At 42.5% G+C, this 144,179-nt stretch overlaps 1 protein-coding gene across 1 annotated transcript; it reads left to right on the top strand.

Moving 5' to 3' along the window:
• The first annotated feature begins 45,658 nt into the window (after positions 1-45,658).
• Positions 45,659-135,874, top strand: LOC126235019 (galactoside alpha-(1,2)-fucosyltransferase 1-like). Its single transcript, XM_049943754.1, has 5 exons — positions 45,659-45,793; positions 62,404-62,495; positions 93,077-93,230; positions 129,243-129,467; positions 135,617-135,874. The coding sequence occupies exons 1-5, from the start codon at positions 45,659-45,661 to the stop codon at positions 135,872-135,874; spliced, it is 864 nt and encodes a 287-aa protein (XP_049799711.1).
• The last annotated feature ends 8,305 nt before the right edge of the window (positions 135,875-144,179 follow it).

Genomic DNA, 144,179 nt, shown 5'->3' with positions numbered 1-144,179 from the left:
AATGTCATTAGCTCCGATAGAGGAAGGATAAGGAAGAAAATTGGCCATATTCCTTTCGATTGAGCTATTTGTGTGAAGCGATTTACGGGAAGCACGGAAAATCTAAAACTGGATGCCTGGGTGGGAATTTTGAACTCTGGTACTCCAGAAAGCGAATGCAGGGTTTTAACAACTGAGGTGCCTTTCTCAGTTCACCTGCTGCTTTCATTCATTAGAGTACTTGTAAAAATAGTGTGTAACTAGAAGCCTGTGGCTGATACATGCCAACTATCGACCTGATGACGTTTCCTTTGGTGATATTTTCTTACACTGAAGCGCCAAAGAAACCGGTGCAGGCATGCGTGTTTAAATACAGAGATATGTAAACATGCAGAATACGGCGCTACAGTCGACAACGCCTACATAAGACAACAAGTGTCTGGCACAGTTGTTAGATCGGTTATTGCTCCTACAATGGCAGGTTATCAAGATTTAAATGAGTCTGAACATCGTGTTGCAGTCAGCGCACGAGCGATAGGACAGCATCTTCGAGGTAGCGGTGAAGTGGGGATTTTCCCGTACGACAATTTCACGAGTGTACCGCGAATATCAGGCATTCGGTAAAACAATGAATCTCCGACATCGATGCGGCAGGGAAAAGATCCTGCAAGAACGGAACAAACGACGATTGAAGAGAATAGTTCAACGTGACAGAAGTGCAACCCTTCCGCAAATTGCTGGAGATTTCAATTATGGGCCACTGACGAGTGTCAGCGTGCGAACCATTCAACGAAACATCATCGATATGGGCTTTCGGAGCCGAAGGCCCATTCGTGCACCCTTGATGACTGCACGACACAAAGCTTTATGCCTCGCCCGAGCCGGTCATTGCCGACATTGGACTGTTGATGACTGGAAACATGTTGCCTCGTCAGACGAGACTCGTTCCAAATTGTATCGGGCGGATGGACGTGTACGGGCATGGAGACAACTTCATGAATACGTGGACCCTGCATGTCAGCAAGGGGTTGTTCATGCTAGTGGAGGTTCTGTAATGGAGTGGGGCGTGTGCAGTTGGAGTGATATGGGACCTGTGATACGTCTAGATACAACTCTGACGGGTGGCACGTACGTAAGCACTCTGTCCAATCACCTGCATCCATTCATGTCCATTGTGCATTCCGACGGCCTTGGACAATTACAGTAGAACAATGGGACGTCCCACACGTCCAGAATTGATGCAGAGGGGCTCCAGGAATACACTTTCGAGTTTAAACACCAAACTCCCCACACATTAACATTATTGAGCATAACTGGGATATCTTGCAACGTGCTGTTGAGAAGACATCTCCATCCCTCGTACTCTTACGGATTTATGCACCGCCCTACAGGATTCATGGTATCAGTTCCCTACAGCTCTGCTTCAGACGTTAGTCGAGTGCATGTCACATCGTGCTGTGGCACTTCTGCGTGCTCACGGAGGACGTTCACGATATTGGGCAGGTGTACCAGCTTCTTTGGCTCTTCAGTGTATACACACTCTAATATAGCTGATAATCAATATCAACGGTAATTTCCAAGAACGACTGCCTATCGAACGTGCGGTCCCCAAAAGATATACATCGAATGTGCGCCTATGTCGACCACACGATTATGATGGCGCGTGTTACTGACACTGTTCACAGCAACGACAAAAGACGAACGTTGATAAGTTACAAATAATTACAAATGAAAGTAGTAACTTTACCTACTTTACTCGTCAGCCACGTCTTGTCTTCTTCATGCACTATTCCTCTTGTTGTATGAGCCGCCAGCAACAATTATTTTTTCCCTTAAGCCACGTGCACTCTTACTATGTCAGTCAGAAATATTCGGAGACTATCAGGAAGGTCAATTTTTCCGCTAATTTCAAGTTGTGGAAATATAGCTATTGGAAGAGATAGAGTTCGTCCCTGTATTCTGGTATTTCCTCGTAGCTATCTGCGATTCGTCTATTTCGACATCCCTGCTTTGTCCACGGATAGGAACACTCCTTCGTGACTGTCACGTAACAGACTTCTTGAAGTAGTCGCGCACGGTATTCGCGGACAGCTGTGTTTCAGAAGCTATCGCTTGTAGCGTATAATCTGTTATACAACAAGAAACTAAGGTTATACGTTTCTCGATGTCTAACTTGGAACTGTCAAACCATGTGTTCTTTCATAAGAAAGACATTGGGCGCAGTACCATTGTAAAGGAAAATCAACATCCGCGCCTTCTTGCTAAGTTACAAAGAGTCCAGTCCGTGATATTCTACACAATTCCTGCTATCCTCATTTGGCAGCAATCCGAAGTCCCGACAAAATTTCAAACATCTTTCCATCCTACACAATCGAGGAATTAGATTTCGCCATGTGAGACTATAGGCACTCGATATTACGACGCTTTCACTCATTGCTGTTCAAAACCGAAGACGATGACCTATGTTCCCCTGGCAACGAAGCAGACGTTTATCATAATTAGCGCCACCAGAGTCGTGTGGTCGACATCGCGTTGCACCTTCGATATATATCTTTTGGGGCCCGCGCGTTCGATAGGCAATCATTCGCCGGCCGTGGTGGCCGAGCGGTTCTAGGCGCTTCAAGTCATGAACCGCGCGACTGCTACGGTCGCAGGTTCGAATCCTGCCTCGGGCATGGATGTGTGTGATGCCCTCATGTTAGTTAGGTTTAATTAGTTCTAAGTTCTAGGGGACTGATGACCTCAGATGTTAAGTCCCATAATGCTGAGAGCCATTTTTTTGCAATCATTCTTGGAAATTACCATATCAACAATCAAGAATGCCGTTGCCACACATAGTGAAGATTTCTCAACTGTATTTAAAATAGCAATTTAATTTTTTGTTTAACTGTAGTGTGTATTTTAATGTTTCCTTATGTTTAAGTTGTTGCGTTTATGTACTTTCCTCTCCAGTTCATCTACTGACTTTCAGGATTTACATATGTTAACTGTTCGTTTCCTTTTGTAGTTAGCTAGTGAATTTTGTCCTACTGCATACTGACGAGCTAAAACATTATAGACACCTACTTAGTAGCGCATTGGTCACCTTTAGAGCACATGCTGCAGCGATTCTGCGTGTCATGGTTTCGAAAAGTCCTTGCAGTTTTTTGAAGGCATATGGAAGCAGATGTCTACGTACAGGTCACGCTATTCCCGTACGTTAATGTCGGTGTTATTTGGCAGCGGACGTGGCGCCCGATAGCGTCCCACAAGTTTTCCATTGAGGTTCATAGCCAAGATATCGACGTGAAATCAGTATCATGGTCCTCAGAACACTGTAGCACCGTAGCACCAGTCCACGTTTCACTAGTGTATCATGCTGTGCTCCAAACATACATTCCCATAAATTTCTTCCCCAAATTAAGGCCTATGTTTGACACTAGTAGACTTCTGTTAGCCAGGAACGTCGTTTTTGCCAGTGCTAGAGTCTGCTTTTTATGTCCTCCTTGCTCCGTACGTCGCGGCTTCTTTTGTTGCCCAGACAGCAGAATTCCTTGACTTCGTCTATTTCTATGTTAGGTTCCTCACAGTTCTCATTTCTGCTAATTCTCATTACTTTCGTCCTTCTTCGCTCTACTCTCGGTCCATATTCTGTACCTATTAGATTGTTCATTCCTTTCAACAGATCCTGTAATTCTTCTTCGCTTTCACTGAGTATAGCAGTGTCATCAGCGAATCATTGATAGTCTTTAAGGGGCTCCGGAACGCCCTATACTTGCAATGTTAAAATAACGCTTATAAATTACATCTTTCCTCACAAAGTATTTGAGGTAGGAAGTTGAACTTTTTACAGATTATTTATTGGAATATGGGCTACAACTTAACTCAGGGATTTTACAAAATTTTAGTTCAGTTATTAAAGATGATTTTTTTTCAATTGTAATGAAAATTCACAACATTGTTTTGCAATTTTTTATTTATATATTCAAAAATATACAGTTTTTTGGAAAAAGGCTGTGTTAAATTATGCAGAAGGTACTGTGTAACATTTATTGAAAGTTTGAAACAAATATGTTTGGAAGATCCTTAGAAAACATGTAATTAGTATGAGAAAATAAAAGTTTTGGGAATCGAGCGACAAAGATTGGATTAACTTTTTAGTGCATTCCAGGTCCATAGGATGGATTATCTTCATCCTCTGCAAACTCCTCCTCCAGCTTCCTCTTGTTCCTCCTCCTGTCTACTCTTGCTTGTATTTCTAGACTCTTTACAGCCCTGTCTGCAGCCCGAAGGCGTTCCTTGTCTAAAGCAAGCATCGCTCGTACCATGTTAGGACCTATCTTCATTCCCATATTTCTAAATACCTTGCACCCTACAATGTTGCCATCATTGAAAGTCGCAACAGCATCATACACACCAAAGTGAAGTGTTTCTATTCCAACAAATACAGTCTTGGGGATTCTCGACCATATAACACTATTTACACTTTCATTGGGGTTTTGAGTTTTTCCGTGAATACACTTTTTCAACAGTTCAGGTGCTGCTAAGTCTCTGAAAATAGGTTTTATCACCTCTATTATTGCATGAGGCAGACTATGCTTATGAGTGTACACTTCACCAGTTAGCAATCCTTTGTTATATTTACACCAACTGTCTTCTTCTTTGGGACACAAGCTATGTTGGGGATTTTCATCGTCTTTATTGTTTACAGTAATAACACATACCTTTGGCTTTCCAACATTTCTCCTTTTCTTAAAAGCCTTCAGAGGATTTCTAATAACTTTACTTTTACTCATTATTATACTTCAGCAAAACAGAGACTCAAGAAACAGAATTAATTACGAATATTTTCGAGATAACGACAGAGTAAATAAACATGAAACAATCGACAATCACACCAGCGATATATATTGAACCATCACAGGTTAGCCACAACACATACTTTATCTCACATCACTAAAATGTAGCTGATGAACACGGACGTTAATAATAACACCATTTGACAGCAGTTTAACAGCGCCATAGTGGGTCACGCCCATATAGAACACATTTCAAAAAAAATTTAAAAATAGTTGTAGTCTTCGGAATTGAATAAATTATATATCTATTAAAAGGTAATAGTCTGCAGATTCAGAAAACGCAAAAAAGTAAAAATTGAACTTTTCATGTTTTTGAGCCTTTCCGGAGCCCCTTAAGCTGAATTTCAGTCCCAGTCTTTAACCTTTCTTTTTTTCCGCCATTGCTTCTTCGATGTACAGACTGAACAATATGCGCGAAAAGCTACATTCCTGTCTTACGCCTTTTTTAATCCGATCACTTCGTACTTTGTCTTTCAGTCTTATTGTTCCTTCTTGTTTTCTGTACATATTGTATATTCCCTTTCTTTTCCTATAGCTTACGCATATTTTTCTCAGAATTTCTAACATCTTGTACCACTTTACATTGTCGAAAGCTTTTTCCAAGTCGACAAATCCAATGAAGATGTCTTGATTTTTCTTCAGTCTTCTTCCATTATCAATCGTAATGTCAGAACTGCCTCTCTGGTGCCTTTACCGTTCCTAACGCCAACTGATCGTCATTTAACATATCCTCAATTTTCTTTTTCATTCCTCTGTATATTATTCCTGTCAGTATCTTGGATGCATGAGCTGTTAAGCTGATGGTGAGATAATTCTTGCACTTGTCGGCACTTGCAATCTTCGGCATTGTGTGGATGATGTTTTTCCAAAAGTTTGATGGTATATCGCCAGTCTCATATATTCTACACACCAACGTGAATAATCGTTTTGTTGCAACTTCCCAATGATTTCAGAAATTCTGTTGGAATGTTACCTATCCCTTCTGCCTTATTGATCTTAAGTCTCCCAAGTGCTCGTAAATTATGATTGTAATACTTGATCCCCTATCTCTTCTAAATCGACTCCTGTTTCTTCTTTTATCACACCAGACAAATCTTCCACCGCATAGAGGCCTTCAAAAATGGTTCAAATGGCTCTGAGCACTATGGGACTCAACTGCTGAGGTCATTAGTCCCCTAGAACTTAGAACTAGTTAAACCTAACTAACCTAAGGACATCACAAACATCCATGCCCGAGGCAGGATTCGAACCTGCGACCGTAGCGGCCTCGCGGTTCCAGACTGCAGCGCCTTTAACCGCACGGCCACTTCGGCCGGCTAGAGGCCTTCAATGTACCCTTTCCACCTAACTGCTCTATCCCCTGCATTTAACAGTGGAAATTCCATTGCCCTCTTAATGTTACCTCCCTTGTTTTTAATTTCACCGAAGGTTGTTTTGGATTTCCTATATTTGAGTCAGCCCTTCTGCCAATCATTTCGTTTTCGATTTCTTCACATTTTTCATGCAGACATTTCGCCTCAGCTTCCCAGCACCTCCTATTTATTTTATTCCTAAGCCATTTGTATTTCGGTATTCCTGAATTTCCGTAAACGTATTTTTACTACCTTATTTATATCTATCAACTGAAGTACTTCTTTTGTTGCCCAGAGTTTCTTCACAGTTACCTTCCTTGTACATATTTTCCACAACTTCTGTGATTCCCCTTTTTAGAGGTGTCCATTCCTCTTCATTTGAATTGGCTACTGTGCTATTCACTATCGCAGTATCTATAGCCTCAGAGAACTTCGAGCGTATCTCTTCCATTCCTCAGTACTGCCGTATCCCACTTCTTTGAGCACTGATTCTTCCCGACTAGTCTCTTAAACTTCAGCGCACTCTTCATCGCTAAATTGTGATCTGAGTCTTTATCTGCTCCTATGTACACATTACAATCCATATCTGATTTCGGAAACTCTGCCTGAACATCATGTAATCTATTATCGTATATTTCTGCTGTATCAGTTTTAGCTATTAGTTGTGATATGCCTTGTGGCACAACTTGACTAGAAGAAGGGATTGGGTGGTAGGACATATTCTGAGGCATCAAGGGATCACCAATTTAGTATTGGAAGGCAGCGTAGAGAGTAAAAATCGTAGAGGGAGACCAAAAGATGAATACACTAAACAGATTCAGAAGGATGTAGGTTGCAGCAGGTACTGGAAGATGAAGAAGCTTGCACAGGATAGAGTAGCATGGAGCGCTGCATCAAACCAGTCTCTGGACTGAAGACCACAACAACAACATGCCTTGTACATCAAAAACACCAAAATACACAGTGATTAAGAGTCCACATGATACTGTAGGTATCTTTACGACCGACTGGGTAAGTTTGTTCAAACGTTCGAGGAAAGCAAGGGCATAACACTAACAAGGGGTCATCCGTAGTAAAGCACAGTGCAGCTCAAACCATCTTCTGGGTTGAAGACAGAGTCACTTTCTACAGTACCGGTAGGTCCGATGTAAGAGGGGTGCTCCAAAGAAATTACTCCGATTTTTTTGTGTGAAAACTATTAAACGTTTTTAAATAAAACAAACTTTATTAACATTCTACGTCGTTATTCTTCATGTCCAAATATTTATTTTTCGACGTGTTCACCCTGGGGAAAAACATACTGGATGATCAAAAAGTCAGTATAAATTTGAAAACTGAATAAATCACGGAATAATGTAGATAGAGAGGTACAAATTGACACACATGCTTGGAATGACATGGGGTTTTATTATAACCAAAAAAAAAAAAAACAAAAGTTCAAAATATGTCCGAGAGATGGCGCTTCATCTGATCAGAATAGGAATCATTAGCATAACAAAGTAAGACAAAGCACAGATGATGTTCTTTACAGGAAATGCTCAATATGTCCACCATCATTCATCAACAATAGCTGTAGTCGAGGAATAATGTTGTGAACAGCACTGTAAAGCATGTCCGGAGTTATGGTGAGGCATTGGCGTCGGATGTTGTCTTTCAGCATCCCTAGAGATGTCGGTCGATCACGATACACTTGCGACTTCAGGTAACCCCAAAGCCAATAATCGGACGGACTGAGGTCTGGGGTCCTGGGAGGCCAAGCATGACGAAAGTGGCGGCTGAGCACACGATCATCACCAAACGACGCGCGCAAGAGATCTTTCACGCGTCTAGCAATATGGGGTGGAGCGCCATTCTGCATAAACATCGTACGTTCCAGCAGGTGTTTATCTGCCAGGCTGGGGATGATGCGATTCTGTAACAGATCGGCGTACCTCTCACCCGTCACGTAACAGTTTTGCTGTCCAGCTCCATCTGTCGGACATTTTGTGAACTTTTTTTTGTTCTAATAAAACCCATGTCATTCCAAGCATGTGTGTGAATTTTTACCTCTCTATCTACATTATTCCGTGGTTTATTAAGTTTTCATTTTGATCACCTGGTATTTCTCACAAGGAGGAGCTGTCATTGCAGTATGACATTGTTGCAAGCCACAACTTCACCTCTGCTTGCACCGCGTCATCACTATCAAAGTGATGTTCTCGCAGGTGTTTTCTAAGTTTTGGAAACGTTGAAAATTGATTGGGGCCAAGTCGAGACTGTGCAGGATGAACGACGACAGTGAACCCAAGGCTATAAATTGTAGCAGATTTCGCAGCACTCGTGTGTGGTCTGGCAATGCCATGCTGAAGGAGACGTGCTCCATCTATGGATGAACTCCTCGAATTCAAAACTCGAACACACTGACGGAAAAAAACCACAGTACCAAGAAGCAGATGTGCAACGTAAACGAAAGTTGGTAAGCTTGCTTCTTCATCTGAGAGATGGTGTCTATTCTGATTTCGCGCCAGTCGCATAAGATTGGTTGGTTGGTTGTTTTGGGGAAGGAGACCAGACAGCGAGGTCATCGGTCTCATCGGATTAGGGAAGGAAGTCGGCCGTGCCCTTTGAAAGGAACCATCCCGGCATTTGCCTGGAGCGATTTAGGGAAATCACCGTCGCATAAGACTGGCACTAGTAGCTCCACTATGAGGAAGCAAATCAGGTTTGCTTCAAACACACGCTTTGGCGGTCGAGAGCGTTAGTTAGCTTTGAGATTGGACGTGGTGAGTTGATGTTAGTCAAGAATGCCTTTAAAGCGGCAAAGACGCCATGATCAGCACGTCATTATATTTGAACGAGGTCTTGTAATAGGGCCACGCGAAGCTGGATGTTTCTTCTGCGATATTGCAGGAAGACGTGGCAGGAATATAGCCACTGTACATCATTGCTAGCAGCGGTGATCACGAGAATGTATGGTTGCAGGAAGACCGCGCTCCAGGTAGCCAGGTGGCACTACCGAGAGGAAAGACTACCGTGTTCGGCGTAGGGCTATGGCACACCTCACATCATCTACAGCAGCAATGTGAGCGGCAGTTAGCACCGCAGTGACACAACGAACTGTTACAAATCGGTTACTTCAAGGACAGCTCCGAGCCAGACGCCTTATGGCGTGCATTCCACTGACCCCAAACCATCTGCATTTGCAACTTCAGTGGTGTCCAGCGAGAACAGGGTGGTGACCCATTGCGTTTCATGATGAAATTTGGTTCTGCCTCCGTGGCAGTTCTGGCCGTGTGTTGTTTAAATGAGGACAGTTGAGGCCCTGCAAGCACCCTGTCTGTATGCTAGACACACTGGAGCGACGCATGGAGTTATGGTCTGGGGTGCGATTTCGTATGACAGCAGGAGCACTCTCGTTCTTATCATACGCACTCAGTTGCAAAATTGTACGTCAGTCTGATGGTTCGACCACTCATGAACAACATTCCAGGGGTTGTTTTCCAACAAGATAACGCTCACCCTCATACCGTTGTTGTAGCCCAGAATGCTGTACAGAGTGTCGACATATTGCCTTGGTCTGCTCGCTCAACAGATCTGTTTCTAATCGAGCATATATGGGACGTCATCGGACGACAACTCCAGCGTCATTCACAAACAGCATTAACCATCCCTGCATTGACCAACCAAGTGCAACAGGCATCGAACTCTATCCCAGAAACTTGACATCTGGCACCTGTACAACATAATGCATGCACGTTTGCATGTTTGTATTCAATATTCTGGCGGTTTAGCCTGTTATTAGTGTACCAGCATTTCATATTTGCAATGGCTTATCTTGGAATTATATTAACCTGCGATCTTGCAATCTTAATCGCTTAAATATGTTACCTAGACAAATGTAATCCCAAAATTTCATTACTCTACATTAATAATTTTTTGATGCTGCGATTTTTGTCCGTTATTTAGTTACGTTACACTTCACCATGTTAAACACTTCCACCATAGATACTAGTAGACTGGCCTTGCTGTGCAGAAGCTATAGGGCTGGTGTGGTTCCAACATAAACCACGTGACTGTTGGCAAAACGTGGCGGGATTTCGAATTAGCGGTCTGCCATCCTAAGTTTGTATCTTATTTTACCCACATTTTTCAATTGACTGACAAACGCTTCCAACAAAAATTACTCTTTTATTTGCGAAAAATTATGTCAGAACTACATTTGACCTGGATTTGTTCACAGTACCGTTTATAAAATCTAACAAATACATCGAAGGCCCCTCTGGTGGGCAGCGGGACGAAATTACTATAAACTATCAATTAAAGTAAATTGTCGTTAAAATTCTTTTAAACAGTAAGAGTGGGCTCGTGTCAAAACTTTAAATATCGGATTCGCCGCGTTTTGAGCTCTAGTCACTTATAAAAGAAAATGGGATATGGGAATTATGTCAACTATAGGTGCCCAAATTTTCCACTTTAGGAGCAGGTCCATTTTAGAGTATCAATTTTAGGTGCACTTCAAAGGTTCAGTTCCTACTATTTTTACAAAAGTTTAAACTATCAGTTAAAAAAAATTATATTTTAGATGAAAGGTGAGACTTTGAAGTTTCAGAAAATAATTTTGGAGCCTACATTTATTTAATAGTATTAGAAGGTATAAAAAAATTCTCTTCATGTGTCAACTATAGGTGCTCTTACCTTATTATAATCTCACTTGTATATACAAAAAGGCGCGTATGTGCAGATGGCTTAAAGTTTTTCTGTATCAGGGTCTGTATACAAAGCTGCCTTCGGTTTTCATCCTTAGGGAACCTATGAGTAGGAACGAGAAACAGTTATACTTACTTCTGTAACCGACTTATCACAGATACTTTCCAAAATGTAATATGAGTCTGACTTTACAAGCATCACTTTCAACACTTTAATTTACGTGATACTCTATTTCAAGTGTAAAAAACATATAAAAGTCACTTCAGCAAATTTCAATAAACGCATCTGCATTATCATAGAAACACACGTGAAATGTAGTGCCATTTCCGCCGACAAAACGCTGAGTGCAGCCATAAGCGCAACACGAAACAACCATGTTTTGTCAACATTCCCGTGACTTCAGCCCAGAGATGTTGGAGCCACGAAAATGACGTCAGGGCCAGTCTATTATACACTCCTGGAAATGGAAAAAAGAACACATTGACACCGGTGTGTCAGACCCACCATACTTGCTCCGGACACTGCGAGAGGGCTGTACAAGCAATGATCACACGCACGGCACAGCGGACACACCAGGAACCGCGGTGTTGGCCGTCGAATGGCGCTAGCTGCGCAGCATTTGTGCACCGCCGCCGTCAGTGTCAGCCAGTTTGCCGTGGCATACGGAGCTCCATCGCAGTCTTTAACACTGGTAGCATGCCGCGACAGCGTGGACGTGAACCGTATGTGCAGTTGACGGACTTTGAGCGAGGGCGTATAGTGGGCATGCGGGAGGCCGGGTGGACGTACCGCCGAATTGCTCAACACGTGGGGCGTGAGGTCTCCACAGTACATCGATGTTGTCGCCAGTGGTCGGCGGAAGGTGCACATGCCCGTCGACCTGGGACCGGACCGCAGCGACGCACGGATGCACGCCAAGACCGTAGGATCCTACGCAGTGCCGTAGGGGACCGCACCGCCACTTCCCAGCAAATTAGGGACACTGTTGCTCCTGGGGTATCGGCGAGGACCATTCGCAACCGTCTCCATGAAGCTGGGCTACGGTCCCGCACACCGTTAGGCCGTCTTCCGCTCACGCCCCAACATCGTGCAGCCCGCCTCCAGTGGTGTCGCGACAGGCGTGAATGGAGGGACGAATGGAGACGTGTCGTCTTCAGTGATGAGAGTCTCTTCTGCCTTGGTGCCAATGATGGTCGTATGCGTGTTTGTCGCCGTGCAGGTGAGCGCCACAATCAGGACTGCATACGACCGAGGCACACAGGGCCAACACCCGGCATCATGGTGTGGGGAGCGATCTCCTACACTGGCCGTACACCACTGGTGATCGTCGAGGGGACACTGAATAGTGCACGGTACATCCAAACCGTCATCGAACCCATCGTTCTACCATTCCTAGACCGGCAAGGGAACTTGCTGTTCCAACAGGACAATGCACGTCCGCATGTATCCCGTGCCACCCAACGTGCTCTAGAAGGTGTAAGTCAACTACCCTGGCCAGCAAGATCTCCGGATCTGTCCCCCATTGAGCATGTTTGGGACTGGATGAAGCGTCGTCTCACGCGGTCTGCACGTCCAGCACGAACGCTGGTCCAACTGAGGCGCCAGGTGGAAATGGCATGGCAAGTCGTTCCACGGGACTACATCCAGCATCTCTACGATCGTCTCCATGGGAGAATAGCAGCCTGCATTGCTGCGAAAGGTGGATATACACTGTACTATTGCCGACATTGTGCATGCTCTGTTGCCTGTGTCTATGTGCCTGTGGTTCTGTCAGTGTGATCATGTGATGTATCTGACCCCAGGAATGTGTCAATAAAGTTTCCCCTTCATGGGACAATGAATTCACGGTGTTCTTATTTCAATTTCCAGGAGTGTATTTATGGTCGAAGGTTAAACATTGCAATTTGGAGCCCTCTAGCGGTAGAAAGTTGCAACGTGCGTCAGAGAAGCGGGAAAGTCGACCGTGTAATATTCAAGACCTTAACCGATACTGGGAGCGGAATAAAAAATTCGGAGGTACTACTTTTCAGCACTTCCTCGAATTTTGTTTTCGACATCCACAGATTTGATATAGATTTCATTAAGGATTGTCAGCTGTGGTTTACATATAGTGACGCTTGTGTGTGCAGGCGGAGGATGACTGGAAGCCGGTGGCAGTGGAGAAGCTGCGTTGCCTGTCCGGGGTGATAACAGTGGCTGCGGGAGGGAGGACAGGCAACCAGATCATGGAGTACGCGTCTGCGTGGTCGCTGGCCCAGCAGTACGGTCTGCGGCTGGCTGCGCCCACAGAGATGTTGAGGAAACTTCACAGCGTCTTCCAGAATCTCAGCGCAACGCCACTGGAGGACTTGCTGCAGCGCCCCTCTTGTAAAGCCCACCGTCTGCGCGAAACTGAGGTGCGTACGAGCGATTCTGGTTGCGGCACTCATTGGTGTTGGCCATCATTGTCATTCTGGAATTTTCACTGCTTGTGTACATTAAAACTTTACAGTATGCATAGTCTCACCTTAATTAAATTTCGCTTCAAGCGTGTGCAAGTACAAATATTCTCCTGACCTAATATGGTGTAGGTCCAACTTTGGTCCGTGTGATAGTCTCCTCTCGCTGCTATACTTGAAATCATCTACATCTACATCTACATGATTACTCTGCAATTCACATTTAAGTGCTTGGCAGAGGGTTCATCGAACCACAATCATACTATCTCTCTACCATTCCACTCCCGAACAGCGCGCGGGAAAAACGAACACCTAAACCTTTCTGTTCGAGCTCTGATTTCTCTTATTTTATTTTGATGATCATTCCTACCTATGTAGGTTGGGCTCAATAAAATATTTTCGCATTCGGAAGAGAAAGTTGGTGACTGAAATTTCGTAAATAGATCTCGCCGCGACGAAAAACGTCTTTGCTTTAATGACTTCCATCCCAACTCGCGTATCATATCTGCCACACTCTCTCCTCTATTACGTGATAATACAAAACGAGCTGCCCTTTTCTGCACCCTTTCGATGTCCTCCGCCAATCCCACCTGGTAAGGATCCCACACCGCGCAGCAATATTCTAACAGAGGACGAACGAGTGTAGTGTAAGCTGTCTCTTTAGTGGACTTATTGCATCTTCTAAGTGTCCTGCCAATGAAACGCAACCTTTGGCTCGCCTTCCCCACAATATTATCTATATGGTCTTTCCAACTGAAGTTGTTCGTAACTTTAATACCCAGGTACTTAGTTGAATTGACAGCCTTGAGAATTGTACTATTTATCGAGTAATACAATTCCAACGGATTTCTTTTGGAACTCATGTGGATCACCTCACACTTCTCGTTATTTAGCGTCAACTGCCACCTGCCACACCATACAGCAATCTTTTCTAAATCGCTTTGCAACTGATACTGGTCTTCGGATGACCTTACTAGACGGTAAATTACAGCATCATCTGCGAACGACTAGGTCATTTATACAGATCAGGAACAGCAGAGGTCCCAGGACGCTTCCCTGGGGAACACCTGATATCACTTCAGTTTTACTCGATGATTTGCCGTCTATTACTGCGAACTGCGACCTTCCTGACAGGAAATCACGAATCCAGTCACACAACTGAGACGATATCCCATAGACCCGCAGCTTGATTAGAAGTCGCTTGTGAGGAACGGTGTCAAAAGCTTTCCGGAAATCTAGAAATACGGAATCAACTTGAGATCCCCTGTCGATAGCGGCCATTACTTCGTGCGAATAATATATGGGATAATATTTCCCGATCACTGATAGGGTCATGTCATGGAGCACAACACAGGTATGCTGCACATATCGAGCACGTTATTGACGTATATCTGTATACTCACAAATACTGTGCAAAATAAACTGTGCAACAAAATTAAGGGATCGCTTTTGCGAAACCCCACAGTTGTCACCCTTTGCGACGCTTGAGTTTGAAACTGTAAGGAGGGTTAATGATGTCACATTGGTACCAAATTTCATTACAATTCTGCCCGACGCCACCGCGGACGTGTAACAGGATGGGAAGACCGTCACATCTCCTATAACTTGCGTTTGACTTCTTTTGACACCTCTGCGATGGAGGTCAGAACCGCGACACCCAACATTGAAGTCTCGCGGTTTCCTTATGGGTGGCCAAGGAAAACATTTCCGACTCACTGCCACTCAGAGTCCGCACGAAAAGGCCTCACGGATCGGCATAAAGGTCGTCAGTGAAACCACTCTTTCCCTTGGAGTGTTGATTCCCATACATTTCGGGCTCGAAAACGACAGTTCACAGTGCGATGAGCAACAGTACTACGTTCTTGACCATGTTAGACACTGCTGCTTCCACCCCCTGGACGTTTTAGCCCTACCGTAAGGACAGTGTGGAGCTGAAACCCCATACACATGATCTGACCCCTTTGGAACGCAGTGCTACCACATTTTTGCTCTGGTGTACACGATTAACCATTAGGAACCGTTCAGAACCATTCGACGAAATTTGAACCTGATCCGAAGCAGCAAACGGTGTTTATGCTTTTCAGTCCTCCTGTTTCGAGCCATCCTGTGATGTGTCATAGATGGTGCATCATTAACATGTGTGTGAATAAAACGGGAACGGGTCCCTCAAAGGCCTCCAGTATGGCAATATCCTCAGTGCCACGCACACACCTTTGTTGAGCATATTAAAAATATACCTTTCAGAAACTTCGACACCAGTTCAACCTCACAGCTTTTCTAAATTCTGAAGGTAGACAAACCCCATGTTGAAGGGCTTGCCTAACCCTATGTGCTAGAACGGCCACGAGGCTGAATTGGTGTAGAAGTTTCTGACAGGTACATTTTTAAAATGTTCAGCAAAGGTACGTGAGTTGCACCGAGGGCGTTGCCGAACTGGAGCTCTTAGATGGACCTTTTGCAATTTTATTTAAGCACGTGTTAATGTTGCATCCACCTGTCCCCCCCTCCTTGCCCCTGTCCCTCCTCATCAGGACTCAGGAGGGCTTGATAAATATGAACACCTTATGCCTTTGCTGCTTTGGATCACACTCAAATTTCTTACAGTGGTTTTGAATCGTTGCTAATGGTTCCAACCCACATACAAGAGCAATAATTGCTATGGCTCTACACTCCAAAGGGCTCTGGTGACGTTCAGTTGGGTTGCAGCCTCATAGTGCCCTTGCAGAGGGGCTGAAAAGCCCAGAGGTTGCAGCAGCATCAAACATTGTCAAGAGCGTAGTACTGTTGGTCATCCCACTGCGAATTGTCGTTTTCGACCGCAAAATGTGTGGGAAGAGGTGGTTTCATTGACGCCTTTATGCCACCCACTGAGGCCTTATCTTCTCGATTCTGAGCGGCAGTGTGTCCGAAATATTTTCTTTGGCCACACATAAGAAAACAGCGTGATTTCAGCACTGGGTGTCGCATTTCTGACCCCACCCCAGAGGTGTCAAAGAAGGAGTGAAATGTGGGTAGCAGGAAGTGTGACAGCCGTCTATCATGTTACAAGTCCACAGTGGCGTCGGGCTGAATTGGTGCGAAATTTGGTGCCAATGTGACATCATTAACCCACCTTACAGCTCACATTAAAAGTGGGGCTACCTTCGTACAATTCCACTTTGTTAGTGCGGATTGCCTACATCAGGGGCAGGTATGCACTTAGGGGCAAACCTATTGTTCTTATTTGATTTACAGGTACTTAACCTATTGCTCTCCTTTGATTGACAGGTCGTTAACCTATAGTTCTGACATGGAAAACCACTTAACAGAACAAAAGGTTAAGGACCTGTCCATCAAAGGAGGACAATAGGTTAAGTACCTGTCAATCAAAGGAGAACAATAGGTTTACCCCTGAGTGCATACCAGCCTCTGATGTAGGCAACCCACACTAACAAAATGGACTCATTCGAAGGTAGCCCCGCTACTCACATGAACTTCTGAGTTATGGTTTTTTTTTCTTCACATGTGATGACACCTTGTTGTCTGAAGCGACACCGATCACAAGTTTGTCCTCACAGGGTGCATGCTTTTGCACCATGACAAAGGAAGGTTGTAGGCACCTTTGAGCCAAATTTCAAATCTCTACATTTTATTGGGAAACAATTACGGGGTTTCGAAAACATTATCATTTAATTGTGTAGAGCAATGTCGTTCCCATCTCCATGTTCCAACTAAGGTTTAAAGGATGTTTCCTTTGGTTTTAAGGCAAATGCTAGAAACCAAAAACTCCTCCCTCTGCTCCATTACCAAATCGCCCAGAAATTGGCTGAGAAGAACTCCTGACTCTATGAAGAGACAGATTTCATACATTTTTAATTTTTGTCTGAACCAATGGATAACAATGTAGACACGCCCCCCCTCCCCCCTCCACACACACACAGAAAGTTTTAATTTTTGTCAGAGACCATACCCAAAACTTTCGAAAAAATGTAGTCCTAGAAACAAATTAAAGTTAGTAACAAGTCCCTGGATCCAACGAAGGTTTCCAGGAGTATTTCCATTAGTTGTAAAGACTATGTTTGAATTGGAAATATTCTCTGAAATATTCCAAATTGGGATTGCCTTTCCTCCATTCCCAGACAGCTGCGACTTGACTCACAATACTACAGTCGCTGTGCCCTCATGGCCAAATAATAAATAAATAAAGGAGTACAGCAGCAAAGGCATCAGGTAGTGATATAAATCCCAGCTGTGTGGGGCTCGTGTCTTCGGAAAACATCTGTAATTGTTTTGTAGGGTTGAGGTCTGCAGTCTGAGAGAATATCCACTATCTGTACCAATAGTAAATTTGTAAAACAGTCGTGACTGTCTGTCTTTGAACATGCTAATCTTCTAAACTACTAGATGCATTTTATGAGGTTTTTACTGGCGGCTTCTGCGCAGCTAGAGGCACTGTATAGGCTGTTGTTGTTGTGGTCTTCAGTCCTGAGACTGGTTTGATGCAGCTCTCCATGGTGCTCTATCCTGTGCAAGCTTCTTCATCTCCCAGTAACTACTGCAACCTACATCCTTCTGAATCTGCTTAGTGTATTCATCTCTTGGTCTCCTTCTACGATTTTTACCCTCCACTCTGCCCTCCAATACTAAATTTGTGATCCCTTGATGCCTCAGAACATGTCCTACCAACCGATCCCTTCCTCTAGTCAATTTGTGCCACAAACTTCTCTTCTCCCCAATCCTATTCAATACCTCCTCATTAGCTACGTGATCTACCCACCTAATCTTCAACATTCTTCTGTAGAACCACATTTCGAAAGCTTCTATTCTCTTCTTGTCCAAACTATTAATCGTCCATGTTTCACTTCCATACATGGCTACACTCCATACAAATACTTTCAGAAACGACTTCCTGACACTTAAATCTATATTCGATGTTAACAAATTTCTCTTCTTCAGAAACGCTTTCCTTGCCATTGCCAGTCTACATTTTATACCTTCTCTACTTCGACCATCATCAGTTATTTTGCTCCCCAAATAACAAAACTCCTTTACTACTTTAAGTGTCTCATTTTCTAATCTGATTGCCTCAGCATCACCCGATTTGATTCGACTACATTCCATTATCCTCGTTTTGCTTTTGTTCAAAAAAGTGGCTCTGAGCACTATGGGACTTAACATCTATGGTCATCAGTCCCCTAGAACTACTTAAACCTAACTAACCTAAGGACATCACACAACACCCAGTCATCACGATGCAGAGAAAATCCCTGACCCCGCCGGGAATCGAACCCGGGAACCCGGGCGTGGGAAGCGAGAACGCTACCGCACGACCACGAGCTGCAGACTTGCTTTTGTTGATGTTTATCTTATATCCTCCTTTCAAGACACTATCCATTCCGTTCAACTGCTCTTCCAAGTCCTTTGCTGTCCCTGACAGAATTACAATGTCATCGGCGAACCTCAAAGTTTTGATTTCTTCTCCATGGATTTCAATACCTACTCCGAATTTTTCTTTTGTTTCCTTCACTGCTTGCTCAATATACAGGTTGAATAACATCGGGGAGAGGCTACGACCCTGTCTCACTCCCTTCCCAACCACTGCTTCCCTTTCGTGTCCCTCTACTATTATGACTGCCATCTTGTTTCTGTACAGATTGTAAATAGCCTTTCGCTCCCTGTATTTTACTCCTGCCACCTTCAGAATTTGAAAGAGAGTATTGGTAGAGTTTTGTCAGGACTGGCTCTCCCAAGGCTTTCAGTAGTTCTAATGGAATGTTGGCTACTCCCGGGGCCTTGTTTCGACTCAGGTCTTTCAGTGCTCTGTCAAACTCTTCACGCAGTATCGTATCTCCCATTTCATCTTCATCTACATCCTCTTCCATTTCCATAATATTGTCCTCAAGTACATCGCCCTTGTATAGACCCTCTATATACTCCATCCACCTTTCTGCTTTCCCTTCTTTGCTTAGAACTGGGTTTACATCTGAGCTCTTGATATTCATGCAAGTGGTTCTCTTTTCTCCAAAGGTCTCTTTAATTTTCCTGTAGGCAGTATCTATCTTACCCCTAGTGAGATAAGCCTCTACATCCTTACATTTGTCCTCTAGCCATCCCTGCTTAGCCATTTTGCACTTCCTGTCGATCTCATTTTTGAGACATTTGTATTCATTTTTGCCTGCTTCATTTTGCCTGCTTCATTTTTCTCCTGTTACCCAAGGATTTCTAGTAGCCCTCTCTGTATAGGCTATATTTCATTAAAATTGGATAGAGAAGAAAAAGATATTGATGTGTGTTATAAAAATATATGCTTGTATTTGTGTATGTACGTGTCACATCTCCTCTGAAACCACTGGACTTATTACAACCAAACTTGGTATTCATGCCACTTACTGCCCGGAGCCTGGAAAGAATCGCTGTGAATGTAAGAACCACCTACCTATCAGAGGGGTAAGGGTGGAGGTGGAAACGAAATTTGGCTAAGAAGTGCGAATGCCCAGATTTTATTCATCCTATATTTCAGAACGAGAGCACATAGTGACTTTCAAGAAACTTTACAATTAATATCAAACTGTTACGAAACTTTTTCTCGCTGACAACCCAAACAAAATGAGGAAAGGGAAAAATTTCATCGCTTACTACATTTTCGCTGCTCATGTAGTAAAAATTCCGCATGAAGCATGGCGTTTTAATTTATTACTTATTTACTACTGATTGTATTTGCGACAGTTTTTTTGCAGTCAGTGTTCACATATAGCACTGAATGTGCTTGCAAAATGAGCACTAAGATGCGTGAAAATCTGCCTTATTGTGCATGCGTCTGAAGTTACTCTTTCTTTGTTACTAGCTCTGTTTGCAATTCATTTCGCAGACAGTATCCACAAATGCTGAATGTATCTACAAAATGATGTCATTGTACGGCAGAGAGTGAGGGAGAGGAGGATATGGATTGAGAAAGGGAAGAAGAGGAGACAGACTGGGAGAGAGGGAGAGGAGATGGACAGAGAATGGAGAGTGGAGGAGATGGACAGAGAGAAGAGGGAAGCAGACAGACAGGGAGGGTGGGTGGAGGAGACAGACAGAGGGAGGGGAAAGGGAGGAGAGTGACTAATAGAAGTGAAATAAAATCCTGGTGGTCACCATGAAAGTGCAACTACTCACGGAAGTCACAGTATGGGCCGTGATTATCTAAGACAGCGAAACTTGGTAGATATGCTAACACGGCAATGCGATACCGATTTACTCTGGAAAAAATTAGCCCCAGTTCTGGCCACCAGGTAGAAATCCAGCGCTGTACAGCATCCCGTCAACGTCTTTGGAGCTCATATTGAACAAATTGTGTAAGCTGCCTTTCACAGTTGTTTCACCTTTTCTATCCACGTCCTGTTCGTAAGCCATTACATATAAAAACATTTCTATTTGCCTTGCTTGGATTCACAGTGCCAGGATTCGCACCTAGTGGCCAACATTGGAACTAGTTTTTTCCAGCGTAAATCTGTTCCACATTAACGCATTTGAATATCTACCAAGTTTCGATGCATTATGATACTTACAGCCCACACTGGACCTCAGACAGTAGCTCCACTTTAATTATGACCACCTGGTTCATACCCAAACAACGCCAGATTCTCAACTAGTCTATAAATTAATGGTAGCAACACCAATAAACCCACTTTCTGCCATGACGTTGTCGTTTGAACTACGAAGTTTAGGATTTGATGTTAGTCTTATTGAGATGGTAGAGATTAATTTATTGCTTGCACTTTATCTTGCTTCCAAAAATATCTTGGGTTTGAAGTTTATTAGGCCATTTCATTAGTCTAGCGGTAGACTCGGATTTGACGGTTCTAGACCTGTGTTACTACGAATCGAAAGGTGACTACTTAGATGTATATATATTTTTTCTCGCTGACGATCCATACAAAATGATGAAATGAAAAAAGTTCATCGCTAACTACATTTCCGCTGTTCGTGCACTAAAAATTCCGCATCAAGTGCGGCGGCGCGGTTCTTTCCGTCCCTTTACAACGGACCTGCACCTACCTGTGAACATTGTCTCAGCAGATCATCAGTAGGAAAGCCGAGTTAAACCTACTGTACTTCGACGTGAACCAGGCTGCAATCTAAGTCACTAATCTACGTTTTGGCAGAAAGTTTTCACACAAATGAAAGGTTGGAAATTTTATCCTCAATTAATATATTCTAAAACTTAGGTGAACAAGTATCACTGCCAAGCCCGTGCTAGTCTTAACACAGTCACTCACAATCCCTTTCACTCACGTTAGCAAGTTTATGATGTTGCATTTCCCGAAAACGCAATAGCTACAAAAATACTAATTGTTTTTTATTGATAATGCTCGCCAAATATTAGGTCTGTCGGTACCAAATGCAGTCACAGTTTTTAGCCACCGACCTGCTCAATACGCCACGCGGAATATATGTCTTTTCTCGTCACAAAATTCACTTAAAAATTCCGAAATTTCTACACACACATCGGAATAATTATGCCGTCACTTTCCAACACTTTTGATGTATGAAACACTACTAGATCCGGCAACTTATCATTTCCATCGGAACTACTACTTCACACGTCCGATCTCTTTCATGGCTAGGCTTCGACTCTTCTCTAGAATACTCTAAGTCTTCTCTGCCAGCAGAGAAAGGCGCGCGAAGATATTGCTTTACCATTGGTCAGTTTACTCAACAGCCAATAGCAAAACAACATTCTCCCGCGTCAATCCGCGCTTTTCATCAATAACCAATCGCAAAATAGTAAACCTCACGACTGCACTTATTACCGACGTAATTATCTAATATGTTGAAGTTTTGGTTATGCATAAAGTTATTTACTATTGTTATTTATACCTGAATTAACTTTCCCTTTTCATTAACTTACTTTACAAATCTATTCTACAAAAATCCCCTTTGCCCACATCCATACTTCCTCGAAAAGTTCCCACACTAAATCCCACTACATAACTCGTTAAACAATTACCTTAAACCACACTCACGCATCATTTATACTGCTAAAACACCTTTATAATTATTTTACCTACACATAAAGACATAATAACACTTGATGAAAATACTAGAACAGTTTATGAAAAACATTCTATTACTTTAGTGCACTCTAGTGGGTACAATCGAAACTAAAGTCACAGTCCCCCTATCCAATATTGTCCTCTATCGGCTGATACATAAACTACGTGTCACCATCTGTCACTATCCAGCTCTGAGACCCATCTCCCACTTAACCGCCTCCAAGGCAGGATCGGTATACGGCGCTACGCCTCACAAGCACGACGTTTCAATTAATTTATTACTTCTCTACTATTAGCTGTATTCGTGACGCATTGTGTACACGTATACCACTGAATGTACCAGAAAAATTATATCATTGTATTGACACGAAAGTCAGGACATACGACGTCATAAATATCGAGCTGCGTGAAAATGGAACTGCACGACGAAATTCGCTAGAAATACAACTGAAACATTTTTACAAATACGTTTGAAATATATTAACTATATGTCAAATATATCTGAAACACGCGTACATGGGGATGTGTAAAGAGCTCATCCTAAATAAGTGAAGAATTTCAGCCAAATTTGTTACACATATTAGTTACAATCTGGAAAGATATACTGTGGGGGTAAGAACCACAAAGCTTCTACTGGAGTGAGCATGATAAGGTGGAGGGAGAAGATGGGAGGAAGAGATGTGATGTACTGACAACAAGGGGGAGGAGTAGATGGTGACAGATAGGGATGTAGGCGGAGATGGGCAAAGAGAAGGTGAGGGGGAAACAGACAGAGAGAGGAGGAGGATGAGACGGACAGAGAGGGGAAAGAGAAGGAGAGGGACACAGGCAGGGGGAGGAAGAGATAGGCAGAGAGGGTGAGGTAGAGGAGATGAACAGAGAGAGTGGGAAGAGAAAGGGAAGAGGCAGAGATGTGCAGAGAGAGAGGACGAGTTGGAGAGAGAAAGGGAAGAGGAGGAGATGTGCAGAGAGAGGGGAGAGGAGGACTTGGAGAGAGAAAGGGAAGAGGAGGAGATGAATAGGGAGAGAGCGAAGGAGGACAAAGAAAGGGGGAGGAGGAGACAGATAGAGGAATGAGAAGGAGATGGAGAAATAGAGGGTAGGAGTAGATGGAATTGGAGAGGGGGGGAGGAGGTGGACAGAGAGGGGAGGAGAAGAGTAACAGAGAGGGGGGAGGTGGAGATGGACAGAGAGAGGAGGTGAACAGAGAATGGGAGAGGAGTGGTGGATAGAGAGAGGGTGTGGAGGAGATGAAGGAGAAGATTGACAGATAGAGGGGGAATGAACAGATGGACCAATAGAAGATTTGAATAAATGCATACCCAAGAAATGCCGGGTACTCAGCTAGTATGCTTATAATCATTTAGTTGGTGTTTGTTGTTGTGGTCTTCAGTCCTGAGACTGCTTTGATGCAGCTCTCCATGCTAATCTATCCTGTGCAAGCTCCTTCATCTCCCAGTACCTACTGCAACCTACTTCCTTCTGAATCTGCTTAGTGTATTCATTTCTTGGTCTCCCTCTACGATTTTTACCCTCCACGCTGCCCTCCAATACTAAATTTGTGATCCCTTGATGCCTCAGAACATGTCCTACCAACCGATCCCTTCCTCTAGTCAATTTGTGCCACAAACTTCTCTTCTCCCCAATCCTATTCAATATCTCCTCATTAGCTACGTGATCTACCCACCTAATCTTCAACATTCTTCTGTAGAACCACATTTCGAAAGCTTCTATTCTCTTCTTGTCCAAACTGGTTATCGTCCATGTTTCACTTCCATACATGGCTACACTCCATACAAATACTTTCAGAAACGACTTCCTGACACTTAAATATATATTCGATGTTAACAAATTTCTCTTCTTCAGAAACGCTTTCCTTGCCATTGCCAGTCTACATTTTATATCTTCTCTACTTCGACCATCATCAGTTATTTTGCTCCCCAAATAGCAAAACTCCTTTACTACTTTAAGTGTCTCATTTCCTAATCTAATTCCCTCAGCATCACCCGATTTGATTCGACTACATTCCATTATCCTCGTTTTGCTTTTGTTGATATTCATCTTATATCCTCCTTTCAAGACACTGTCCATTCCGTTCAACTGCTCTTCCAAGTCCTTTGCTGTCTCTGACAGAATTACAATGTCATCGGCGAACCTCAAAGTTTTTACTTCTTCGCCATGGATTTTATGCGTGCTCCGAACTTTTCTTTTGTTTCCTTGACTGCTTGCTCAATATACAGATTGAATAGCATCGGGGAGAGGCTACAACTCTGTCTCACTCCCTTCCCAACCACTGCTTCCCATTCATGCCCCTCGACTCTTATAACTGCCATCTGGTTTCTGTACAGATTGTAAATAGCCTTTCGCTCCCTGTATTTTACCCCTGCCACCTTTAAAATTTGAAAGAGAGTATTCCAGTCCACATTGTCAAAAGCTTTCTCTAAGTCTACAAATGCTAGAAACGTAGGTTTGCCTTTCCTTAATCTTTCTTCTAAGATAAGTCGTAGGGTCAGTATTGCCTCACGTGTTCTAACATTTCTACAGAATCCAAACTGATCTTCCCCGAGGTCGGCTTCTACTAGTTTTTCCATTCGTCTGTAAAGAATTCGCGTTAGTATTTTGCAGTTGTGACTTATTAAACTGATAGTTCGGTAATTTTCATATCTGTCAACACCTGCTTTCTTTGGGATTGGAATTATTATATTCTTCTTGAAGTCTGAGGGTATTTTGCCTGTCTCATACATCTTGCTCACCAGATGGTAGAGTTTTGTCAGGACTGGCTCTCCCAAGGCCGTCAATAGTTCAAATGGAATGTTGTCTACTCCCGGGGCCTTGTTTCGACTCAGGTCTTTCAGTGCTCTGTCAAACTCTTCACGCTGTATCGTATCTCCCATTTCATCTTCATCTACATCCTCTTCCATTTCCATAATATTGTCTTCAAGTACATCGCCCTTGTATAGACCCTCTATATACTCCTTCCACCTTTCTGCTTTCCCTTCTTTGCTTAGAACTGGGTTTACATCTGAACTCCTGATATTCATACAAGTGGGTGTCTTTTCTCCAAAGGTCTCTTTAATTTTCCTGTAGGCAGTATCTATCTTACCCCTAGTGAGATAAGCCTCTACATCCTTACATTTGTCCTCTAACCATGCCTGCTTAGCCATTTTGCACTTTCTGTCGATCTCATTTTTGAGGCGTTTGTATTCCTTTTTGCCTTCTTCATTTACTGCATTTTTATATTTTCTCCTTTCATCAATTAAATTCAATATTTCTTCTGTTACCCAAGGATTTCTACTAGCCCTCGTCTTTTTACCTTCTTGATCCTCTGCTGCCTTCGGTACTTCATCCCTCAGAGCTACCCATTCTTTTTCTACTGTATTTCTTTGCCTCATTCCTGTCAATTGTTCCCTTATGCTCTGCCTGAAACTCTGTACAACCTCTGGTTTAGTCAGTTTATCAAGTTCCCATCTGCTCAAATTCCCACCTTTTTGCAATTTCTTCAGTTTTAATCTACAATTCATAACCAATAGATTGTGGTGAGAGTCCACATCTGCCCCTGGAAATGTCTTACAATTTAAAACCTGGTTCCTAAATCTCTGTCTTACCATTATATAATCTATCTATAGTTGGTGTTTACACTAAGTAAAACAATAACTGGCTCATATTCGAAGAACATATACACATTATACTGCGGTAGATAAGAGTCAACAAAATGTGGCTATATCGGCAACAGCAACTCCTTTTTCATATTTTCACATTGATACTCTTTCCTACTTCCCCCATGAACCATGGACCTTGCCGTTGGTGGGGAGGCTTGCGTGCCTCAGCGATACAGATGGCCGTACCGTAGGTGCAACCACAACGGAGGGGTATCTGTTGAGAGGCCAGACAAATATGTGGTTCGTGAAGAGGGGCAGCAGCCTTTTCAGTAGTTGCAGGGGCAACAGTCTGGATGATTGACTGATCTGGCCTTGTAACATTAACCAAAACGGCCTTGCTGTGCTGGTACTGCGAACGGCTGAAAGCAAGGGGAAACTACAGCCGTAATTTTTCCCGAAGACATGCAGCTTTACATGCAGCTTTACTGTATGATTAAATGATGATGGCGTCCTCTTGGGTAAAATATTCCGGAGGTAAAATAGTCCCCCATTCGGATCTCCGGGCGGGGACTACTAAAGAGGACGTCGTTATCAGGAGAAAGAAAACTGGCAATCTACGGATCGGAGCCTTAATCGGGCAGGTAGGTTAGAAAATTTAAAAAGGGAAATGGATAGGTTAAAGTTAGATATAGTGGGAATTAGTGAAGTTCGGTGGCAGGAGGAACAAGACTTTTGGTCAGGTGATTCAAATGGCTCTGAGCACTATGAGACTTAACATCTATGGTCATCAGTCCCCTAGAACTTAGAACTACTTAAACCTAACTAACCTAAGGACATCACACAACACCCAGCCATCACGAGGCAGAGAAAATCCCTGACCCCGCCGGGAATCGAACCCGGGAACCCGGGCGTGGGAAGCGAGAACGCTACCGCACGACCACGAGATGCGGGCTTTGGTCAGGTGATTACAGGGTTATAAATACAAAATCAAATAGAGGTAATGCAGGAGTAGGTTTAATAATGAATAAAAAAATAAGAGTGCGGGTTAGCTACTACAAACAGCATAGTGAACGCATTATTGTGGCCAAGATAGACACAAAGCCCATGCCTACTACAGTAGTACAAGTTTATATGCCAACTAGCTCTGCAGATGATGAAGAAATTGATGAAATGTATGACGAGATAAAAGAAATTATTCAGGTAGTGAAGGGAGACGAAAATTTAATAGTCATGGGTGACTGGAATTCGTCAGTTGGAAAAGGGAGAGAAGGAAACGTAGTAGGTGAATATGGATTGGGGGGAAGAAATGAAAGAGGAAGCCGCCTTGTAGAATTTTGCACAGAGCATAACTTAATCATAGCTAACACTTGGTTCAAGAATCATAAAAGAAGGTTGTATACCTGGAAGAATCCTGGAGATACTAATAGGTATCAGATAGATTATATAATGGTAAGACAGAGATTTAGGAACCAGGTTTTAAATTGTAAGACATTTCCAGGGGCAGATACAGACTCTAACCACAATCTATTGGTTATGAACTGCAGATTGAAACTGAAGAAATTGCAAAAAGGTGGGAATTTAAGGAGATGGGACCTGGATAAACTGAAAGAACCAGAGGTTGTAGAGTGTTTCAGGGAGAGCATAAGGGAACAATTGACAGGAATGGGGGAAAGAAATACAGTAGAAGAAGATTGGGTAGCTCTGAGGGATGAAGTAGTGAAGGCAGCAGAGGATCAAGTAGGTAAAAAGACGAGGGCTAATAGAAATCCTTGGGTAACAGAAGAAATATTGAATTTAATTGATGAAAGGTGAAAATACAAAAATGCAGTAAATGAAGCAGGCAAAAGGGAATACAAACGTCTCAAAAATGAGATCGACAGAAAGTGCAAAATGGCAAAGCAGGGATGGCTAGAGGACAAATGTAAGGATGTAGAGGCTTGTCTCACTAGGGGTAAGATAGATAATGCCTACAGGAAAATTAAAGAGACCTTTGGAGAGAAGAGAACCACTTGTATGAATATCAAGAGCTCAGATGGCAACCCAGTTCTAAGCAAAGAAGGTAAGGCAGAAAGGTGGAAGGAGTATATAGAGGGTTTATACAAGGGTGATGTACTTGAGGACAATATTATGGAAATGGAAGAGGATGTAGATGAAGATGAAATGGGAGATAAGATACTGCGTGAAGAGTTTGACAGAGCACTGAAAGACCTGAGTCGAAACAAGGCCCCGGGAGTAGACAACATTCCATTAGAACTACTGATGGCCTTGGGAGAGCCAGTCATGACAAAACTCTACCATCTGGTGAGCAAGATGTATGAGACAGGCGAAATACCCACAGACTTCAAGAAGAATATAATAATTACAATCCCAAAGAAGGCAGGTGTTGACAGATGTGAAAATTACCGAACTATCAGTTTAATAAGTCACAGCTGCAAAATACTAACGCGAATTCTTTACAGACGAATGGAAAAACTGGTAGAAGCGGACCTCGGGGAAGATCAGTTTGGATTCCGTAGAAATGTTGGAACACGACAGGCAATACTAACCTTACGACTTATCTTAGAAGAAGCATTAAGAAAAGACAAACCTACATTTCTAGCATTTGTAGACTTAGATAAAGCTTTTGACAATGTGGACTGGAATACTCTCTTTCAAATTTTAAAGGTGGCAGGGGTAAAATACAGGGAGCGAAAGGCTATTTACAATCTGTACAGAAACCAGATGGCAGTTATAAGAGTCGAGGGGCGTGAAAGGGAAGCAGTGATTGGGAAAGGAGTGAGACAGGGTTGTAGCCTCTCCCCGATGTTATTCAATCTGTATATTGAGCAAGCAGTAAAGGAAACAAAAGAAAAATTCGGAGTAGGTACTAAAATTCATGGAGAAGAAGTAAAAACTTTGAGGTTCGCCGATGACATTGTAATTCTGTCAGAGACAGCAAAGGACTTGGAAGAGCAGTTGAACGGAATGGACAGTGTCTTGAAAGGAGGATATAAGATGAATATCAACAAAAGCAAAACGAGGATAATGGAATGTAGTCAAATTAAATCGGGTGATGCTGAGGGGATTAGATTAGGAAATGAGACACTTAAAGTAGTAAAGGAGTTTTGCTATTTAGGGAGTAAAATAACTGATGGTGGTCGAAGTAGAGAGGATATAAAATGTAGACTGGCAATGGCAAGGAAATCGTTTCTGAAGAAGAGAAATTTGTTAACATCGAATATATATTTAAGTGTCAGGAAGTCGTTTCTGAAAGTATTTGTATGGAGTGTAGCCATGTATGGAAGTGAAACATGGACGATAACCAGTTTGGACAAGAAGAGAATAGAAGCTTTCGAAATGTGGTTCTACAGAAGAATGCTGAAGATAAGGTGGGTAGATCACGTAACTAATGAGGAGGTATTGAATAGGATTGGGGAGAAGAGAAGTTTGTGGCACAACTTGACTAGAAGAAGGGATCGGTTGGTAGGACATGTTTTAAGGCATCAAGGGATCACAAATTTAGCATTGGAGGGCAGCGTGGAGGGTAAAAATCGTAGAGGGAGACCAAGAGATCAATACACTAAGCAGATTCAGAAGGATGTAGGTTGCAGTAGGTACTGGGAGATGAAGAAGCTTGCACAGGATAGAGTAACATGGAGAGCTGCATCAAACCAGTCTCAGGACTGAAGACCACAACAACAACAACTCTTTCCTAAAACATTTACTATGTTTTATATCCCGGAAATATGTGCAAATTGTAGTGATGAAGTGGTTTCCAGTGCTCTTTGTTGTTGTAAACATCTCCGCCATGACCGTTACTGCTTAGACTGCCGAGAATGTGGAGAACTATAGCCACACTGTCCCATCAGTTCGCGCTAATGAAACATTTCCTCAATAACACAAAAAACTATTACAAAAACGCTTTATTACTGAAACTCGTTGTTGTGTATATTAATTTATGTTTCCTAGATAAACATGTACATTATCTTACTCTATAGACTTTTCAAAATAGTCTGCCGGCCGGAGTGGCCGAGCGGTTCTAGGCGCTACAGTCTGGAACCGCGCGACTGCTACGGTCGCAGATTCGAATCCTGCCTCGGGCAGGGATGTGTGTGATGTCCTTAGGTTAGTTAGGTTTAAGTAGTTCTAAGTTCTAGGGGACTGATGACCACAGCAGTTAAGTCCCATAGTGCTCAGAGCCATTTTTTTTTTCAAAATAGTCTCACTTTCTTTAAACATATTTGCCGTAAGTTTCCTTGCGTATAATTCCCTTACGGTTGCCCGTGACAGTTTCGCAGCTGTTGTTTCACACAGCCGAAAGAAACTGCAGGCGGAGGATATCAAGTTGAGCCCACCATTGGTCCCACTTTCTTCTCAATTACACGAATAGAGTGGAGTTGCGTTGTGACTCCACGAGATTACAATTTCCACTGAAATGCTATCTGTTTAACGCGCTGTTCCTTTCTTCACGTCTCGAACGGCTTAACATATTTGGCGCTATTTCTGGAAGTCTATATCTTCATTATTAACATTTCTTGGAATAAACAAAATTTAAGGAAATTTTGGAACCATTGGAGACACACACACACACACACATACACACACACACACACACACACACACACACACACACACACACACACACCTCACGTGCGAGCCCGCGCGCGTACTTGCTGATGAAATTTTGATCACCAGCATATTTAAAGAGAAGAACTCTCTGTTTCAAGACTATAAGTTAAAACGACCTTCTTCACTCATAAAAATACATTCTTAAGATAAAACAAAGACGTACCACGAAGGAATTATCCGAATGGGACAGAAGACGGTAGGTATTATTTGGGCTTACTGAAAGTAATAACGCCATATAATCATTTTATTGTCCCTGATGTTGTAGAGATAACTAAAATGTCTACTTTTTTAATGAGTTATGCCCTAATACTTCCCTTATGGACTCCTCTAAAATAATTAGCCAGTATTTAGTATTTTTCGGATATAATTTATTATATAGGAATGAGAAAACTAATGTTTGTAAGGAGTAGTTCAAATGGTTCAAATGGCTCTGAGCACTGTGGGACTTACCATCTGAGGTCATTAGTCCCCTACAACTTAGAACTACTTAAACCTAACTAACCTAAGGACATCACACACATCCATACCCGAGGCAGGATTCGAACCTGCGACCGTAGCGGTCGCGCGGTTCCAGACTGAAGCGCCTAGAACCGCCGACCACACCGGCCAGCTAAGGAGTAGTGAAGGTAATAATAAATCTATCTTAAAATTCTCTCACATTCATGACACCAAACGTACCATACATTAGTCAGAAATGGAAAAAAATATATAATTGTAACCAATAATGGAAATTATACATTCAACAATTATGGAAACAAAGCAAAATGTAAGCCTACTATGAACTTCTAATTCAGTCACTTTCAAGTTCAGAACAGCTATCTCTGCACAACGTGCGCAGCCCTGATTTTCTTACAGATCCATTATCACATATTTCATGAGACCATATTCTGCATTGTGTGCACTAAATGCGATCCTTCTTGTTCCTATTGACGCAGCAGTAGCCACCCCAGTCACCCAGTCACCGGAGTACAGAGCCTTGGAGTGAGCTTTCACTGAGGTTTTCTTGCCTGCGTTTGCATAACCCAATGTTGATACTACTGATGAATCAGTATTAAACAACTCTCTGTTGAGATCTGTTGCTTTGACGTTAAGTGACTTTCTGTTGGCAGCTTTCCTTTCTATCCTTGGAGTTGCCATTAGTTGTTGAATACGTGATTTCTGAGGAGTCTTCTCCTTTTGAGCTAACAAGCTGTCTTCTGCAATCGGTCTCTCAGACACAGAAATAAGTGCAAATGACGTTTCTCAAAAAACATTTGGTTTGTATGGAAGAATTACAGTTGCCCTAAACCCAGAACTAGCATGAGTAGGGGTTGCAGCTGTGTACCATGCTGCAGAAAATAGTTTTGGAGATGGTAGCTTCCCAAGTGATCGTCCTGAATTCTGACGACGGAAAATGTCAACATATTCATTCCAGTAGCCTTTAAGAAACTCTTGCCCACAGGCTGGAGCTCATAACTGCAATGGTCAGGAAGGCAGAGCATCTTGATACCTAGTTGTTCTGCTACATCAGTTAACTGAAATACACGTGAGTTCTATGGCCATCCAAGATGAGTAAGCAGTTCACGGACCAGTGCTGGTTGAAATGTATCAGAACAGTAACTCAAGACCAGTTTTATCAACATTATAAATTTGATGTGGCAACAGTTCAGTGTGGCCATACACCGAAGCCAAAAGATTGAAAAAGTGCTTCAGTGTCTGCGCACTGAATCGCATAAGTACGCCATAACATACAGTATTTTCACCAAAGTTTTAGAAATCCTTTAAAGCAATATCTTCCTTCTAAAGACGTTTTTATGCCCGAGACGGTACTGATTTCAGCTGCCTTCTTGCATAGAAGTTTTTTGGCGACACCAAAACCAACTTGCAGCCTAAAAACTCTTTCTTTAAATTCTTTTTCAATATTGGGATTCAAACAGGATTACGGCAAGTTTTCTAGTTGGCGTCTTCCCTTCATCCTTGTTCAGCTAGTCTCGAAGAGATCTTCCTGGGATGTTAAATGTCCTTGAAGCTTCCGAGACAGTAATTCCAGATGGTCTTCCGTAGATCCTCAGTAGTCCACTTTGCACCTCGATTTTGACAGGAATTACCCATACCATCACCTAGATGAGAAGAATACAGAAATGGCTTTATTACCTGAGGGTATCTTATTAAAGTTTTTATCAAATGTACTGAAAAATATTTAAATATTTTAAAATCTACTTACATGCTTTAATACAGGAAAGAATGTATTTTGAACACATGGTATTCGAAACATTAAATGAGAATGATAGTAGAAATTTGTACGTACCTCCTTTAACTAACGGAAAATATTCACTGTCAATAGAAAACTAACTTTTGGTACGCGACCTCGCGCTGACGGCTGTCCAACTCACATTGAGATTGCCATTGCTGCAAGGACGCTACAAGCATGTAGCGTTACTTACGCGCTGCTACCACCACCTCAGTATTTCAAACCAGGCGTTGAAACCTGGACAGGGCTTCATTTACCCTACATGTACAGACAAACGATTCATTACAATTTCAGAGAAACTGGATGATCTATTAAGAGAGAGACCTTTACAGATTGAACAAGTCAGTATCGCGTTGATCCACCTGTGGCCCTTGTGCAAGAAGTTAATCGAATTGGAATTGATTGATAGAGTTGTCGAGAGTCTTCTGAGGGATATCGCGGCAAATTCTGTCCAATTGGGGCGTTAGATCGTCAAAATCCCGACATGTTTGGAGGGCCGTGCCCGTAATGCTCCAAACATTCTCAATTGGGGAGAGATCTAGTGACCTTGCTCGCCAAGGTAGGGTTTTGCAAGAACGAAGACAAGCAGTAGAAACTCTAGCTGCGTGCAGGCGAGCGTTATCTTGCTGAAATGTAAGCCCTGGATGGCCTACCATGAAAGGTAAAAAAGCGGGGCGTAGAATATCGTCGAGGTATCGGTGTCGCGGATTACTACCAAAGTGGTCCTGCTATGTCACCCTAGACTATTGCTTCTGGCTGTTGGACCGTATGGCAGGCGACAGTCAGATTGGTATCCTGACCCCTTGCGGTGCGTCTTCAGACACGACTTTGGCCTGGAATCCCATCGAACGAGCAGAATTGTCTTCAGTGATGAGTCCCACTTCGAACTCGGCCCCGATGCTCAGCGAAGACGGCCCAGACAGCAGTGGAATACCAACTTGACTGTCGCTTGCCATACAGCCAGACAACTTTGGTGCCATCTCTTTTCACGGCAGGGTCCCTTTGGTTGTCTCATCTGCGGTACCTTTACAGCACAGCGGTAAGGCGACAATATTCTATGCCCCATTTTGTTGGCCTTCATGCCAACCCACAAACGGCGAGAGTTTCTACTACTCGTCTTCATGCTTGGCAAACCTTATCCCGGCCAGCTAGGACGCTGGATCTCTCCCTAGTTGTAAGAATTTGGAGCGTTACGGACAGGGCCGTCAAGCCAGCTCGTGATTTTGACAATCCAACGGGCCAGTTCTGGGCACGATATGTCTCAGGAAGACAACCAACAACTTTATCAATCAATAACAAGCAGAATAACTGCTTTTCTTAAGGGCCAGAGACGGACCATCGTGTTATTATCTTGCTCAGTTTATGAAGCTCTTTCTCTTGAATAAATCATTTAATTTTTCTGAAGTTGTAATCATTTGCCGGCCGGGGTGGCCGAGCGGTTCTAGGCGCTACAGTCTGGAACCGCGCGACCGCTACTGTCGCAGGTTCGAATCCTGCCTTGGGCATGGATGTGTGTGATGTCCTTAGGTTAGTTAGGTTTAAGTAATTCTAAGTTCTAGGGGACTGATGACCTCAGAAGTTAAGTCCCATAGTGCTCAGAGCCATTTGAACCATTTTTTGTAATCATTTGTTTATCTGTACATGTACATCACATCAACCGACTTTCATTCCATTCGGATAAGTCCTTCGTGGTGCGTCGTAGTTTTTGTTTTAGAGAATTTTTCGCAAGAAGAAGTGAAGTAGAAAATTTATACTCTATAAACAACATACAAACGAGTGAGCAATAAATTTAAAAAATCGAGGTTCTCTTGTTCTTCCCTGTATATAAATAATATTCTACGAAGAGTCAGTTTCAAAGAGCGACCACATCTTCTTACTGTTCAAACTTCGGGAGCTGATATGTAAAACTATACTACCTGAGAAAAAAAAACTTTAGCACTCCGAATAGGAGGGGGAAGAGAAATCATTGTTCGCGGATTGAGAGGGTACGCGATGCTATTTCAGTGATTACAGGTAGGATGGTACTGTGGATTCTGGATTTAAAGGGACGCTTATCTCAAGATAATAAGATTTAAAAGTACATGATTTCACGGGACGTGATTTGAGATGGCACAGTTTCAAGGGATATGATAGAAAATGACGCGAGTTAAAGGCGTGTGATTTAAAGGCACAGTAGGACAGCTGTGAGAGAATGGGTCCAGATAACGATGTTATCACATCTGGTGTCAGATTACACATCTGGTATCATATCAGGTTCCCATTTGGGAAACTTATATTTAAGGTCAACCCATCTTCATCTTTCCCCCTCCCCTCCGTCCCCCACCCCCCGCCCCCACAGGGAACAACCGGGGATTGATCAGTGTCACTAAGGGGAAATCCAAAAAGCATTATCCAGTTGTGTGATTCCGGTCATGTGACACAAAATTGGCGGTAGCCGCTCTCTCATCCAATGGGAGCACAATAAATTGGCAGGAGACCCAATGGGCTAATAAGATTCAGGTTCCCCTCCCCCTTATTATCTCTTTTAACTAGTTCAATAGGTTGATTATTCGCAATCTGAGCACCACAGGTGGAAGGTGCAGATTTGTTATAAACAATAGTAAATTAAATTATCAGCAATAATTTTCTTTCTATATATAGTTCAATTGTTACACGAGCCTAGTCAGTTGTTCTCTGTAGGGAAAGTGTTTGTTCAGTGCATAATGACAGTGATATAAAAATACTTCATGGTTTATTGGCAATAATTTTTTGTTAACTACTTTTCCAAATGGCTAAATGGTTCAAATGGCTCTGAGTACTACGCGACTTAACTTCTGAGGTCATCAGTTGCCTAGAACTTAGAACTACTTAAATCTAACTAACCTAAGGACATCACACACATCCATGCCCGAGGCAGGTATTAAACGTATTGTAAGTACTCAGAAGCACTGTATTTGTAGAATAATTTGCATTGTTAGCCAGAAGTGAACGCGCTAAACATTATTCATCCGTCGCATCTAGATTCAGGATCTTAATGCATGCTTTCTTAATGGCAACATTTTACGCAAGAGGAATGAAGCTGGACGCCTCCCCCACCCCCCCTCCCCCCTTTTAGGTGAATCGTACAGATGAGAGTACACTCTAAGACAAAAGAAATCATCCGAATGGGACGGAAATCGGTAGATGTGAAGTACATATGCAGATAAACAAAATTTCAGAAAAATTGTATGATTTATTCAAGAGAAAGAGCTTTATGCAAGTAGTTATTCCACTTAGTATCGATTGTTAGTGTTGGGTGTCCTCATGTGGGATATGGAGCCAAATACTGTCCAACTGGCGCAATAGATCCTCAAAATCACGAGATGATTGTCGGGCCCTGCCAATAATGCTCCAAACATTCTGAATTGGGGAGAGATCCGGCAACCTTGCTGACCAAGTTACGGTTTGGCAAGCATGAAGACAAGCAGTAGAAACTTTCGCTGTGTGTGGGCGGAAATCTTGCAGAAATGTAAGCCCAGTATGGCTCGCCGTGAAGGGCATGAAACAGGGGTAGAATATCGTTGACGAACCACTGTGCTGTAAGGAAGTGATCACAACACAACCATACAAGTTCTCACCAACTGCGACATGGTCGCGTATACAAACAGTGATTCAATACTGTCAATTGTTTTTTATTCCAGTCTTTGATGAACAAAGTAAGAGCATATGGACTATTAGACCAATTGTGTGACTGGATTGAAGAGTTCCTAGATAACAGAACGCAGCATGTCATTTTCAATGGAGAGAAGTCTTCCGAAGTAAGAGTGATTTCAAGTGTGCCGCAGGGGAGTGTCATAGGACCGTTGCTATTCACAAAATACATAAATGACCTTGTGGATGGCATCGGAAGTTCACTGAGGCTTTTTGCAGATGATGCTGTGGTGTATCGAGAGGTTGTAACAATGGAAAATTGTACTGAAATGCAGGAGGATCTGCAGCGAATTGACGCATGGTGCAGGGAATCGCAACTGAATCTCAATGGAGACAAGTCCAATGTGCTGCGAATACATAGAAAGAGATCCCCTATCATTTAGCTACAAAATAGCAGGTCAGCAACTGGAAGCAGTTAATTCCATAAATTATCTGGGAGTACGCATTAGGAGTGATTTAAAATGGAATGATCATATAAAGTTGATCGTTGGTAAAGCAGATACCAGACTGAGATTCATTGGAAGAATCCTAAGGAAATGCAATCCGAAAACAAAGGAAGTAGGTTACAGTACGCTTGTTCGCCCACTGCTTGAATACTGCTCAGAAGTGTGGGATCCGTACCAGATAGGGTTGATTGAAGAGATAGAGAATATCCAACGGAGAGCAGCGCGCTTCGTTACAGGATCATTTAGTAACCGCTAAAGCGTTACGGAGATGATAGATCAGTGAAAGACTCTGCAGGAGAGACGCTCAGTAGCTCGGTACGGGCTTTTGTTAAAGTTTCGAGAACATACCTTCACCGAAGAGTAAAGCAGTATATTGCTCCCTCCTACGTATATCTCGCGAAGAGACCATGAGGATAAAATCAGAGAGATTAGAGCCCACACAGAAGCATACCGACAATACTTCTTTCCACGAACAATACGAGACTGGAATAGAAGGGAGAACCGATAGAGGTACCACACACCGTCAGGTGGCTTGCGGAATATGGATGTAGATGTAGATCACAATATCAATTCTTTAGACGATGACCGGTTTCAGTCCGTAATGACCATCCTCAGATCTGAGAATGGTCATTACGGACTGAAACCGGTCGTCGTCTAAAGAACTGATGTGATCAAAGACTGGAATAAAAAATATTTGACATACAAGTACTGCTATGAAAAGAAATGGCAGCAAAGATCGTCACTCCTGATTGTCGGGCGACAGTCAGGCTGGTATCCCTTCGCTGTCTGGGGCACCTCCAGACACGCCTTCGGTGGTCATCGGGGGGTCAGTTCGAACTGGGACTCGTCACTGAAAACTATTCTACTTTGGTCAATGAGATTCCAAGCCAAAGACGTGTCTAGAGACGCACCGCATAGAGGTGGAATACCAACCTGACTGTCGCCTGCCATACAGCCCAACAGCCAGTAGTATTGGTCTAGGGTGTCACTTCTTTTCATAGTAGCATCACTTTGGTTGTGATCCGCGGCAACCTTGCTGCACAGTGGTAAACCGACGATATTTTATGCCCCGTTTTGTTGCCCTTCATGTTAAGCCATCCTGGGCTTCATTTCGGCAAGATAATGTTTGCCCGCACAAAGCAAGAGTTTCTACTGCTTGTCTTGGTTCTTGCCAAACCCTACTTTGGCGAGCAAGGTCACCAGATCTCTCCCCATTTGAGAATGTTTTGAGCATTATGGGCACGGCCCTCCAATCATATTGGGATTTTGACGAACTAACGCCCCAAATGGACAGAATTTGCCATGATATTCCTCGGATGGTCATCCAACAACTCTATCAATCAATGTCAAGCCGAATAAATGCTTGCGTAAGGGCCAGAGGTGAAACACTACGTTATTCAATTATTCAAAAACAGCCTTAATCACATTTATTATTATTATTATTACACCGCCAACCGGTTTCAACCCGACGTAGGGGTTATCTTCAGGGCGTTTACACCATTGGTCGACTGCTGGTGGTGTCATTCCTGTCTACATAACGGCAGGAAACAATCATGTTGTCCAAAAACACTACGTTATTGACTTGCTCAATTAGTGAAATTCTTTCTCTTGAGTAAATCATCCACTAGTTCCGAAATTATGGTACAAATGGCTCTGAACACTAAGGGACTTAACTTCTGAGGTCATCAGTCCCCTAGAACTTAGAACTACTTAACCGCAGCGGTCGCTCGGTTCCAGACTGTAGCGCCTAGAACCGCTCGGCCACCATGGCCGGCTCCGAAATTATAATCATTTGTTTGTCTTTAAATGTAAATCACATCTGCCGATTTCCGTTCCATTTAGGTAACTCCTAAGTGGCGCATAATTTCTTTTTCTTTTGTCTTAGAGTGTATATCTCGAGATGGAGTATACGGCTGAGTGCCTTACCCACCCATATTTCCACTTGTTGGAAAAATGGCCAAGTACGACACTCTTAACGAAAGTTCTGAACCACTCTGCGGTTGAATAGCGCCACTGTATCACGCCAGTTTTCACGCAGATTTGGACGATGCTCTTCTCTCCAACCTGGGGGATGCATCAGCTCACCGAATAGAACTGTGTTACACTTAATGGCGGGATATCGCGTGTCTTTGACAGTTTTAAGGGCTAACCTTTCCAAAGCGCCTTGGCAGGTAACGAGAAAAGCGGTAGGATCTCGGTAGCCTGCATTCGAATTATCGATGTGGGCATGTGAGATTCTGTCTCCAAAAAAAGCAGCAAACAAAGAGTTGTCCACTGCTGCTGTGGGATTTACTTGGTGATCCACACAAAAGTATGCACGAGTACAGCAGCTAGTGCCGTGGCTATAGCCAGATGGTCGAGGGTGCGGCTGTGTCATCAACCTGTGCCACGGTGATGATGATGAAGCACCAGGGGACGGTGGTGTCTGCGGGCATGGCGAACACGTAGTCGACAAACTGGGCTGGAGTGACGAATGCATCATAGTCGAGTCAGCTTCTTTTGTAGGTGAATCTGCCAACCGTAATCTCCTCAATATCAGCTGCACAGAGAGAAGGAGGGAAAACGTTCAGTATCATGCATAACAACGAAGGAAATTTCGTCATTTGTAGTAGTTACCTTCTGAATTAGCGGCATCCGAATAAGTCCATGACCACCTCGCCACCTCGTTAGTTGCAGCGATGTCTCGTAATTTCATATCACACTGATCTATCGCAATATTAGCACCGAATGTGTCTAGAAACGAAGATCCAGGGCACAGCTGCGGTGGCAAACGAGCAGGTGTCATCAGCCCATACGAGGCGGTCTTGTGGGCGTGGCGAACAAACTGTAGACGAATCGGGCAAGGGTGACGGATGCATCATCTTGTCTGGCCCTGGAGTAGTAGCTGCAGGCATCTCCGAATCCAGACATGTCCATTACATCTGCAACAGAAGAAAAGGAAGATATTAATCGTTACAATGCAGCTATATTGAGCGCACACAAACATGTGGGGAAGAAAAAAAACAAGAATTGTCATACCTGTAGGATCAACAGGGTTAAATTTTGGTCGCTTATCAGGCCCTGATGAGCCATCGTTTCCATTACAGCACTGTTCATGTTGCTGCTAGCAAGAGTCAGACTAGCAAGTCTCGCACTGAAATGACTCGTGTTTATGCTCGAAAACCACACTCCTTTGGCTATTTCAGCCAATGACAAACGAGGATTCATATATCTAGTCACGTGATTTTAGGTGCGATGACTTCTGCTTGCGGATATGCGCAGGCGGTGATATTGCCCTGCCATTCCGTCGGTGTTTTACGTATATAGCTATATTTCAGTGAAAGTGCGTGCACTGGTCCATCGCGTGGCATCCGTTTCCACTCTTCAGAGAGTAAGAAGAATTTACCGACGTTCTGAGACCGCTCCGCACTGCCACCGGCATCTGCAGCCCACTACCCAACACATCAGACTGCACTGTCACAGAATGTCACACACATATTTTCTGGTAACGCGCCTTTTGCAAACTTCTTTTAGTGCGGAACCCTTCGATATAAGTATGAGGCATCATTCACAGTCCGCTAAACACCACTACCGCAGTAACATTGATAATACTAATGGAAGATACGGAGAATAATTTTTAATCTGCCAGCGAGGGCCTTGCACAACGTCCAGTAGCTTTGGGCAGGCGCTATCGCCTACGAGCCTGCTGCCGAAATTAGGAGATAAAAGAGAAGGCTGTGTCGAAATGCTATCAGCCTCTGACGCATGTAGCACCTTTTGAGGAGGATTTATAAATCGCTTTGTGGAATTTTATACAATCACGAGTTTACACAATCGATTTCCACGTTAAATAATTAAAATTATAGAGAGGTGAAGAATATTCTGCACGTGCCAAACGTAGTTAGCCAATTATCCACATTGATAACAAAACAATATTCGTAAAGAGTCCACATGATACCACTTTCTGTCATAACCTCTAATTATTTATGAATACAAGGCCAAGGATAGGGTGGATCTGCTTTTATTTTCTGTATGTATCACGTTATCGAAAACGCATGCTGATGCAGAAAATCCCCTGAAAAAGAAAAACCAGGCCACTTTATAGCAAGACGATTCAGCTGATAGACAGGCGTGACAGACCACATAGCACTGCAGCGAGGAGGAGACATTAAACAGCAATCGGATCGACAGCATTCTTGGAGTCCAATCTATCCCGAAACTGGCACTGCCGGAGAGAACAATAGAAAAAAATTGTTAAATGTGCGATAAATGGTTTTAAAAATTAGCCAAACTACGACAAGCAGTATTAGATGTTAAAATACATCTTGGTGTGCCTCTCAAACTTCAGCGCAGACCTCCCTGTCGATTTTGGTGTCAAATAGTTCGGTGGTTCTAATAGAACTCTCTCGTAGCTTTCTCTGAAAGTATCCAAGATATCTAGTGCTTATAACACAAAAAAATTGAGCTGCGCTTTACAGGGTGAGTCGCCTAACGTTACCGCTGGATATATTTCGTAAACCACATCAAATACTGACGAACCGATTCCACATATGGTTCATATGGCTCTGAGCACTATGGGACTCAACTGCTGCGGTCATCAGTCCACTAGAACTCAGAACAACTTAAACTTAACTAACCTAAGGACATCACACACATCCATGCCCGAGGCAGGATTCGAACCTGCGACCGTAGCGGTCGCGCGGTTCCAAACTGTAGCGCCTAGAACCGCTCGGCCACTCCGGCCGGCCCGATTCCACAGACCGAACGTGAGGAGAGGGGCTAGTGTAATTGTTTAATACAAACCATACAAAAACCCACGGAAGTATGTTTTTTAACACAAACCTACGTTTGTTTAAATGGAACCACGTTAGTTTTGTTAGCAAATCTGAACATATAAACAAATACGTAATCAGTGCCGTTTGTTGCATTGTAAAATGTTAATTACATCCGGAGATATTGTAATCTAAAGTTGACGCTTGAAACCTCCGACGTTCAGTTGCGTGTTGTAACAAACACGGGCCACGGTCGGCGAGCAGCATCTGCAGGGACATGTTTACGATGACGACCGTGTTTACGAGTGTGGCTGTAGTGCACTGTTGTGGTTTGGTCTAGCTGTCGCAGTGTCCGCATGTAGCGCTTGCTGCTGTTATTATTCTGCATTCGTCTCCGCACGCAGACCAACTGTAGTACACAGTGTTACCAGACGTCTGTGATAGTGTAGTGTTGTAGGAACTGTGACCATGGTGTATTCGAACTCTGAAAAGGCGGAGATGATACTCATCTATGGCGAGTGTCGACGAAATGCACCTGAAGCCTGCAGGGTGTATGCAGAACGGTACCCGGACAGAGAGCATCCAACGTGCCGCACATTGCAAAACATCTACCGCCAACTGTATGCAACAGGTATGGTCGTAGCACGCAAACGGGTCCGTAACAGGCCCGCCACAGGAGAAGCGGGTGCAGTTGGTGTGTTAGCTGCTGTTGCCATGAACCCACACATGAGTACACGGGACATTGCGAGAGCCGGTGGACTGAGTCAAAGTAGTGTCATGCGCATACTGCATCGTCACCGCTTTCACCCGTTTCATGTGTCGCTACATCAGCAATTACATGGCGATGACTTTAATCATCGAGTGCGATTCTGTCAATGGGCATTAACAGAGAATGCGTTGCAGTTCCACCTGTTTACCGATGAAGCGGGTTTCACAAACCACGGGGCAGTGAATCTACGGAACATGCATTACTTGTCCGTGGACAATCCTCGCTGGCTCAGACAGGTAGAGCGACAGCGACCGTGGACTGTAAATGTATGGTGCGGAATCAGTGGCGACCACCTCATTGGTCCTCACTTCATTGCAGGGGCCAAAACAGCTGCAACATACATCGCGTTTCTACAGAATGATCTGCCAACGTAGCTCGAAAATGTCCCACTGGAAACGCGTCGACGTATTTGGTATCAGCATGATGGTGCACCTGCACATTCCGCAATTAACACTAGCCTGACCCTTGACAGGATGTTCGACGGGCGTTTCATAGGACGTGGAGGACGCATAAATTGGCCAGCCCGTTCTCCTGATCTTACACCTCTGGACTTCTTTCTGTGGGGTACGTTAAAGGAGAATGTGTACCGTGATGTGCCTACAACCCCAGAGGATATGAAACAACGTATTGTGGCAGCCTGCGGCGACATTACACCAGATGTACTGCGGCGTGTACGACATTCATTACGCCAGAGATTGCAATTGTGTGCAGCAAATGATGGCCACCACATTGAACATCTATTGGCCTGACATGTCGGGACACACTCTATTCCACTCCGTAATTGAAAACGGAAACCACGTGTGTTACGTGTACCTCAACCCTCATGGTAATGTACATGTGCGTCAGTGAAAAAAATCAATAAAAAGGTGTTAGCATGTGGACGTAATGTGCTGTTCCAGTCTCTTCTGTACCTAAGGTCCATCACCGTTCCCTTTGGATCCCTACGTAATTCGGTGCTCTCCGATACACACGATCGAACAGCGGAGGAGTGGCACTCAAGCGTCAACTTTAGGTTACAATATCTCCGGATGTAATTAACATTTTACAATGCAACAAACGGCACTGATTACGTATTTGTTTATATGTTCAGATGTGCTAACAAAACTAACGGGGTTCCATTAAAAAAAACGTAGGTCTGTGTTAAAAAACATACTTCCGTGCATTTTTTTATGGTTTGTATTAACCAATTACACTAGCCCCTCTCCTCACGTTCGGTGTGTGGAATCGCTTCGTCAGTATTTGATGTGGTTTACGAAACATATCCAGCGGTAATGTTAGGTGACTCACCCTGTATATATGTCACGGCCAAAGCCCGAAGGCTGGCCCGATCGCGAATTGGGGGGCCATTTCGCACTTTCGCCAAGAGGATTGCCAAAAATCCGATTACTTGAAAGAATCTGCATGTATCCGACTATGGCCAGCCATTTCGTGATATGGACAGAGAAACCTGCCCAAAACGCGATGTGATTGCACAATGTCGGAAAATCCCTGGCTAAATCGCACGCAGTTGAACGGAATGGACAGTGTCTTGAAAGGAGGATATAAGTTGAACATCAACAAAAGCAAAACGAGGATAATGGAATGTAGTCGAATTAAGTCGGGTGATGCTGAGGGAATTAGATTAGGAAATGAGACACTTAAAGTAGTAAAGCAGTTTTGCTATTTGGGGAGCAAAATAACTGATGATGGTCGAAGTAGAGAAGATATAAAATGTAGATGGAAATGGCAAGGAAAGCGTATCTGAAGAAGAGAAATTTGTTAACATCGAGGGTAGATTTAAGTGTCAGGAAGTCGTTTCTGAAAGTATTTGTATGGAGTGTAGCCATGTATGGAAGTGAAACATGGACGATAAATAGTTTGGACAAGAAGAGAATAGAAGCTTTCGAAATGTGGTGCTACAGAAGAATGTTGAAGATTAGGTGGGTAGATCACGTAACTAATGAGGAGGTATTGAATAGGATTGGGGAGAAGAGGAGTTTGTGGCACAACTTGACTAGAAGAAGGGATCTGTTGGTAGGACATGTTCTGAGGCATCAAGGGATCACAAATTTAGCGTGGAAGGCAGCGTGGGGGGGGGGGGGGTAAAAATCGTAGAGGGAGACCAAGAGATGAATAAACTAAGCAGATTCAGAAGGATGTAGGTTGCAGTAAATGCTGGGAGATGAAGAAGCTGGCACAGGATAGGGTAGCATGGAGAGCTGCATCAAACCAGTCTCAGAACTGAAGACCACAACAACAACTGTGATGAGGCGGTCCTGCCTCCGCGCCTTGTTTTTCTTCCTGAGAAACTGCATTAATTGTGAATACTGTTACGTTTTCTGGTAGTTTTGTTTGTGGTATTTGTGTATCTTTCAGACGTGGTAACGGAACGTCGGTTAATTACGTTAGATACTTTTTTGCCTGTCTGTTATTTTTTTATTTGCTCCCACTTCGCCCATTTTTGAAGTTCCGTGAATCGTGAAGTGCCGACCGTCCCGTCCCTCACTTGAGATCTACCCTGGCCATTTTAAATAGAAAATACATTCACTAAACATACTTAAAGCTTGTCTTTCACTATAACATTTTTTTTCAGTGAAAGCAAATGAGAAAATGACAACTACGTTATTCTAATAACGAATTTAATTAAACTGATTGTTTTAACAGCTGCCAAAAGGCTCTATCGAAAGCTTTTTGAAAATAAGTTCTTCAAATAAATAAATACAAATTAGGCGGCGATACCACCTTCCCTCACTCAATCTATTAGCAATCGTGTGCTTCCTCTACTATAATCTGTATAAAATACTCTAACAAACGTTAGAACATACACGTAAATTGAAAAGCTTTGTGTTTGTTTCAAACATTGATTAAAAACAGTTTAATAAAAACTAATTTTTATAGACAAACTATATCAAACACTTTTTTAAGACGTGAAAACAACTTCCTTTAAACACACAAATCGTGAGTAGACCCTAGTAGTTTATAACCGTCGGACAGACCGACAAAAAGGTTCCTGAAAATAGTAGGCCTAACTGTTTTAACAGATCGGTAAAAAATTGATCTTTTACTTATATAGACTAATGTAACTGAAACTTACAATTGAGCTGCTCGGGGGAAAACAATGGTAAGCACCGTCGCCGTGTATTTTGCGGTAGATGGCTAATGACACCACCTGTGGGATGCACAATGCAGTAAACTTACTAGTAGTTCCAAATTCACTCAACAGATGTCAGGGCCGATCTTAATGGTAAGCGCCACTGTCCGTCTGTTGTGGAAACATAACGGTAAGTGACAGAGAGAATGGCTGCAAGTAAAAACATCTCCGAGATTATGGCAACAGTGAACATGGCAGAAGACGAGAAATTTACTTCCAATGTTACTAATATCTTCGAGAGGGATCCAGAATACATTCCTAACGATTCAGATGACTCAGAGGTATGTTATTTTGTAAATATACTGTCTTTAGTACGTTTCACGAACATAATGGTAAGTACATGTACATACCATTATGTTCCTGAAGTACGTTGTTTTTTAGGTTATTTTAGAATGGCTACATTTTTTGGCTAAGTGGTGTGTGAATGCGCATTTCTCATTTATATTGTTGCATGTAATAACAATATCGGTAACGGTAATAGTAGTTTTCGTTGTTATACATGTTAATAGCGAATCAGATCATATTGCCCAAAACAACGAACAGTGTATCGCTCCTGCAGAAACCATTCAGGTACAGACAAAGAGGTCGTCTCGGTAAAGGTGCTGCTGTGGCCAAAATAAGAACTGTAACATGGTACTGTTTCGGAAATATCTAATTTCAACTGGTAGATTTCGTGTGATTGAACACCACTTCTCTGTGAGCGGGCACACAATGTTTCCGTCCGATAGAGATTTCACGACAATTCAAAATTACGTCCGCCGACAAGTACAAGATTGTACAGTCCAGATCAGTGGTGTGAGATCATCAAGAAGTCGGCTAAGAAGAATCCATTGCTCTTTTCAGAGAGGATTTCTATCAAATACGATACTCTAAAGAAGCGTTTGTCTTCAGAAAGAAGACAGTTGATGGTCGAGATGTCAACCTAAGGAAAGTACGTAGGTGGAAGGTGACCTCCGAATATCCATCATCTTTATTCATCAGCGAGACATTTTGTCATGACATTTGGCATGAAATAAGCTTCAGGAAACGTGGAAGGCAAGGACCAGTTCCTATGCTTCGACTTAAATACAATGGGCCAAGGCTTATTGAAAAGAAGAAAGCCGCTGACATCCTGTCGCTCCTAAATTACATACCTCCTGTCAACCATGGATTTATCCTGTCACTAAATCCAACAGTTTTGGATGAAAAACACATTAGTAATGAGAGTGATGAATGATTTTGCAGTTTCAGTAAAGTGTTGAAGACTTACTGTAAAATTTAATATGTAATGTTCTATCACTATGTGTTGTTAATGGTGTACAGTAATGTAATAATTTTTGTATATTTCATTTGTTTTAGTCAGTTCTGAGTTTCATTTATGTCTGTATAGTAGAAGATAGATGTTAGAATCACTACAGAATAAAAGGACTGTTCAAAAAAAGTTATTCAGATTTGCAGATCAATTGAAACTTTAGATACGCTGTATCTCGAAACTGTGATTTTGGCGCTTACCATTTTGTTCCCCCGAGCAGCTCAATTCATATGAAAGGCAACACTGTTTACACAGTCTTCTGAGACTTATCGTTACATGCATTCTTAATTTCTAAATTTATATGATAACTAAGACAGTTCTTGGCAGTGAACCTCCACTTACAAGACATTGATCTCTCACTGGGACCTTTGTTTCGACTTTTCAGCAGGCCAATTAACGCACACATTATAAAAGTTTCGGTATAAAATCATTTTAAACACAGTAACATACATTTGTAGGTTGCAAATTATCAGAACTCTTCCTCAACTGATATACGTGAATTCGGCTGCTCTGGGAGGCCACTTCTCAAATGATATCTGGCACTCGTGCGGCACGCCTTTCAAATCGGGGAATCCCGGGAATATGTACACATAATGCATTCATTTCAAATCACAGTCTACATAAAAATTGGTGCGTACTTTAATATTGTCCAGGCTCGGAATTAATTTTATAAAACAAAATGTTATCTTTTACAATGGCGGTTTTCTGAATTAAAAAGTTAACATAAGATTTTAATTGATCTCCCTGTTGAAGTTTTGCCGGGCTATTTTCCTCTATTTTGGGCTCACATAAGTAATGGATATGCCCTGATTCATTAATCGAACATACCATTACTAATTATTTGGTAGGAGGAGCTAGAGTGATCACATGTTATGGCATTCGATTTCAATTGTTTGTATCATTCTTCCGTAAGCTGACCCATGGCTATTTCATACGGGAACGTTATTCACGAAGAAGGTGGGATAAATGTAAAGTGCGGAAACGACATTTGGTATGAAAAGCAGGTTCCTGCTGCCGTAAGAAAAAGCAAATAATAGCGGAATAATCACGAGAGATACACTACTGGCCATTAAAGTTGATACACCAAAAAGAAATGCAGAGGATAAACGGGTAATCATTGGACAAATATATTATACTAGAAGTGATATGTGATTACATTTTCACACTATTTGGGCGCATAGATCCTGAGAAATCAGTACTCAGAACAACCACCTCTGGCTGTAATAACGGCCTTGATACGCCTGGGTATTGAGTCAAACAGAGCTTGGACGGCGTGTACAGGTACAGCTGCCCATGCAGCTTCAACACGATACCACAGTTCATCAAGAGTAGTGACTGGCGTACTGTGACGGGCCAGTTGCTCGGCCACCATTGACCAGACATTTTCAGTTGGTGAGAGATCTGGAGAATGTGCTGGCCAGGCAGCAGTCGAACATTTTCTGTATCCAGAAAGGCCCATACAGGACCTGCAACATGCGGTCGTGCATTATCCTGCTGAAATGTAGGGTTTCGCAGGGATCGAATGAAGGGTAGAGCCACAGGTCGTAACACATCTGAAATGTAACTTCCACTGTTCAAAGTGCCGTCAATGCGAACAAGAGGTAACCAAGACGTGTAACCAATGGCACCCCGTACCATCACGCTGGGTGGTACGCCAGTATGGCCATGACGTATACACGCTTCCAATGTGCGTTCACCGCGATGCCGCCAAACACGGATGCGACCATCAAGATGCTATAAACAGAACCTGGTTTCATCCGAAGAAATGACGTTTTGCCATTCGTGCACCCAGGTTCGTCGTTGAGTACACCATCGCAGGTGCTCCTGTCTGTGATACAGCGTCAAGGGTAACCGCAGCCACGGTCTCCGAGCTGATAGTCCATGCTGCTGCAAACGTCGTCGAACTGTTCATGCAGATGGTTGTTGTCTTGCAGACATCCCCATCTGTTGACTCAGGGATCGAGACGTGGGTGCACGATCCGTTACAGCCATGCGGATAAGATGCCTGTCATCTCGACTGCTAGTGCACATCACAGTATCTTCTTCCTGTAAGTTAAATTTCGCGTCTGTAGCACGTCATCTTCGTGGTGTAGCAATTTTAATGGCCAGTAGTGTAGATAATGTTCTTTTATATGGGACGCTAAACAAGCCAAAGCAAAGGAGAAAAAGAGTGCTGACTACTGTCGACTAAGAAAATGTGACATTATTGAAGTTGATGGAAAAAAAAAAAACTTACTGCACCAGTAACAGGAGACAACATCGCTATTTTGTATTATGTCCATACAGAGGAACTGTTCGAAATGCTACGCTATACTCACTTAAAAATAGGACATGGAGGTTGCACACGCATAGAAAATGAGCTGCAGTTTAAGTACAAAAATGTTACCAAAGAGGTCATTCCTTTTATCTTCGCTTACACGTACCTTGTCAGAACAAACTGTCTAATTCAAAAAAGGCTTAGTTTCAAAACCCTTGATATTTAAAGAATTTAATTCAAGATGCCAGATAGATCAGTGGCGCCTCTGGCATCAAGCGCTATGTCTTTGGATCCGATGTTCTTTGACTTTAGTTCATTTTGTCTATGTCTCTCTGCGTGCCATGTTCGACAGCTTCTCTTGCATTGGCCTTGTTCAGAGTTAAAATAAACGTTCCCTCGACCGCAAATATGTGTTATTACGGTTCTACGTTATGTATTACCCACAGTGATGACCCCGCCATCGTCGCCGTGCGTTCGGGAATTATTTTGTGCTTCGTTTCATCATTAATGGACATCGTGTACCAGTCCATGTTGTCCTCGGAACAGTGGACCTACCAGTGTCGTTTTGTGCCAGAGCCTTGCATCCTTTGTACTGTGCTTGTGTTTTTACTAGTGTTCCTGATGTACATTTGGTTAAAATAGATTAATTACCTGGCCACAGCCATGCCGGCGGCCACTTAACTGTTACAGGCACAGCAGGGCCACCATCAAATGCTACTATGCAGCAGCAACTGCCGCTCAGACAGTGCACGCTGCGTAGTGACATTGTGAACGATAATCGAGTGAAGGGCATGTATTTCAAGCCTCAGTTAAACAGTCGCCTTTGGGTTGGTTTGATGTACCGACGAAGTTTGAGAACTTTAATTCGAATGTTCATGCACACAGGGCTGCACATTCTTATATGTCTGACATCATTGCTCCCCCCCCCCCCCTCCCGCTCCCGCACGCTGCCTCGGCGACACCAGTCGCCTCAACCGCGCCGTTTTCTGAAAGCATCGCTCTGTGGCCACACCACGCTCGCCTTCCACCCGCTCTCGTAATGGCACCAGCCATTTCATCCACGCCGTTTTCCAGTTCAGCCACCCCCCCCCCCCGCCCCCCTTGGCTGTATCGCGACCGCATTCTGCCCACTGTTGCAATGGCACCAGCCGACGATACACCCACGCCACGGCCGCCTCCGGTCCTGCAGTTGGGACACATTGTGCCTTTGGTTGCACTGGCTCACAGTACATCATATACTGTCTGCGGCCGCATCCCCCCCCTCCCCCCATGCAGACCTCGAGCAACGCATCATCCACCACTACCACACTCCCGGCGTTAGGGGCTTCCTACACCACTCACACAGATCTTTGCCTCCCTGTACTGCATCAACATGTTTTACTTGGCAGATTTCCTAAGCTGCCTATATTGCAAAAGGACCACCCTAATACTTAGTGCGCATTGGTGGATCATCTACTAGATATCCACAGGATTTTGGATGACGATGCACGTTTTGTTTACCTGGTGAGCCACTTTTATGCTCATCCAAATCTCATCAGTGATCTGCTCCTCCTACCGCCCGCCTCACCCAAGTATTTAACAGCATGAACGTTACTCATCGAACGCCTTTCTCGCCCTCCAGCAGAGGCTATCCACCACATCATCGATGATGAGCACCTCGACGACCACACACTTTCACAGCTTTGGCGGCACCTTCGTGCATTAATTGATGACCAAGCTCTACCAGACACTGCGCTGTGGACCTTGTGGATGGTCAAGCTTCCATCGGACCTACAACTTCACTTACTATTTCAGGTAGCGAACCCTCTCGATGTTCACCTATGCATGGCCAATCAGGCCTACACAATCATCCATCACCGACACCGCCTGTTACAGAAGACACCGTCTTTGCCTTTAGTTGGCAAGCCTGCTTCTTTGGTTCCATGCCCTGCCAGTAGGGGTCAGCACGCACACCTCAGTAGCTAAGCACCAGGAGCTGCCTCCTGCTGGTCTACAGGAGGTACTGCCTGCGACCTCCCGACAGCAGCCGACCTCGACCGAGTAGCAGTCCGAGCAGTCTCAGGCAATGACGCAGTCAGCTGAGTCCCCTGCCCACTCTGCACCACCTCGCCTCCAAGCTTACCCGCTATGCTGTTACCATACAACCTATGGGGACGCCGCTCGTAACTGCCGTGCACCTTGTGCATACCCAAACGATTCTAGCGGCCATGTTTATGTGCTTCGTCCCACCATGATCATTGACGGAATCTACCTTCTGACGCCACACAACTGCTCTGGCAGTGCGATGCCTCTATATCATGGATCTGTGTCATCAGGTACACAGTTTCTCGTGGACACCAGCGCCAATGTCAGCAATATCCAGGCCATGCTAGCAGGCAACACTTTTTCTCCAACTAACCTCGCTATGATAGCCACAAATCACTCTCTTATCGCAGTCCTTGGCTCCATCAAGATGTTGCTTCGACTACCACCAGTCACGGCCATTTCTTGGACCTTCCATGTCGCCAACATGGATGAACTAGGTTCGACTTTCTACACCATTACGAACTCTCGCCAGACCTGCAGTCTGCAATGCTGTACCATGCGTCTGGTTCTACCTTTCCATGCTCAAACAAGTTTGGCACGACTCTGCTCTCTGCCTCCTTGGCTACGCTTTCCACATGTGCATCTCTGCTCGAAAGTATTACTACACATCTCTCTGACGCAGATCGACAGGCTCCGGACACATAATGTGCTGATCTGGTTCACGCATGGAGTACTATTTGCAGTCTGTCTGCAGAGCCATTTCTTTTGGAACTGTCAGCCACTTCTACTGCATCTTCATTCTGCATCACTCCTGGGTCGAGCTTACCTTCCCCTGCTGGCAGTTCCGTGCCGTCGCATTTGAATCTACGGGACGTGTATGTTCCCACTCCGCAGGACCCCTTGCATCGTGTGGCTGCTGCACCACACCCTCTGTGGTTGTCTGCCGCCGTCGTCCTGCCCATGCCACTCCGGCCCGGCATGGATGCACATGTTCTCGCTTCGAGGGAGCCCTCGCATTGTGTGGCTGCTGCGCCATGCCCTCAGTCATCATACGCCGTTTTCGCACCGTCCCCGACATTCTGGCCTGGCAAGGGCATTGAACTGCCATGACTTGTGCCCCACCTCCCGCCCCCTCCCCACCTGCCTCCCTTTGTGGGTTTCGGCAATCAGCAACGTCACTCGTCACAGAATTCGCATCACGGATGGCCCACCCGTATGTCATAAAGCTCAACGTCTTAACGCTTGCAAATTGCTATGAGCGAAAGAAATTGTTCAGGATTTATTGGGTTCGGGCGTTCTACAACCATTGGACAGCAACTGGTCTTCACCTATCCACCTTGTGCCTAAGAAGGATGGCTTGCTACACATGTGCGGTGACTACAGGTCCCTTAATGCTAGGACAATAATCGAAGCTATCCCATTCCTCATATCGAGGATTTCACTCAGTTACTGCATGGCTCGAAGTTCTCTGTCTTAGACTGTTCTAAGGTATACCACTAAATTCCCATCCACCCACTGGATATTCCAAAGATGGTCATCATCACACCCTTTGGTCTATCTGAACACTGTTACATGCTTTATGGCTTGAAAAACACTGCGCAGATGTGGCAATGTTTCATTGATTCAATTTTGCTACCTCTGTTTGCCAACGTACTTAAATGGGCAGATAGGCGCAGCCTCCTTTAGGACAGTTCGACGTCCCCAAGGGTCGCCTGTGGCACGTGCACATTAACATGGTCGGTCCTCTTGCCCCTTCCGAGGGGTACAAATACATTTTGTCTATGATCGACGGCATAACCCGTTAGGTTGACGAGGTTCCTCTGGTCGACATTACGGCAGAGACTATAGCTCAGGCTTTCTTATCGGCTTGGGTGGCGAGACTTGGCCGCCCCATTCACTTACTATGGACCGGGGACGACAATTGGAGTCTTCGCTTTTCGCTCGAGTGTGCAAGCTGTGCAGAGTAGCGAAATTCCACAAGACAGCCTATCATCTGCAGGCGAACGATTTGGTTGAGGGATGGCACAGAACTCTTAAGGCTGCACTCATGTGCCATGGTGGGCTTTGGCCTGAGACACTTCCTTCGGTCTTACTCAGCATCCGCTCTGCCCACAAGGAAGACCTGAATGCTTCGCTGGTGGAGCTTTTATATGGAGAATCTCTAGTCCTGCCAGACGAATTCGTCGAGGACACACCCCCAACCGACGGAACCGACCTTCCAGCTCTTGTAGAACGAGTGCGTGCGCACGTCGCCCACCTTCACCCACCCGTGCCTCGCGCCCATTCCACGCCCCCGTTGTTTCTACACAAAGACCTGGCATCATGCGTATTCATCATGCTACAAGACGACTCTGCACGGGCAGCCTTGCAAGCACCATACTCCGGTCCGCACCGCGTTTTACGCGGCGGAGTTAATACTTTTGTGATACTACTCAATGGACGACCGAATACGGTTTCACTGCACCAATTAAAACGTGCGTGGTCCATTTCTGAGCCACGTTCCGACGCCCCCAGCCGACGCGGCCTCCGACTCCCCACCGCCTGCACAGCTGTACGACGCGGCTTCTGAGGTGCCCACTTCGCGCGCCAGACGCCGCCTTCATCAGCCGTGCTGGAACGAGTATTTTGTGTTGAAGTGAGCTAGCTTCGCCCCATGCTCCGCACTGCCGTCGGGGGGGGGGGAGGAGGGGGGAGATGGGAGGAGGTTCTGTGGCGCCTCTGGCATGAAGCGCCATGTCTTTGGACCCAATGTTCTTTGACTTTACTTTAGTTCACTTTCTCTATATCTCGCTGTGCGCTATGTTCGACAGCTTCTCTTGTATTCGCCTTGTTCAGTGTAAAAATTAATGTTCATTCGACTGCAAAAGTGTGTTTTTACGGTTTTACGCCACATAATACCCACAAATCTGATACATATGCAAAGTAGCCCTGACAGGTAGTACAAGTTCATACTCAATTACCAAGATCACTTAACCAAGTTTATAATATTTCGAACCCTGAAAAGCAAAAGAAATTGCTTACCATTTGCTTGACATCTTTACTACTATAGGTGATCCAAGTGTATTGCAGTCAGATAATGTCAGAGAGTTTTCTAGTCAACTTATAAATGAGCTAAATACCATGTGGACTGAACTGGTATTGGTACATGGAAAACCCAGACATAACCAAAGCCAAGATTCCATCGAACAGACCAGCCATGATGTACAGAATATGATAATGACATGGATGCAGATAACTAACTCAGTGCATTTGGTTGAGTGCCTTCGATTCATCCAATTCATGAAAGACCGTTCTTTTCATCAAGGAATTCAGCTGTTGCCATACGAGGCAATAATTCGCCGTAAAGCAAAAGTTGGGCTGAGTACTTCAAATCTGCCCAAAGCAATTACTGATAACATAGTGACAGACGAAGACCTTGAGGAAGTCGAGCAAGAAATGCAGGATGCTATAAACGTAAGGATTATGCCCAACACTGCTGTGGAGGTCGAACCATCGGAAAATTGAGACCAGTTACCTGACAACAACAAGATGAAAATATTCTGTGTGGTTTGTGAGGAAGAGTGTAGTGCAGCTCATTGATGTATATACTGCATACAATTTATGGAAAAAATAATGAAGCAGAGGAAGGATAAGGAGGGAAAATTATTTTCAAACTACACTCCTGGAAATTGAAATAAGAACACCGTGAATTCATTGTCCCAGGAAGGGGAAACTTTATTGACACATTCCTGGGGTCAGATACATCACATGATCACACTGACAGAACCACAGGCACATAGACACAGGCAACAGAGCATGCACAATGTCGGCACTAGTACAGTGTATATCCACCTTTCGCAGCAATGCAGGCTGCTATTCTCCCATGGAGACGATCGTAGAGATGCTGGATGTAGTCCTGTGGAACGGCTTGCCATGCCATTTCCACCTGGCGCCTCAGTTGGACCAGCGTTCGTGCTGGAAGTGCAGACCGCGTGAGACGACGCTTCATCCAGTCCCAAACATGCTCAATGGGGGACAGATCCGGAGATCTTGCTGGCCAGGGTAGTTGACTTACACCTTCTAGAGCACGTTGGGTGGCACGGGATACATGCGGACGTGCATTGTCCTGTTGGAACAGCAAGTTCCCTTGCCGGTCTAGGAATGGTAGAACGATGGCTCCGATGACGGTTTGGATGTACCGTGCACTATTCAGTGTCCCCTCGACGATCACCAGTGGTGTACGGCCAGTGTAGGAGATCGCTCCCCACACCATGATGCCGGGTGTTGGCCCTGTGTGCCTCGGTCGTATGCAGTCCTGATTGTGGCGCTCACCTGCACGGCGCCAAACACGCATACGACCATCATTGGCACCAAGGCAGAAGCGACTCTCATCGCTGAAGACGACACGTCTCCATTCGTCCCTCCATTCACGCCTGTCGCGACACCACTGGAGGCGGGCTGCACGATGTTGGGGCGTGAGCGGAAGACGGCCTAACGGTGTGCGGGACCGTAGCCCAGCTTCATGGAGACGGTTGCGATTGGTCCTCGCCGATACCCCAGGAGCAACAGTGTCCCTAATTTTCTGGGAAGTGGCGGTGCGGTCCCCTGCGGCACTGCGTAGGATCCTACGGTCTTGGCGTGCATCCGTGCGTCGCTGCGGTCCGGTCCCAGGTCGACGGGCACGTGCACCTTCCGCCGACCACTGGCGACAACATCGATGTACTGTGGAGACCTCACGCCCCACGTGTTGAGCAATTCGGCGGTACGTCCACCCGGCCTCCCGCATGCCCACTATACGCCCTCGCTCAAAGTCCGTCAACTGCACATACGGTTCACGTCCACGCTGTCGCGGCATGCTACCAGTGTTAAAGACTGCGATGGAGCTCCGTATGCCACGGCAAACTGGCTGACACTGACGGCGGCGTTGCACAAATGCTGCGCAGCTAGCGCCATTCGACGGCCAACACCGCGGTTCCTGGTGTGTCCGCTGTGCCGTGCGTGTGATCATTGCTTGTACAGCCCTCTCGCAGTGTCCGGAGCAAGTATGGTGGGTCTGACACACCGGTGTCAATGTGTTCTTTTTTCCATTTCCAGGAGTGTATATTATAATAAACGAGAAATCAAGAAGAAGAGGGCAGGAACTCACGACAATTTGCAAGCGCAAGGTGCAAAGACGCTTAAAAACTCAGATGCAAAACTCTCACATACGCAAATTGTAGACAATGTTCGCATCTGTATGCCAGATGTTGACAGAGGTTGCGGAGATCCAAGAAGCGTTCTATCAGTTGTCATGAACGTCGAAGGCACTTTCTACAAGCTGGGAACGGAACATGCTGTTCTAACACAACTATATTTCAGAAACGAGTTCTCTATTCTGTACGAGAAACTGATCACGCTGGATTCCGTGGCCAAAGAAGAAAAATCATTACGAACCATATTGTCTTTACAGTCGCTAACCAACAGGCAAGGATACAATCGATACAACTTCTCTACTAAATGCGCCACAAATCGCTGCAAATACAGAAATAAGAAAATATTGTGTAATTTCAAGTGTCATGAAAGCTTAACTTGTTGTAATAACCGGTGAGGCCGTGCGGTTCTAGGCGCTTCAGTATGGAACCGCGTGACTGCTACGGTCACAGGTTCGAATCCTGCCTCGGGCATGGATATGTGTGATGTCCTTAGGTTGGTTAGGTTTAAGTAGTTCTAAGTTCTAGGGGACTGATGACTACAGATGTTAAGTCCCATAGTGCTTAGAGCCATTTGAACCAATTTTTTGTTGTAATAAGCGAATACCGCTGGTATTAAAAAATATTTATAAAGTGAATAGATTATATAAAGTTTATATTTCTTATAAGTGGGTCTGATAAAATAAATAGACTGGATACACCTTTAAACTATGCATATTCATCTACTTTTTATTTATCTTCCGATTCTGGCCGATCTGTCTACGCCACTTCGCAACTGGCCGACCAGTTCCTGCTTTGGCCGATTTCGCGCTTTCCCCGTAACATCCATACGACTAGTGTCTTTTCTGTCACATTTGTCTGACAGCACAGACACCATTCAAGCTGATGCAGCTGTTGTATACATTGTGTTTGAAAAGAGGAATGGGAAGGAAAGGAAAAGGGTGGATGGGAAATGGAATGGCGAAAGCTGAAAATTTGTCCTGGACTGGGATTCGAACCCGGATTTACAACTTCTCATGAGCACGTCAACCTTTCAGACACAGTCCCTGTCCGACCCAAAACTTATACACACTGCAATGCTGCGTTCCTCATCAATCAACCCCTACTCGCAAATTATTGATTCCCGTAGAAGTTCTGACGATATTAATGCATCTCCACTGAAATAAAAGTCATGGAGCTGTCATGCTGTCTTTGAAATATACAAGGGTCATTCAGTAATTAAAGAGACAAATTGGTCTGGAGAAAAAGCGTTTATTTCTACAAAACAACACTTTTTCTACTTTTCAACGTAACTCTATATCTTGATGTTTGAACCAATTTCCCACAAACTATTTCACGTCCTCGTTGTCCTGGAACCTCTTCCCACATAATGCCTCCTTCAATGCACCAAAGAAATGGAAATCACTAGGTGCTAAATCAAGACTGTAAAGGGGATGAGAAGTACTTCCCAGCCCATTTTGTCGATGGTTTCACGGGTTAGTTTAGCAATATGAGGACGTGCGTTGTCTTGCTGGACAATCACACCGCTCCCCTGAGATCCGCCAAGCCTCTCTCTCATGGCTGGCTTCACCTTGTTTTGAAGCAAATACGTGTAGTATTGGCTGTTCCTTGTACGCTGCTCTTCGAGAAAATCACAAAAAACTGGACCTTCAGAATCCCAAAACACCGTCAACATGACTTTCCCTGCTGATGCTTGGGTTTTGAATTTTTTCTTGACAGGTGAGTTGGTGTGTTTCCACTCCATGCTTTGTCTTTATGATTCTGGGTCTTAATAGCGAACCCCAGTTTCATCACAAGTTAAAATTTTGTTGAGGAAGTGCTCACCTCCTCTTTCATAACGTTCCTTTAGCTCTGTGCGCACCCTCAACCTTGTTTCCTTGTTTTCTTGTGTAGCCGCGTCAACTCCTTTGGGACCCACCTTGCACATGTTTTGCGGTACTTCATCTTGTTACAGATAATATTATGAATTGTACCAATACTAACTTGAACCTTATCAACTATCATTTCCACAGTCACAAGGCGGTCGGCACGAATATTGTCATCCATTCGACTTTCAAGTGAGGGAGTTGAAACTGCAACTGGTCGGCCAGAACGGTGTTAGTCAGTCACTGCGACCATTTTTGAACTTCTCTACCCACTTGTAAAAACTTGCACGATTCATAGAACTATAACCGTAAACTTTACTGGTTTCTCGCCTTCAGCAAGTAAAAATCGAATAACAGAACGTTGTTCAACCAATGTGGAAGTTTCAAGCGGACTGCCATCTGAAATGTATTTTTGAGGCTATAAGCAAAACAATGTTGATACATCAGCTGATCATGGCTTGTCCCAGTGATGCCAACTTAAAGCCACAAAAGTACCAAACACGCCCTCCTAACAGTTTTTTTCCCAGACCAGTTTGCCGGCCGATGTGGCGCTTCAGTCTGAAACTGCGTGACCGCTACGGTTGCAGGTTGGAATCCTGCCTCGGGCATGGATGTGTGTGATGTCCTTAGGTCAGTTAGGTTTAAGTAGTTCTAAGTTCTAGGGGACTGATGACCACAGATGTTAAGTCCCATAGTGCTCAGAGCCATTTGAATCATTTGAACCCAGACCAGTTTGTCTTTTTAATTATTGAATGACCGTCGTATATGTATACCAGCAGTGTCTGTTCTGTCGGACATGTCCGATATTTTTCCAGAGAGCTAAAAGCTACAAGATCTGTTTGAACCACAGCACCATCTGACTCCAAAATTGACAGGGAAATCTGTGCTGAAGGTTGAGAGAGAGATAGAGAGAGAGAGAGAGAGAGAGAGACCATGATGTACGTAGATTAGCAGTCCTATTGGTCCATTGGGTCACCCATCATTTTATTGTGACATTTTATTGTGCTCCCACCGGCTGAGAGAGAGTTACCGCCAATTTTATGTAACATGATCAGCACCACGCAATTGCCTAATGCTTGTGTAGGGTTCCACTGATTGTCCTTGACTTCCCAGTGATTCCCTGAGGAAGAGGGAGTGGGGGTGACCTTGACTATAAATTACCCAAGTTGGTAACAAGACACCAGATGTGGCAAAATAGTTATTTGGGCCCACTCTCTCTGGTATCCTGCTGTACCAATAAATCATGTCCCCTTAATTCATGTTCTTTTCAATCATGTCCGTTTAAACTGCATCCCTTTCAATCGTGTTCCTTTAAATCCTTTTATCTTGAGATAACTGTCCCTTTAAGTCCAGAACCTGCAATGTTATCCTACTATTACAATACTGAATCAAATTTATGAAGAAGTTTGAAGTATGAGCACACTTACCTGTATAAGGTCGTACCCCCTCTGGCCATATATATTCACTGATTCGGTTAGTAGGTGTTCACAAAGTTGTTATATCCTCTCCTGATGCCAACAGAGTCACAACAGCTGTAACTGGTCGTTTATGTCTTCGATAGTGATACTGGATTGGAACTGATGTGCAAAGTGGTCGCACATCTCTTACTGGGGGCAGATATGGGGATCTTGGTGGCTATGACAGTACCTGAACAGCACACAGCTATTTCATGAAGACATTTTCCATGTGTATACGAGTATTGCCCTGCTGAAAAATGACATAACAGTACTGTCGCATGAGATTTAATTGATGAGAACGCAAGATGCCTCTAACGTACCTTTGTGCCATCAGCGTTCCCTCAATCACTGCCAATCATCACCTGAAGTCATACCCGATATTCAGCACTACCCCCTCTTTCTTTTGTTAAAATTATTCTAGGTTAGATTCGATTACATTCAGTTGTCATTCCATAGAACCAAATATCAGATGATTCTCGTGGGTGTGAAACATGTCGGAAAGTATATCATAACAAACATAGAACATCTGAATATAATACTCATTTCCCTGATCATTTGTGAGGAGATTGTCAAGATATGTGAATACATTACAGTAAACAGCAATTAATAATATTTACAGAATGAATGCGCTGTCAGAATGAAACATAGATGTGCGCTTTTAATAAATTTATCATACACAAAATATCTAATCTTACTGTTGTGACGAAGTGATATCAAAATTGAAATCTATAAGACATTTTTAATTAAGTTGGTCTAATAGTCCCCTTTAAGATATTCATCTATATAGTAGGAATTGTCTACTAAAATGTCTTTCGAACTCTGTTTGGACTGTGACTTTTTTTTAACAGTTGCTGGCAATTTATTGAAAATGTGTGTTCCTGAATTTTCGACCCTTTTTGGGACAAAGGTAAGTGTTTGTAAAACTCTATGGCATCTCTATAGATGCATGCATGCATGATGCATTGTCTCTGCTAAGGCGCTTGTCTCAGTGAATTTTGTTTCATGGTTTCCCATCTGGGAAAGCATTTTCCATTCATTACTTGTGCATTCTATACGATATACAGAGTTATGATGATATTCTAAAAAATTGTCTTTTCAGTATTATACAGGGTGTTAGAAAAAGGTGCGGCCAAACTTTCAGGAAACATTCCTCACACACAAATAAAGAAAGATGTTATGTGGACATGTGTCCGGAAACGCTTAATTTCCATGTTAGAGCTCATGTTAGTTTCGTCAGTATGTACTGTACTTCCTCGATTCACCGCCAGTTGGCCCAATTGAAGGAAGGTAATGTTGACTTCAGCGCTTGTGTTGACATGAGACTCATTGCTCTACAGTACTAGCATCAAGCACATCAGTACGTAGCATCAACAGGTTAGTGTTCATCACGAACGTTGTTTTGCAGTCAGTGCAATGTTTACAAATGCGGAGTTGGCAGATGCCCATTTGGTGTATGGATTAGCACGGGGCAATAGCCGTGGCGCTGTACTTTTGTATCGAGACAGATTTCCAGAACGAAGGTGTCCCGACAGGAAGACGTTCGAAGCAATTGGTCGGCGTCTTAGGGAGCACGGAACATTCCAGCCTATGACTCGCGACTGACGAAGACCTAGAACGACGAGGACACCTTCAATGGACGAGGCAATTCTTCGTGCAGTTGACGATAACCCTAATGTCAGCGTCAGAGAAAATGCTGCTGTACAGGGTAACGTTGACCACGTCACTGTATGGAGAGTGCTACGGGAGAACCAGTTGTTTCCGTACCATGTACAGCGTGTGCAGGCACTATCAGCAGCTGATTGGCCTCCACGGGTACACTTCTGCGAATGGTTCATCCAACAATGTGTCAATCCTCATTTCAGTGCAAATGTTCTCTTTACGGATGAGGCTTCATTCCAACGTGATCAAATTGTAAAAATTTTCACAATCAACATGTGTGGGCTGACGAGAATCCGCACGCAATTGTGCAATCACGTCATCAACACAGATTTTCTGTGAACGTTTGGGCAGGCATTGTTGGTGATGTCTTGATTGGGCCCCATGTTCTTCCACCTACGCTCAATGGAGCACGTTAAAATGATTTCATACGGAATACTCTACCTGTGCTGCTAGAACATGTGCCTTTACAAGTATGACACAACATGTGGTTCATGCACGATGGAGCTCCTGTACATTTCAGTCAAAGTGTTCGTACGCTTCTCAACAACAGATTCGGTGACCGATGGATTGGTAGAGGCGGACCAATTCCATGGCCTCCACGCTCTCCTGACCTCAACCCTCTTGACTGTCATTTATGGGGCAATTTGAAAGCTCTTGTCTACGCAACCCTGGTACCAAATGTAGAGACTCTTCGTGCTCGTATTGTGGACGGCTGTGATACAATACGCCATTCTCAAGGGCTGCATCAGCGCATCAGGGATTCCATGCGACGGAGGGAGGATGCATGTATCCTCGCTAACGGAGGACATTTTGAACATTTCCTGTAACAAAGTGTTTGAAGTCACGCTGGTACGTTCTGTTGCTGCGTGTGTCCATTCCATGATTAATGTGATTTGAAGAGAAGTAATAAAATGAGCTCTAACATGGAAAGTAAGCGTTGCCGGTCACATGTCCACATAACATATTTTCTTTATTTGTGTGTGAGGAAAGTTTCCTGAAAGTTTGGCCGTACCTTTTTGTAACACCCTGTATACTGAGTGTTACCATACTTACCACAGGCAGCGTCCACAGCGCGGCCAGGTGAATCTGAATCCACAGGAAAAAAAATTCTAACTATCTCGAGAAATCGCACAGATACAATTACAATTGTAACTGCAATAATGTTTCAGGTGTTGCGCTACGCTACAAATGACTCCTTGCTGTATCCCGTGTCGCGGTATGTCCAGTGGGCGCTCAGGCACAGCCAACCAATTATTCTAAGGTGAGATGATACAGGAAAGTGAGTTGACCTGAATACCAAAGCAGTCTGAAATCGCCATAGCAAACAGAGATTTCGCTTACTGCTTCTAAGCTGAGAGTTTTTAACTGTGATAAATTTTTATATAGTTCAATTCGACTCTTCATTTCATTGGGATGTGTACCAGTCTTTTCACATTTTTGCATCTTTAATAATAAATAGTCTTCCTAGGAAGAACGGATGCACGAATCCTGCACAGCCGCTCATGGCTAGATCCTAGTGGAGATGATCTGGCATTGCCTTCCTCCGACCTGTCATAAAGAGTCGAGTGTGTTTCTGTGCCGTTTGGATGACTGTGGATGAGGGCCTGTACAGTGCAGTGCAACGCTGTCATAAAGAGTCGAGTGTGTTTCTGTGCCGTGTGGATGACTGTGGATGAGGGCTTGCACAGTGTAGTGTTGGTTTAGTGTTGTTGTGGATGAAAGGAAGGGAGACGGTAACCCAGTGCCGGCACATATCCTGCTCCTCTCGGAAAGCACAAGGTGGGCCACCGAGCTTAACGTCCTAATCTGATGGATGGATCACCATCAACAGTGTCACATGCTCTCACATTACAAACTGCGGAGACGTTTTGGATTTAATCCAGCCCATTGAAGTCAGAAACTTTACGACACTAACTTTCCTCCACTTGTCAGCCAAATTATGTGAGTGAGATTTTCGTCCATCACCAGGATTTGAAGAAGATTATCTCAAGACTCGAGCGCCAGAGCACAGGCGTGCGTTAGCGACCTCGCCTTCGGAGGTGGGTTTTCGTACCTGTAGCGTTGGGTAATTTACACTCTCCAATGCCCCCTGGGATACATAACTGAAGTACATAGAACAATCAGAATATGTTATAGATACCCACCTTTTTTGTGGTAAGATCGTTTCCATCTCTGAAAAAATCCCCAATTTCTTTACTTGTCAACCGAAAACATCTCGTTCTTCAGTTGAACTAATATAATATTCTTGAGTTCATAGCTGGATCAGCTACGTTAACATTTTCCACTACCAACTCTGTCCTTAATTGAAATTAATCTGCGGCTTCAAAATGAATCAAATGAACATTGATTCAGTGCGTCAGTAAACTCAACAATGTAGACAGGAATATATCACGGCATTCTCACAACGAAATGTCAATAGCCAAATATGTAAAGAAGAGTGAATTATACAAAACTATAATTTTTGAAATTCTGTGATTTAATAAAACCAATCCAAATAATACACACATGAACACAAACGCTGTGATTTGAGGTAACTAAACAAATTAATACACACACACACACACACACACACACACACACACACACACACACACATACACACACACACAAACAGTCAGATCCCACAGACATACAAAGCTAAGACAATTATATACTCTATGCTTCCCACAAATTTTCAATCTTTTCTACACTACTGGCCATTAAAATTGCTACACCACGAAATTTAACCGACAGGAAGAAGATGCGGTGGTATGCAAATGATTGGCTTTTCAGAGCATTCACACAAGGTTGGCGCCGGTGGCGACACTTACAACGTACTGACATGAGGAAAGTTTCCAACCGATTTCTCATACACAAACAGCAGTTGACCGGCGTTGCCTGGTCAAACGTTGTTGTGATGCCTCGTGTAAGGAGGAGAAATGCGTACATCACGTTTCCGACTTTGATAAAGGTCGGATTGTAGCCTATCGCGATTGCGGTTTATATATCGCGACGTTGCTGCTCGCGTTGGTCGAGATCCAATGACTGTTTGCAGAATATGGAATCGGTGGGTTCAGGAGGGTAATACGGAACGTGCTGGACCCCAACGGCCTCGTATCACTAACAGTCGAGATGACAGGCATCTTAATCGCATGGCTGTAACGGACCGTGCACCCACGTCTCGATCCCTGAGTCAACAGATGGGGACGTTTGCAAGACTACAACCATCTGCACGAACAGTTCGACGACGTTTGCAGCAGCATGGACTATCATCTCGGAGACCACGGCTGCGGTTATCCTTGACGCTGCATCACAGACAGGAGCGCCTGCGATGGTGTGTGTACTCAACGACGAACCTGGGTGCACGAATGGCAAAACGTCATTTTCTCGGATGAATCCAGGTTCTGTTTACAGCATCATGATGGTCGAATCCATGTTTGGCGACATCGCGGTGAACGCACATTGGAAGCGTGATGGTATGGGGTGCCATTGGTTACACGTCTCGGTCAACTCTTGTTCACATTGACGGTAGTTTGAACAGTGGACATTACATTTCAGATGTGTTACGACCCGTGGTTCTACCTTTCATTCGATCCTTGCGAAACCCTACATTTCAGCAGGATAATGCACGACCGCATGTTGCAGGTCCTGTACGGGCCTTTCTGGATACAGAAAATGTTCGACTGCTGCCCTGGCCCGCACATTCTCCAGGTCTCTGACCAATTGAAAACGTCTGGTCAATGGTGGCCGAGCAACTGGCTCGTCACAATACGCCAGTCACTACTCTTGATGAAGTGTGGTATCGTGTTGAAGCTGCATGGGCAGCTGTACCTGTAGACGCCATCCAAGCTCTGTTTGACTCAATTCCCATGCTTATTAAGGCCGTTATTACGGCCAGAGGTGGTTGTTCTGGGTACTGATTTCTCAGGATCTATGCACACAAATTGCATGAGAATGTAATCACATGTCAGATCTATTATAATATATTTGTCCATTGAATACCCGTTTATCATCTGCATTTCTTCTTGGTGTAGCAGTTTTAATGGCCAGTTGTGTAGCTGTTAAATGCAAAAAGCGTTTTATCTTAAACTGTTCCTCTTATCATGAGATACTGAATGCACAGCACAGGTGAGAGTATCTCTCCACCAGAAGCTTCCAGTGGCGCTGCTGAGTACGTGAGTGGATGTGGTACATTGGCATAACAGGTGCGCTGCTAATCTTGTATAAATTGCTGTCTTTCCGTAGCAGTTTCATTCGCATCCTAGCGGTTCATGGCGACGTGAGGTCTACGCGAGATGAGGGGACCACATATGTCTGCCAGCAGCAGCCACAAGTTCGGGTCTCCGTCGTGGTACCAGCTTCCTGCACTAAGTCCATCTGCCAGACTTACTTCCACAGTGCAGCGGGCCATCCGTGGCTTGCTGCATCAGCAAGCTGGACTCCCGCCCAGGGGCAGTGGGGCGTATGCCGAACACAGTAGCCATCTCCTGCCACTCTGGCGTGCGCTCCGCCGCGCCACATGCCATGGTCCACTGGAAAGCAGTGCTGGCTGCCGTAGCAAGATACCCAGCCGTACGCCACTGATGTGAGGTGTTTGTGGCACAACTTACACAGTAGGGTCGAGTGCCACAGACTGAGCACAGATGTCAGCAAAACTGGGTGCATGTGTGCATCTAGCTGGTTGGATACTGGTTGTCACCTCGGCTGTCACCCACCTCTCCCCTGCGGAGCGGGGTTGTGCTCACTACTCCTCACCGACGTAGCACAAAGGTACAAGTCAAATAAAGTGTTAATTTTGACACGGAGTCTCTCTGGGCTTCACCGGCCTGCTATCACGTCTCAACCCTCCACCGCCTGCCAACCTGTGCCGCCATGCCTAGAGTGGGCAGTACAATCAACAAAATGTTTTCAACACTACTCGAGCAGCAACTACAAGTACTCCGGAGCCTACTAACTTCTGCAAACGCACAGACAGTGAAACATACATTGTTTCCCTGCATTTTGGATGATAACATTGGCTGTCTGCATCCTATGGCCCCAGGAAAACTACTGAGTCGTTCCTTCCCAGAACTCAGCAATACTATAATTAAAATCCTCTTCTGTGGGAGCCAAAGTGAGGGTCGAATTGAAAACTTCAGACAAGGCTAATTTCGTATTAAGAAAAAACGCAAACACTGTAATGTTCATGAGTTGTCTCTCAATCAGTACTGAAGCCACCCCTGTAAACCAGAATTCGTGTCAGCCTGGTGCTCACGGATTAGTAACTCCACAAGTACCAAGTCAACAACAAACTTCAGTTTTCGTTGAACCGATCGATAAAATAATAAACGTAACTGACATTGTCACACCGAATATATGATGGAAATGGAAATGTCGTGTGGCTAGGGCCTCCCGTCGGGTAGACCGTTTGCCTGGTGCAGGTCTTTCGATTTGACGCCACTTCGGCGACCTGCGCGTCGATGGGGATGAAATGATGATGATTAGGACAACACAACACCCAGTCCCTGAGCGGAGAAAATCTCCGACCCAGCCGGGAATCGAACCCGGGCCCTTAGGATTGACAGTCTGTCACGCTGACCACTCAGCTACCAGGGCGGACGAATATATGATAAAACAATGTTATGTACAATACCAATATCTGGCAGACCGTCGTAGGCGTCTTTCATTCTCTTTCTCCGTAAGTTAGGAAGCCTATAAAAGTATTGCAGTGGAATGCAAGAAAAGGCTAACTCCAACAGCGAAAGCTTGCAAAAAGAATTATTCGTAAGTCAGCCTGCGTCCTGTAATACAAGAAGAGATTCAAGTATCAGCAGACTATTCACTTTCAAAATTATTTTGTCATAAGAGAGTACCGCCTTGATGGGAAAGGCAGGGTTGCTATAGTGCTAGAAAAGTGGCTGCCGCGTCAACCGTACCTACTCCTCCTAAGAAATAGCGACATCGAGTTGCTTGCTGTGGAAATACAAGCTGCCCTCAGAAACCGGCCCGCGTTAGCTGGCCGGACATCCCCGTTATCCGGCCCGCCAAATATTTGAGGTGGTACCTATACTGCCAACAATTGAGTTTCGAGGCCTATCGCGACCAATACACTGCGACATTGTCGGAGCTCTATCTTTACAAAGCAGAAGGTCATGGTTAAACTTGTGGCTATCCACAATAAACAGACAGACCATTCTCCGTAAATTTGGAAACTGTGTGAATGGAAGACACTTATAAAATTCCAGTGATGTTGACTTTGAATGTTTTTCTTTAAAAAAGTCACAACATTGCAAATCAATAATTTGAAACTGAAGTTCTGCGGGTAACGCTTCTATATCGACGTCAAAGGGATTTTGAAATATCTTGATATCGTTTGAATTTGCATCGATATCTGAAAAACGTGATTCAAAATTAATTTTTAAAGCACCCAAAGCTTCAATTGCGAAAGTTACAGGAAACGGAATCTCAGTTTGCTGACTGAATCTTTGGCATGTATTAAAATGCGTGAAGCATACTTTGTTCAACTAAGATTAAAACAAAGGAATCTTTTGTCGAAAGGACTTAACATGCGTGTATAAATCAGGCAGAAGCTGGTTTTCACCTTGCAATTTTAAATTAAGGTCATTCATATGTTTACTTAAGTCTGTATAAAATGTTAGCTTCCATAACCACTCACCGTTCCGTAACTCAGCCAGAGGGCGATTCCTTGCGTTCGAAAAAATTTCAGTTACTGTTCGGAGTTCAAATAAACGGGTCAGAACTTTAGCGCAGTTAAGCCAGCGCACTGCAGTATAATATGGCAAGAAGCTTTCCTCAATATCTTCAAGAAACTCGCGGAACTGGCGGTGACTGAGTGCATGGGATCTGATATAATTAACAACTGAAATAACTGGCTTTAAAACTTCTGACATATCTAAATGTTTTCCACACAAAGACTGTTGGTGAATAATACAATGCACTACTAATGGTTTTGAGCCAACGTCATTTTCTACGGCCTTAGAAAGGAGAGCAACAACACCTTTCTTTTTCCCACACATGTTTTCGCCACCATCAGTTGTAATAAATTTTAATTTCTTCCACTGAAGATTGTTTTTCTGAACTGTCCTTTCAACTCCTTTAAAAATATCTTCGCCAGTGGTCGTCCCGTTAATTCTGTGAACTTCAAGGAGCTCTTCATACACTTCATAATTTTTGTCAATCCTCGAATAAAAAGTAGTACTTGAGCAGTATCTGATACATCTGTTGACTCATCCACGGCCAAAGAAAACCAGTCTAAGTCTTGATTTTTGTCACGCAGTTGTGCTGATATATTTTGTGCAATGTCATCCATTCTTCGAGCCACAGTGTTTGCCGACAAGCTTATGTTTTTAAATAAATTAATGTTTTCTGGACACATTTCTTCTGCTGTTGCAATAATGCAGTTCTGAATTAATTCACCGTCGGTAAATGGCTTACACTGTTTCGTTACTAAATGAGTCACACGAAAACTAGCACAAGTTGCTGCATGTTCTTCAGCATTTACTTTCTTAAACAGCGACTGCTGGGTTTTTAGCTGGCGTTTCAGAGACTCAAACATTTCTAATCTTTGGCATCCTGTAAACTTGGAGTAATTCTGAGAGTGCTTAGTCTCATAATGACGTTTTATATTGTATTCTTTGAAGACTGATATTGCTTCATTGCAAATAATACACATTGGTTTGTTGCTTGACTCCACCACGAAATATTGACATCCCCACTGCTCTTCAAAAATTCTACATTCACTGTCAACCTTTCGTTTCTTTTCCATATTCGTACAGAACTTCACAAAAGATTGTAATCTCAAAATAAAATTGTGCTATTTAATACTAACAAAACCAGGGAGTAGTCTGCCTAAACAAAATGCAATGAATTTATTTTTAAGGTGCTTTAATTACTAAATTAAATACTCACAATTACACTGTAGTTCCACTAAAAATACAGTGAAAAAATACTCTCAAGTCGTGCTATACGTATTTCGATTTTCAGATTTTCCCTGTCTCTTCGAATTCAAGCTTTGAATTGTCCCACACTTCGTCGTCTCACCTATTACAGGTGTACAGTACGAAATGCCAAAACTTCACGTGACGTAAAACTTTCCAAACCAGTCCTAGAAGCATCATGACACACAACAACAGCAAAGGTAATCCAACCATTACCTATAGTACTTGATTCAGATGCTTTTGAAATGGAAAAATTCAATTTAAGTCCTAAAAAGTAATTAGGACCTGACAATACAGGTAAAGAAGCAATCTTCTTGAGATTTGTTATCTTCTTAATCGTACCAGGTGCTGGAACAGTACCACACGTGCCAGTAATATTCACCAATTGTTTGTAGACCAGCATTCGTCTGCGAATGAAGGTTCTTATCTAGTACCTTATTGTCCATTGTCTCTTAATTGTAGGACTAGGCGTAAGGTTAATTGTGATGAAAAGATTTATATTTGGTCTAAGATAAGTGGTACATCTAATATGGAAGATTGTAAATTTGTTGGTGATTGTATGATATATTATCATTAATAAAAACTACACATTGATCTTGCCAAAAGCCGAGAAGCGATTCTTCTTAGTGTTGTAGCTCCCTGGGGCACCCTGGGATGCTCTCTGGGCTCCCCCCTCAGGGGCCTCTCACATTGCATGTGGTTACGCAATCGCATCGATGCCGCTCAGCCTTTAAAAAGACTAAGGCTGTGTGGCCGAGATATTATACAGCTTTTAACACAGGGAGATAACGCGCTATACACAGGCCTGCAAACTCAGCCACAGCGTGTTATCGACTCTGTACAGGCGACAACCAGCGTGCGCTTGGATCTTGAGCTATAAATAGCTGCTGATGCAATTTCGCGCATTCATTATATGAATAGCATCATTCAAGAATGGGTCGCCGTTTTGGATATCGCCGTCGCAGACGAATGCTGGTCTACAAACAATTGGTGAATATTACTGGCACGTATGGTACTGTTCCAGCACCTGGTACGAGTAAGAAGATAACAAATCTCAAGAAGATTAAGAGACAATGGACCATAAGGTACTAGATAAGAACCTTCACTCAATACAAGAATTTCAGCCAAATGTACAGTACGAAATGCCAAAACTTCACGTGACGTAAAACTTTCCAAACCAGTCCTAGAAGCATCATGACACACAACAACAGCAAAGGTAATCCAACCATTACCTATAGTACTTGATTCAGATGCTTTTGAAATGGAAAAATTCAATTTAAGTCCTAAAAAGTAATTAGGACCTGACAATACAGGTAAAGAAGCAATCTTCTTGAGATTTGTTATCTTCTTACTCGTACCAGGTGCTGGAACAGTACCATATGTGCCAGTAATATTCACCAATTGTTTGTAGACTGGCACGTATGGTACTGTTCCAGCACCTGGTACGAGTAAGAAGATAACAAATCTCAAGAAGATTGCTTCTTTACCTGTATTGTCAGGTCCTAATTACTTTTTAGGACTTAAATTGAATTTTTCCATTTCAAAAGCATCTGACACTCGCAACATAGACACAATCACGCAACACAACTATCAAATATATGCTCTGGCTCTGCTACTCGCTACAAGACTACATAACTAAACTTATTGTTGCGCCACTTGAAATGACAATGCGTTGACATACTCTACCTCTGTTACGTCTTGCAGTAATAGTGTTGCTAACAATGATTTTGGGATTTCGTTAACTTTGCAGGAGGCTTTCGTGAAGAATGTGCAGTGACACACTTTTTGTCAGTGAAATTCGCCAGAATAAAATACGCAGAATTTCGGTGAGGTACGTCCTCCAATCAAAATTATGTAATTAAATAAAAATCGTAGTTCGTTTCAGTGCTAGCTATTCCCACAACTTTAGATGTTTGAGATTTCATCTTTCCTTTAGCCTTACATTACAGTGATCATGGAGTGCTAGGGTGCTTTCATCCCACTAGGTAGATCTTGGCCCTTATGACTTCGTGGAGGAGTCAATGTGGCCCACGCACTAAAAAGTTTGGAGACCCCTGCTATATAAGACAACAAGCGTCTGGCGCAATTGTTAGACCGGTTACTGTTGCTACAATGGCACGTTATCAAGATTTAATTGAGTTTGAACGTGACGTTATAGTCGGCGCACGAGCGACGGGACACAGCATCTCCGAAGTAGCGATGAAGTGGGGATTTTCCCGTACGACCATTTCAGAAGTGTAACGTGAATATTAAGAATCCGGTAAAACATCAAATCTCCGACATCACTGCGGCCGGAAAAAGATCCTGCAAGAACGAGGACAACGACGGCTGAAGAGAATCGTTCAACGTGATAGAAGTGCAACCCTTCCGCAAATTGCTGCAGATTTCAATGCTGGGCCATCAACAATTGTCAGAGTGCGAACCATTAAACGAAACATCATCGATATGGGCTTTCGGAGACGAAGGCCAGCTCGTGTACCCTTCATGATTGCACGACACAAAGCTTTGCGCCTACTTTGGGCCTGACAAAACCGACATGAATGAATAGAAACAAGTGGCCTGGTCGTTTCAAAGTATATCCAGCGGATGGACGTGTATGGGTATGGAGTAGGGTGACCAAACGTGTCCCGGTTTTCATCCCTGTGTTCCGGTGTCCCGAAAGTTTGTTTCGGGACGCTCAAAAGTCCCGGAATTCAGTTTTTAAATACATTTCGTGAAACTTTCTCAAATTTTTGGGATTTCGCTATATTAAAGGAAATACAACACAAGAAATTAATATATTTTAGCTTATTTGTCTAAAACCTCCATTGTCCCATACTAGTAATCACAGTATCAGCATTGATACACTCAGGCAATAATTTACTTTGAGCGGTACTTGGTCCAACAAGTATTAAGTTGTATTATTGTAACAGAGCTATGAAACCGTCCGATTGTCGCGCCACTTACTCACACACTCATTGTCAGAACAGTGTAGTAGTTGTTTTGTCAGACAAACTGCAATAGTTTTTTCTCATATTAGTGGTATTATTGCTGCAGTACTGTGAAACGCAATGCCGAAACGTGCCTGCAAGTTCAGTGACTGTTATTCCAAGGAATGGAATTTCATTAAGAAAGGTCGTTTTGATTACGAAGCAGAGTGTTCCGTATGCAACTGTTTTATTAGTATAAGTCATGGTGGACGTTCCGACATAGTTGATCACATCAGGTCAAACAAACATATTAACAAACACAGTGTACCGAGCTGCAGTAAAACTCTACAAAATTATTTTGTGAAACATCAGTCAGGTGAAGAGACGAAAGTTCGAGCAGCCAAGCTTACACTAGCCTACCACACGGTAAAACATCACCAAAGTTATAGATCTAGTGATTGCACTAATAAGCTTAACAGCATTATGTTTGATGATTCTTGCACTGCAAAAAAGTTTATTTCAGCAAGAACTAAAGTGTCAGCCTTAGTTAAAGGAGTTATTGGTCCCCAGAGTGTAAAGGAAAGCCTTGAATACATCAAAAGTCTTCTTTCTACGGGATATCCACTGATGCCAGCAATCATAAGGCCACTACAATATTTCCGTTTGTTGTTCAGTTTTTCGATATTAATCAGGGAACTCAGACCAAACTTTTGAAGGTGAGTTCCCTACCTAATGAAACATCTGACGAAATTTCAAGATTTTGTATGAATACTATCGAAATGTTTGATCTTGAGAAAAATAAATTTGTGGCATTTTGTGGAGACAACACCAACGCAAACTTTGGTGGTTTAAAAACACAAGGCAAATGCAACGTATTTACCAAATTAAAGGCAACATTGCATGAAAACATTGAGGGCATAGGGTGCCCTGCACATGTTTTACACAATAGCGTGCAGACATCTGCTGACAGTTTAAGTTGTGATGTTGAAACTATCGTCATGAAGGTATACTCACACTTTTACATTTATACTGTTAGAACAGAGAGGCTTAAGGAGTTCTGTGATTATGTGGGAACTGAATATATGAATGTAATGTGTCACTCGAAAACTCGCTGGTTATCACTGTTTCCAGCAGTTGAAAGAGTAATCCGCCTGTTTGAACCGTTAAAAGATTTTTTCCTAAATCAAGACAAAGCCCCTAAAATATTGGTTCAGGTTTTCAGTAACCCTTTAAGTAAAGCCTACTTATGGTTCATTCACAGTCAGCTTAGCACTTTGCAGCATGGGATAAAGGAAATTGAGGGAAGTGTAATAGAGGTAAATGATGTTTTGAAAAATACTCTGGAAACTGTTACTAAGAGCAGAGAACAGCAGTTCATTTCTTTTAATGTAAAATCTGTCCTTAAAAGAGCAGAAGTATCAGAAGCAGCGGAAAGGAGTTTTAGAGAAGAAGTTAACAAGTTTTATGACACTTGTGTAGAATATCTCAGCAAGTGGAGCGCCTCATATTTATCCTCATCGCCGGTGTTTGATTGGATGTTACTGAAGAGAGTGCCAAAATGGGAAAGTGTTGAAGAGATAGTTTCTTATTTGAAGAGTAAAGAGACTGAAATCGATGATTCCATTCTCTTTTATCAGTTCGGCATACTGACAAATTTTGTTGAAGAAAGTCTTCACAAGTGGAATGATGAAAAAAAAACCACCATTGGAATGTCATGAGAAGTGGGTGAGTTTTTTTAAAAGCTGTGACTATCTTCAGCATTACTCTGAGTTGGTAATAATTGCAAGGTATTTATTTGCAATCCCAGCCCATAATGCCAATGTGGAAAGAATATTTACGTTCATGAATATCCAGTGGACCGATGAAAGAAACAAAATGGAGGTGGACTCTCTTGAAGCAATCCTGCAGATCCTGTACAACTACAAAATGGATTGTGCCGAGTTTTATCACTGTGTCTCAAAGAACAAAGACATGATCAAGAAGGCTGCATGCAGTGAAAAATACCCTTTTCTCCAAGGACAGTCAATTCCATCTACAAGTGCTCAGTAATATTAAAGCTCATGTTAATACACTCCTGGAAATGGAAAAAAGAACACATTGACACCGGTGTGTCAGACCCACCATACTTGCTCCGGACACTGCGAGAGGGCTGTACAAGCAATGATCACACGCAAGGCACAGCGGACACACCAGGAACCGCGGTGTTGGCCGTCGAATGGCGCTAGCTGCGCAGCATTTGTGCACCGCCGCCGTCAGTGTCAGCCAGTTTGCCGTGGCATACGGAGCTCCATCGCAGTCTTTAACACTGGTAGCATGCCGCGACAGCGTGGACGTGAACCGTATGTGCAGTTGACGGACTTTGAGCGAGGGCGTATAGTGGGCATGCGGGAGGCCGGGTGGACGTACCGCCGAATTGCTCAACACGTGGGGCGTGAGGTCTCCACAGTACATCGATGTTGTCGCCAGTGGTCGGCGGAAGGTGCACGTGCCCGTCGACCTGGGACCGGACCGCAGCGACGCACGGATGCACGCCAAGACCGTAGGATCCTACGCAGTGCCGTAGGGGACCGCACCGCCACTTCCCAGCAAATTAGGGACACTGTTGCTCCTGGGGTATCGGCGAGGACCATTCGCAACCGTCTCCATGAAGCTGGGCTACGGTCCCGCACACCGTTAGGCCGTCTTCCGCTCACGCCCCAACATCGTGCAGCCCGCCTCCAGTGGTGTCGCGACAGGCGTGAATGGAGGGACGAATGGAGACGTGTCGTCTTCAGCGATGAGAGTCGCTTCTGCCTTGGTGCCAATGATGGTCGTATGCGTGTTTGGCGCCGTGCAGGTGAGCGCCACAATCAGGACTGCATACGACCGAGGCACACAGGGCCAACACCCGGCATCATGGTGTGGGGAGCGATCTCCTACACTGGCCGTACACCACTGGTGATCGTCGAGGGGACACTGAATAGTGCACGGTACATCCAAACCGTCATCGAACCCATCGTTCTACCATTCCTAGACCGGCAAGGGAACTTGCTGTTCCAACAGGACAATGCACGTCCGCATGTATCCCGTGCCACCCAACGTGCTCTAGAAGGTGTAAGTCAACTACCCTGGCCAGCAAGATCTCCGGATCTGTCCCCCATTGAGCATGTTTGGGACTGGATGAAGCGTCGTCTCACGCGGTCTGCACGTCCAGCACGAACGCTGGTCCAACTGAGGCGCCAGGTGGAAATGGCATGGCAAGCCGTTCCACAGGACTACATCCAGCATCTCTACGATCGTCTCCATGGGAGAATAGCAGCCTGCATTGCTGCGAAAGGTGGATATACACTGTACTAGTGCCGACATTGTGCATGCTCTGTTGCCTGTGTCTATGTGCCTATGGTTCTGTCAGTGTGATCATGTGCTGTATCTGACCCCAGGAATGTGTCAATAAAGTTTCCCCTTCCTGGGACAATGAATTCACGGTGTTCTTATTTCAATTTCCAGGAGTGTATTAATTGATTAAAAGTTGAATGGCTGTAAAATTTTGTAAAATCGTAATACATTTTTTTATTACTGTATACGTTTATTAAATGTCATTAATTATACAGATAATCTAGATTATATCAGTCTTTTGTATCCTCTTATTAGTTATAATAGTCGGGTTAACAAAATGTATCAACAAAACATTAATATTTAAAATTAAGAAACCTGGGTACATGTGGAATGAGGTGTCCATTGGCACCCGGGTGAATGTGTCCCGGTTTTCACCGAAAATAATTTGGTCACCCTAGTATGGAGACAACCTCATGAATCTATGGATCCTGCATGTCAGCAGGAGACTGTTCAAGCTGGTGAAGGCACTGTAGTGGTGTGGGGCATGTGCAGTTGGAGTGATAGGGGGCACCTGATACGTTTAGATACGAATCTGACAGGTGACACGTACGTAAGCATCCTGTTTGATCACCTGCATCTATTCATGTCCATTGCGCATTCCGACGGACCAGGCAATTCCAGCAGGACAATGCGACGCCCCATACACCCAGAATGGCTACAGAGTACTCCAGGAACACTCTTCTGAGTTTAAACAGTTCCGATCGCCGCCAAACTCCCGATACATTAACATTATTGAGCATATCTGGGATGCCTTGCAACGTGCTGTTCAGAAGAGATCTCCATCCCCTCGTACTCTTACGGATTTACGAACAGCCCTGCAGAATTCATGGTGTCAGTTCCCTCCAGCAGTACTTCAGACATTAGTCGAGTCCATGCTACGTCGTGTGGTGGCAGTTCTGCGAGTTCGCGAGGGTCCTACACGATATTTCACAGGTGTACCAGTTTCTTTGGCACTTCAGTATAATATGTGATTATCTGAATTCCCACCACCCAACATGAGGAGGAGACATAATAGAAAGGAATGGTCCGTCCTTCATCAATGTTTTAGAAGACAATAACCTCGCAATAGTCACAGAAGGATCCCTAATATGGTCTCTTACCCCTTCAGTATATGTTCAGCAATAGATGTTATGCTTCACACCCTTGCTTTACTTAACTTTGTAATTGGCACGTTAAAACAGAGTCAATGGGACGCTATCACCTCCAGACAGAACTCTACATTAATACACACGTTGACACTACACAAATATATTATGATAATAGTAAGTGGGAAATTGCGGAAGTCAGTTGGGGCAAAAATAAAGGCACAGTTCGATGGTAACCGGAAAACGCGCGGTATGAATTACATGAAAAAGTCGCTATCACACCATATCAACATTGCGAAAGTTGCAGCGGGTCATTCGGAAGAAAAAACAAGTTACTATTAAGAAGCAACATTCCACTCCTTGGTGGATCCTTCAGTGCTCTATAGAAATTGCAAGACGCAAGCTATCATTGAAAACTTGCCGTCAGAATTCTAACTTGAAAAACTTTTTGAACGTGCGAATTATTCACTTTTACGCACATAATACTAGAACTTTCAATGCGCTCATACTAAGAGAGTCATACAGAAAGTAGTGAGCGACAATTTTTAAGTTTCTTAATATTAATTTTTTGGAGAAATCAAGTACATCATCGTCATCTATAGACTTTTCTCTCATTTTTCAACATAGCCTCCATTTCTTTATACACATTTTCCCCATCGTTTTGGAAGTTTGAAAATACCCTTACGATAGAACCTGTTGCAGCTGCACGAAGATGCTGACACACTGCTTTCTGAGTGTCGTCCACTGTCTCGTAGTGCTGGCCTCGCATCTGTTTCTTTACTGCTTTCATCACATGTCACACAATGCTTGTCAGAAACTCATCACTTCCATTTTGAAATCTCTTAAGAAGGTTTTGGTTGATTTTTATTCTCTGAAGACTGTGGTCTTCGGTCATTAAACGTGAGCCCAAAAGGGCAGAAATTTTTCGACAACCTAAGCTTTGAATCATTTTTGCACTGCACTGTGTCTTATTGCAAGCTTACTAGCGATTTCATTCACTATGACACGCCTGTCGTCCCTAATGAACTCAGCAGCTCTTTCCTTCTTTCGTACCATGGCACTATCTCACTGGTGACCACTACGAGGCTCATTTTGGACACTCGTTTTCCCATCCCTGAAATGCTTCACTCATATCTTAACATTGCTAGCACCCATGCAGCCTTCTCCATAGGCACGTTTAACTCTGAGGTGAATTTCAGCAGCAGATTTTCTCGTTTTAATAAGGAATTCAATGATGTACGCTGTCGAAACGAAAAATCGATGTCCACCATTTTGGAAGTATTTCATGTGGTCACATGATAGATGCTAATGACATCACAATATGGCCACACGTAGTGAGAAGTCTGTAGATTGCGATCCTGCAGTCGCTTTTGTTACACTTGGGGAATTTGAATTTTAGCAGCGGGTTGCTGATGCTGCTTGATGACCTACGTTCTCTGCACACACATATTGCATCTTTGAAAGCGTGCTCTAGACTGCATAAGTGAGTTAGGCTTTAGTTTCGCGCCTGGCCACTCAGGACGCACTCACGATTCGTCGGTTCAGTCCGCCAATGATAAATGACAGTAAATAAATCTTTTAACTAATTTTGGAATGTGAAATTAGTTGCTGAAGTCATAGTTAGAAAGTAAGCATTGTGGATAAGATCATCATCCTAGCTGATACTCTCCACAAAAATTTAAACAGTACACATAAATAACTAATGTTACGCGCTTAGCGCCGATGCTAACGGGTGTATTGCAGCTTTCTCTGTGTATGCTTCAGCAGGACTCGACCTCGTCCTCATGCTCTCCGGCCACCCGTCGTTTTTGTGGTGGGGTACTCTGCTGACCTCGCCTGCTAGCTAACTCGCAGCAGCACGAGCCTGTATGCACTCTGTTATATAGCAAAATGTGAGCTGAAATTCGGCATAAATGTCACAAACCGAGTGCCATCTCCCCTTCCTACTACCACTTCGCATTTAGAGGAATATATCGATATGTTCGCTCCTCCCACAGCCCCATTCCTAAACCATCTGTTTCCAGTTGAAGGTCACAGCCATCATGTCCTGCTACATCCTTCATCTAAAGAGGAACTAAATGAAATGTTAAGTCATCGACTGATAGCTGTGATGGTATTCATTTTAATCATTATTCTATGTTTGCTAATTTGCCCTTGGAGGTGAAAGATTTGCTATTGTTCACTCTTAATCAGTATTGGATGCAACAGGATCCCACTGAAATGTCGAACACGCATGCTATAATTCCGCTTCTGAAAAGAGAGAAAGATCGAAATTAGCCAGCTAACTATCAGTCATTTGCATTATAATGTGTGGCAAAAAAACGTTGGAGAGAATTGTAAAATGGAGAATGGGATGTGACGTGAAAACACGAATTTAAAACCTCACAACCAATGCGATTTCAGAAAAAGCAAAGGGACATTGGGCAATCTATCTGAGCTTCTCAAACGAAAAAAAAAAAAAACTGTCGTCGCCGCTTTTCTGGACGTTAGAGCAGCCTATGGCAACGTTAGAATTTCGGTGCTCTTGCATACTCAAGTGGAACTCGGAATTCCATCAATCATGATTTATGGTATTAGTACCCAGGTCGCTCAAAGAACAATCTATGTCAGATTCAAAGGCAACGTGCTTGGACCTTTTCTTGTCTCCTAGGGCTTGCCACACGGTGCGATTTTAAGCTCTGTCTTGTATACTTTGTATATTCATTATTTGGAATGAACAATTACTCTCCCCACTGAAATAGTACAGAATGGAGGCAGGTATGCGTTTATTGAACTGCAGATTCGTTTGCTCAGACCAATTACTCATTAACATGGAACACGTTAATGAGTGGCTGTCTACTAACGCGCTAAGATTTCGACAGAAAAATCGGTCAATTCCCGTTTTTACAAATCGATTGTTGCTCCCATTGACGGTCACGACACATGTGGAAAGTATACTTTCGAGATAAAACCTCACGCTCGATTCATAGGAACGATATTTAATTCACAGTTAAGACGGAAGCCTCACATTCGAACTACTATTACTGAGTGTGAATAAGGTTTAAATATAATTCACTCACTCACCTGTGTGTGGTGGGGAACGCATCAGAGTACTTTACTCACCACGTACCAAGGGAGTATTCTACTTCTCTGGTCTATGACTGACTACTTTATCACAATCTCCCTAAGTTCTACCTCACCAAATTCGATTCTCTTCAATAGAGAGCCATCGTACGTGTCTTGGAGCCAAGCGTTCATCGCCCACAAACGTCATTTTAGTGAGTAAGGGAAATGCCCTGGAGCATTAGAAGTCAGATAAATTTTACATTCAAGGCACGGTCTTTAAAAGTAGTGACTGCATTTATCGATTAAGAACTGCCTCAAACAGAAAAAATAAGGTTCCGGACATCTGCACCAGCATCGTCACTTGGTCTCCTATCATTTCTGTGCAATGTTCTTCGATTTTGCTTTATTTGAATATGAACTTGGCACATTCAGCTGCTAGATTCCAGTCTATTAATACGATACGGCAGGGTGGAAAAGTGGTAATGTCAACTTCATATGTAATCTTCTCGTTAAAGCTCACTGGCGTGGTTTTCTCTGTATATGCATCAATGGATACAAAATTCCACAACAAGATGGTACTGGATATGGTTTCTACACTCTCAGATCCATCTCAGTAAAGCCCTAACACTGCCAGAAAGCGCTTCTATTTTTCCGGCTGACGCAGCGATGTTTTTGGAAGCACTCATATTTCTAACTTCATCTTTCTTTTTAAAGATATTACTCGTGTCTGACTTCCAGAGTGTCCTAAGAAATATTCGGCACCGGCGGTAGAATATAACTACGAACTGATGTATGTGTTACAGAAATATTTTCGCTGTAAACGGACTGGACAGACATTCCCACACTGGCATTCACTGTAATGAGGCAGTCGACGTATTAACGAAGCAAGCTGCATCTACTGGCACTGCGCTTTATTTGAAATTACCGTATACGTGCTACATACGTGAGGTCAAGAGCTACGATCAACGTCACTGGTAACAGATATGGAACCTGTCCCACCAACCAACAGGTGTTTATTATAAGATCTTACAACCATAAAATCCTACAAACTGTGGTTTACGACGACACATTTGGACCAATCAACGGTTTCCACCACCATTCTATTCCGCCTGTACCATGTTTCTTTTCCTCAACATTTACACAGAATCAACTTACGATTCTCGTGCATGAGAGTGTGGTTCTGAGTTGTATGCTATTGTAAACTCGGTGTTGTTTACGTGTCTCAATTTTGACCGTGAATGATCGGAATTTTTGAAGACTATTTTGGGTACGTGTTGCCTCCTTCCTCATTCATCTTCTTCTCTTTTGTTTCCTGAAAACATTCGCCTTTACAAAGTGACTGTTAATTTCGTTTGGAGTCTAAGAAAAACTTTATAGTAGATTTTATTGTTTGCATATTTTCATGTTTGTGTTTTGCTTACGATTAAGTTTTAGATTTTGTGTGAATTGATAAATCAAAAATATCTACTTTAGTTCACATTCTATTTGATAAAAATTTATTGTGTACAAAATTGCGAAAGCTTGAGATTTTATATGTCTGAACACACACATCAAAAAAAGTTTTCATTCACCTCGGTTCCGAGAGATCCGGAACCTGTGCATCAAACTGGAATAGAGATCAACATAAACATCATTTTCTCCTTTTTTATTGCTCATGAAAACCACACATTGCATGTTGTACCACCATCCAGCGAGACCTGCAGAGGTGGTGGTCCAGATTGCTGTACACACCGCTTCTCTAATACCCAGTAGCACGTCCTCTTGCATTGATGCATGCCTGTATTCGTCGTGGCATACTATCCACAAGTTCATCAAGGCAGTGTTGGTCCAGATTGTCCCACTACTCAACGGCGATTCGGCGTAGATCCCTCAGAGTGGTTGGTGGGTAACACCGTCCTTCAATCTACCAAAGACCTTCAGAAGTGGTGGTCCAGATTTCTGTACACACCGCTTCTCTAATACTCAGTAGCACATCTTCTTGCATTGATGCATGCCTTTATTCGTCGTGGCATACTATCCACAAGTTCATCAAGGCGGTGTTGGTCCAGATTGTCCCACTACTGAACGGCGATTCGCCGTAGATCCCTCAGAATGGTTGGTGGGTAACACCGTCCTTCAATCTACCCCAGGCTAGTTCGATAGGGTTCTTGTCTGGAGAACATGCTGGCCACTCTAGTTGTTATCCTGAAGGAAGTAATTCACAAAATGTGCACGATGGGGGCGCGAATGTCGTCCATGAAGACGAATGCCTTGCCAATATGCTGCCGATATGGTTGCACTATCGGTCGGAGGATGGTATTTACGTATCGTACAGCCATTACGGCGCCTTCCATGACCACCAGCGGCGTACGTCGGCCCCACATAATGTCACCCCAAAACAGCAGAGAACCTCCACCTTGCTGCACTCGCTGGACAATGTGTCTAAGGCGTTCAGCCTGACCAGGTTGCCTCCAAACACGTCTACGACGATTGTCTGCTTGAATGCATATGCGACACTCATCGGTGAAGAGAACGTGGTGCCAATCCTGAGCGATCCATTCAATATGTTATTGGGCCCATCTGTACAGCGCTGCATGTTGTCGTGGATGCGAAGATGGATCTCGCCATGGACGACGGGAGTGAAGTTGCGCATCATGCAGCCTACTGCGCACTGTTTGAGTCGTAACACGATGTCCTGTGGCTGCACGAAAAGCATTATTCAACGTGGGAGCGTTGCTGTCAGGGTTCCTCCGAACCATAATCCGTAGGTAGCGGTCATCCACTGCAGTAGTAGCCTGAGCGAGGCATGTCATCGACATTTCCTGTCTTTCTCTGTATCTCCTTGTAATGGTCCGCCTGGTCGTTGATATCTGCTAATTGCTGTAATCGCACTATTTCACTCCCATTTACGGAGCTTGTTAGCACTTGATGTTAGGTTGGCGCCATTAAAATGCATTGTAGTAATCGCTGCTGCTTGCTGGATCGCTGCTGTGTCTCGATGCTGATGCTGGCTCTAAATCTGGTTGTCTAGGGTTAAAAACATGAGGTCCCGTGTTTTTCATGTGCTTTTGATGATAAAGAACGAGCGAAACCAACACATATGTAAACATCAAATATTTATTACTTTGGTGGCCATATAAATTCCACTGTCCACCAAAGACCATCACACAACACAAAGTAGTACTTCCTTTACATGTTCTTTGCATTGTTTTTCCATCCCAAACAATAACACAGAAACACACTTCACCAAAGTGACATTCCGACTGCCCCCGACTGCTTGTATTTATAACATTGTCAAAGAACTACTAAAAAGAGATATAGTTTATAAGTCACATGTACATCTGTTATCATAATTTGTGCAGAAAAGTTATTAATTTGCATCGAGTGACATAATTTAACATGTTATTAAAATGACAGACAGATTTGTTGACTTGACAGAATAATTCTTTGTTACAAAAAGGCAGTGTTTTAGAAGTTTGTCAATTGACTTCTCTAATTTGCATAAATAAGTAAGTAACATGAATTATTAAGAATTACATTGGTTTTCGTCTAAAATAGGATTGATTACGTGAATACTGAGTGAAAACGCTCTTAGTAAACAAATAGGTTTCACTGGGCGATTTTTATTTAAGGAGATCCAAAATACCTAAGTTGGCCACTATTTTTCATACATCATATTAATTATTTAAGATAAACTTAATGTTTTTACATGATGACATTTGCTGTATCAGTGATCAAGTGATATTAACTTTTGTGTGGGTCAGTTATTCAGTATAATTTAATGGGTTGACTGTTTATGGAGATATGCTGTGCAATCATTGTTAACATACACAATAACTTTACTATAATCATAAATACTCATTAAACTGGTTGAATTTGGAGGGTATCGCATACTTCGGTAAAGTAAAGCCTTTAATATGTTCAGTTACAATACCCCCCTCGGGTAATATCATTTACAGAATGTTAATGATATTAGCCGACTAGGACAAGTGTGTCAGTTACTATGCATAATATGTATGTATACAACGACCGTTACACCGTTTCAAAATGACTTTTTCCTGCAAATATTTTAGTTGTGTTGTTTCAACTGCACTTTGTGTTATGGCTCTCAGTATGACAGCATAATAAAAATATTTGGTAATATATGAAAGTAAAAAAAATTGTTAATCTTTGCTCCCAGTGAGCCACAATGGAAAATGATCAAAAACAGACACAAATGTATCACATGCGATTTTAAGATATATAAAAAATATATGTAAAGTATTTCAAAGTCAGCTCTCATTGAGTCACAGAATAATCAAGATAATAGAAGGAACATAAATATATTACATAGATGGACAGGTCAGATGTCCATAGGAAAATATTGCAACTTTCTGCTAGTTTTGAACCACATAAAGGAAATGAAAACGAACATAATTATAAGTATGGACATGATATATAAACACAAACACTCGAGAAGTCACATGTATGAATATAATATGCATTTAAAAAAAAGAAAATATTTAAAAAACTTGTCTCCCATTGAGACACATAGTCAAGATAGTACAAGAACATATTAATACCAAAATTGCACACTTAATTTGGTCACAACATAACACAAACATCAAACTTGGTAAACATCTGATTGGCTGTAGAAAATTGTACACAAATCTTATGCCTAAGAAAAGAATAGTAACAAAATGATGGGTCTTGTACAACAATTTTTACATTGTCTTTTATATTTGGTGCAAGTATGTCCCATATTCAACATTACACAAAGAAAGTAATAAATGTTTGTCACCTTCTTGCCCATTGCAAGTAAAGAGGATATCACAATATTTAATATTCAATAGTGACAATAAAAATATAAAAACATTGTCTCAGATATCTGGAACTTTTCCAGGGTCTGTAGTGGTAGTTGCTATTTGACACACCCAGTAAAAATCTTTGCTGGTAAAACACTTTACGGAAAATGGGTAAGTAACTGTATTCAAACAGGGAAATGTGCTTAATCATGTTTATATGGTTTCAATTCAGTGATGTTTCTTAATCCAAATAACCTTCTTGATCTGGGGAAGATAAGTCTATACGCATTAGGATGTGGGCTTTCTTTTATTTCAAATGGACCAATGTAAATATCAAAAAACTTTTTAAGTTCAGCTGACAATAATTTTGATTTCTCTTGTGTCTTGACGAGTACAAGGTCCCCTGGTTTGAACTGCGTAGCTTTTCCTTTGGCTGCATGTCGCCTTTTTCTCAATTCCCCTTGTTTTTTCATGGTTTCCCGTACACAGTCTTCTCTTTCTTGGGGTGACATAATTTTGCAAGGTGGATACTCTATGTTTTCAGTGAAGAAACTAGCGGGGTATTGGTTGTACATTATTTCGTGTGGGGAAAATCCAGTGGAAGAGTGCTGTAAGCTGTTCATTATTTCTTCAAAACTATTTATGTACTCTAACTAATTAGTGTGGTTCTGGCTACAGTAGGTTCTGCACAGTCTTCCAATTTCTCTCATGTATCTCTCAGCCGGGTTGCTTGACGGGTGGTAAGCAGATATTAAAATGTGTTTAATTCCCGTGTCTTCAATAAACGTTTTCCAGTAGTTAGAGGTGAACTGAGACCCATTGTCTGAAAGTATTGCCTTTGGTTTTCCCACAGTGTTGAAATAATTACTTGTAATTTTTGAAACTATCTGTTTGCTGGTAGCTTTCCTTAAGGGATAAAGCTTTATAAATTTGGAGAAGATGTCTACCAAGACATAAATATAACTGTAACCCCCCCTTGTCTTGGGTAATGGTCCGTAGATGTCAGTTGCAACGAGATCGAGTTTATTTGTGGGTAATATGTTCTGCATTATTCCCCTGGTTGTTTGGTTAGTCACTTTTACCCTCTGACATCTGTCACATGTTGATAACTTTTTCTTTACTATTCTGCTAATGTTGTAAAAATAAATGTTCTCCTGTATTTTCTGAATACACTTAGTGGTGCCACAGTGGCCAAAGCTTTCATGTACATAAGTAATGAGCGTATCTATTTGTTGCTCAGGCCAACATAGTTTCCAATAGTCTAAATCGGGTTTAGGTCTTCTGAATAGTATCCCCTTGTGTACTTTATAGTATGCTTCTACCTTTTCTCCCCCAGTTTTTCCTATGCAACTTTTGACTAGTTTCCAGTTTTCATCGTGGTTCTGAAACCTCCTAATGTCGTTACAGATTTTTTGTATTTCCTTTTCCTCTTTAATGCCCTTTAGATACATAATTTTGAAAATTCTCTCATCCTCCCCACTACTTCCCTCCAAATCACTTCCCAAAGGTAGTCTTGATAAAGCGTCTGCTACCACATTTTGTTTTCCCTGAATGTACCTCACTTCGTAATCAAACTGCTGGAGAAACATGGCCCATCTGGTGAGTCTGTTATGGTATAACCTGCACTCTTGGAGATAGCTTAATGCTTTGTGGTCTGTCTGTACTATTACTTTATGTCCCAAGAGGTAATTTCTAAATTTTGTAAAACCCCAATGTATAGCTAGTAATTCCTTTTCTGTCACTGTGTAGTGTTTTTCATGTTTTTGAAGAATTCTGCTGGCAAATGCGATTGTTCGGTGTTCCATTTTTCCATTTACTTCCTTTTCTTGAAATAAATGTACTCCTAACCCTGCATCGCTGCTGTCAGTAGCTAGCCAGAAAGGGCTTGACATGTCTGGTCTATGTAGAAGTTGGCTGTTACATAGTTGCGATTTGATTTTGTTAAAAGCATCTTCACATTCTGGTGTCCAATCCCACACTACATTTTTCTTAAGTAAGTTGTACAAACAAACTGCATTTAATGCTTGATTACTGATGAATTTTCTGTAAAATCCTGTGAAGCCGAAAAATGATTTGAGTTGTTTCTTGTTTCTAGGTGTTGGAAAATTTTCTATGGCTTTTATTTTGTCTTTATCTGGCAAAATCCCTTGTTCTGTAATGATGTGTCCCAAAAATTTTAACTCCTCTAGCCCAAATTTACATTTTTCTAATTTTAATGTCATTCCTCCCTTTCTGAGTTTCATAAATACCTCCCTTAATAGTTCAAGGTGTTCTTCCCAAGTTTTCCCAGTGATTAAAATGTCATCTACATAAATGGTTAATTTTGAACTAGTCTCATGAGCAAGTACAAAATCTAATGCTCTGATGAATTCCGCAACTGATACATTGAGACCAAATGGTATGACTGTATACTGATAACATTTACCATTATATAAAAAGGCTGTGTATTTTCTCGAATCAGGACTAAGTTCAACTTGATGAAAACCAGCGGTGAGATCTAGGCTTGTCATATGTTTGACACACTCAAATTTACCTAACAGCTCATCTATACTTTCTGGGTGGTCGTTCTCTCTGATGAGATACTTGTTCAGATGTCTGGAGTCTAATACAATCCTAACGCTATTGTCTCCCTTTTTTACAATGACCAACGGGTTGTTGTAGGCACTGCAACTTCTTTCTATAACTTCCCAATTTTCCATTTTTTGTATTTCTTTTTCCACAGCGTCTCTTTTTGCAAATGGTATTCCATATGGTTTTATAAAGAAAGGCTCATGCGGTTTTAACTGTAATTTACATTGATAATATTTCACTCTACCAGGTCTATCATCAAACACATCTTGGAATTCCCATAATAACTCTTTTAATTTTTCCTTCTGTGTAATATTTAGGCTTTCAGCTTCCCCCAGTTTTTTCTCTACTAACTTCTCAAACTCTTGACCCTCTGCATCTTCCTCTAACTTCTCATCCAGGTAATAAACATCCTCATTTTCATGATACACTGATTGAATGTGGTTACAGCTGTCACCACAGTTTAAAATTAACAAATTCACTACACAGCTTTGTTGTGTAACAGGTTCTATAATACACATTTGTTTTGCTGTAAAATTAAACTCTGCATTCACCTTTAATATCCAATCCATACCTAAAATGAAATTTTCATTCAGGTCATCTACTACTAAGCATCCATGTTCAAAATTTAAGTTATCAATTTTAAAAGTAAGTAACACTTGTTTCTTAACTACCTTGCTGGCTCTGCCTGTAGCTCCTTTCACTTTTAATCCAACAACTAGCATCTCGGGAAAATGTTGAGAATTTCTGAGCTTACCTCTAAGTCTAGAAGTGATGGCAGAAACAGGACTTCCTGTGTCTACTAACACTCTCCCTTCCCACTTGTCAATGTTTACTTTAACATATAGACAACCTAGCTCAACATCTTTGTCTATTTCAGTATTTTCAAACAATAGATCATTTTCAATTTCTTTAGTCCCTAAGTCTAATGTCTCTTTCCTACACTTAGACACATCCCTCTCTGTTTGCAAAGCATTGACATTTAAACATAAACCTTTGTTTTCATCTGTTCCTCTTAACACTGTGTTGTCACTTAACAAACTACTGTTTTCACCCCATTTTTTATAAAGTCCACTACGGATTCTTGTCCACCATGTAGGATACAAGGTTGCACTTACCTTTGCTAATTCTTTCCAAAAGGCATCTTTGTTTATACAGTTTCCATAGTTGTTCCACAAAACTTCTAAAAACTTTTCCCCTTTTTCTCGAAAACACACATTTACATTCCATCCCTTTATATTTTCTTTAATATTATTATTATTGCCATTCTCATAGATTAGTGTTTCATAGTTCCCAATAGGCACTAGCTTGTCCTCAGATACACATTCCCTAGTCTGCATTTCACTTAAATTAACCTCATTATTACCCATGTTTGTCACATCACTTACCTTTACCACATAATCACTTTTCAATTCTACAAATACTTTTATTTCTTCCTCCACACTCTCATCAGTAACATCACTTGATTTAGGATCATTATTTAAATGTCCCTCTATTACTTCTTCCTCCTCCTCCACAACAACCCCATCTTCAGTTTCCCCCCTATGTATCTGAATCTCAGCAATTGAGTCTTTGGCTCCATTAAACACATCGTCATCCCCCTTCTTATCAAATAAACCCCCCAAAATAGATACTACTTGTGGTGTGTCTGACTTGTTATTCACACCAGTATCTTTTTCAGCCCAACTATGGAACTCTGCAATACCTTCAACTTCTGCACTTTCACTAACTGCCTGTGCTTGAACACAGTTTTTATTAACTGTATCACTTTTACTCATAGTATCCCAAAACCTTTTATTAAATTCTAATTTATTCATTCTAACAACTTCAGTATTTTCATGGTATTTACTCTTTACATTGTATCCTCTCCTTTTCTAGTTTCGGTTATGTGTTGTCCTGTCATAATATTGTCTAGCCCCAAAACTACAGACATCTAGTGGGACTGTCCACCGTTTCCCAGCTGGTTCCCTCGGTCTGTCCATTTGTAGTTGTCGTTTTGTTCACTAGTTTCAACAAACCCCCTTCTATCTGGTTCTCTTCCCCAATACCTATTTCTATCATTCCTGTTATCTCTCCTCCATCCTCCCTCCTGTGTATTGTTTCTGAAATCATTTTCATATCTCCTATCTCCCCTATTTGGAGCATTATTTCCAGAATTTTCAAAGTCTCTCCTCCCATAATAATCTCTATTTACATTCCTGTTCCACCCCCCATACTGGTTGTTGCTAGAGCCAAAACTTTGGTTATTTTCTCTTTCCAAGGCCCTATCTAATCTATCTACAAATTTCAGGAACTCTTCCATTGAATCGTCTGGTCCATGGACCAATTCCCACTGCAGTCTCTCTGGTAATCTTCTTTTTAAAACATCAATTTGTGTCATAATATCAAAAGAGTTATTTAAATGAGCAAGTTTTTTCAACTGATCTCTGCAAAATTTTTGCATTCCCCCTACTTTCCCTCTATACACTGGTCCATTTAGAAATTCTGACTTTAATCTGGCTTGTATGGACTGTGACCAAAATTTACAAATAAATTTAGCTTCAAACTCTTCAAAAGTATTCCAAGAATCATTATTCTCATTTGCCCAGGATAGGGCCTTCCCTCCTAGAAACCGTTTTACTAACTTGATTTTTATGTTATCTGACATTCCTACAACAAACATATCCTTACATTGGTGAATAAAGTCAATAGGGTGCAGATTTTCACCAGAAAGCATTTCACTTGGATGTGCCCATACATTGTATTTTGATTGTAAAACATTTGTTTTGACATCAATGCATCTTCCAATTGTGTATATTTCGTGTGTATATTTTCTACTTTTGTATCTACTTTAGTGGTGTACAGGTTGTATTCTTGTTTGAGGTTTTCTGATGTTTTGTCTATTCTTTGATCTAATCTTTCAACTTCAGTATCTACTCTGTTGTAGATGACAGCAATGCTGTCTGTGTTCGGTTGTATGTTTTCATTTAAACTTTCAACTTTAACTTGAAATTCTTTTCTGAAGTGTATCAACTGTTCGCTAGTGTTCTTACTGAGGGTAGTTTTAATTTCCTCACACTTCTCATTGAGATGAGTACTTAATAGATCAAAATCCAAACTTAACTTATCCAGTCTATCTGTGTTTTCTTTAAGTTTCAAACTTACTTGTTCATTTGATTGTTTAAAATCTAAACGTACTTGTTCACTTGATTGTTTAAAATCCAAACTTAACTTATCCAGTCTATCTGTGTTTTCTTCACTTGATTGTTTAAGTTGCGAGCTTATTTGAGTTGTAAACTTTGCTAGCCACTCTGTTAAGTTTAATTGTTCACCATCCCCTGGTTCAATTTTTACATTTCCTACGATCTCATCCCTCTCAGGTAGAGACATGTTAACAATAAATTATTTTAAATGACAACAACAAAATACCTTGCTTTATGTAGCTATGCTATGATGTCATGATCGGTGTTCTTGTTGGCTTTCTTCACGTCTATTCGGTTTTATCGAAGCTGAAGTCTTGATTGATGAATTCCATTGACATAATCCAGACGTTAATCTTCCGAGCAGTGAGATGATAGTTTTTCGTAGTCGCACAAACACACTTTATTTATTTATTTTTAACATATTTTCACTGTTGACACACTGCACAAATAAACTTTTTTGGAATGCTAAGCACTTACGAAATTTATCGCTGCACTATTATCATCGATGCACTTAAAGATCCCGGACGAGCCCCCACTTTTGTAATGGTCCGCCTGGTCGTTGATATCTGCTAATTGCTGTAATCGCACTATTTCACTCCCATTTACGGAGCTTGTTAGCACTTGATGTTAGGTTGGCGCCATTAAAATGCATTGTAGTAATCGCTGCTGCTTGCTGGATCGCTGCTGTGTCTCGATGCTGATGCTGGCTCTAAATCTGGTTGTCTAGGGTTAAAAACATGAGGTCCCGTGTTTTTCATGTGCTTTTGATGATAAAGAACGAGCGAAACCAACACATATGTAAACATCAAATATTTATTACTTTGGTGGCCATATAAATTCCACTGTCCACCAAAGACCATCACACAACACAAAGTAGTACTTCCTTTACATGTTCTTTGCATTGTTTTTCCATCCCAAACAATAACACAGAAACACACTTCACCAAAGTGACATTCCGACTGCCCCCGACTGCTTGTATTTATAACATTGTCAAAGAACTACTAAAAAGAGATATAGTTTATAAGTCACATGTACATCTGTTATCATAATTTGTGCAGAAAAGTTATTAATTTGCATCGAGTGACATAATTTAACATGTTATTAAAATGACAGACAGATTTGTTGACTTGACAGAATAATTCTTTGTTACAAAAAGGCAGTGTTTTAGAAGTTTGTCAATTGACTTCTCTAATTTGCATAAATAAGTAAGTAACATGAATTATTAAGAATTACATCGGTTTTCGTCTAAAATAGGATTGATTACGTGAATACTGAGTGAAAACGCTCCTAGTGAACAAATACGTTTCACTGGGCGATTTTTATTTAAGGAGATCCAAAATACCTAAGTTGGCCACTATTTTTCGTACTTCATATTAATTATTTAAGATAAACTTAGTGTTTTTACATGATGACATTTGCTGTATCAGTGATCAAGTGATATTAACTTTTGTGTGGGTCAGTTATTCAGTATAATTTAATGGGTTGACTGTTTATGGAGACATGTTGTGCAATCATTGTTAACATACACAATAACTTTACTATAATCATAAATACTCATTAAACTGGTTGAATTTGGAGGGTATCGCATACTTCGGTAAAGTAATGCCTTTAATATGTTCCGTTACATCCTCCATATCCGACAAACACCGCTTTGGTTCACTCAGAGACGCCTGGACACTTCCTTTGCTGAGAGCCCTTCCTGGCACAAGGTAACAATGCGGACGCGATCGAACCGCGGTATTGACCGTCTAGTCGTGGTTGAACTGAAGACAACACGAGCTGTGTACCTCCTTGCTGGTGGAATGACAGGAACCGCTCGGCTGTCGGACCCCCTCCGTGTAATACACACTGCTCATGCATAGTTGTTTACATCTTTGGGCGGGTTTAGTGACATCTCTGAACAGTCAAAGGGACTGTGTCTGTGATACAGTATCCACAGTCAACGTCTATCTTCAGGAGTTCTGGGAATCGGGGTGCTGAAAAACTTTTTTTGATGTGTGTATTTATTTATTTATTCGCTATTGTCTCTTAGCCTGTTATCTAGGCACAAAAACAGATGAAATGTTGCACATGGATTGGCGTGAATATAGCATGTTATATTTTAACATAATTTTTAATTTGCTAGTATGAATAAGTAATATAGTCTTTAATGCAAAAAAATGTACACAAAATACCAACTTAAAAAGTTTTAAAAAGTGTAGATACTGCCTTTTGGCCATCTTGCACATAGATATATGTTCACCTGGAACCTATTACTATGCTGAATTCCAGCATTACCGGTAGAGGACGCCACGAACTTGTAAGTCAGTTTCAACCAGGTGTCTGGATACTTTTGATCACATAGTGTATGTTTTAGAGTGCTTTATTACCAAACACGTTCTTATGCTGGTCTGTAATGTCACGTCTGGTGGCACACTTGGGGACGAAGTAGTGTGGGATGCGGATTTCCCCATATTCACAAGTGTCTGTAGTACATTGACGTATTTTCAGTAAGCAGCTAGGATATGGACCATGTCCTGACATGTAATATATAGATCCCTGCCTCTCTGCGCAGTAGGCTGTTGTAGAGACATCTAGAGCTGTCTGTCTGGTTCAGTCTTTTGAACAGGGCAAGCCGCCATAAATTTACAAACGCTCCAGTGATATCAGTCATTATGCAGATAGCGTACTTGTCTTCTGAAGCGTTCATACTATATGTTGCGTGATTTATAGCATCCTCGGTGGATTTCCTTTTCCTGAAACTGTACTGCCGGGAGGGAGCGGGGTGTAAGGCTCAGGGGATTGGGGGGGGGGGGGAGGGGCTCATGTCTATTACCCCTGTCTGTGATCCCTCAGGCGATGACACAGGAGCTTTTACTGTCCTCTGGCATCGCTAAATATGCGTTAATGTGTCCTCTTTGTTCAATTAAGTATACAATATAACCATGTGTTTCAGAAGGCTAAAAAGAGTGCAAACTCAAGGGCCAAGTAAAATAAAAAAGCTACACGTTTTGTTGCAGGAAGTGGATCGTGGTAACCGAGTCCATCGCATATATGTCTGGGGAGCTTCACATAGAGTTCCGGTACCGACGAGAGTACGCCGACATGGCGGAATGCACACTGACGCGTGTGAGGCAAGCTGCCGCTCAGAAGGCGGGCTCCCATTATTCTAAGGTAAACCATGCCTGCCATAACCACTATTCAAACAAATGGCGCATAAGCAACGGCTATCAACACAACTTTGTGCAAGCTCATTTGTTTCAACTGGAGTATCGAGCATACGGGGTGTAGTAGTAGTAGTATGGTATTCTGCCTTACGGCAGGTCTTGTCATGGGTTAAGCCTCTTCCACTTTTGTCTGTCCATAGCCAGTTTGTTCATTTCTGAGTACTTGTCCCCCTTTATATTGTCCAGCATTTGATGTCTTCTTTTTCCTCTTCCCCTTTTTCCCTCTACCATTCCTTCTATTCCTTCCTCAAAAGATGTCCAATCCAGTTCCGTTTTCTCTTTCGGATCACTTTCAGCTTGTTTCTTTCTTCTCTAACTCTTCTTAATACTTCTTCATTCCTTATTCTGTCTTTCAATTTCACTTTTTCCATTCTTCTCCATATCAACATCACTAATCCCTCCAATCTTCTTTCATCTTCCTTCCTCAATGTCCAGGACTACGCACCATAAAGTGCAACGCTCCAGATGTAACATTTGGCAACTCTTTTCCTCAGATCTTTGTTTAGTGGTCCACAAAGTAACGTCTGTTTCCTCTTGAATCCTTCTTTTGCTATTGCAATTCTTTTCCTAATTTCTGTTGAGCAATACATATCATCCATTATTACACTTCTCAAGTAATTGAAGTTATTCACTTGCTCTATATCCTCTCCCCCTATATTCATACGGCATTTTCTCCCCTTTCCTCCAATTACCATGCTTTTCACTTTCTTCTTATTACTCTTCATTCCATATTCTTCTAATTTTGTGTTTAGATCATCTAACATTTGTTCCATCTCTCTTGCAGTCTTTGCCATCACACCAATGTCATCTGCAAATCTTACACACTCCACTCTCCGACCCCCTATACAAGCTCCTCTCCTTTCATCAAAACTTTCACTAATAATTTCCTCCAGATATATATTGAACAGTGTTGGTGATAAACAACAACAGCCCAATCACATCTCTAGTTCCCACTCCTCTCCTGAAACCAAATTGTTCATCTCTTATTACGCAATTCAGCTTTCCATACAGCCTTCTGTTGAGCGACCTCAGCAAGACTTTGGCTGCACGTGATGTCAGGCTCGCTGTTCTATGTTCCTCACAATTTTTGCTGTTTTTTTATGTTGGTATTAAGATACTTTCTGTAAAGTCCTTTGTCCATTTTCCTGTCATGTATACTTGATTACACAATTCAATCAACTCCCTTTTCCCTTCTTTCCCCAATGACTTTAACAGTTCCACAGGAGTTTCATCAATTCCCATTGCCTTTTCATTTTTCATCTCCTTCATAGATTCTTCAATCTCACTAGTTAGTATAACATTTCCTTTATCATCATCTGCAACTTTATCTTCTTCTTCATCTACCCCAATGTATTCTTCACTTGGTCGTCTGTCTACAGCGTAGCGATTCTATATATTCTTCCCATCTTCTCATTATTACTTGGTGTTCACTCATGATTTTACCGACTGATGCCTCTACTTCCTTTAGTCCATTGTTGTTTCTCTTTTCCCTGAATGTCAAATTCATTGTTTCTTTGTATATCAAATCATACTTTCCTTCTTTCTTTAATTTCTCTATCTTGTCACACTTTTCTGTCAGCCATTTCTCCTTTGCCTTTTCTGTCTCCCTTCTTAATTTATTATTTAACCTCCTGTAGTTGCGCTTCCCTTCTTCTGTGTTTACAGTTTTCCATTTCCTGGGATCATCCATCTTGGTTATCATATCTGGTGTTACCCATTCTTTCTCTACTTTTTCCTCTCCTTGACTCCAAGCGTTTCCTTAGCTGCCTTTTTGATCCCATTTTTGAAACGATCCCATCTTCTTTCTGTGAATTCTGCTTCCTGTCCTTGCATCATGATTTCACAATATGCATTCTCTAATTTTTCAAAATTGCCTTTGCCTTTCAGTTTCTCAAAGTTAATGTGCTCTCTCTTCTGTCCTTTCCAGGTTCTTTACAAATTTAACTAGAACGTCAGCTACTACTAATATATGATCTGAATAAATATCTGCCCCTGGATAGTTTTTGACACTCTTAAGGCAATTTTGGTATTTTTGTTGAATCATTATGTGATCAATTCGATATCTTTTGTTGTCAAATCGAGATATCCAAGTATACTGTCGTCTTTTGTGGTTATCAAATAGAGTATTTCTAACTACCATGAAATTTTCATTGCAGTAGTCCAACAATCTTAGCCCTCTCTCATTTCTTTCTCCCAGTCCAAATTTTCCCAGAGCTTTTCCTTCTGGTTCTTCACCAACCGCCGCATTCCAGTCACCCATTATAACAATAGATGCGTTTCTTTTCTCTCTCTCTGCTAAGTTTTCTACCGTCTCATAACATTCTTCTACCTGAATGAGATTTTCACTCTGCAGCGGAGTGTGCGCTGATATGAAACTTCCGGGCAGATTAAAACTGTGTGCCGACCGAGACTCGAACTTGGGACCTTTTGCCTTTCGCGGGCAAGTGTTCTAGAGCACTTGCCCGCGAAAGGAAAAAGGTCCCGAGTTCGAGTATCGGCCCGGCACACAATTTTAATCTGCCAGGAAATTTCATGCTTCTACCTCTTCATCCATGAACCATGAACCATGGACCTTGCCGTTGGTGAGGAGGCTTGCGTGCCTCAGCGATACAGATGGCCGTACCGTAGGTGCAACCACAATGGAGGGGTATCTGTTGAGAGGCCAGACAAACATGTGGTTCCTGAAGAGGGGCAGCAGCCTTTTCAATAATTGCAGGGGCAACAGTCTGGATGATGGACTGATCTGGCCTTGTAACATTAACCAAAACGGCCTTGCTGTGCTGGTACTGCGAACGGCTGAAAGCAAGGGGAAACTACAGCCGTAATTTTTCCCGAGGAAATGCACCTTTACTGTATGATTAAATGATGATGGCATCCTCTTGGGTAAAATATTCCGGAGGTAAAATAGTCCCCCATTCGGATCTCCGGGTGGGGACTACTCAAGAGGACGTCGTTATCAGGAGAAAGAAAACTGGCGTTCTACGGATCGGTGCGTGGAATGTCAGATCCCTTAATCGGGCAAGTAGGTTAGAAAATTTAAAAAGGGAAATAGATAGGTTAAAGTTAGATATAGTGGGAATTAGTGAAGTTCGGTGGCAGGAGGAACAAGACTTTTGGTCAAGTGAATACAGGGTTATAAATACAAAATCAAATAGGGGTAATGCAGGAGTAGGTTTAATAATGAATAAAAAAAATAGGAGTGCGGGTTAGCTACTACAAACAGCATAGTGAACACATTATTGTGGCCACGATAGACACAAAGCCCATGCCTACTACAGTAGGACAAGTTTATATGCCAACTAGCTCTGCAGATGATGAAGAAATAGATGAAATGTATGACGAGATAAAAGAAATTATTCAGGTAGTGAAGGGAGACGAAAATTTAATAGTCATGGGTGACTGGAATTCGTCAGGAGGAAAAGGGAGAGAAGGAAACATAGTAGGAGAATATGGATTGGGGGGAAGAAATGAAAGAGGAAGCCGCCTTGTAGAATTTTGCACAGAGCATGACTTAATCATAGCTAACACTTGGTTCAAGAATCATAAAAGAAGGTTGTATACCTGGAAGGATCCTGGAGATACTAAAATGTATCACATAGATTATATAATGGTAAGACAGAGATTTAGGAACCAGGTTTTAAATTGGAAGACATTTCCAGGGGCAGATGTGGATTCTGACCACAATCTATTGGTTATGAACTGCAGATTGAAACTGAAGAAACTGCAAAAAGGTGGGAATTTAAGGAGTTGGGACCTGGATAAACTGAAAGAACGAGAGGTTGTAGAGAGTTTCAGGGAGAGCATAAGGGAGCAATTGACAGGAATGGGGGAAAGAAATACAGTAGAAGAAGAATGGGTAGCTCTGACGGATGAAGTAGTGAAGGCAGCAGACGATCAAGTAGGTAAAAGACGAGGGCTAATAGAAATCCTTGGGTAACAGAAGAAATATTGAATTTAATTGATGAAAGGAGAAAATATAAAAATGCAGTAAATGAAGCAGGCAAAAAGGAATACAAACGTCTTAAAAATGAGATCGGCAGGAAGTGCAAAATGGCTAAGCAGGGATGGCTAGAGGACAAATGTAAGGATGTAGAGGCTTGTCTCACTAGGGGTAAGATAGATACTGCCTACAGGAAAATTAAAGAGACCTTTGGAGAGAAGAGAACCACTTGTATGAATATCAAGAACTCAGATGGAAACCCAGTTCTAAGCAAAGAAGGGAAGGAGGAAGGAGTATATAGAGGGTTTATACAAGAGCGATGTGCTTGAGGACAATATTATGGAAATGGAAGAGGATGTAGATGAAGACGAAATTGGAGATAAGATACTGCGTGAAGAATTTGACTGAGCACTGAAAGACCTGAGTCGAAACAAGGCCCCGGGAGTAGACAACATTCCATTAGAACTACTGATGGGCTTGGGAGAGCCAGTCATGACAAAACTCTACCATCTGGTGAGCAAGATGTATGAGACAGGCGAAATACCCTCAGACTTCAAGAAGAATGTAATAATTCCAATCCCAAAGAAAGCAGGTGTTGACATGTGAAAATTACCGAACTATCAGTTTAATAAGTCACAGCTGCAAAATACTAACGCGAATTCTTTACAGACGAATGGAAAAACTGGTAGAAGCGGACCTCGGGGAACATCAGTTTGGATTCCGCAGAAATGTTGGAACACGTGAGGCAATACTTACCTTACGACTTATCTTAGAAGAAAGGTTAAGGAAAGGCAAACCTACGTTTCTAGCATTTGTAGACTTAGAGAAAGCTTTTGACAATGCTAACTGGAATACTCTCTTTCAAATTCTGAATGTAGTAGGGGTAAAATACAGGGAGCGAAAGGCTATTTACAATTTGTACAGAAACCAGGTGGCAGTAATAAGAGTCGAGGGGCATGAAAGGGAAGCAGTGGTTGGGAAAGGAGTGAGACAGGGTTGTAGCCTCTCCCCGATGTTATTCAATCTGTATATTGAGCAAGCAGTTGTTGTTGTTGTTGTTGTGGTCTTCAGTCCTGAGACTGGTTTGATGCAGCTCTCCATGCTACTCTATCCTGTGCAAACTTCTTCATCTCCCAGTACCTACTGCAACCTACATCCTTCTGAATCTGCTTAGTGTATGCATCTCTTGGTCTCCCCCTACGATTTTTACCCTCCACGCTGCCCTCCAATACTAAATTGGTGATCCCTTGATGCCTCAGAACATGTCCTACCAACCGATCCCTTCTTCTGGTCAAGTTGTGCCACAAACTCCTCTTCTCCCCAATTCTATTTAATACCTCCTCATTAGTTATGTGATCTACCCATCTAATCTTCAGCATTCTTCTGTAGCACCACATTTCGAAAGCTTCTATTCTCTTCTTGTCCAAACTATTTATCGTCCATGTTTCACTTCCATACATGGCTACACTCCATACAAATACTTTCAGAAATGACTTCCTGACACTTAAATCTATACTCGATGTTAACAAATTTCTCTTCTTCAGAAACGCTTTCCTTGCCATTGCCAGTCTACATTTTATATCCTCTCTACTTCGACCATCATCAGTTATTTTGCTCCCCAAATAGCAAAACTCCTTTACTACTTTAAGTGTCTCATTTCCTAATCTACTACCTTCAACATCACCCGACTTAATTCGACTACATTCCATTATCCTCGTTTTGCTTTTGTTGATGTTCATCTTATACCCTCCTTTCAAGACAAGCAAGCAGTAAAGGAAGCAAAAGAAAAATTCGGAGTAGGTATTAAAATTCATGGAGAAGAAGTAAAAACTTTGAGGTTCGCCAATGACATTGTAATTCTGTCAGAGACAGCAAAGGACTTGGAAGAGCAGTTGAACGGAATGGACAGTGTCTTGAAAGGAGGATATAAGATGAACATCAACAAGAGCAAAACTAGGATAATGGAATGTAGTCAAATTAAATCGGGTGATGCTGAGGGAATTAGATTAGGAAATGAGACACTTAAAGTAGTAAAGGAGTTTTGCTATTTAGGGAGTAAAATAACTGATGATGGTCGAAGTAGAGAGGATATAAAACGTAGACTGGCAATGGCAAGGAAATCGTTTCTGAAGAAGAGAAATTTGTTAACGTCGAGTATAGACTTAAGTGTCAGGAAGTCGTTTCTGAAAGTATTTGTTTGAAGTGTAGCCATGTATGGAAGTGAAACATGGACGATAACTAGTTTGGACAAGAAGAGAATAGAAGCTTGAAGAATGCTGAAGATTAGATGGGTAGATCACATAACTAATGAGGAGGTGTTGAATAGGATTGGGGAGAAGAGAAGTTTGTGGCACAACTTGACTAGAAGAAGGGATCGGTTGGTAGGACATGTTTTGAGGCATCAAGGGATCACAAATTTAGCATTGGAGGGCAGCGTGGAGGGTAAAAATCGTAGAGGGAGACCAAGAGATGAATACACTAAGCGGATTCAGAAGGATGTGGGTTGCAGTAGGTACTGGGAGATGAAGAAGCTTGCACAGGATAGAGTAGCATGGAGAGCTGCATCGGGCCAGTCTCGGGACTGAGGACCACAACAACAACAACAACCTCTTCATCTGAATGATTACTTGTTGGCATATAGACCTGGATGATAACTAAGTCTTTCTTTTTCCCTTTCAGTTTCCTCCTCATTATTCTTCCACTGATATATTCAACCTTGATAATCTTGCCCTTCAGTCTTTTACATATCAAAATTCCCTACCCCATACATTCAATTTTTATCTTCACCTCATCAGTAAAATCGGAAGTCGTCACTTTCTAGTTCTCTACAACCACCCCATCTCACCTCACACATTCCGAGTGCATCCAGTTTGTTTCTTGTCATTTCATGTTTGGCGTTTTCTAATTTCCCTTCCTGGAGAAGGGTTAAAACAATCCACAATCCACAATAAGTCTTCCTTCTTCTTCTCCTTCCTTCGTTTTCCATTTGCCCTTAACGGGCGCACCGCGTGTAGGTAGGATTGTGGAGAATTGAGGTGAGTGGGGCTAGGGGAACTCTCTTGTTGAGTTCTTGTATTCGCATCTCACCCCTATTTTTAGCCAGAGTCGCAATGTTGTAGCAGCGACTCCCTCAGGTCATCTCCAAGGCCCATACAGAGTGTAAACGATAACTATTCACAGCGTACCACAATGGCGTACAGCAAGTCGAGATGCACGATTCTATGTAGGACACTTGTGGTTTACCTCGTCGACAGACACCAATAACACTACTCGCGTTGGTAAGACGTGCCCTAGCCTCTGTTGGTGATAGAGCGACCGTACATGCGAGGTTGTCATTGCAGATGTGCAAATCCGTCACACCTCGTGGTTTTTCTACATTCCACTAACTTTGCGTCTTCAGAGATGTCCCTTTGCTGCAGTGGAAGCGCTGATCGTGGTCCCATATAGAAGTGGCGGAAGTAGTGCTGTAATGGTGATATTTGAAGGAAATCTTTAACTACCTGAATTGCAGAAAAGAGCACACAGCTTGACTTCCTTTAAGCAATGCTATTTAATGATTCCTGTAGTTATTCACATCACAGTTCTCTGTATACTTAATATGTTACACAACATTAGATATCACTTCCAGTCTGTGGTGTCACCGCTAGACACCACACTTGCTGGGTGGTAACTTAAATCGGCCGCGGTCCTGTAGTACATGTCGGACCCGCGTGTCGCCACTGTGGGATCGCAAACCTAGCGCCACCACAAGGCAGGTCTCGAGAGACTGAGGAGACCTCGTCCCCAGTTGTACGGACAACATAGCTAGCGATTGGACGTGCTAAGCCTTGCTCTCATTTTGCCGAGAGATAGACAGTAGAATAGCCCTCTGCTAAGTTAACTGGCGACCACCTAGCAAGGTGCCATTTGTATCAGTGCCTATAGCTTACTAATATTCAAGAGAGATGTATTCCAAGGACTAATTAAAAGTTAAGTAACAAGCATCTACGTACTTTTCTTCTTATTCATTTATAAGTCTCATGTTCCAGACTTCACGCCCGTCTGCGTTAGCATTGCGTGCCCTATCGGCTACAGCATTGTGTCTAGGCTGTATGGTCTAGACACAACACAGTCTACCAGTGTAAGCGAATTACACTTTAAGTACCTTCCACACTTTAATTACCTCCAACACACTTAACGCGACAACACGATTGATCGCCAGCGGTTATGGAATTATGAACATTGCTTTTAATGATTTTTTTAACAACTGTCGAGACCTACCATGGGCACATCAGTTTACTGCGGTCCCGACTCTCCGACTGCTTCTTTTCACGCAAAAACGGTTCAAATGGCTCTGAGCACTATGGGACTTAACATCTGAGGTCATCAGTCCCCTAGAACTTAGAACTGTAAGTAATTATAAGTTCTAGGGGACTGATGACCTCAGATGTTAAGTCTAACTAACCTAAGGACATCACACACATCCATGCCCGATGCAGGATTCGAACCTGCGGTTCCAGGCTGAAGCGCCTAGAACCTCTCGGCCACAGCGGCCGGCTTTTCATGCAACATTTAACATTACTGTCGAGAGACACCACGGATACGTCCGTTTTCTGTGGTCCCAAATCTCCAACTGCCTCTACCAGCATGATATCCGAATAGAGATAGCAGTTTGGATTGCAAAAATTTTGATTTTCAGGTATGTTGGATGTATTGCATATCTCGTTGAAATCCAAGTTTTAGACCTTCTCCCCCTTGTGCCTTGTCCGTCATTTTGAAAAACCGCTACGAAATGGCCCTTTTTTCAGTTTTCCTCAGTAACACGCTTCCAGTGTATTTTAGACAGAAATACGGTAGTATAAATTTCAAAGAGCGTCAGATCTTCTGGTAGCGTCATAATCAACAGGTTGGAAAATTCAGAACAGCTACTGAGATAAGAGGCTGTGAAAATCTGCAAAAATGTCGAGAAAACGCTAAAAGTTAGACATGTCAGTGGTTTCGCGTTAATAACTTTTTTAAACTGTAGTTTTGTGCACAATGCGTAATAGTCAGTTTTGTAGAGGATTTAATTTCCATCGAGATCCATACAAAATATGTGTAATTACTCCCTATACACGCTGGGGAATGTTGCATTAATAATTGTAGCGAAAGTGGACTCAAAGTGGAAGTGGACTCAAAATACTGTTCTCAGTCAAAAACAGTATTCTTGAATTTAATATCGTCTTTAAGTCATTACTGTATGCAATACGTACACGTAATTTATGAGATTCATGTAATTTCTGGGAAATAAATATTTTTGAAGGAAAAAAACCACAAATTTCCAACATTTTGACATATATGTATATTTCAATAAAATATAGTTTAAAATAGATATTGAAATTTATTTTAACGCTATATTCAAAGTTTTAAGATAAAAATCTATCAATTTCTGTTGTTTTGGCTCAAATGTGGTTGATGTATACAGTTCATCACTTCGACCAATAGGCAGTGGAACATCTAACTCGCCTTCTTTCATACTGAATTCAGCCTCTTGTGCATTACCATATGATTCCAATCTACAATTAACACGCGCAATAGAGCACTGAAGTCCTGCCTTTTTCCAACATTTTGTGTACGACACTTGTAGGAAATATGACGTTCTTTAAAGTTGATACTAGCATATTTCTGCCTAAAATGCACTGAAGCGAGATACTGAGGCACATTGGAATAAGTAATGTTTTTTAAGATGGTGGATAAGGAACAACGTGGGGTAGGTCTAAAAGTTGGATTTTTCGCGAAATGGGTAATAAAGTATGCACAAAATACCTGAAAATCAAAAGTACTCCGCCTTTTGCAACACAGAACCTTTATCAGAGCTATCTCTACTGAGCTATGACCTTCGAGCCTGCTGAAACAAAGCAGCATCTGTGTCACTCGTTTCAGCCAATCCCGAGCAACGGAAGTTTAGTCTTATACATATACACTGAAGCGCCAAAGAAACTGCTACAGGCATGCGTAATCAAATACAGAGATATATAAACAGGCACTGCGGTCGGCAACGCGTGCATAAGACAAGTGTTCAAATGGTTCAAATGGCTCTGAGCACTATGTGACTTAACAGCTGAGGTCATCAGTCCCCTACAACTGAGAACTTCTTAAACCTAACTAACCCAAGGACATCACACACATCCATGCCCGAGGCAGGATTCGAACCTGCGACCGTAGCAGTCGCGCGGTTCCGGACTGAAGTGTCTAGAACCGCTCGGCCACCGGGGCCGGCACAACAAGTGTCTAGAGCAGTTGTTGGATCGGTTAGTACTGCTACAATGGCAGGTTATCAAGATTTAAGTGAGTTCGAACGTGGTGCTGTAGTCGGCGCACGAGCGATGGGACACAGCATCTCCGAGGTAACGATGAAGTGGGGATTTTCCCGTACGGCCATTTCACGAGTGGACCGTGAATATCAGGAATCCGGTAATACATCAAATCTCCGACGTCGCTGCGGCCGGAAAAAAATCCTGCAAGAACGGGACCAACGACGACTGAAAAGAATCATTCAACGTGACAGAAACGCAACTCTTCGCAAATTGCTGTAGATTTCAGCGGTGGGCCAACTACAAGGGTCAGCGTGCAGACCATTCAACGGAGCATCGTCAATATGGGCTTTTTGAGCCGAAGGCCGATTCGTGTACTCTTGAAGACACCACTACACAAAGCTTTACGCCTCGCCTGGGGCCGTAAACACCGACATTGGACTGATGATGACTGGAAACATGTTGGCTGGTCAGAAGAGTCTCGTTTCAAATTGTATCGAGCGGACAGAAGTACATGGGTAAGGAGACAACCTCATGAATTCATGGACCCTGGATGTCAGCAGGAGACTTTACAAGCTGATGGAGGATCTGCAGTGGTATGGGGCGTGTGCAGTTGGAGTGATATGGGACCCCTGATACGTCTAGATACGACTCTGACAGATGACACGTACGTAATCATCCTGTCTGATCACCTACATCCATCCATCCATGTCCGACGCTCTTGGGCAATTCCAGCAGGACAATGCGACACCGCACACTTCCAGAATTCCTACAGAGTGGCTCCAGGAACATTCTTCTGAGTTTAAACACTTCCGCTGGCCCCCAAACTCCCCACATATGAACATTATTGAGCATATCTGGGATGCCTTGAAAAGTGCTGTTCAGAAGAGATCTCCACCCCTCGTACTCATACGGATTTATGGACAGTCCTGCAGGATTCGTGGTGTCAGTTCCCTCCAACACTACTTCAGACATTAGTCGCGTCCCTTCCACGTCGTGTTGTGGCACTTCTGCGTGCTCGTGTGGCCCTAGACGATATTAGGCATATTGGGATCTAGCTCAGCCAGTCGCACGTTTCTGACAAGAGTGACGCCATAACGCCAGGCTACGTGTCCCAAGTCAACGCTGGAATCTCCACGTCATTCTGACATCATATAGGCCTTCTATGCAGAATGGTAGTGCAGAATCTTATGCAGTTCCAGAAACTTGTTATCTAACATAAATGTTACACATTCTCCTCCTTAATTGTCTTTCAAAATAGGAAATTCTCGTAGTCAATGACAAATTTGAAAAACCCGAGACTGAAGGTGGAAACTCTCATGCTAATCTGTATTCCTTTCAACTCTGGACAGGCCTCAGACATAATCCTAATTTATTACTGTGTTTCTATACTATTTAGATTATATTTAATTTGGTTATTTTAATTCTGGTAGTATTTCTCCTCTAACAGTATCAAGGCGTTTCAGTGATTTTTTACTCGAATATTTTAATTTTATTCGTGAAACTCACTGCATAGAATTGTGTGCTTGTAATTTAGCACATTGCTGTATCTGTTCACATTTATCAATACTAGTCGTTTTCGTCTTAGTAATCACTCATTTATCATAATTTAACATGTGTTTCAGAGCCTTGCCATATTTACACTTCACGACACAGTGTTGACAAAAGGCTGCAGTTGGTCATTTGCCGACAAGAAACCTCGCTTATTCTTCCCTCGACCGTTGCTTCATTTTTAAGGCAGGTTTCCACCGTCTTCTACTCTCCCTCATATCATACATCAGTTAGGTGTTACACGAAACAGACAACTTTTATTAATTAGTAACAAGTAATAGCATTCTAATCCTGTAAGAGAAATACGTAATCATTAAAATTATTCAAATGGGTGCACCATTACTGCTATTAACAGTGTCCATATACGGTATTACACTTAATTGTCATTAACCTTCCACTTCTTGTCTCTCCGGCCAGGAGGCTAACAGCGCTACTGACCTGTATATACAGGGTGTTTCAAAAAAATGTATACACACTTTGAAGCGCCATAGAAAATTTATTTCCCGTTCTACAAAGTTAAATTTCTGGAAATGGAAAGTTTAAAGTCCAACTAGAAAAATAAATGTACTTTGCAAATGTAATTAATGTTCAAACTGGTGGCCTTCAGCATCAATACATTTGTGAATACAAGTCACCACTGATTCCGTACATCGTACCAAAGTGTCCAATTAGATTTCTGTGCACAAAAATGGTTCAAATGGCTCTGAGCACTATGGGACTCAACTGCTGTGGTCATAAGTCCCCTAGAACTTAGAACTACTTAAACCTAACTAACCTAAGGACAGCACACAACACCCAGCCATCACGAGGCAGAGAAAATCCCTGACCCCGCCGGGAATCGAACCCGGGAATCCGGGCGTGGGAAGCGAGAACGCTACCGCACGACCACGAGATGCGGGCTTCTGTGCACACCGCCTGAATCTCATTCCAAAGTGTGTCCAGGTTACGTGGTTTACGTTTGTACACCTCATCTTTTACTGTGCCCCATAAGATGAAATCCAGCGGCGTGAGGTCTGGAGAGCGTGCAGGAAACTCGATTGGTCCCCTGTGTCATATCCACTGGCCTGGTACATTGTGATCCAGGTATGACAGTGCGGCGGAGCGCCATCTTGTTGGCAATAAAACTCATCATTACCGTATAATGCACGAATGGCAGGGAATATGGAGTCAGCAAGCATTGTTAGGTACGTTTCTCCAGTAACAGTACCTTCAAAGTGGAAAGTCCCAATGCGTCCTCTCGCAGACAAACCACACCACACATTTACACCAGACAAATTCACAGCATTTTCAACTGTAATGTGAGGATTATCTTCAGCCCAGTACACACAATTGTGCCTATTGACAGTTCCATTGAGTTTGAATTGGGCTTCATCCGACTAAATTATGCTACCCATAAATCCCGGTTCACGTCTCACCATCTCCTGAACCCATTCACAAAATTCTAACCTTCGATCTGGATCGTCGTCACTTAGCTGTTGCACCAGCCTTGGAATGTACACACAAAACTTGCCTTTCTTCAGAATGCGTAGCACACTACTAGCACTTACATTACTCTTTCGTGCCGCTTGCCTTGAAGATTTTTGAGGCGAACGCTGAAACAGTTCCAAGGCCGCAGTTGTGGAATCATCACTTGTAGCTGTACGAGGTCGCCCTGATCGATCTTTATGCACATCACACACTGTTCCATGAATTTCGAATTTGTCTCGTAGACGTGTAATTGTTAACCTTGAAGTTGGTTCTGTACCATACTCACTTCTCCACTGTCTTCGAACCGCAGCTACATTCTCAAACCTACAGTACCACTTTATTATCTGCTTCCGCGCTTCAACGCTCAAACGCAAGTCCGCCATGTTGCAGTTACTTCCTTGGCACTGCTGCCACCTGTTTAAGAAACCTAACATTACTTACTCACAGATATTTAACCTTGTAGAACGGGCAATAAATTGTCTATGACAGTTCAAAGTGTGTATACATTTTTTTGACGCACACTGTATATGCGCCTCACCAGTGCAGGCTGCGCTATGTGGAGGCAGGGCTGAGACCCCCACTTCACCCCCACGTAACGGGAGATAGTTGGGCCCCTCGCGCGGTAAAGGCCATTGGTTCACTTTTGGTGTCAATTTACACTTGTGTTTTTACGTATAATGTTAGCCCCTTTTTTATTGCACTCGCAGCAACGCCATTCTTACAACGTGTTACTCTTTATCTTATTTGGGTGTTTATTCCTGTGGAATACGAGTGTCCTATCTCAGTCTTGTCCCCCAGCTTTTGGTACATAATTCGGTACTTACTGAGTGAGTGTGCCTCCTTTCTCACTACAAAGGTAACAGTTATGTAATGCTGGATAGGCTTACCATGCTGGTAGCTTTCTACCATGCTACCGTATTCTCATGTCTTTATTCTTGTTGTTATTACGCTGCCTCATGATGATTTGTATTTCTCCTAATATCTTCCAGTATACCTACCTTAAGAAGCTTCTACATCTACTTCTTCATCTACGTAGCTACTCTGCAAATCACACTCAAGTGCCTGGCAGTGGGTTCATTGAACCACCTTCACATTAATCCTCCATCGTTCCACTCTCGAACAGCTCGCGTAAAAAAGAACATCTACATCTTTCCGCGTGAGCTCTGATTTCTCTTATTTTATTATGATTATCGTTTCTCCCTATGTACTGTAGGTACGCATCAACAAAATAATTTGGTATTCGGACAAGAAAGTTGGTTTCTCGCCGTAACGAAAAACGTCTTTGTTTAATGATTCGCATCCCAAATCCTCCATAATACAAAACGTGCTGCCCTTCTTTCAACTTTATCGATTTATTCCGTTGGTTTATCTGGTAAGGACCCTACACCGCGCGGCGTTACTCCAAAAAAGTAAGGACAAGCGTAGGCAATCTCTTTAGTAGTGCTATTGCATCTTCGAAGTGTTGTGTCGATAAAACGCAGTCTTTGGCTCACCTTCCGCACAACATTTTCTCTCTGTTCTTCCCAATTTAAGTTGTTCGAATTGTAATTCCTGGCTATTTAGTTGAATTTACGGTCTTTTGATGTGATGGATCTCTCGCGTAACGAAGTTTAACGGATTCCTTTTAGCACTCATATGGATGACCTCACACTTTTCATTATTTGGAGTCAACTGCCAATTTTTGCAATTTTCAGATATCTTTTGTAAATCGTTTTGTAATTTGATTTGATCTTCTGACGACGATACTGGACGATAAACGACAGCGTCATGTTAACAACCAAGGACGGTAGCTCAGATCGTCTTCTAAATCGCTTCTACAGAGAAGGAACAGCAATAGGATTACAACACTACCATGGGTAACGCCAGAAATCATTTCTGTTATATTTGATGACTTTCCGTCAGTTACTATGAACTGTAACCTCTCTGACAGGAAATCACGAATCCAGTCGCATAACTGAGACGATATTCCATAAGAACGCAATTTGATTACAAGCTGCTTGTGAGGTACGGTGTCAAAAGCCTTCTGTAAAACTAGAAACACGGAATCAATTTGAAATCCCTTGTCGATAGCACTCAACACTTCGTGTTTAATATTACGTTCCTACCTCAGTACTAATCAGCTCATTTTTTACTCACTTCTTACGGCGGAAATGCTTCTTCTGTTAACATTTATTGCTGAATTGGGACACCTTATCTGATTACCTATCCAATGTATTCGTTTTAAATCAGTGTGGCCAGTATTGGTTGCCTTCATTATTTAACCTTAATAATCTGTGGCCCATTATATGTTACCTACAATATTTCCTTTTCTCTCACTTTTTTCGTCCTTTAATGATTTGAGCTATCTGTTACAGCTAGGTTCCTCTCAGAACCTATCTTTCTCGACTTATCAGCCCGGTGGCGCACATGCCCAGTGGAGTGACAGCTGTTAATGTTACTTCCTTGGTGTTTTCAATCAGTCCTGAGGCTGCAGATGCACGCAGGGCACAGCACCAGCAGGGAGTGTCCACTGGAGTAGACTGCGCGCATTTGCAGACTCAGAACTGATTGGAAACGCAAAGAAGTGTTACTGACAGCTGTCACTACGCTGGGCATGTGCGCCACCAGGTTAAGACAAGTATTGTTTTATACATGTTTCTCACTTACCTGCTAACCTATAATCCTCATGCTTATCGGGTTGCTCATGCAACTCTTAGTGTATATCATGTCTGAATAGAATAATAATGAATTTATACTTGTTGACACTATGTAAGATGGTTAGATATTTCGTATGTTTTTTATGATAACTCCTACCCGCACATGTGACTACCATTACAAGCACTGCACCTATTAGGAATTGTAAAGTCCCCAATCTATCATAAATATTACACTACATCAAACTGGCCTACAAAAATAACATCTAAGCCACATGCAAGCGTGTAGCGCGAGATTTCCAATATTCTCTAGCTTTCTTTGCGAAAACTACTAGTCCTCAATAAAAAATGAGGGGGACCTTTTTGTAGGAAATTTAAAGTACATTAGTTTTGTACTGTGATAGGTTTTCGAAAGAGTACGCTTTTTTCGAATTAGAGAAAAACGTATGAAAGCTGCCTTGAAACTCATCCCCACATTCACACACCACTGGTCAGGATTTTAAACACGTTGTTGAAGCCACCTACAAAAATTTGCATCTGCATGAATTATTTCCCATATTCGAACCTTTTTGGTGTTCACTGACTAGGTTATTATGGCACCATCTTAGTCGGATACTTCATTAACATATTTAATTTAAACTGTACCGGAAGGGCAATAAAAGAATAAACTTGTTTAAACGTTATACAAAAAGTAATTAAGTTTATAATTTGATCTAAAGTCAACTATCACAAGCACAGTAGTCTCGTAAGCCAGATAAAAAACGATTAAACTGTTATTTTCATGCTTTTAAAATTCACAAAACTGTGAGATTAAATTTAAACAAACGTCAGTTTTGCAGTTTGTGCAAGACTAAGCCGATCGCGTAAAAGCCCCAGTCAATGAAGACAAAAAAGAACGGATATGCGAAATAATTCGTGCAGTCGCAAATTTTGTGCAGTGGTAAGTGGTAAGAAGGAGAGCAATGAACAATATACTAAAATTGCTGACCGGGTGTAAAGGGTGGGGGGGGGAGGGGGGAATGGGGTGAGTGTGGTGGGTGGGGGTGCGTTTGATGGTCACTTTTGTACGTGTTTCTTGAATAAGTGAAAAACCCTTGCACAAAATGAACCTAAATTCCCTACAAAAACATCCTATTCATTATTTTTCTCTATGACTAATAGTTTGCGCAAAGAGAGCTAGAATACAGGGTGTTACAAAAAGGTACGGCCAAACTTACAGGAAACATTCCTCACACACAAATAAAGAAAAGATGTTATGTGGACATGTGTCCGGAAACACTTAATTTCCATGTTAGAGCTCATTTTAGTTTCGTCAGTATGTACTGTACTTCCTCGATTCACCGCCAGTTGGCCCAATTGAAGAAAGGTAATGTTGACTTCGGTGCTTGTGTTGACATGCGACTCATTGCTCTACAGTACTAGCATCAAGCACATCAGTACGTAGCATCAACAGGTTAGTGTTCATCACGAACGTTGTTTTGCAGTCAGTGCAATGTTTACAAATGCGGAGTTGGCAGATGCCCATTTGGTGTATGGATTAGCACGGGACAATAGCCGTGGCTCTGTACGTTGGTATCGAGACAGATTTCCAGAACGAAGGTGTCCCGACAGGAAGACGTTCGAAGCAATTGATCGGCGTCTTAGGGAGCACGGAACATTCCAGCCTATGACTCGCGACTGGCGAAGACCTAGAACGACGAGGACACCTGCAATGGAGGAGGCAATTCTTCGTGCAGTTGACGATAACCCTAATGTCAGCGTCAGAGAAAATACTGCTGTACAAGGTAACGTTGACCACGTCACTGTATGGAGAGTGCTACGGGAGAACCATTTGTTTCCGTACCGTGTACAGCGTGTCCAGGCACTATCAGCAGCTGACTGGCCTCCACGGGTACACTTCTGCGAATGGTTCATCCAACAATGTGTCAATCCTCATTTCAGTGCAAATGTTCTCTTTACGGATGAGGCTTCATTCCAACGTGATCAAATTGTAAATTTTCACAATCAACATGCGTGGGCTGACGAGAATACGCACGCAATTGCGCAATCACGTCATCAATACAGATTTTCTGTGAACGTTTGGGCAGGCATTGTTGGTGATGTCTTGATTGGGCCCCATGTCCTTCCACCTATGCTCAATGGAGCACGTTATCATGATTTCATACGGGATACTCTACCTGTGCTGCTAGAACATGTGCCTTTACAAGTACGACACAACACGTGGTTCATGCACGATGGAGCTCCTGCACATTTCAGTCGAAGTGTTCGTATGCTTCTCAACAACAGATTCGGTGGCCGATGGTTTGGTAGAGGCGGACCAATTCCATGGCCTCCACGCTCTCCTGACCTCAGCCCTCTTGACTTTCATTTATGGGGGCATTTGAAAGCTCTTGTCTACGCAACCCCGGTACCAAATGTAGAGATTCTTCGTGCTCGTATTGTGGACGGCTGTGATACAATACGCCATTCTCCAGGGCTGTATCAGCGCATCAGGGATACCATGCGACGGAGGGTGGCTGCATGTTTCCTCACTAACGGAGGACATTTTGAACATTTCCTGTAACAAAGTGTTTGAAATCACGCGGGTACGTTCTGTTGCTGTGTGTTTCCATTCCACGATTAATGTGATTTGAAGAGAAGTAATAAAATGAGCTCTAACATGTAAAGTAAGCGTTTCCGGACACATGTCCACATAACATATTTTCTTTCTTTGTGTGTGAGGAATGTTTCCTGAAAGTTTGGCCGTACCTTTTTGTAACACCTTGTATACTGAAAATCTCGCGCGACGCGAATGCACTGTAGCTTGGCGGTGTTTGTAGGCCAGTTTGAGGTAGTATCTGTACTTGATAGATCACTGGTATTCCATATCATATTGTTTGTTTCAACCTCCTCTTCATCATTGTGGTTCGTTGCAAACAGTTATCATAGCCCTTCGTGTTATCCCCAAATCTATTATAACCAATAAACCCCAATTCTTTAAAGAATATAACTTTCATGTACTGCTTCAAACTTCCGATTAATTCATAAATGAGTTAAGAGTGTCGTACCTTACACAGTCTCCAAGCTGAGACTTCCGCTTCGAAGTGATGAACCCATATTTCTTCGTCTATGACGATGTTTGACAGAAAATTGTCACGATCAGCCTCGTAGCGCGCAAGAAGTCCGCGCAGATGGTACTTCGTTGCTCTTGATGGTCTTTTGTTGTGCGGCAAGGAAGCGGCCGGCCGACCGGCAAGCGGGACATGGACAAGTTTGCGCGACCTCGTTGCTGTGATTAGAGGCCTCGCCCAATGACTCACCGTGCTTTTGTTCACTGCCAGTTCTCCGTAGGCACTCCGTAAGCCCCTGTGAACATCTACGATGCTCTGGTTTTGCGAGAAAAGTAAATGACCGCGCTGCTTCGAACACACCTAGGCTACGTATAGCCACCTGCTGCAACTTCATGAAAGGGGCTATAGAGGTTGAAGCCGGGAATATTCCAAGAAGTCCCACAGCAAATTTCGCATTTTTTTCAGCGGACGAGAAAAAATATGTTGCGTTGCTTATTGGACTCCCGTCGTCGTGCATAATGGATGCTGGAAGTGTTGAGAAGTACACAAAGATCTGAGGATGACGTCTGCACATGAGAGAACTTTGCGATGGAGACAGAGCGAAGATAAAATATTCAGACAGGATAAAATGGCTCTGAGCGCTATGGGACTTAACTTCTGAGGTCATCAGTCCCCTAGAACTTAGAACTACTTAAACCTAACTAACCTAAGGACATCACACACATCCATGCCCGAGGCAGGATTCGAACCTGCGACCGTAGCGGTCGCGCGGTTCCAGACTGTAGCGCCTAGAACCGCTCGGCCACCCCGGCCGGCAGACAGGATATTTATTTGAAGCACACAGAGGAGAGCATTAAATGAACTTCACCATCATCATCATCAGCAGTAACAACATCTTCATCGTCATCAACCATCTCTACATCTACATTTGTCATTCACTGCTGTATAATGACCTTTTCAAAGCTTTTTACTCATTACGTTCTTCAGCTATGCGCATCCATGCTGATCCTGAATGTATTCTGTCATTTTCTCAGCTCCGAATAAGTTGTTACCACGGTCAGCTTAGTAAGAGAGAAGTGAATTACACACATGCCTCCATTTCTCCAAGAATTTGTTACCAAGGAAGTTTCGTTCTGTGCCTCCTGACTACGTCATACGATTCGAGAAATATTTTCTGTCCTTGGTGTTACTGCATTGATAAACAGCTAGATGTTTTGCAACCGGAACACAAACAGACTCACTAAGTGTAGAACGGAAATAAGGAGATTTGACTGGCTGACTTTCGTTGCAATCAGAATGAATACAGCAGTATAGAATATATTTAGGAATATTTGGATATTAGAGGTCAAATTCACATGATAATGTAAACAATACTTTAAATCGGTGTACTGTACATAACATCTGACACCGAAATGTGACTAAATATCAAATTGATACATGTTATATCTTTGTGTTAAACATAAATATTTACTCAAAATAGGAGTGGTGTATTCATGGAAGTTCCTAAGAATCGTGCAACAATTGAGGTATACAACGAACATGCACAGAAATGGTTTCAGCTACTTTTACTACCAAGGGTTGACTGAATTTTTTGTTCACCTACTGCACTAACGGTAAATTTCTCATAAACTTCAATTAAATAATAATTATGTTCTCCAGATAAGTTGTAATTGGAGATCATAAGCGGGAGACAAAACAAACATCTGAAACTGGCTATAGCAGCTATTTCACAAACGAGCTGTCATTGAAAAACGTCAGTTTTTAGCATTATTGAGGTCGTTCACACTGAATTTCGATCAGTATTATCGACACATTTGTACCAACAATGATCACCACCACACTAAAGACTACAACTATAAGCACCGAACTTTATTCGGGACACATACCAAACAAACAACGGGTCTCTTTATGACGGAAACATGAAACTAGAAACATTTAAATCCACCATGGCACTTGCAAAGGAACTATGGCTGAACATAAGAAATTATTTGACGTATTAAAGAGGTATACATCCAGTAGAATTGTGCCATCCATCCCCACGTTTTCTTCGAAATATTAACAGTGTTAAGAAAAAGTTTCAAGAAACATACCTGTAGCACAACATATAAAGAGAGTGAAAGAGTAGATAGGCAAATATCACTTGAACAATTTGGCTACTAGAAAAACATCAAAAGTATGCTATCATTGTGACATCGTGTTGCACGACCTATATCACACCCTAGGAAACTTCGGTAATGCGTTGAGGATCCCAATGGTCCAAACGTCAGTTGTTAATAGTAATTGAGTCTTCACTCGTGCTTCACAAAAAAGGAACGTTATGATTATCTAGTTGGAAGTAGTTCTCGGGTCCCAGCATATTTCCCGTCAGGTTCTACATGGCGCATGCAAGTGAATGAGTACCACTGATAATCATGTTTAGTCGCAGACCCCTTGGGGATATGTAAATGGTTGTGATTGTTGGTCATATCCGTCTACACTCTACAGTATGATAAGAGTATTTCTCTAGAGGACTACTGTTAAACATCGCTCACTTTTATCTGTGAAAAAATAAAAAATAAACGTGATCTGAAGAAACAAAATTACATTTACAGCTACAATCGATCTACAGTAAGCTAAGAGTTGAATATAAGAAAACTGATCACGTGTTTCTCGCCTTGAGGATAGTTTTTAAGTCAGTATGGCATTAACGACTTGTTTACAGTATTGGTTCATATGTGATATCGGAGGAAAAATGATCGCATCGAGCACAGAAGAGGTGAATATGCTCCTGTTTAAAAGACTCTGACTGAAAAGGGGGGCAGCAGCTGCCTTCTTCTACTTTCCTCAGCACCTTTGAAAGCTTCCCAAGCATTTTGACGTGCGAACATATTCGCGCTCTTTTTAACATGTAACTCACCTCAGACTCCCACAAGGTCCCCTAAGTGTAATTCGCTCACGCCCACTAGTGCATCGCTTTAAGTTGCTCATACCCACCCACTCCCGCTTGCACATTCGCACTCATTCATTCAGCCCAACTCATAGTCATTATCTACTCAGTGTCTCCCGACTCATAACCACAGTCTTCTTCGTTCTGTCCTACTGCAACTGTCTCCTCACATTGTTACTGTCTCTCTCTTGCTCTCTCTTACTGGTATTACCTTATTCATTCCTTCTCGCTGCTGCCGTATCTCTCTCTCTCTCTTCCTTGTTGTCACTGTCATAGACTTTGTATTTCACTATCACTACCTCTCACTAACTTCCACTTTTTCCTTCTCTTTATTCCACTGTCATCAATACTGCCTCCTTCACTGTTTTCCTAGCACTGTTCTGTCACTGTCAACTATGTTCCACTGCCACTATGTCCCTCTCCTTCTCTCTCACTGGCGCTGTCTCCTCCGCTATTTCTACAATGTAACACTGTCTACGATATACTAGTATTTATTACTTCTTCTTCTCTTTCCCACTGCCACTGTCTCCTTCTCTCTCAGCATAAAAAAGTTTGCATATGTTTGTGTGCCAAAACTTTTTGAAATTTTTTTAAAGATGCTGAGGAACGTATAATGAGGCAGTTGGTATCCCACTTTTCAGTCAGCGTCTTTTAACCAGGAGCATATTTGCCTTTTCTGTACTCCGATAACATGCACAAAAATTTTGCGTGTACTTCAGTACTACAAATTGTGTCCCCAGAGTCTTTATGGTGAGAATGAAAACGCTTTACGGCATGTTTCCCCGTCCTACTTCACTTTATAAATTACGTTTTCGCCTCACATCAGATTCTACGTGCGTATTTCACGTGTACAAGGAGGGTAACTTTGAACCTCTGTATCTCGGAAATGAATAAAGATATCAGGAAAATTTTCGAGATTGTTCGAGGTTGGTATCTTAAGCTTATATATCGTAAAAATTACACCCATTTTCTCTGCATAGCCGTCGATATCTGGGGATCGTTTTTGGTACCAGGAAACCACGTTTTTAGGATTTTTTACAGTAACGACAAAGATTTTTGAAAATGGGGAGATGGAATTTCTAAGTAAATGCCTCGGTAATACAACGTTAAAATTTGAGCATTTCGTTGCTGCTATTTAGTCTTTTGATTTCGTCTCACACCGGATTTTAAGCACTTATTTTACGTGTATATGTAAGATAAATTTGAACCTCCGTATTTGGGAAACAGGTAAAGATGTCAAGAAAATTTTCAAGACTGTTTGAGATAGTGATCTCAGTAGTACATCGTAAATATTTCAGCCATGTGCTGTGTATAGCTGACTCAGGCTTCGCGGCTCGATTTTGATGTGAAAAAATAGTAAAGAAACCAATATTTTGTGTTTTCTAAGGAACCATTCAAGATCTCACGGTGCCTTCATAAGCTGCCTAAGGCCAACCGTATAGCTCATCAAATACAGAAAGAAACAACCAATTTTCTCCATTCACCTAAGTACGAGGAAGTTTGTAATATTAATACTTTGATCCTGTACTGTAGGATAGTGACGCTAAGAGGATCCTTCCGTTTAGTACAAAAATGGCCCCTTGCCCAACGGCCATCTCAAACACTTTTCTCTCACCAATACAACCCGACGTATGAGCCTCGGAAGAATCCCTTTTTCATGCGCGACATTTTGGCACAAATTGGAAGTGCACGCTGTTGCATGCGTACCGATTCGCCATATTTGAGGCTAGACTGAGGACTTCCTTAAAGACGGGAAGTAAAATTTCTTCCTGGTTGGAGGATTATCCAATCAGTGGGAAGTAATTTTCTGAAACATGCAGTTATCTATGGAGCGTCAGTGTACGAAATAACGTACAATTATGTAGTCGAAATATCGCAGAGGTGCAAAGATTAGTTGCTAAGTGTAACTGCAGAGATGTGTATAGTTTTGTTCTTTACTAAATGCAAATCTACAGTCCAGGTAACTATACAGATAACAAGTATTTGTCATGAGGCATGGGAAAAACTGGGTATATAAGCGCTTGTGACATGACATGGAATCATCAAGAAGATTCACTCGAAAATAATGTAAATGATAGGGTTTTCATTATTAATAAGCTACTAGGGCACTTCAGTTGTCTACAAATCAAATTACTTTTATTGTGCAATCAGTAGTAGTATACTGACAATGCACATTGGATGAATATCACGTTGGTTTGTCATTAACACGTCTAGCACGGAGCTGATTTTACTGGGCTTTCCGTTGAGGCGGCAGACACACGAGCCGGCGACCACTTCACGGAAGTCGAGTTAAAGCAGTGGTCGTCAAACTGTGGCTCGCGGAACGCATTGTGGCGTCGGTGCCATTTGTTACGTTATTTACAAAAAAATACATATATATTTTATATATTTTTATTTTTTAATTTATCAGCATGAATTTTTCTTTTGTTAGAGCATGATTCTTTCTCTCAGGGGTATTATCTTTTCTTGTCACTTTTACTTACGTGCATCGGTACATATGAAAGGGGTACTTGAAGGGCCGCTGTTATTCATGTACCAACTTTAGATTATGAACGTGTTGACTAAAATACAGTTACCGTTAACGGAATTGAATGTAATTTTGTTAATGTCTATTTATTGATTGCAAAGCAAGGCTCGAGAGAATTTCGATTGTTACCGTGGAGCGGCCAAGATAAAACTTACTTAACTCATGGAATCTGTGTAATTAAAAAAAAGAACTTAAACGTAAATTAATCATCTGTTGCAATTTAGAAAGGTTCTTACAACGAAATCTCTCGCATTTACATTTACTATTAACACTTTGAAAAATAAATTAATACGAGGCCTGTTCAGAAAGTAAGCTCCGATTGATTGCCAAATTGAAACCACAGTGAACATCAGAAATGTTTTACTTGTAACAATTAGCTACACCTTTCAGCTACTTCTCTACGTAGTCGCCGTTCTGACTTAGACTTTTGTCATAGCGTTGTACCAACTTTTCAATAGCCTCATCATAGAAGGCAGCCGCCAGTGCTTTCCGCCAATTCTCCACGCTGGCCGACACCTCGTTGTCTGTGTCAAAATGTTGTCTTCAAAGACAGCGGTTCATGTGACCAGAGATGAAACTCAGGGGGAGACAATTGCGGACTGTATTGTGGGTAATCTCACATTTCCATTTGAAAACGATGCAGGAGCATCTTCATTGCCCCTGCAGAATGCGGCTGAGAATTGTCTTGAAGAAGAAACAGCACGACAGTTATGTAATATTAGCTGCATAGCTTCAGGCGAAATTTCTCACCAGGCCCTCGTACTTGGCGGCAGACACTATTTTCTAGACATCTTTACGCACTCACTGCGAGCTCAGAAATGAGAAGAGCGACGTGATGCTAACTGGGGTTATACTAGAGACACTACCCAACACATCTGTGCAAAGCTTTATCGGATTTTCATAGTCGTTTCCATTTCGCGACCGATCGGAGCTTACTTTCTGAACGCCCCTCGTACTTCGGTGCGTAATGGCCCAGCAGAGGCTGCATCGGAAGATGAGCTTCTCGCAGCGCAAATTACTGAAAAACTGCTTATTAAAAATAATTAGCCACTGCGAGCATTTGAAGTGACAACTATTTCAAGGAAATTCAATTTTTTGACAACAACAATGATAAGTTTATTTTAGAATAATACAGAATAACTTGCATAAAATATGTGTAGCCGCTCAATAGCTGCCTTCCGTATAGCGAAACAAAACAGTGTGTACCATAAAATACGTCCTTCCTCCTCGGCCGTACAATCGCGTCTCTTTCGATCCTTTTTTATTTTCATAGACATTAAGTAAAGATGCTACTCTTAAATTATCGCTGCATATCAGTTGTTTCAAGAACATTAATTGTATCTTTTATACTAATTATATTCATAAAATACTTAACTACGGTTTACAACCGGTAAAAATGTCTATATTTATGTGACGTACCGTCACAGCATGCCACTCGAATTCAGTATTTGTGCGGCCAGCGGTTGTCAGCCGCGTTTTATTAACAATATACATGTAACAACTAACAGCCGAATCCAAAAATTTCAGCTATTTTTAAGACATTCTTAACAGTAAACATTGTGGCGATAAAAGTCATGGGATACCTTCTAACATCGTGTCGGACCCGATTTGCCCGAAATAGTGCAGCAACTCTACGTGGCATGAACTCAACAAGTCGTTGGAAGTCCCCTTCAGGAATGTTGATCCATGCTGCCTCTATAGCAGTCCATAGCTGCGAAAGTGTTGGCGGTGCTGAATTTTGTGCACGCACTGACATCTCGATTATGTCCTGTCAGTGTTCGATAGGATACATGTCGGGTGATACGGGTGGCCAAGCCATTCGTTCGAAATCTCCAGAATGTTTTTTGGCTGGTACAAATGGCTCTGAGCACGATGGGACTTAACATCTGAGGTCATCAGTCCCGTAGAACTTAGAACTACTTAGACCTAACTAACCTAAGGACATCACACATATCCATGGCCGAGGCAGGATTCGAACCTGCGACCGTAGCAGTCGCGCAGTTCCGGACTGAAGCGCCTAGAACCGCATAGCCACCCCGGGCGGCCAGAATGTTTTTCAAACCAATCCCGAATAATTGCGGCCTGTGACACGGCACATTGCCATCCTTAAAAATTCCATCGTTCTTTGTGAACATGAAGTCCATGATTGTAGTCGAACATATCCACAGAACGAAATCCATTCCATGTAAATACAGCTCACACCATTACGGAGCCAACACCAGCTTGCTAAGTGCCTTGTTGACAAATTGGGTCCATGGCTCCGTGGGGTCTGCGCTACACGAAAACTCCACCATCAGCTGTTGCCAACTGAAATCGAACTCATCTGACTAGGCCGCGGTTTTACAGTTCCAACCGATATGATCACGAGCCCGGGAGAGGCGCTGCAGGCGATTTCGTGCTGTTAGCAAAGGCATTCGCGTCGGTCGTCTGTTGACGCAGCCCGTTGTACGCCAGATCTCGGTGCATTGTCCTAACGGATACGTTCGTCGCACGTCCCACATTGATTTCTGCAGTTATTTCACACAGTGTTGCTTGCCTGTTAACACTGACAACTCTAGGCAAACGGCGCTGCTCTCAGTCGTTAAGTGAAGGCCGTCGGTTACTGCGTTGTCCCTGGTGAGAGGTAATGCCTGAAATGTGGTATGCTCGGCAAACTCTTGACAGTGTGGATCGCGTAATATTGAATTCCCAAATGATTTCCGAAATGGAATGTCCCTATGCTTCTAGTTCCAACTACCATTCCGCATTCAAAATCTGTTAAATCCTGTCGTGCGGCCATAATCACGTCGGAAACCTTTTCACACTAGTCACGTGAGAACAAATGACAGCTCTGGCAATGCACTGCCATTTTATACCTTGTGTGCGCCATACTGTCGCCATCTGCATGCGTGCAATCGCAATCTCATGGCTTTGTAACCTCACTGTAATATTATTGCTCACTAGTAAACAGAAATACTTTCTGAGACAGTACTGTTTTCAGATGTGGTGAATTTTAATTGACGTTCGCTGATTCGGCCGTGAGCTGCTGTTGATCTTTTACCATAGCGGCAGAGGGGTCGGTAGCGCGTACACTGCGGGGTTTGAGCGCGTGACAGGAGGATGTTTTATTTCTCCAGTAATGACAACTCACAGGCGTGCCTGCCTCGTAACGATCAGTTATTACGGTACAAAGTCTGGCACTGAAGAGGCATGGATTCGTGAATGTTCATTACAGGGACGGCTATATACAAATGCTGTAAATATCTGTAGCACGGAAATAAGAAATTAAGGCTGTTGTAAAACAACACAAAGAGTAGAAGGAAAACTATGTTCACATTATTTAGTAAACATTTGCGAACTTATATTTCATAGAGGATTTAAATTTAAGTACAAATATTGTTATTAATCAATTAATCATCCGCTCACAGAAACAACACAACAACATTTCGTCAGGCAATTACAGTCTCTCAGCTTTGGGATAGCTTCGGGTGCAAGCAGTCTGAAACAGAGAACCGTTGACACGAAATATTCCGAATGGTGCCGACTTCTAACAGTCATTACTGGGGGCCCAGCGGCTAATTTATCGCCCCCTTACTATAGGTACTCAATTGGGGGCTCATTTATGTAGGTTACCAATTAATAACAAGATCGTTACGCAAGGGGCACGACGTGCCGTCTCACAATGTCAGTATTGGCTCTTGAGCAAAAACATTTGACAACCATTGAGTTACTGTAGAGTATACGCGGACACGTAATGGCGCGCCTGCCGGCCGGCAATCCATCCGACGGTCGTGAATTACTTGACACATATCACACAGGCGTTACCGTGGAAAAAATTAACTCGGCAATTGCCGCCGAACAAAATGTACAAAGACGTGCGGAAAAGTAATGCCTCTGAACTTTTTTTTGTGTCCTCAATATCGGTTGAGGCATTATATGTCATGTATGTTACTCCTACTTCGCTGACGCAAGTTGCAACCCTCTCCCACTAGAGGGCACGGAATTGTAGTTTGTAAGATGGCGGTGTAGAACGTAACTACACTGACGAAACAAAAAATTCGCAACACCAAGAAGGAGTTGATCTGAAAGAATATTATAAATTCGCGCCAGTCGCATACGAGTGGCGCTAGTAGCGCAACTACGAGGATAAAAATCAGGTTTGTTTTACACACTTAAACGGTAGTGAGCGTTAATTGACGTTAGTCAAGAATGCCTTTAGGGCGCCTAAGTAGCCATTATCAACAACTCACTGCCGACCAGGATGGCCGAGCGGTTCTAGGCGCAACAGTCTGGAACCGCGCGACCGCTACGGTCGCAGGTTCGAATCCTGCCTCGGGCATGGATGTGTGTGATGTCCTTAGGTTAGTTAGGTTTAAGTAGTTCTAAGTTCTAGGGGACTGATGACCTCAGAAGTTAAGTCCCATAGTGCTCAGAGCCAACAACTCACTGAATTTGAACGCGGTCATGTACTAGGGCTACGAGAAGCTGGTGTTGCTTCTGCGATATTCCAGAAAGGCTTAGCAGCAATGTATCCACTGTACATGACTGCTGGCAGCGGTGATAACGAGAATGTACGGTCGCAAGAAGAATGGGCTCCGGATGGCCACCTGATACTACCGAGAGGAAAGACCATCGTGTTCGGCGTTCGGCTCTGTTGCATTGTGCTGCACTTCCAACAGCAATTTGAGCAGCAGTTCGCACCACAGCGACATAACTAACTGACACAAATCGGTTGCTTCAAGGATAGGTTCGATCCAGACGCCCTGTAGCGCGCATTCCGCTGATCCCAAACCAGCGCCACTTGCAACTACAGTGGTGTCAAGCAGGAGCTCATTGGAGGGCAGGGTGGAGGCCTGTTGTATTTTGTGGTGAAAGCTGGTTGTGCCTCAGTGCCGGTGATGGCTGGGCATTGGTTAGAAGGAGGGCAATTAAGGGCCTGCGAACAGCCTGTCTGCATGCCAGACTTGCTGCACCTACATTTACATCTACATTTGTACTCCGCAAGCCACCCAACGGTGTGTGACGGAGGGCACTTTACGTGCCAATGTCATTACCTCCATTTCCTGTTCCAGTCGCGTATGGTTCGCGGGAAGAACGACTGCCGGAAAGCCTCCGTGCGCGCTCGAATCTCTCTAATTTTACATTCGTGATCTCCTCGGGAGGTATAAATAGGGGGAAGCAATATATTCGATACCTCATCCAGAAACACACCCTCTCGAAATCTGGACAGCAAGCTACACCGCGATGCAGAGCGCCTCTCTTGCAGAGTACTGCCACTTGAGTTTGCTAAACATCTCCGTAACGCTATCACGCTTACCAAATAACCCTGTGACGAAACGCGCCGATCTTCTTTGGAACTCTGCAAGTTACTGCGAGAACTTGAAGCACTAATTCGACGAGTTCGTCCACGCATGGGGCACCCTCTCATTCGACGTGAAAATATCTGACCACACAAGAGGGGCGCGACATTTGCACAGTCCGTCGCTTTGTGTTCACCACTATCGATCATCCTCCGGACAGTCCTAACTTGACCCTATCTGATGTTCAACTTGGTCCAAAACTTAAAGAACACCTTCGAGGACTTCGCTTTGATAGTTATGAAGCGGTGGAAGCAGAGGTGAGGTTGTGACTCCGTCAACAAAGCCAAACGTTTTATAGTGCCGGTATCAACAAACTGGAGCGTTGGGAGAAGAGTGTTCGTCGCCAGGGTGACTATATTCAAGAAAATACATGTAGATTTGACGAATAAAGATTAAGAATGTTAATATACTTCTAAAAAATTTTTGTAGAGTTTCCACACAAAAAACTCGGAGGCATTACTTTTCAGCACACCATTGACGGTTGTGAAATTGGAATAAAAAAGAGCGTCGTGTGGTAAGAAGATAACATCCAACGGATGACCAATTAGAGGAGCCACAGTTGTTTAAGGAGGGACTAGCTTCACAGAGATGATATTCAAAAAGTTTTGTTGCCCGTAGAAGTAAAAGAGTTGCGAGGAGAAGACAGTAATTTATCGGGTGCGTTATTTGTATCACGTAACAGTCGCCTTGTAATGAGAAAGTGAGAATTCGTCTGATGGTCCAATCCGTGATCAAAGTACGTGGTTCGGTCCTCTTGGCAACCAGCCGAATATCGTGCATTCTACGTGTACCCATGATAGAAAAATGAGTGGTGAAAATCTGTAAAAATATAACAAGGTCAGAGATTTTTATGGAGTTTTTGTAGCACATGAAATATTTGAACATATAAGTGAACAAACGCATATTTATTCTACATACAAGGAAATGATTTCCAAACATTTGCATCAATGGCTGGCAACAAAGAAGGATGAAATAAAGCGGTTGTTTGGATTATGTGGATGGGATTGGTAAAACTTGCATCTATAGATTTGTATTGGTCCCAGTGTGCACTGCCTATTCAAAAATTCTCCCGAAAGGTAATGGGATCGTTTCGAAATTCTGTTGAGAATTCTGCATTTTACAGACAGACTCTTTAGATCGTCTCTCAAAATTACAATTCAGCATCGACGAACTGAAAAAAGATGGTAAAAAATATTATGATCCTGCCGAAATACTATATATTAAAGAGTCTCTAATACCATTCCGAGAACAAATTATATTCAGCCAATATCTGGGACAAGAGAGGCATCAAAACATTTAAATTGTGCTGCGTTAACGGATACTGCTACAGTTTTCGAATTCGCACTGGAAAAGTACATGATACAGAAAATACAACATGACCAAATTTTGTGAAGAATTTATGTCCACGTGTGTTCAATAAAGACCAGATATTATCTACCGATAAACAATGGGTTTATCGGAATAGATTTGGCAAGAAAATTCATAACAAAGAATACACATTAGGTTAGTGCCCTACGACTAAATTGCAAAGAAATTCCCAAAGAAACTGTAACGACCAACGTGAAAAGCTGGACACTGATTGTAAAAGAGAATAGTCAAGGAATTGCGGTTCTGAAATGGAAAGACGAAGGAGATGTTTTGGTTCTTCCCAGCAAACATTCGAGTGAAATGGAAAACATGACATCCAAAAGAGGACTAGCCGAAAACCATAAATTGTTACTAAATATAAAAAGAAAAAACTGCTATTGATCTTTCTGATCGGAAGAGTGCCTATAGCAGTCCACTGAAAAAGACAGCAAATGGTATCGAGTGTTATCATTCGACGTTTTTGACAACGCTGTTGTGAATAAGTTACCTGTATTCCAAGGTGTTACGGGACAGAAAATGACAATCACAAGATTTCGGAAACAGTTGGCAAACGTGCTCATACTTCATTCACATGAAGGAACTCCAGTCAGTGACGATACAAGAAGAAGCAGACACCAGTTGGATCAGCAGAAGGAAAGGCGCATAAAGTGCGTAGATATTGTTCGGAATGTTGCAAGAGAATCACAAACACTTTCGAGAGCAATGTAGCTACAAAATTAACTAAATGTGTAATTAAGTAAACGAACGAATCTAAACGTCATTCTCGTATTGAATGTTTTCATAAACTTCTTTCATAAACTTCATAAAAATTACAACACTTGTTTTTTTAACACTAACATTGCCGTCCCCATGCACACAACGAAAGTGCACAGCCAGTCCCCACGGACTGACTTCTCCCATACGAAATGTGATCCGTTAAGCGCAGAGGACTGACTGCGGTCAAAAGAACGGTTCACTGTCAGTCTCACGAACCTGACGGCACGCTTAAAGTGTTAAAGAAGAGTTGTGTGAATGGTCACAGGCTTGTTTAGCTCGTGGGATGTTGTAGAAAGTATGAGAAATTTTCACTGCCAGACAGAAACAAAAAAGGCTCGAGTTAGAGACGCAGATGACTTGCAGAATAAAGGCGCTTTTCGAAGGTAAAGATGACAAATCAACTCATCCATTCAACACTGAATCCATACGAATTCAAGGATACTTAATTCGGGAGAAGGAAGAAACGTTGCAGAGGGGAGCTTTCTTGAGGATTATATGTGTCTTTTAATGTGGGAAAAGAGGGAGCTTGCTACACACCAGCTGCAAAAGCTGCTGTTAAATAATTCGATTGATGAGCTGGGCAATCAGATGTGTGGACACAACCATAGAAAACTTTGCAGAAAGCTGGGGAAGGGGTCATCGTAGGGTGGAAACACTTATTTAGGCCTTCATGAGACACCATTCGTTGCTACTCCTCATTTCCAACGCTTTGTCTGCTAAGAGACTGCACAAGCCTTTGCTAGTGCAACTGAATGACGGTCGGCGCCACTGTCGTTAGTGCTGGTCCCACCTGGAGCCACAGATACACGGCAGGCGACAAATGAAAACGCTGTTGGGCCAAGTGCGGCCACAGTTCTCAACATCAACGCTGCCACGTTGGTTAAAGATACGCGCTTAAGCTCACTCTTGATAGTCCACCTTGTGACGGTGTTCTCTTTGAATAACAATAGCTAACGGTGCCCTGACTGCAATGAAGTACACAGTAGTGTGTTATAAGGGATGAGAACATCTGGCGAATTACTCTGTATATTGCGATTTTAACCTTGACTTGCCGATGAATCGTTCCTCTCGTCCCTCAAATACCAGGCATTGGTTTAGAAAGAGCACTTGTATAGCTGGTATATAGGAGACATAGAATAACATTTTATCGAAATCTGAAGATGGTAACCATGGTTACCGAAATTGATAATACACAATAAAGGTTGTTTGCAAGAGATTTTGGCTAATAAGTTCACCTTCTCTTAAGTAATTATTACAGTTTGCCCCTTACTACTGTAGAAGAGTAAACTAACCAACAGTACAACTGAAAAAGCTGGATGACGCACTGAAAATGTCATTCCACAAAATTTTAAATAACCAGAAGTAGCACTAGTGTCCTTTTCTAAAGTAGATGGAATAATATAAGTTTTCAGAGTCAAAAGTTGATGCTGATGTTCATGAATTTTTGAACAAACCTCAGGTCTTTGCAATGTAAGAGATTGTGTCTTTAGTGATGTGTGTACTGAATCACAAATACGGGAAAGTAGTACAAACTAATTAAAAATACCATTACTGATCCTCTTCACTAGAAATATGACAGGAAAGATATAGAAGAATACCATCCAATTTTCTTACTAGCATTTATTTTCGAATGTTTGAGAAAGTACTGTACCGTGTAAGGGAGTAAATCTTTTGTAACAAGCATTTTAAATCGATTCCTAATAACAGTGTCTCTTAAGATCCAGCAGAGAATGTCCCAGTCTTGTAAAGAATTTCTATAACATCAGTATGATATACTTGAGCCCAGAATATAAAGCTATATTCATTCAACTAACCAAATCTGATAGTATTAGTAGCAAGGTAAAATCTATATTCTGTGTTATATTTTTCTGATGTGTTCAACGCCTTCCAGAATCTTAGTATTATGATGCTATGAAATGAATAATGTATACATTGTATAAATTAATTAATTATATAATTAATTATATAAATATATATTTGAGGAAAATATTTGAATAGAAAAATGTATTCAGTGCTTCACTGTTTGAATTTCAAAAACTATTTCAGTAACAGGAAAAATGGCTTAGATAAAGATATTGTAGAAGTAAAATAAATTGGAGAGATACTGTCCCCGTTTTAGCCCCATTGAAACACACGTCAAAAAAAGTTTTATCACCGCGGTTCCCAGAACCCCTGACGATAGACGTTGACTGAGGATATTGTATAACAGACATAGTCCCTTTTACTGTTCAGAGATGTCACTAAACCCGCCCAAAGATGTAAACAACCATGCATGAGCAGCGCCGGCCGTGGTGGCCGTGCGGTTCTAGGCATTATAGTCCGGAACCGCGCGACCGCTACGGTCGCAGGTTCGAATCCTGCCTCGGGCATGGATGTGTGTGATGTCCTTAGGTTAGTTAGGTTTAAGTAGTTCTAAGTTCTAGGGGACTGATGACCTAAGATGTTAAGTCCCATAGTGCTCAGAGCCATTTGAACCATTTTTTTTGCATGAGCAGCACCTATTAGGCGGAGGGGGTCCGACAGCCGATCAGTTCCAGTCATTCCACCAAGAAGGAGGTACACGGCTCGCGTTGTCTGTAGCTCAACCATGCCTAGACGGTCAATACCGCGGCTCGATCGCGTCCGCATTATTACTTTGTGCCAGGAAGGGCTTTCAACAAGGGAACTGCCCAGACGTGTCGGAGTGAACCAAAGCGTTGTTGTTCGGCCATGGAGGAGAAACAGAGAGGCAGGAACTGTCGATGACATGCCTCGCTCAGGTCGCCCAAGGGCTACTACTGCAGTGGATGACTGCTACCTATGGATTATGGCTCGGAGGGGCCCTGACAGCACGCAGCTATGTTGAATAATGCTTTTCGTGCAGCCACCGGACGTCGTGTTACGAATCAAACTGTGCGCAATAGGCTGCATTATGCGCAACTTCACTCCCGACGTCCATGGCGAGGTCCATCTTTGCGAGCACGACACCATGCAGCGCAATACTGATGGACCCAACAACATACCGAATTAACCGCTCAGGATTGGCATCACGTTCTCTTCACCGATGAGTGTCGCATATGCCTTCAACCAGACAACCTGCTGTTTTGGGATGGCTTTATGTGGGGCCAACGTACGCCGCTGATAGTCATGGAAGATGCTGTAATGGCTGTACGATACGTGAATGCCATCCTCCGACCGATAGTGCAACCATATCGGCAGCATATTGGCGAGGCATTCGCCTTCATGGACGACAATTCATGCCCCCATCCTGCACATCTTGTGAATGACTTCCTTCAGGATAACGACATCGCTCTATTATAGTGGCCAGCATATTTCCCAGACGTGAACCCTATCGAACATGGTTGGGATGGACCGAAAAGCGTTGTTTATGGACGACGTGACCCACCAACCACTCTGAGGGATCTACGCCGAATCTCCGTTGAGGAGTGAGACAATCTGGGCCAACAGTGCCTTGATGAACTTGTCGATAATATGCCACGACGAATGCAGGCATCCATCAATGCAAGAGGACGTGTTACTAGGTATTAGAGGTAGCCGTGTGTACAGAAATCTGGACCACCACCTCTGAAGGTCTCGCTGTATGTTGGTACAACATGCAATGTGTGGTTTTCATTAGCAATAAAAAGGGCGGAAATGATGTCTATGTTGATTTCTATTCCAATTTTCTGTACAGGTTCCGGAACTCACGGAACCGAGATGACGCAAAACTTTTTTTGATGTGTGTAGTTTTAGAGATTTTAGTGTATTGTCTGCTTAATAGGAGGGGTTCCCATGTTAGACCATGTTAGATTACAGGCAGGGGGTAGTCCGAGGTGTTTTAACATGTTAGTTAAACGATTAGGGCTGCCATAAATGATTAGGTAGAAGTAATGGGGCAGAAGCTGCAGGTGTTTCATCCCATAACATTTGTCTGGCGTTTGAAATGATTTATCTTGAAGGTCCCCTGGATGTGTCAGGATGTAAAATGATGAAAGGCACATTGGTATTTCTGAAGTATAAGCACCTAATTTAGATTTATAGTTAGTCCTTTTTTATTTCGAATGCATGTTATGAGTGTAATAGTAATATTAAGTTATTCATCTTACATTGATAGAGTATGTATCATAGAAGCTATCTGTTGTTGTGTGCAGGTGTTAACGGTCAGCATACATGTTCGTCGCTCGGACTACGCTTCATACTTGATCCATAAATTTAATGCCAAAAATATGGCAGAGGTGGGCTACTACCGCAGGGCGGCAAAGCGCATGCGCGAACTGCTCGAGCCAGAGTTCGCTGCCCTCGCCTTCATCGTGGCCAGCGACGACAGTCAATGGTGTCAAAATACTCTGCTGCCTGCACTCAACAGGGATTTCCAGGTACGTGATGTGCTTACGCACTACGAGAATAATGTAGTTAACACAGCCGCTAAGACAAATATTGCCCGCATCTCGTGGTCGTGCGGTAGCGTTCTCGCTTCCCACGCCCAGGTTCCCGGGTTCGATTCCCGGCGGGGTCAGGGATTTTCTCTGCCTCGTGATGGCTGGGTGTTGTGTGCTGTCCTTAGGTTAGTTAGGTTTAAGTAGTTCTAAGTTCTAGGGGACTTATGACCACAGCAGTTGAGTCCTATAGTGCTCAGAGCCATTTGAACCATTTTTTAGAGCTAAGACAAATAAATGTCGGTCCACAGAGTGGCAACGAGAACACCATTACCAGTAGGTCGCTGGAGCAACGAAGCGCTCCAAGCAAAGTGTGGGGAAAGATCCACGGTAGGTCCCCTGCAGAACTTCAGCTGCGTCGTCAGATCACAGACTCCCTCCAGGGTGACACTGTCCTCATCCCACAGCACATCTGTTCTGAGAGCAACAGCGCTACAGATGTCGTCCTAGCATCTCCCAATCTCATTGGATACCTCACTACAGAGGTTCTTGACCCAGTTGGAAGTGACAACCTACGTGTTCTTCTCACCATTTCCTACATACTATCTAGTCCCCAAGCACTCCATCACTGCTTCCGTCCAAACGTTGTCCAAGACTACCGGAAATACATTGATCCAAATTGGAAACCACCCTCTATCCTTCCAGCACCCTGGTGACATCCCCCATGGTACGTCCTTCCCACAATAGACCTTCCCAGGCGCTATATCCTCCAACATAACTACCAGTGACCGTATATCCTCATACATCCTCATTGTCCCATTCTGCCCCACGAGCTCTATTCCTCAGCTGTGAATACCGTCGCTTATACCGCTCTTTTCTAAGAATTCTTGACCAGGATACACTGATACAACACTAGAAAATACAGACACACACCAGGATTAATCAAATGCTAAGAAATGGTGGAACTGGCGCCAGGCATGCACTACCTATTAATGTTTTCAAGTACTGGAAGGCATTCCATCGACTCACTGGCAGTTACACTATATACTCCTCCACAATAATCATTCCTTATCTGACGTCCTGAGCAAAGCTGACTACTTTGCAACCTATTTGTCTGAAAACTTCTCAGTTCGTGATCATCCTCATTTTGATTAATCGCTGTTACCTATAATTCATGAACGCACAGATACCACTGTCCCTCCCTTAACTTCCATGTTCCACTACTTCGATAACATACCACAAACAAAATTAAATACACCAATCACAGTATACGACATAAAAGGAGTACTTCATAAAAAACGCAGCAGTTCCCCTGGTCATGACTGCATAACCTCTCGGCACCACAAAGGATGCCCCCTCTCCTTTCTACTCACACTTGCAACCCTTTATACTACTATATTCTCTAAAGGTTACTATGACGAACTGTGGAAAATCCCCAAAATCCTACTTTTCTTCAAACCACACAAACCCCATACTGGTACCGCCGTGTACCGCCCCATCTACTCGCCTCAGTGTTTAGCAAGGTCTTTCAATCCATCCTTTCCTAACATATACAACAATACCTGAACCAACAACACCTCCTTCCCGTTAACCAGTGTGGCTTCTAACTTTTCCTCTGATGATCAGCTCCTGTACCTCACTGATTTCTTATTCCACTAGCTCAACAATCACAAATCCGCTGTTTTTGTCCCTCTTGGCCTAGAGAAAGCTTATGAGCGTACATGGCATTGCAATTTGCTTTTCAGACAGCAGGCTTAGACACTTCCAGTTAAATATGTCTATCTTATAGTATCCTTCCTAGATAATCGCCCATCTTTTGTGACTATTAACAGTACCGATTCCCATACCTTACATCCCACTGTAGGTATGCTCCAAGGCTCCGTAGTTTCTCCTTTCCTTTACCTCCTCTACACTGCCGATATGACCATACCGCGTCTGCCACCCACCTACTTTTGTGCGCTAATACCACCACTATCCTCGCCCTGTGCCTTACATCGCAGAAATCCCAACGAACCCTCCAATTCCACCTCAATCATTTTACTCCTAGTGTAAACAAGGACTCTTCAAGATTAACCCTTCCAAAACCCAGGCAATAATTATAGGACAAACCACCCACACCTTCCGCCTTCGCGATTTCTACCTTACCATTTACGATCATCCTATCAAGGTAACTAATACAGTAAAATATCTTGGACTAACTATCAGCCAGCAACTTATATGGAAACCTCAGCTTCTAACCATCCAACAGAAAACTCACAATACACTAAAAACAGTAACTGGATGAACTTGTGAATGGCATCTCTCCACTGCCCTCCACACCTACAAAATCTTGATGCGACACATCCTCTCCTACGTAGATTTTCAAGGATGTCCGTCTCGCCTAAATTCTATAAATAAATCCAGATCCTCACAAAAAATATTAAAATATTAAGTAGCATCCGATTAAATTCCTGACATTATTAGTAATCGGATCGAACAGTTTGTTTCGAATAAAACATGACTATTTTCAACATATTAGACTTGAGTGGCAAGTTCCTTACGACAGATTCTTCGCAGCTGCTTGAAAACGAAACTTTGGTCAAATTTCGAGAACTGGAGCACAAACTGAAAATTGAAAATTATCCGGCAGTAAGTGGCACAGAGTTCATGGAAGACTACAACAGATAATTTACAGAAAACGAGAAACAGAAGCAGTAGGTGCTTCAAGTCATATCGATGTATCGCGGCTAGTTTCATAAAAAAGTGACTTTATCAAAGAATAAGTATTTACAAAAGAAATTTCGTTTTCTCATCTTATTTTCTGCACAAAGATTGTACATAATAGTATTATAAATTGAGTTATTAAAGTCTATACTAAAAATTCAGTTATTAAATTTAACATTACTGGTTAATCATCTATTTCCGTGCAAAATTTAAAGAGATCAAAAGTAAGTGAAATTTTCATGTGACTTTTTAATTTCTTTTTTCAAATGTAGGGGACTAGGAACGTTGGTTTCCTGTTTCCTACAGTGGCTAAATTACACGCAAGTTATTTTTGTACAATGGAACCAAACTAGTGGGTGTCACACAGAAGAAAGTTAAGCTTGAAAAATAAGAGCCATCCTAAGGTAACACAGACTTTTGCATGGTACCGTTCTTTGAATTTACTTCATAAAGTGCATCGCCCTGGAAATCGCCATGAAACATGCTGATCATTACAACATTCATCAACGTCTGCTAATTTCTATACATCATTGCGTATTTACGATCCTTCAGTTTTTCCTTTCTGATGAAGTCACAGAACTTCCTATTTTGCCGCTCTGTACCGACAAACTCAGTGTTTTCACTCATTAGTCTGTGAACCAAGCCTGAAACTCGTCATTACCATTAACTACAGATCACAGAATGCTGTGAACGAATCTGTTCATTGAAGCCACATAGAATGTGCTGGTCGTGGACGGGTGTATATGTCATACCCACTTATAGGGTTAATGCTGTTGTGTAATTTGTATTTAATGTGGTTGTTTTAGGTAGAGGTGTTTTGAGGTATGGTTACATAAGATACCGCTAGATGTCAGGTCCGATCTACCACGTTTACGATACTGCCAACTTCAGCAAACAACTCCGCTCCCACTGGTACCGTATGCTTTGTTTACTCTGCTTTACTTTGCGTTGTGCGTTACTCGCTATTTTCTAATTTTGAAATGAGGAGACAGAGTAATCCTGGTCCATCAGGGGATATGAGTACGACTCACACCACCAGAATGGACCGCCGTTCCATATGACTGTGTGTCAGTTCTGCTTTCTCAGAAGCACAAAACTCGAACGAACGCTGTCAAGCCTGGGAAAGAGAGACGAGACTGATTCACTGAGGCGATTCACTATTTAAACCTCAACAATTACACCGCTTAGCTCTCAATAACTACACTATTCAGTTATTAACAATTACAAAAACGAATTGATTTTTTGAAACATATGAATGTGCAAATTATTTAGATAGTGTTAACAAAATAGTAAAAGCTTTTTAATTTCTGAATGCAAAAGGAATAATTAAATTTTTCATTGCAAAAAATGTTTACAAACAGGTTCGTACAGTCACAACTCTCTGAGATACAAACAGTTACATTAATTCAAATATGTTAGCTTCAAACTGATGTCATTCAAGAAAATTTATAGGCCTATTTAATGGCCACTAAAATGGTGATTGCAACTTCTCTACAAGTCTGTAGTCAGATTTTAAAATTGTTGACAAAAACAGATCTTATCAGACAACTGGAACTATGAGTTGCATAAGGAGATCCTTATAACGTGCAGATGGCGATGTGCACCTAACATACCTACAAGGTAAAGAAAAACGGACCAAGAATGAAGGAGCTTGTGAAATTACACCACACAGTCACACAAGCTGAGTGCAGTGGATGCTCCTGCATAGCACGTGGCGGAGTAGAAATCCATATGCGACAATTCTGTCCATTCACGACACCATGCAGGTTAAAATGTGCTTCGTCTGTCCAAAGAGCATCTCCTGGCCACATTGTCATCCATTTCCATGCATTCAAAATAGAAGGCCAAAGTCATGGCGTTGTAGGGTATTTCGTGAAAATTCTGAATCATGTGAGGATGCCAGTTTAATAATGCTCGGAAAAACTTTTGAACTGTGACACAGCTCGAGCACTGGCTGCAGAATTTGAGACATGTGCTGCATGATCGGCTGTAGCTACAACAGCTTCATCAGCAACGCCATGGAAATGGACACCTCCCTCTGCTGTGTCATTAAACCGATCTGTTTCTTCAAATTTCTTGATCATATTCTTTAGTCCATTTATTGACATGGGGTCTCTTCATAGCTCTTTCTGTCGACGATATTCGTGCAACGCAACGCCGCTATTGCTGCCGTTCTGACAAAACAACTTTACCAACAGCGATGGTATTTCTTCGTAATAGCCATTGCGTTTCGTTTGGAAAATTTCAATCTTCTTAACCATATACACCAACAGTCACTTCACAAAAGAAATCAACACATGTCGCCAAGTGACAGACAGTATACTGATGTCAAAACATTGTGATTGCTTACAGTGCCATATTTTTACCTGGTGGCAGAAAGGGGAACTATTATTTTTTTGATCATACTGTAATGGTACTTGAATTAGGTAACCATTACGGCACCTCACCTCAACCTGTCGATACCAGCAATATTCTAGTGTGTTTCTGTGAAATAGTTAACATATTTCTGTGACAACATTCAGATTTGAGTTCATTAATGTAGAGGTACTTCGATACATTGATATGTATATTTTGCAATGATATTATTCTTATGTGTATTCTTTCCTTTGTCACTATGATCTTGGACGTACTTGTAACTCTGATTTTTGGGCGCGTAAGCGGTTATTGGAGAGTCAAGCTTTGGTCGTCATGTTAAAAAGACGCAAATTGTAGTCAGTTTATGAAATGTGAACTTCAACAGTGAGGAAGATATTTTCAATTATGTTTTATATTGTGAAGTGATGTTTTGGAACGAGTTACGTGATATTGCAACAAAAGTAATAAAAAAAGAAGTGTAACTTAAATTCGGAGTGCTGATTACTTTTTTACATCACCGTTGTCCTAACTTTCAAAAGTTTAATCTTCAAGAATGGTTTATGAAACACATCTATAAAACTTTTGAATATCGCAGAATAACACATAGGCCTCTTTGGATCCGAGCTTGGAATCATCACTACCTAGGTTTTCGACGATTCAGCCATGAGTTCACAACGAGACCAGCGTGGGAAACACGAAAAGATGAGTGCCTAGTTTATCCATTATTTCAAGAAATGACTTTATTAACTGTGTTCTAATGTCACTTTCCACATAATATAACTTTGTTGTTGCTCGAAAATGCAATATTTAGCAGCGTGAGCAACACTTCAATCATAATTAATTTTTGACCTTTGTTGTGGTAGGGTTGTTAGAATACTTCGCGAACGCACCGATTAATGAACATACCTACTATTTTCAGCGTCCTGCAACTTACACAGCACATACTACGGCGCTCAGAAGACTCAGTTTTAACTATCAAGTTTTTATGGATGTATGGCTGTGTGAGGAATATTAATGTTACATGCCGTATGTGCCCAATGCTATGCCTGTGGACGTATCGAGGGCTCTAGTTGGCTGGCCGTTTTTCGCAGGAGGGGAGCCCGCCCAGCAGCGTCTTCCTGACGCCTGACGACAGCAGCAGCTCGCCGGTGCACGACCTGGCCGTGCTGTCGGCCGCCGACCACTCAGTGCTGAGCTACGGCACGTTCGGAACGTGGGCAGCGCTAATGGCCGGCGGGCGCGCCATCGTGTTCGACCTCGCTGCCGCCAACCCGCACCTACCACCGGGCACCCGCAACAGCGCCATGAGCTTCGCGCCCCACCTGCCGTCGTGGGAGCTCCTCACCTGAACCGGCTACCCTAGAAAACTTCACCAGCTCAGTACAGTATGCACACAGGCTCTCGCTCTGGCGCGTCGACTGTTCTTACAGAAGTCTGGCGTCAAAACATATATTTCTTTGTGATACGACTAGGAATTACATTATTATCCACACCAATAAATTTCTTAGAGTCGTCTCCCTAACCCGTTTTTACATTATACTTCTAAATCGTTTGAAATCTCAGTGTTGTGAGTGGCGTTCTGTAAGCAATGCAACTTTTTTTTCTGAAAGCTAGTTGGTTTTATTCAGATTTCCAATGCACTATACTATTCCCCGCTCTTATAGCTACAAAACCCTGTTTTTCAACATAATCCCCTTACGCTATCTTACTGAGAGCGCCTGTTTGCACCCATAATACCACTCTACTGGTCGGAGCCAACGTCTTATTGCATCATAACCTTTTCATCATTCACATACTGCTTAACACAGAGTCCATGCTTCATTGGACCAAACAGATGGAAGTCGAAAGGTACGAGATCAGGGATGTATGGTGGATGAGGAAGAATAATCCAGTGAAGTTTTGTTAGTGCCTCTCGGGTGCACGTTGTCCTATGAGGCCTTGCACTGTCAAGGAGAAGGAGAAGTTCGTTTCATTTTTGTGGCGAAGAACACACTGAATTAACTCCCTGACTGTAGCACAGTACACTTCAGAGGACATCAAACAGAATAACCCTCTCCAGAGCCCCAGAAGGCAGTCGCCATGACTTTACCAGCTGCCAATACGGCTTTGAACTTTTTCTTTTCAGGAGGGTTAGATTGCGATTTTGTTTCGGGTTTGAAGTAATCAACCCATGTTTCATCACCTGTGACGATGTTCGACAAAAGATTGTCACTATCAGTTTCTTCACATGCAAGCAATTCCACACAGATGGTCCTCTGTTGGGCAGCGAGGAACTCACTGGGCACATACGTTTGAGTACCCCAACTGGTGGACGAGTGAAACTTCCTGGCAGATTAAAACTGTGTGCCAGACCGAGACTCGAACTCGGGACCTTTGCCTTTCACGGGCAAGTGCTCTACCATCTGAGCTACCCAAGCACGACTCACGCCCCGTCATCACAGCTTTATTTCTGCCAGTACCTCGTCTCCTACCTTCCAAACTTCACAGAAGCTCTCTTGTGAACCTTGCAGAACTAGCACTCCTGAAAGAAAGGATATTGCGGAGACATGGCTTAGCCACAGCCTGGGGGATGTTTCCAGAATGAGATTTTCACTCTGCAGCGGAGTGTGCGCTGATGTGAAACTTCCTGGCAGATTAAAACTGTATGCCCGACCGAGACTCGAACTCGGGACTTTTGCCTTTAAGCGGGCAAGTGCTCTACCATCTGAGCTACCCAAGCACGACCCACGCTCCATCATCACAGCAGTTTTAATCTGCCAGGAAGTTTCACATCAACGCACACTCTGCTGCAGAGTGGAAATCTCATTCTGGTCGACGAGTGTTTCAGCAGAACCACCAGAGACATTCCATTGTGTAATGAGATGTTTCATTGTGATCCGTCGATCATCCCGAATGAAACTGTCCGCACCTTCCAAGATGGCAGGAGTCACAGCTGTGTGCAGCCGGCTGGCACATGGGACATAGGACAAGTTAGCACGAATTTGTTATGATGTTGAAACACACCTCGCTCAACGACTCTCTGTGCTTTCGCTCACTGCCAGGTCTCCGTAGACATCCTGCAAATGCTAATGAATATTTGCGATGTTATAGGTTCCCTCCAAAAGAAACTCAGTGACTGTTCTCTGCTTGGAAAGCATCTCCAATACAGACGCCATTTTGAAGGGTATGTATAGAGCAGCCATCCATCGGAACTTCAAGAAAATATTGGCGCTGAAGAGGGAATATTCCACGAAGACCCACAACAAAATATATATTTTTTTCAACCGAAGTTGGCCAAGGAAAAAATATATTGCATTACTTACTGAACACTGCTGATACAATCCTTCTGATCGACCTATTCTTCAGCTCTCACTTACCAACGTCGAAATTTAACTCATTGTATTCAGGTTGGAGAAATAAATCTGATAATTATGTAAGAGCGTGAGAGGGGACGTGCAGTCGAGAAAAATTAACCAGACAACCTTAGGTTGGTAATTCAGTAATATGGAGTTCCGACATTAAAACGACGGCCAATCAGCAGCGAACGCATGGAAATGTGTCCGATAAGCGGAAATGAAATGGCATTTTTATTTATTTATTTTTGTTTTGTTTGACTGCAAACTGTTCATTTACTCTACACAACCATTATTTGAGCTTTAAAGCCATTCTCGAGTGCATGTTGAACTAAAAATTAATAAATCGTACATACATGTATAATACATTGGAAGCCATAGGAACAATAATTTCCCTTTAGTGTTGTTTCATCCACCTCTCCCCATATGGGTGAGGGTGGGGTGGCAGCGGTACAATACTCCGTTTTTCACTCTAGAGTATTCACAAAAATTAATGAAGAAATCACAAAACCATATTTATGGATCCAAATATTTTAAAATATGGTTTAGTGATGGTTACACATATGCAGACTGGTTTTCTTCATTGAAAGTTTAAAAAGGAAATAAAAAGCCTGACAGATAAAAACAAAAAGACACATTAAAACTGTAAAATGAAAATGAAATGAGGATGTCCATAAAAAAAAACACTGCACTTTCACTAAATGGCTGAAGGACCTGTGCTGGGTCAAGAAACTGTGCAGAGATCAAATGTCTCGATGATTGAGGTTTTAAATTTGTAAGTCAGTGGGTAGTATATGTAGAAAGGTTTTAGGTGGTAAAGTGGGCGTTGGGAAAGGCAGAAAGGTAGGATGAGTCTGGTGGGTGGGCATAGCTGGAGTATAAGGAAAGGAAGGGAGGGAGTACAAAGGAGAGGGAGAAGAGAGGGGAAGCCATGATGTGTATTGGAAACAGGTGGGAAAAGCTATAACTGGTAGGATGGGTAAATAAAAGAGCGAATTTCATTACCTGGGAGAAGGAGTCAGTTGAAGTTGCATTGGCATAGGATATGGAGTGTGGGTAGGTGCAGAGATGGTGGGATGTGTTTGTAAAGGTGTGGCAGCATAGCAGGGTTGCAGATCAGAGGGGAGACAATGGGGTTATCGGAAGCTGTAGGAGATATGAAGGTGTTCAATGTGGGTGAGGAGGTGTGGGAATATGATGAGGTGGTAGAGGTTCCATGTGTGGAAAGGCAAATGGATGCAGAAAGCTAGACAGAGTGCATGGCGTTTGAGAATTCGGAAGGACATGTGCAACATTTGTGTACCAGAGGATGGGTTGCATTAGTGGTTTGTAGTTGTGGGGAATACTAGAGGGCTGTAACCCCAAGTTCAGCCTGTTAGCAGTTTTAGTCTACTGTCAGCTTTCCGTTGGATGTCTAAGAGGTGAGGTTTCCACCTTAGTTGCTGCTAGAGGGTTAGTAGTGGGTATGGTTTGGGCATAACAGCAGTGCACAGGAGATAAAGGAGAGGAGAGACGACAGAGCCTTGGGGCACTCCTCTAGTGGGATTCATAACGGAGAAAACGTATTTCTGGTGTTATAGAACAGTTGTCGTATTATAGAATATGAGTATATACCGACGACATATGATATGGCTGACATTGCACATAATAACCATTACCATACGGAATGGCGTATTTAACACCCAATACCTTCCTATGACCAAAATTAATCATATCTGTCCATCAACTGACGTTAACATTTCTCAAAACAGTGGCAGAGTTCGTAACAAAACTGCACCACTGTGTGATCCCACATTATCTTTGGATTACAAAAGACTTTACCAGGGAAGGTGGATATATATTTGTCTAAGTGCTTAACATGTTCTTTAAATATACCTTCATAACACTCTCTTACAGTGATACAACGTAACATTTCATACTCAGGGTGTAACTACAACCATTTTAGATGCACAAACAAATTCTGGTCTCAAAAATGATCGCTTGGCTGCAGTATTATAACATGGTAATTCAATTATTCCTGGAGACTTATATGAAAGAAGTCACATGTGTGAAACAATTTGCATACCCCACGTGAAAAGGTGAAATTATGACGCAACTCAGTTGAAAGATTCTGAGCCAGATCCCGGTCAGTGACATTACTTAGTTGTTCCAAAAAAGCGATAGTGTTTCCAATAGAACACAACTGTTCAACTTAAGGGGGTGATAAGGGTTTGGCACGAGGTAGGGGGTGGGAGAGGGCAGTTGAGGTGGAGTGTGAGGTGTTGGGGTGGATGGGGGATGGAGCGGAATTCGAAGTGGGCATAAGGGGACACAGAGGGAGTGGGGCAGAGTATGATACATCAGTGAGCTATATTACATACCTGAGTATATGCTTCAGTATTACAAGAATGCCCATTAAATTTATGTAATTGTAGTCCCACTACTTAAGGAATATGAAGATCTGAATCAAATCTAATTAGTTCTGTATACATTTTGCATGGGGGCTTAATTAAAATAGAATGCAAATAATTTTAATTTTTTGCTTTAGTAACTGTCTGTTCGGTTACGAAGTCTCGTAACGGTTGGCCCTGACTAGTATTATTACGCTATCTGACTGCATAGAACAATAACAAAGAATGAAATGGAAATTTTCATTAACACAATTAATTAATTAAGTCCCCAGCAACTATAAAACCTACGAAACCAAAGCACAAGTGTAACTGTTTTGCGTGTGGAAGTATAACTCAACGTACGCATCTGGCACGGTTCTTCTTCAATAACACAAGAAATTTTAAATATCATTTATACTGAATTAATTAAAGAAAATACAAATACCATAATTACTCAAGAAAACCAGAATTACACTCTAATACAAGAACACAAGCCAGATGCTTTGTTGACTGAACCTGTAATGACGCATTATTTAAAACATGGAAATAATGAAAAATAAATCAAGTTTCGTTACCTTCATATATTGACCAAAATCACTCTAATCATTACAATATATCTCCACACCGACTCGCTATTACCACATCTCAACAAGAACTTTTCAGTATCACATCTCAGCAAGCACTCTCTACTAGCACATCTGAACACGAACTGACTACTACGAGTCCTGGACAAGCACTGCCACTACGACATCTCAATAATCACTGCCAGTGGAGGCGGCGGAACAATGCTCTCTAGCGATCTCTGGCGCTGTGGCTCAGTGTAGCCACCTTTCATATGCCCTTCCTCCACGGCTAGAATTTGATGGTATTTTTGCCAGCATTGGTGGTGAAAATACCACCAAATTCGTCAAAAAAATACAGACAAAAATAAAAGATAATATTAATACGTAAATATCATATAACTAGATAAAATTTTGGCTTTGCACTGTCCTTTCAATAACCTATTATATAGAATACAGTAAGCAATACAAATTCTTTTATACATGTGACTTTACATAATAGTTTACACAAGTATTATGTGGTTAAACAATTCAATCAATCGCGTCAGCAATGACGAATATGTGCAGGTAAGAGTCTCATAACTTTTCACAACCAGTAATACACAAAAAACGTGCATGGGGGCTTAATTAATATATAATGAAAATAATTTTAATTTTTTGTTTTTAGTAGCTGTTTGTCCGATTACGAAGTCTCGTAACGGTTGGCCCTGACTAGTATTATTACGCAATCTGACTGCTAGAACAACAACAACAAAGAATGAAATAAAAATTTTCGTTAACACAATTAATTAATTAAGTCCCCAGCAACTATAAAACCTACGAAACCAAAGCACAAGTATAACTGTTCTGTGTGTGGAAGTATGACTCAACGTACGCATCTGGCACGGTTCTTCTTCAACAACACAAGAAATTTTAAATATCATTTATACTGAATTAATTAAAGGAAATAGAAATACCATAATTACTCAAGAAAACCAGAATTACACTCTAATACAAGAACACAAGCCAGATGCTTTGTTGACTGAACCTGTAATGACGCATTATTCAGGACATTGAAATAATGAGAAAGAAAAGAAAAGTAGTTTGTTACCTTAATTTATATTGATGAAAAGCACTCTAGACATTACAATCTCTCCACACCGACTCGCTACTATCACATCTCAACAAGAACTTTTCAGTATCACATCTCAGCAAGCACTCCCTACTAGCACATCTGAACACGAACTGACTACTACGAGTCCTCGACAAGCACTGCCCACTACGAGTTCTCAATAATCACTGCCAGTGGAGGCGGCGGAACAATACTCTCTAGCGCGATCTCTGGCGCTGTGGCTCAGTGTAGCCACCTTTCATATGCCCTTCCTCCACAGGCTAGAATTTGATGGTATTTTTGCCAGCATTGGTGGTGAAAATACCACCAAATTCGTCAAAAAAATACAGACAAAAATAAAAGATAATATTCATGCGTAAATATCATATAACTAGATAAAATTTTGGCTTTGCACTGACCTTTCAATAACCTATTATATAGAATACAGTAAGCAATACAAATTCTTTCATACATGTGACTTTACATAATAGTTTACACAAGTATTATGTGGTTAAACAATTCAATCAATAGCGTCAGCAACGACGAATATGTGCAGGTAAGAGTCTCATAACTTTTCACGACCAGTAATACACAAAAAATCAGTTTATACAAATATTCACATAAACGCTTTCCATAGCTCAAGAATAAGCAGTTGACAGTTCCAGCAGTAGCACCCAGCAATGGTCAACAGGTGCAAAAACCAACAAGTGACATTTTTTCAGTAGAAACAGTCCATCAGTGGCACCCAGTAATGTTGAATAGGTGCAGACACCAACAAGTAACACCATTTCAGTATGAGCAGTTCCATTAGTTGCACCAGCAATGTTGAGCAGGTGCACACAGCAACAGGTGACATCTTTTCAGTAGAAGCAGTCCACCAGTGGCACCCAGCAATGTTGAGCAGGTGCAGACACCAACAAGTAACACCATTTCAGTAGAAGCAGTCCATCAGTGGCACCCAGTAATGTTGACCAGGTGCAGACAGCAAGAAGCAACATCATTTCAGTAGAAGCAGTCCATCAGTGGCACCCAGCAATGTTGAGCAGGTGCAGACACCAACAAGTAACACCATTTCAGTAGAAGCAGTCCATCAGTGGCACCCAGTAATGTTGACCAGGTGCAGACAGCAAGAAGCAACATCATTTCAATAGAAGCAGTCCATCAGTGGTACCCAGCAATGTTGAGCAGGTACACACAGCAACAAGTCACATTTCTCAGCAGAAGCAGTTCCATAAAATTCAGTATTACTGATCACACTGTTCATCAGAGTTTATAAGCAGAAATTAAACATGTCCTAGTGGCACCAATCATGTAGAAAAGGTACAAGTAACAGTCCATAATTTTTACAATCACTGATCACACAGTTCATCAGCAGAAATTAAACATGACTAAATGTCACACATCATGTTGAAAAGTGCAGCACCATCACTAATCAGACAGTTCAGGCATGAACAATAGTTTGAATACACATACAATGCTTTTACACTAAACATACAAATCATAACAAACACACAAATGATATCAGATAATTGTCCTATTAACTATTACAATAGACAAATACCAGTAAACCTATAACATTTATGGGTGTCAGTGCAAGCCACTACCAACAAATAAAATAATATTTAGGAGATAGGTGGGTAGGATTAGGAAAGGAAAACACACAAAACACACTCACTCATCTTTCATCCACATTAAGTACTACTGTGTAATTGAATAGTGTTAACTGTGTAAATGTAACTCTGTCCAAGATTTGATGTTCATCATGTGTACCAAGTAGTAGTGGCAGCAATGTATAACAGTGAATAATAGTTAAGTCAACGTCATAGTCATCATGTCAAGACCAATGTTTGCCAAGCCAGATCAAAATGTACGGTTGCTGAACAACTGTCAGTGAGCCAAGATATGCACATGCTTCCTCTCTCAAAAAAAAGTATATACTGCTTAGTGATTTAACAAAGTGTGTGTGTAGACAATCTTCCTTCTACTTGAGTGTTCTAGTCTGCCATCTTCATCCTCCTTGTTCCATATGGACCAACAAAAAAAAAAAATATGCTCCTCACTTACTTTACCTCTTATCCACCAAAACTCCAATAATCATCAGCATAATCTCAATACTTCACTAATACCTCTTCAATACGTCGATACATATAAACCTTATCATCAATATCATTTACCTTACCTCTTGTCCACGAAAACTCCAATAATCATCACTTAATCTTAATACTTCAATAATACCTCTTCACTACGTCGATATATATAAACCTCAGCACCAATATCATTTCACTTCCATAACAACTCTTTCC

This window comes from Schistocerca nitens, chromosome 2 (genome assembly GCF_023898315.1).
Source record: "Schistocerca nitens isolate TAMUIC-IGC-003100 chromosome 2, iqSchNite1.1, whole genome shotgun sequence".
Lineage (NCBI taxonomy): Eukaryota > Metazoa > Arthropoda > Insecta > Orthoptera > Acrididae > Schistocerca > Schistocerca nitens.
Note: the sequence above shows the minus strand (reverse complement) of the source record. Positions and strands in the feature narration are given on the sequence as shown.

Bases quoted from the DNA above. Each gene is read 5' to 3' on its own strand.
- LOC126235019 (XM_049943754.1), top strand. From the start codon at position 45,659: ATGGCTGCAAGTAAAAACATCTCCGAGATTATGGCAACAGTGAACATG. The intron at 62,496-93,076 runs GTGAGATGATAC...GTTTTGTTGCAG, and splicing joins AGCCAACCAATTATTCTAAG to GAAGTGGATCGTGGTAACCG. The intron at 129,468-135,616 runs GTACGTGATGTG...CGTTTTTCGCAG, and splicing joins CACTCAACAGGGATTTCCAG to GAGGGGAGCCCGCCCAGCAG.